The following is a 144,179-nucleotide window of genomic DNA, read 5'->3' as shown; positions in this document are numbered from 1 at the left end:
TAAATCGATGAAGTTTGGGAGTCATCAGTCTAACCCTTACCCAGGCACTGAGAGCTTGCCATAGGATATAGTTGGCAATAATGCTGAACTAGGATCGTATCCTAAGTCTCTTGATTGATTGATGATTGATGTTTTCAGTCCAGTACCCTGGTCATTTGACTCAAAGATGGACAAAAATTGATTTAAGCGTATGAAAATTAAAATTAAGCTTCTTTGTATTTCTTTCTAGAGAACAAAGACTAAAAAATAGGTTTTGAGTACAAAGACCTTAGTGAAAGGCTTGGAACTATCACAGATTTGCAGTGTGATTTTAAATAGAGAGATTTTCAGTTGCACTTGATCTGAAATAAATAAATACACAGAAGGAGATGTCTTGGTTACTTTTCTCTCATTGTGGAGACAGAATACCTGACACCCAAAATGACAGAAGGAAAGGGTATGTATCTTAAAGTTTTTGGAGGTTTCAGTCTGTAATCAGCTGGCTCCAAGGCAGTGTGGTGTGGCTGAGGGACAGTTGTTCATGGCAGCTGCAAGCAACTGAGGCAAAAAGGGCAAAACAGGAAAACATAGCTCTTTTCCTCCTGTATGGTATAGGCTGACCCCGCCCCTGGCTATACAGCACTCACACTGCCAATCCCAGCGCTAGACAGTGACCAATCATAAAGGCTAGATTGAACCACCTCCCTCACTGCCTGAGGCTTTTGGGGGACGTCTAAATAAACCACAACAGAAGGTGAGCTAACCCTGTAGTCAGCTGCCTATGTGGGTGGAGGTTGGGGAACTGTCATGGAGCTGCACTGGTATCGGTGGTCTTTCCTTTATTGTAATCTTCCTACGTGTTTGAACTTATGCCCTTTAGAAAATCTAATTCAGTAATTTTTAAGTTTGGAAAAGGGAGAACTCACGTGTGTATAGTGATATACTTTATCCATTCAAATTCTTGTTTAAATCTGTTCAGTGGTATTGAAAAACAGTCTAGCTTCTTTAAAACTTTAATTTCCAAGTGAATTGTTCCATGTTTTCTCTGGAATTTATTTCTAGTACTTTGGTCAAGGAATACCTATAATCTTAGATTTTTTACTGAGTTCAGTAGCCTGTCCTGGAACTCTGTGTTTGTATTTCTGAATGTTCATCCCCTGCATGATTCACCCCATGGAAACAAATGGTAAAGACTATGCATCTTGAAACTTGGAAGAGATGTGTCGAAAGCCTAGAAATTCTTTTGTACATTCAGTGCTGCCTGAGACAAGAAACACATTTGGAGTCACTACTTAACAATGTATTCTTGGCTAGCAATCTGTTTTTTAATATCTTATTAAAGATATCCATGGATTAAAGTCCCTAAACATGAGACAGAATGAATAAGTTTAATCAGCAAATATGGGTGTGCCAGGCCCTGTTCTAGATCCTAGGAGTTTACCAGGAACAAACACTAGGCTAAGTTCTTGCTCTGTTAGACACCTACCGTCCAGCTTGGAGATGCAGACACAAAATAAATGAATATTCGATATAATATCACTTAGTGGAAAGTGCTAAGCCACAAAATGAACAGGATAAGGAGACAAAGAATGGCAAGGAATTCTCTTATAAGGTGACACTTGAAAGAAGTGAGGAGGAAATAATAGTGAATGTTAGCATTATAAATTCTAGTCTCTAAATTGTGTGTGTTTGAAAATATTTCTTTAAATTTTTTTTTATTTTTATTTTTTGGTACCAGGGATCGAACTGAGGACGGTGCACTTTCAAGGCAGGTGCTTATGCTGCTGAGCTAAATCCCCGTCCCTGAGAATATTTTTAAATCTCGTAGGTATTAACAGTTGAAAGACAGCTAAGAAAAATGGAATGTTATCTATTTGGTTTTCTGTGAGAAAGACATAGGCCACACATTTGATTTTCCTGGTGACCCTCAAGGTTCGCACTCATCACCATCTGGCTTGTGTCCCTTGAGGCCAGTGGCTTTCCATCTGTCAAGTGGCCGGTTTGGTCTGAAGAACAGTCTCTGGCAGGACAACTCAGTGGAGGGAAATTGAAACCCTATCCTTGGCTCTGTAAGCTAACCAGCTAAGCTGATCAGTGCAGACGCCTGGTTTGAGCTCTAGAATTGTTTTTGTGTTTTAGATTTGAAGTATTTTTGGAATTGGACATATCTGTTCGAAACAGAAGAGAAATATTCTGATTGTCATTCTTTCAGCACAGGTCATATTAGTCTAATCTGCCATAAAGGGTAACTTTCAAGAATTCGATTTTTAATAATTTGAGTAATTTGGTTCTTTTCTTTTTATTTTATAGTACTACAGACTGAACCCAGGGCCTTCACGGTGAGCTACATGCTCAGTCCTTTTTTATTTTTTATTTTGGACAGGGTTTTGCTAAATTGCTAAGGAGTCCGGGTTGTGCTTGAACTTGCCGCCCTCCTTCCTCAGCCTCCCAGAGTGCTGGGATTATAGCTATGCACCAGTATGCTCAGCTTTTCTTTATTTTAGAATAAACTAATTTGTTTTTCCTCTCTCTTAAGAGCAATGATGCCAGTTCAGGATTCTTTAAACTGTCAAGCTTTCCTATATCTCCTATATTCTTCTCTGTGTGAGGTGAATGAAACTATTTTTAATTTTCAAGATACAACATACAGGGCTAGAGATTTAGCTCAGCGGCATAAGCACCTGCCTTGCAAGCAGGCAGTCATGAGTTCGATCCCCGGTACCGATAAAAAGGAAAAAGACAAAAAAAAAAAAAAATGATACAACATACATGACTCTTTGCCAGTAAAACACTATATAATCCATGAAGAACCAGTTGTTTTCCTAACAGTTCTTTCTAACGTTCTGAGTTTTCCTTCTTTGTTCTAATCTGTTTACCTTTTACTAGTTATTTAAGGTTTTATAGGTTCTTTGATTCTGCCCCTACTTGTCTTCTTGATATCATGTATAGAAGACTTGGACAAGACAGGTAGATGCACAATGTGGGTTTTATGGACTTATTGTCTTAACATTTGTATTTCTCTATTTTGGTTGTGAAGGAGAGAAGGTGTGTGTCTGTGTGTCTGTGTCTGTCTGTGGCTGTGTCTGTGGTTGTAGAGATTGAACCCAGGGCCTCATGCGTGCTTCCCAAGTGCTCTAACACAGCTACATCCCCAGCGCTTGTTTGGACTGTTAGCATAGTTCGAAGGAGGACATATTTGTTCCCCACTGGCAGTGTCATGTGATAAGGAATCTAAAGTGACTGGGATTAAGGTAACGGAAAAGCACTATAAAGTCCTGGAAAACTTTGGTCAATATTTACTGAAATACTGTGTTAGTATAGTTACTGTTTGGCTGAAACTTTTAGTGGCTGACTTTAAATTTGCCTTTTTGCTTAGACTATAGTTTTATTAGGGCAATTCTAACTTACTTATTCTTCAGAGGCAAAAGGCATGGCAAACCACTTAATATAAAAGTTTTCATGTGGCTGGGTGTGGTGGCGTACTCCTGTATATAATCCCAGCACTCAGGAGGCTGAGGAGGATTGTTGAAAGTTTGAGGCCAGCTGGGCTACAAAGTGAGTTCAAGGCCAACCTGAACTATATAGCAAGACCCTATCTCAAAAAAAAAAAAAAAAGGTTTTGGTGAAAACTTTGTATTTACTCATGAAGTAAGCCAGTAAGAATAGTAGAGTATTAAAAATGTTTATTTTGCCAATCACTCATCCCCACTTTTAATGATTATATACTCTTTGCATACATATACTTAAGTTGGCTCACAGTTTTGAAAGTAGACCCCCTGTTGAAATTAGATTTGGAAAATACAGAAAATGTAGCACAACATTCCTTTTGTTCTAAGGAGTTCTGCTGTTTAAGTCTCAATAATATTGTGTGAGATTAACAATATTAAAAGGATATTCCCAATGTTTTGATTAGTAATAAGTTCACCTGTAATAAATAAGCCAAAGTATTTTTAAATGCAGTGAACTAAATGTCTTTATGGCTATCTGGGGTCAAGAACACTAAGATACAGTTGTACTGTGAGGTACTATTTATACTAGTGTTATCCAGAGAATACTGTTGACGGCAGCTTGCTATGGAAGGGACTTTTGTTATAACAAAAGCAAAAAGGTGGAGTCTTTCGTTTATGGATTCTGTGAGATCAACAGCAACAAGAATGAACTACTAAATTGTAAAAAGCCAAACAGTTTAAATATTTATTCAGCACCCAGATGAATGAGGTACCACATTAGCTGCAAAGGGTACAACGCTGAGCCAGTTTGGGAATGCCAGTTAAAGAGGCAGATGCCCTGGAATGGGGATGGAAAGATTGCTTCATTCCTAGCCTGTTTTGCCAAGTCTCTTCCAGACCTGGAACTAGAGCTCCACTTTCGTCCAATTCTTTTCTAGTCTGAAACTCTTCCCCACAGAGACTACAGCCTCTTTCCCAAACCTCCAAGGAGGGTCTCTCTTTTTTTTGTCTTTTTCCTTTTTATCGGTACCAGGGATCGAACTCACGACTGCTTGCTTGCAAGGCAGGCGCTTATGCCACTGAGCTAAATCCCCAGCTCCTAGGACGGTCTCTCTTTAAGGAGACCAGTGAGGATGCCACTTGGAGTGGTGCATTCTTTTAAAATACAAGCTATAAATCCGGGACTCTCCTAGTATGATTCAGCCAGATGAATTATTTTGTGAAAATAGTGACTTTTTATAGTGGCCATTTAATTAAACCTCTACCAAAATTAATTTGTGCTAGACCTTCTCTAGTTGTGAAAATATAACTATAGAATCATATTAAATTCTTTTATGTAATGTCTAGATGATTTTCCACTTTTGTGCAGCTCTCAGTCAGGGATCCTTAAACTCTTCAAAAGCAGGAAGTAGGACAGGCTGCTGAGGAAGACAGACTTGGGATTGAACATTGTCACACACCTGCCCCAGCGACCTTCACAGCTCTCTTCACTCACTTCTGCTGTCTTTGCAAGGCCAGGATGGGCCTGGGAACAGCCTGCTCTCATTCATCCACCTTTTTGTAACATTAGCACTCTTTTAAGTCTAAAGTACACCTGTACGGTGAACAGGATCTTCCCCAAGACTTAGGGCCATGATTATACTGACAAAGACATCTCTCGGCTTCTCAAAGCAGTTGTCAGAAACACAGACCTGATATGTTTGGAGTATTTGCATCCTTGTTTCAATAATGGAAAAATGTCTGAGAAAAATTCTTAAAGGAGTAATACAAAGGACTGAGAGCAGGGAGGATGGTAATATGGTGGCCCCAACAATTCTTAATCTCTCAAGGACTCTGAAAGTACATTCAAGATTTCTTTGATAATATGACCAAAAGAAAAATTGACTCTTCTGTGATAGCGGGGAGGGGAAAGACAAGAAGCCTGCCCTGCGTGGTCTTCCTGATTCCCCAGGTAAAATTTATACTTTTGGACCAAGGAAAAGTACAAAAGCCAGAGTCTTAATTGGGTAGTGTAGCCTGTGTGGACCTCTTCGAAAGGAGCTTTCATCTAAGAGTTTTAGTCTCAAATATCCTCTTCCTGTATTACTCAGCTGTCGGAATACTTACATAAGAACTCATATCTCCCTCAATGAGACCACCTCTTTTCACTAAAAAGCACTGTAAGAACCATTTGCTCATATTCTAAATGCACATGTATTTATTATCACAGTTGTTATTTACATGCAAGCCACTGTAAGTATGAAAATCATATACTGGTAGCATGTAGCAAGGGTGACTAGAGACAGTGATCTGTGGACATGTAAAATGAACTTAGAGTCTCTTGGCCATGACCGTGTGCCCTCTGTGTTCCTCCCGCCTTAGACTTACCATCTGAGAGGGTGTAGCTGCACCCTCTCATCTCCAAGGAATTGATTGTTAGTGTTCATTCCTCAACCCACCTGGAACATTACTTCCTGAGGCTTTGTGAACATAAAAATAGTCCTTCCTGCCAGAAAGATTGGGGCCTCAGTACTGCATTGTGATTTTAAATTGAATAGTACCATATCAGGAATACAGCATTATGAAAATAAACTTGGCCTCTAAACCCTGAACTTAAAATATCACATAGTCTCATGATGACTTTAGACATTTTTGGCTTTCCTTGAAATTCTATTAGTTATTTTTATGTTTTTGTTTTTAGTATTTACTGTTTTTTTACTAAATTTTTGAAATTTTTCTTCCATTCAAATTGGAAAGATATTCTAAGTATCTACTTTAAAAGAGAATAATATGCAATGTATTATTTTCCTATCTTGCTATGAAATTTTGTTTTGCCTTTTTTTTCCATAAAATAAGATAAAAAACAGGAAGGTTAGGGGAAAAAAGGAGGAAAAGGTATTAACTATTAGATCAGATGACAATTATAATTGAAGTTGTTACATGTGTATTTTAAGATCAATTTTTTTTTTAGTCTAGGTTTATTGGTACATTTTAGGTGTCTATAACAATCATACTCATTATAGGAAGTTTGTACCTATACATGAATACTTGCTTCTTTTTATTCCTCCTTCCTCTACCCTCCCTCCTACCCTTCTTCCCCTCCTTATTTGCAAATGCTTTGTTTCCATTTTTTCTGAAGATCAATTTAGAATTTTTTTCTTATTTTTGAAGGTCTGTTCTCCCAGTCCTGTTTGAAAGCTATTTACAAATTTGAAGTAGAGGCTCAAGAACATAAAATTACTATTTTTCTTCTTTTTATTTGTTGGAATCTTTCATGACTGTAAAGGAAAAAGCCATAGTAGTAGTAGTATTGAATTAGTCAAAGCATAGTTTAATAGAAAACATTTGGTTGACCCTTGACTTCGTAATTGCGCTTTAAGAAAAGTGCAATTTGAACTTGTGATAATTCTTAAGGAGCTTTATTTGGATTACTGTTTAAGATTTTCTTTTCAGAGCAAAGAGAGGTGACTCTTAAGAATCATTTTCTTCCTGTGCAACTTAGTTCTAAAGAAAAGGCCACATGCTGGAGAACATGACTGGTTTTTTATTTTGATTCCCTTGTCTTTGTTACTGAGAATATGGGAATTTGTTATACTGTATTTGGTGTTTGAAGACTTCAGTTGGACAGTTGCCCTTTCTGTAATATTTTTTCCTTCTACAATATTGACATAAAATATTACCATATTAAGAACTGGGAACAATATCCTTTTTGAAAAAGTGAAATTATGCTATGAATATATGTGGTCAATAATTAAAGTTCCTTTTTTTATTTTCTTATTTTTGGGGGATAGGTCATAGCAAATGACAGAAGTCCTTTGGTGGGAAAAATTCACTGGGAGAAAATGGTAAAGAAAGTGTCAAGATTTGGGATACGCACAGGCACTTTTAACTGTTCCAGCGATCCCAGGTAAGTGGATTAGACAATTCTTAGTATTCAAGTCCTGGTCAGAATCTTCTTGTTGAATAAAGAATGTGATGTTAGAAGCTTGCTTAAACTAAAAGCAAATTACAATGTTTAGCACACTGTTACTTATGCGGGTGCTTGATTAGCAGTGTTTATTACACTGGCACTCATTGGCTTTCTGAGATTTCTTTCTCTCTGGCTCATCTCTGTTCTTTGTGGGATGTTTTCTAAGAGTATCCTCAGTCTGTCTTCTTTTCTGTCTTGGTACTTTTGAAACGGCTCTAGTCACTGCTGATGTAAATCTTGTTTTACTACTTTTTATTGTTTCAGGTTTTATTTTTTCCCCCGTTTTCTTAGACAAAATTTTTTGAGGCATTTTCATTTTTTTTTTTTGTACTTTGGTATACAGTCTGTCACATTATTTTTTGTTTTATTATTCCATTAATTCTTTTTTTTTTTTTTGTCTTTTTCCTGTTTTATCAGTACCGGGGACCGAACTCATGACTGCCTGCTTGCAAGGCAGGTGCTTATACCGCTGCGCTAAATCCCCAGCCCCCTCCATTAATTCTTTGAAATGCTTTTTTTAATTTCTATTTTAGTACCACCAGATTATATTACACTCTTTTGTTCAATGAGTTATCCATTTGGTGAATATTTAATAGAAGATGAGCACATTTGGCATGTTTTGTTTCATGCAAAGAAGACATACGACATATGTAAAAAAACATTTATCTCAGGTGGGCATGGTGGTACACGTCTCTAATCCCAGTACTAGGGAGGCTGAGGCAGAAGGACTGCTACACGTTCAAGACCAGCCTAGGGGACATAATAAGTTCAAGGCCAGCCCGCACTACTTAGCAAGGCCCTGTGTCTATATAGAGATCTACCTACCTACGTATCTCATACTTAGTTTTATCATCTCCCTCAAACTTCTGTTCTCATCATCACCACAGAATCTTGATCATATCCCATTGTTTTTTGTTGAAATAATCCAAGACAGCTTTTGCTTAATGTTCTCATGAAAAGTAAGTAACTTTGATTTCTGTCCTTCATTTCCCAAAGAACTTACCACTGAATCTGTTATCCTCAGATCGAGTCTTGATGAAAGATTTTTTATTTCCCACTGATGATATTACAATACAGAAACAAATAATAGTGCTGACACTTGGATATTTTTCAGGTTAAGCTAAAAGTCAGTATTAATGCTGTTTTACTGAAATATATTCAGGCTTCATTTTTTAAAAATCAGTAAAACTAATACATTTCAAACGCTAAAGTTTATAAATATATTAGAAAATGTCAAAAACAGGTTTTAAAAATATAAAAGTGAAACTTTGTATACTGTAATTGTTAGGTAACAACAAAGAATTAAATATAACATAAAATGAAGATAACCTAATGTGGAAAAAGGAAAGATGTAGTAGTTATTTTAGTGTAATCTTTTTGTTGTTGTTGTCTTTTTGAGACAAGGTCTTACTCTACAGTTCAGGCTGGCCTTGAGCTCACTTTGTAGCCCATGCTGGGCTAAAACTTGCAACAGTCATTCTGCCTCAGCCTCCCAAGTGCTGGGATTACAGGCATGCGCCACTGTGCCCAGTTTTAGTGTAATCTTATAAAACAGTATGTCATAGGCCAGAGATTTAGCTCAGTGGCATAAGTGCCTGCATGGCAAGTACAAGGTCATGAGTTTAATCCCTGGTACTGAAAAAAACAAAATTGTCACCATTAAGTAGATTTTAATGCAAATTTTCCTAGCTTTTATTTTGAAAAACTTGTACTAACTGAAGAATGGAAAAGAGGTACACACGTGCTACCTCCAAATATTTTTCTCAGCATTCTTCATCTTGAAGTAATTCCGCTTCTTAGTTATGGCTTAAGAAATCTTTTTTTGAAGCTGGATATGGTGACACATGCCTATAATCTCAGCATTCATGAGGCTGAGTCAGGAAAATCCCCATGAGTTTGAGACCAGCCTAAGCTACATAGTTCAAGACCAGCCTAAACTACATAGCAACATTCTTATCTTTTTTAAAAAAATCTTTTTGACTAATGTTCTGGGTTTTGTTGTTGTTAATTGTAGTTTTAATTCTTTGTTATTAAAAACCCTTGCACTGGGGGTGTCGTTCAGCAGCAGAGTGCTGGTCTATCATGTACAGGCCCCCCTGGGTTCCACCCACAGCACAGCAGGAAACAACAAAGCACTTCTCATTTCCTTCAGTTTCATCACCAAGAAGATTGTGATGTACAGTGATGTAGTGACTGAGTTAGTGTCAACATTGCTGTGTCCCTGTTTCTTCTTGGGGAAAGTCTTCCAACCAGAAGATGAACTGTTCTTGCCATAGAATCTGTGCTTAATCCAGGTTATTTTTGGTTTTTCTTCTTTAAATGACCAGATATAGAAGAGCAAAGTGCAAGGCATGGAGAAGAGCATTCAAAATTTCAGTGGAGGTCTAGCTGAGCAGAGAATAGTATTATTCAGGAAGTGTTTTTGTATATTGAATGATAGAATCATTTTTTTGTTTTTGTTTTTAGATTTTTAAAAAATGCCAAACTTGGTCATCCTTGGGCCATAACTGCTTTCTTTGACTGTAGTCTCTCTTTTTGGGTGCTTTCCTGCTTCCCTGACATGTTTCACTCCACTAAGAACATTTAGGATCACTATTTCTAAGCAGCTTCTGCCCCTGACAGTGGTAGCAGTTTAATTTCTTTCCTGTACATCCAACAGGGTGGTATTGCTTGGCTCTCTCTCTTATTCCTCAACCAAGAGATCTATTTCACAGGGCTTTTCTTGCCAGGTCGACATTCTGCTGTCTTTTTGGAGAAAGTAGGAGGTGTGGTGGTTTTTTATGTGTATGTGTGCAGACCAGTGTTGGCTTAAATGGTGTTAAGAGAAGACCGAGAGTGTAGCAGTTGCAAAAGCCGAGTGGTAGGTAGGAGGTTAGACTGACTTATGGTATGGATGACAGGTTACCAGGGGCCAGGAATAAGTAGGAAAAGCCACAGAGGCCAGTGAAATGGCACTACCAAAACAGACACTGAGATACCTTTTTAAATACCACTTGCCACTCGAGAAACTGGCATTCCAAAATGCACCTGCCATATTTCTCATGTTTTTAAGTTTTCTAAGATTACAGGAGGTCTCTTAGTAAGTTCTCCATAGGTTTACTCTTAAGAACTAAAGAATATTTTCATGATGTTCTCATTAATTTAGTCTGACCTTTTAAAAAGTTCTTTTTTGAATTGTCAGCAAAAGTTGTTATATTGATGTAAAATAATACGATATCCTTGGAAAATATTACATGTAGTCCTCATTTCTGTTTAGCAGTGGTATTAAATGTGGTAATCAGGTGTGGTGGCACATGCCTGTAATGCCAGCACTTAGGAGGCAGATTTGCCCCAAGTTTGAGACCCCATCCCTTTCCCCACCAAAAGATTAATATGTTATACTGTATTTGTGTTTTGGATTTCTTTGTTTAGATTTTCAGTATTTAGATAAATATTAGTAACTTGATGTTTATAAGTATGAAAGGTTTCTTTGCAGTATGAAAGGGAAATAGGATTTAACTTGAAAGATACATGATGTATGGAAACAGATAAAAGTAAGGTACTTATTTATATGCATTTGACCTACTGCTGTTTTCTGGTGAGGATAAAAATAGAATTCATACCGATGAGTTCTTTGTGTTGGACAAATACAGTGTAAAAGGATTTGAAGTTTCTGTATCTTTTAGGAATATATATTTTTCAGATTATTTGGTTGAAACAAGATTGATATTGATGGAATGTATCTTGCTAAGGGAGTGAATCTATTCAACAAAAAGCTAAGAGTCATGAATCTGTGATTCTGAGGCACTAGCTAGTTTCCCAGGTTATTACTAATTTTGTCTTTAAGATATAACATGTTCATTTACCCTAAATTACGCCACAAAATTTCTGAGGTAAAATTAGTAATATTCCATAAAACATTATGTACATATTCAAGACTTTCCTGTCTGATCATTTGAATGTATAAGGTGCTAATTTAATTTTATACAAGTGTAATCTATGCTTGTCAAGTAAAGCATAACATCTATGAATTTTAAGTCAGTATTCTGAATTAAGAAATCAGACATTACTATCCATTTACAATTTGTATACACATGGTTTTCTGTTTTATAACTTTATTGAGGTAATTTTATATATCATAAAATTTTCAGGTTTTAGAAAAGAACATTTATTTTAAAGGATAGAGAATGTTTTCATAACAAACCTCTTAAGGGTAGTACAAACAGTTGTTTTCATTTTTGGTATTTATTATCACCTGATTCTTTAGAGGGAGATGGATATTTCAAATCTCATAGCAAGAACCTATCCATTTCCAAAAGATGTAGTGTCTTGGCCCTACTGAATAAATCTAAACAAATGATTTAGTTAAATTAAATTTTAGTTAATTAACTTAGCTAAAACTTAACTTTCAGTTAGATTTTAATTAATTTAGTGAATTAAAGTTTAGTTAAATTCTTCTACATTTGCACTGCTTTAAAATGAGGATCACTTTGAACTGAATACTTTCTTTGTTTCCTCTTCATGGCCTCCATTGAAAAGAGAATATAAAATAATGGGGTTTGTAGTACCTCTTTTCTGGGTTAGTCTTCGTGCAGACTGGTTGAAACAGTACGTGATTGTCAGGCATTGTGGTAGGGCTTGAGTTATGAATTAGCTCAATTCATATCACTGGGACCAAATGCCTACATATGAGCTTAGAGGAAGAAAGGTTTGTTTTGGCTTGTGGTTTCAGAGGGTTCTGTATGTGGTTAGCTGGCTTCAAAACAGAAGTATGGCAGACAAACATGGTAGCCAAGGAGAAGAGTAGGAGGGAAAGAGCCAAAGGGGAGGAAGGAGCTAGAGACAAGGTAGACCCTTCAGAGGTATGTCCCTAGTAACCTAATTATTCAGGCTGGCACCAATTCCTAATAAACCTGTTTAGCTGTGAATTCATCATGGAATTAACCCACTGGTGTAGTTACCATTCTCATGATCCAGTCACCTCTGTGAGCCCCACCTCGGAACACTGCTGCATTGCCCAATATGTGGGTCTTTGGGAGACACTTTATGTAACAGTTGATAAATGGTACAGCATGTCATCTACCCTCAGGGACTTTGCACCAATTCATGGATTCGACATGTAGGATAATCAGTTTGTTTCTCTGTACTCTGCCCCTCTGAATTTCAACCATTCTTTAAAATGTAAACTTTTCATGAAGTTTTTACTTGCTCAAATTCCAAACATTCCCTTTGTCTAACTTCTTTTGCATTAGAAATAAAATATATAGTTTTATATTTTGGTTTTGTCTTTGTAATAGGATTTTAAGTTTCTTGTGAGCAGAACTTATCTTCCCTTTGTTTTTTGATCTTATAGCACATAGTGTTGTAATAGGTACATAAGAAACAATATACAGTATTAGCTGATTCCTTTGACTCAGATTTTTCAAGGTATACTTTCTTTACAGCAATTTTTAAAAGAAACATAAAAATAGGAAACTACAAAGAAGAGCTTGCTGCTCTTCTTGCACAGTTACCAAGCACTGGTCCTGCTTTTTGGTTATTTGGCATCATGTAGTTTGGGAGAGGTCCTTTTTAGGTGTTAAACTTACCAGGAGTGGTAAATTTCACAACAGCCTACCTGTTCACTGACAGTTTCCTTTCTTACAGATACTGCAGACGAAGAGGCTGGGTACGATCCACGCTCATTATGTCTGTCCCACAGACAAGTACTTCTAAAGGGAAGGTCATGTTGAAAGAGTATAGTGGACGTAAGGTGGAAGTAGAGCACATTTTTAAATGGATAACTGCTCATGCAGCTTCTCGGATCAAAACCATTTACAGTGCTGAACATTTGAAAGAAGAATGGAATAAAAGTGATCAGTACTGGGTAAAAATATATCTTTTTGCAAACCTTGACCAACCACCAGCTTTCTTCTCTGCACTAAGTATAAAATTTACTGGAAGAATTGAATTTATTTTTGTTAATGTGGAAAATTGGGACAACAAGAGTTATATGACAGATATTGGTGTATATAACATGCCATCATACATACTTAGAACTCCTGAAGGAATTTACAGATATGGAAATCACACAGGTGAATTTATATCCCTTCAGGCCATGGATTCTTTTTTGCGCTCATTACAACCTGAAGTGAATGACCTGTTTGTTTTGAGCTTGGTTCTAGTTAATCTTATGGCTTGGATGGACTTATTTATTACTCAAGGAGCTACCATCAAACGATTTGTGGTACTCATAAGCACTTTAGGGACATACAATTCCCTATTAATTATTTCCTGGCTGCCTGTATTGGGGTTTTTACAGCTCCCTTACTTAGATAGCTTTTATGAATACAGCTTAAAGTTGCTACGGTATTCCAATACAACCACACTGGCTTCATGGGTTAGGGCAGACTGGATGTTTTATTCATCACACCCAGCCCTGTTTCTCAGTACGTACCTTGGACATGGTTTACTAATTGACTACTTTGAGAAGAAGAGACGGCGCAGCAACCATGATGAAGTCAATGCCAATAACTTAGAATGGTTATCAAGTCTGTGGGACTGGTACACCAGCTACCTCTTCCACCCGATTGCTTCTTTTCAGAACTTTCCTGTAGAATCTGATTGGGACGAAGACCCTGACTTATTCTTGGAGCGATTAGCTTTCCCTGACCTTTGGCTTCACCCTCTGATACCAACTGATTATATAAAAAACTTACCAATGTGGCGATTTAAGTGTCTTGGAGTCCAGTCTGAAGAGGAAATGTCAGAGGGTTCTCAAGATACTGAAAATGACTCAGACAGTGAGAACACAGACACCTCTGGCAGCGAGAAGGAAGCATTTGAAGATAAACAAAGCATAGTTCACAATTCTTCAGGAAGAGCAAGTCACTGTGAGGCTGAGGCTTGTTCATGTGCCAATAAGTATTGTCAGACCAGCCCGTATGAAAGGAAGGGGCAGTCCTATGGATCCTACAGCACCAATGAGGATATGGAACCTGATTGGCTAACCTGGCCTGCTGATATGCTGCACTGTACTGAATGTGTTGTTTGCCTAGAGAATTTTGAAAATGGGTGTTTGCTGATGGGGTTGCCTTGTGGTCATGTGTTCCATCAGAATTGCATTGTGATGTGGTTGGCTGGGGGCCGACACTGTTGCCCTGTTTGTCGGTGGCCTTCTTACAAGAAAAAGCAGCCATATGCACACCAGCCTGTGTCAAATGATGTCCCATCTTAACCATGTGCAATTTGTCCTTTATAAGCTTTGGATACCTTACAGCTTGCCTTTTTAATGTTAGTCACATGTTTTTGTGGTTTGAAGTTTAGTTTAATGTTAGTGCAGTGACCAGAAATACACATTATGCTAATGTTGATGACTGAATTTATTTGGTTGCCTTGTGTGTCAATTGAATGCATACTTAATTGTAAAAATTTTATTTACAACATTGGAAATTCAGAAGTTAATGTTTTTTGTAAGCACAAAAGAAGTATGATAGAAATTTATCCTAGCAAAACTTTACAAAGTAGGATCAAATTCTTACAGAATTGAGCTGGTTTCTTATCTTCAATGTTTCCTCCCTTTTTACAATTTCTGTCCAGCACCTCTTGGTTAAATAATGTATGCTCTGAGACATGAAATTTAAACAGACCTATGAAATAAATTATTTTAAAACCAGAAGATTACAGGTTTCCAACATTAAATTGTTCTTGATAAGGTGAATGATTTCTATTTTCACAGGTAAGTCAAACATTGTTTTAGACTCAAGAAAATAAAAGTTAGAAATTATGTTGCTGACACTGTCCACAAATAATGTGAGTCTGCCTTTTCCTGTGGTTACTCTTCGTGGGGAAGAAGTTCCTGGAGAATTTTTAGTAAGTATTAAATAATTTATTAGTATTTAGCAATTTGCTTAAGTAAACTCTACTAACATCTTAGCCTTTTTATTTTTAAAATTTCAAAACTAGAGAAAAGTTGGAAATAGTACAGTAAATATCCATTTGTTTAATTCACTACATTGGTGGTTGCCTCTGCATATTTTAATCTCTTTCCTTTTTTTTTTTTTTTCGCTAAATCATTTTTCCAACACTTTTGAAAATAGGTTTGAGTCATCACGATGCTTCTCCATCACCATATTCTCTTAAGAACAAGGACATTTTCTTACATAACCACTGTACCATGTCACATCCAAGAAATTTGACAGTCAGTAATAGCTAATATACAACCCACACCCTCAGTTGCTCCCAAAATATTACTCTTTACATGGTTCTGTTTTGTTTTTATTGTGAACTCAGAAGGTTTGTGTATTAGGTTTAGTTTCACTTTCACAGAGTACTTGGCCATTTTCTGTTTGTAAATGTTGCTATTAACATTTCTGAGGCGTGAAAGCCAGTTGGCTTACAGAATGCTTCACATTCTGGATTTGTCTTATTTTTTCATGATTGATTGATTGATTGATTTGAGACAGGGTCTCACTATGCAGTTTAGGCTGGCCTTGAGCTCACTTTGTAGCCCAGGCTGGTCTCGAACTCGGGCAAGGATCATCCTGCCTCAGCCTCCTGAGTGCTGAGATTACAGGTGTGCAGCACCACACTTGGCTCATGATTGGATTTAAATTAAAAAGCATTGCACTTCCAATTCTGTGAGATCAGTTTGTTTCATTGTTAGTGATGATAAATTTGGTTAAAGTGAGTACCTGCCTTAATCTATTCATTGTAAGAAGCTTTCTCACTTTAATGATTAGGAGAAACTTGTGAGACCACGTGAGTATCCTGTTCCTCATCTCAGTGTTCTTATCATCCATTCTTGGTTCTTTGAATCACTTACTTGCAAGAATTATAATGGGATTTTGGTTCCATCATTCATTCACATACTGGCTGGCACTTTTTTACTTCCACACTTGGAATAGGGCTGTGGACTTTTTAAAAAATATTCTGTGTGTTAAAGCTTACTCTTTTAGATACTCAAATTGAGGGAGATAACTATAAAGCAGCTCTGAACAGGATTTAAAATTAACCAATTGGCTTTCTATGTGTACTTGTCTGTTCCAGGCCTAAGCTCCTTGTCTGGAGATGGGCATCGGATTCATAGTAAGTGAGCTGCTATGAATCACTGGTCCCAGTTGAGGTCTGTAGTGGCCTCTGATGCCAGTGACTCCTCAAAGGACAAGATAAGGCCACAACTGAGGATCCCTGGCTCCAACCTCAATTAAGTAGATAGAGACTACAGCTGCAGGCCTGTCACTCATGTGGTGAATGTCAACTTGGAGATAGGAGATAAGATGGTTCTCCTAAGTAGCATAATTCACTACGTGGAGATGTCTTTGAACCAACTCCCAAGGTGCTGCTCAGTTCCCACACTATCCACTTTAACCCCTTCCTTTGTTTGAAAACCAAATAAATATAGGCTGCCCAGAGAAGTTCTTTGTCTCAGCCCTTAGAGAGTCTCAGATTCTGCTAGAGGGTTTTTTGATCCTCCTGGAGCCCTAAAATCGCATCACTTGTCTCTTTTATTTAAGCCTTGCCCCATTCGCTCATTTGGGATGTTTCAGGCCTGGTCAGGCTGCAATATCAAATATTATCCAATTTGGCTAATGGGAGTGCCTCTTACTCTGCTCTTACATTGTCTTGGTAAATTCCTTTTCATCTTTATGCACTTCTTCCTCAGTTTTTGATGTAACTGTTTTTTGTTTTGCTTTGTATTTTCCTGTCTCAGCCCTTTATAATCAATTTTTTCTTCAAAGAATACAAGTTTAGTAGTAGACTTTAAAAATCATTATTTGACTGCCCTGCCATAAAAGTACATCTGTAATTGACCTTTCATGTAAGATAACAGAATTATTTCATTTTGAATTGCTCTTGGGGTACTGACAAACACTTTTATTTTTCTGAATGGCATCTTGTGCTGTATTTTGAAATACTAATGGAAAAACACATGCTCATCAACTTACAATGAGGTTGTGATCCATGTCTATTGAAAATCTTGTGAGAGAGTGTTCAATGTGCCCCATCTCATGTCCTAGAAACACAGTGCACTAGAATGTGTTTCCCTTTGCAATTGCATAGCTACAGAGTTGGAGCTCACTGATGCTACTCAGTATTGCCAGAGAACAACATGTTGCTATCCTGAAAAATCAGATTTAGAAGTACAATTGCTATTAAATGTGTGTCTCACGTCATTGTAAAGTCCGAAAAAGGAAATCAAATTGTAAGTTGGAAACTGCAGTAAGGACCAGAAATTACTGACTCTTACTACACTTCTAAAATAGGAATTGCAAGCCAGATATGGATGGCGGAGGCCTGTTACCACAGTGTTTGGGAGCCTAGAGCAGGAGGGTCCCTGTGAGTTCAAGTCCAGCTTGGGCTACATAGTTCAAAGCTAGCCTGAACTACATAGTGAGATCTTGTCCCCCTCCCCCCAAAAAAAGGAAAAAAAAAAACTGCAGGTAATACTCCTTGTATTCTGATTCTCCTTTTGAAAAAAAAAACCTTTTTTGATATCTTGAGATAGTCTTGGTATTTAGTCAGGCTAGTTTTGAACTCATTAGATAGCCTAGGCTGACCTCGAACTGGGTCCTCTTTCATGTTTTCAGCAGTGACTCCCCAATCCACATATCTAGGAAAGGCAGAACCGCTATGAATCTGGTCCTGACTGAGACCTCTAGTGGAGCTGTTTACAGCTCCTCCTGGTTGCTTTTTAAATATCAGTTTCGCATTCTGTCTCCCCACCCTTAGTCATCTTAAGGTCATAACTTCGGTGAACAAGGGGAAAACATAACCCATCATGAAATGTACACAAATTACAGAGGTACTAAATTAAACTGAAATATCCTAGGGCACACCACAATTGGAGACCACTTGCTAAGTAGGAGACAAACTTGTCATAACGCTGGCTTTCAAGGCCTTTCATGACCTGTTTACCTCTTAGACTCTTTCTGTCCTGTCTTTCTGTCATGCTTGTCACTCCAGGGCCATGCTCTGGTTTTTCTCCATTTGGTGCTTTGCTCTCCCCTTTACCTTGTGGTATTGCTGCTTCTGCTCTGCTTTGCCTGGCTACACAGAACTTTCTCTGGGAATTCTGCACCTTCCTACACACCCTGTCCTTCATCAGACTTACAAAGGGAGAAAAGTAAACATTCATGTGAGTGTCACCTCTCAAGTGGTCAAACAGCATCATCAACAATGAATCAAACACGTGTGCCCTTCTGAATCCCAAGGGTACCTTGTGCATACCTGTCATATGTAAAGCATCAAATCGAAACTTTGCGTGTGTTATTTTTATTTATTGTCTTTTTTGAGACAGGGTCTTGATATGCATTTCAGGCTGAACTTGAGCTCACTTTGTAGCCCAGGCTAGTTTCGAACTTGCAACAATCCTCCTGCCTCAGCCTCCCAAGTGCTGGGATTACAGGCGTGCGCCACCATGCCTGACTGCATGTGTCATTTTAAAACAATAAAAATTGTGTTTTGTTCATCTAGAGTGCATGGTATAAAACAGACTGGGGAAATTGGCAGACTCGGGTCTCTAGGTGAGCTAGCCTCATCCTTTAACTTTTAAGCGCAGCAAATGCTTTTGTCAGGAAGTGGAACTAAAGGAAATACTCAAGGTTGACAAGCTCCCACCTTTGTGCTTAAAAAGGAAGTTTAATTTCTTAGACTACCTTTTGGATTTAATGGATCACAGATCCCAAAAACGTGGTCTTTGTAGCTACAAAACTCCATGGTTAATTGGATTGACAAGGTATTCCTTTGTTCAGGAATTTTTCTTTTCTAACAATTTCTTGTATGAATCATTTCATTCTCTAATGATAATAAGCCCCCAGAGGTCAAGAATAACAATATAATCTATGCATATGTTTAACATAGATCCAGTATAGATGATCAGTAAATAATTGTTGACTTGATTGTTTTCTTTAATTTCTGGTGCTGGGGATCAAACAACCTCGTACTTGCCAGGCAGGTGTTTATGCTGCTGAGTTAAATCCCTGGCTCCTGAATTTTAGGAATATATTTTAATTTTGTCTCCAACATTTTATCCACCACTTTATTACTTACCTGATGTAGGTGGAACAGATAAAACAAGAGATTATATTTTTACTGCCATTTAGTACCATTAGTGACAAAGATATTAGTATTTTTGGTCAGCTCCAAGACATTAATTTATTTTCCCATGTGCATACTTTTTTCATTTATTATTTAGATTCTTTGGGACCCTCCAGATTATTCTTGTAATCTTTTTCTTTGCTGTCCTGTGTTTCCCCACTTGGACATTTTCTAGCTCCTTAAAAATACCAAAGAGCTATTACGTACACAAAGGTGAAACCTTGGGTTCTTTTTTGTAATGGATCTGATTAAAGGTTCAGATAGTACTGAAATTTAATTATTAAAATAATATTTTGAGCTATCCATTTTTTAATCATTCTGTTCTTGTTCTTTGACAGCCATATTTCTTACTAATTTTGTGATCAATTTAGGTAATTAACATTTTACTATCTTCTGATCAAAAATTTTTATTGTTTCAATTCAATAGACCATTTCACTTCATAACATCAGTTGGAATCCAAGGAATTTCAATTAGTAGATGATCAAGAACTCAGGACAACTGGGGTACTAAGATGTGACTAAGGCATAGCTTTCCAGTTTGCACGTCTTCAGGACCCAGGGGAAACATTCAATAGGAAGTAGTGGAGGCAGCAGTGTGTATGCTTCCCCATTAACTAAAGGATGTGTCCATCAATTCAGCTTGGCTAAGGCCTCTTTGTAGCCTCCAGATAGGATCCTGTCGGGGCTTTTACTATCATATTTCACTCTCAGAAAGAAATGTGTTTTGGAAAAGATAATGACAGGAACCTGCCTTTTATCAAACATCCTTTACACTGGTGCAAAAGTGCATACTTGATATTGTCAGGTTCTTTTAGATTATGTGCATGATGGGATAATAGGCTTTTTGATGTGTGATGTTAATAATGCTTGAATGCTTTCACTTTTTCACCCCAGTGGTGGGAACCGAACCCAGGGCCTTCCATAAACTAGACAACTGCTCTACCACTGAGCTACACTGCCAGCCCGTGGATACATTTATTTAGTCTACTTTAAAACACTCTTACTAAAGGCTACCTTTACTAAATTTATAGCATATTTATCTAATAAGGAAGAACAAAAGCAAGCTTAACAATAGAAACCCAAAGAGGTGTCAAAGTTGGGCACTCAGACGAGGATTTAACTGTCTCTTGCTTTACGTTTTCTTATTCAAGGAGCATTTTCTGGTAGATAAGACTCTCAGATGCTCTCTTGGATATTTATTTTTGCAATGCATAGAATCTGAATGAGCTGGGCTATTTAGCTTTCCAAGCTACAGTAGGAACTGATGTATGGAAGCCATGGTGTAGTGGAGAAGCCTGCTAGGCGTTCATTCTATCCTCAGAAGAAAAATAGAGACTTGCCCCCTTCGCCCTCATGGAGCCATGGATGCCTTGAGACTTCGTGCTAGCCTCGCTCGACAGGATGTCACTAATTTTAAGAAAAGGAAAAGTTTCTGCGTTCTGGAAAATGCATTTTGTGGGAATCATGTTAGAAGGACAGAAATCTTGCTCAGTGACTTTCTTATAAAAGGTTAATGCCCAACAGTCTCACTGGCATGGCCATAAACTATGAGATCAGTAAGATGATATAAAAATGACATATATAGCATATTTTTAGGGCACTGATGTTACAAAACTCTACAAACTTTTGTGTTTTAAGAATTTCCATTCTTTGTTGATGACAGAGGGCCTGGTGACATATTGCCACACAGATAAATTAGTTGGAGTTTTCTGAAGACTTTTTTACAAAGACAAAGTAGTATGGTTTCAGACAGCAAAAAAGAATTCTGGAATTTTCAAGGTAGCTGGTTTTTATCATGTAAGTACTCTGTCTTTATTTTTACTTCATTCTGAGCCAAGTAGCTGAACAGCAGGTTTCTGGAACAAACTGCATCAAGCTGATGCTCAGTTTTGTTGCCAGAGATTTTGTTTGTATGTTTTTGTTTTGAGACAGGGTCTCAGTGCAGTCCAGGCTGGGCTCAAAGTCACAGTGATCCTCCTGCCTCAGCCTCCCAAGTGCTGGGATTACAGGGGTACACACTTGGCATGCTGCCAGAGAGTTAAGCAGGAGATACATCTCCAAATTCTATACATAGCAGTATCAGGCACTGAAAACTGCATTGTGTAAATTATTTGTATCGGACGTGGAATACTGTGATCAATCTTGGTATAGTTTTGCTGTGAAAGCACCTAGCTTTATTTGCTGAGGAAGGGGGAAAAAGGAATATGGCTCTTCCAGTTTTCCTATTTAAAATAATAGAATCAGAACGTCAGAAGATTTAAAGGCCATTTAAGTCCAAGCTTCTGCCTTAAATTATTGATAGCCCTGTTATGAATTGGCACACTCCTCATCTAGCAAAAGGCATGGTACATTTGCAAAAATCCATAAACATTCCACCCGCCAGGATCCACCGAGAAGCGTGCAGCTAGCTGGCAGCGCAGCGGGAGCAAGTACTGAGAGCCTGAGTCTGGACAATCTGTTTGGACACACTTCATGGCGCCAGTGTCAGAAAGGAGCCGAGTCAGGCGTTCATCTCTTGAGAAAGCTAGTCCTCATACGACCTGCCTTCTCTGAAACATGATATATCCATTATTTATCAAAGTGGCATGCACTTCAGTACGGTTTTTATTTAGAGAGAACCCTGTAAATTGTACAGTATTAAAGACTTGTCCTCATGGAGTCAGCACCAAACTCGTTCCATGCCCTGAACATCTCCAAAAAAGGGAACAGGAGACAGGAGAGCAGCTTTGCTCCTTTTCAGCCAGGCAGACTTCCTGCTGATCCTGAGCAAGGGCAGGTTTACAGCCTCTGCCGAAATTTCATAGCTCAGGAAAGGATGGGAGGGCATACATCAAAGCAAACGGCAGTGCGCAGCATAACACACTCCAGATTTGCTCTAAGGAAGGAGAAAAAGGACGTTTTACAAATTGCTAAGGACTGGGAAAGCTTACAATAACCGCGTTAGTTGCATTCCTTGAACACCCAGCAAGGATGTATCTAACCCATTCTGGGGAAATACATTTTCAAAAATATGGAATCTGGTACTCAAAAACCCAGTTAGTTCAAACCTCTTAGAATTTTTTAGCCAAGGAGAATGTGGTATTAAGTATAAGCTGCATTGTTTATCTGAGAATTATTACACAGCCTGAGTGCAGGTCTGATGTTTTCTGAAATAATATTCCTATAGTGAGAACCATATGTGAGTGGTGGAAAGGGCTTTTGATGCTTCCTGTTATGTAGTAATTGGCTACAAAGCAGAGGACTGGAACCAAAACAGGATGAGTAAGTGGACAGTACCTTCATTATTCTATTGAAAAACACTTTCAGCCACCTAGAAAAAAATACATTCTTCTTTCCCCTTTAGCTAAAGCTTTTGCTGAAAGGCACTGTATCTTGATAAAAAGAGAAATATCAAATAGGCAGATTTTTCATTTATCACAAAGTCAACTCACTCATGTAATCCACCACTTAGAAACAGAACAATGTTCACATTGCAGCTTCCTTCCTGTCACCTCCCCGTCACCGCACTGCCCAAAGAAATTTCTGTGATAACCTGAAGTCATAGACTAGTTTTACTTCTTTTTAAGTGCTATATAAAGGGATTCATATTGAATGTAGTCTTTTGTGTTGTAGTTTCACTTAAAATTGTATTTTTAAGGTTCACCTCTTATATGCCAGTAGTTTGCTCAGGTTGATTGCGATACAGAATTAGTTATGTGTTGCTTAATGATGTACATTCTGAGAAATGTTACTGGCGATTTCATTGTTGTATGAACATCACACAGTATACTCTCACAAACTAAGATGACTATAACGTCACTAGGTAATATAATTTTAAGGGACCATATTGTCTATGTGGTCCATCATAGACTGAAATGTCATTGTGCAGTATGACTTTATCTTACATGAACTTACCACAATTTTGTATCCATTCTATTGAGATAGATACTTAGCTTATTTCTAGTGTTGGCAACTGCAAATAATATTACTATGTATATTCTTGTATCAAGTTCTGACCTAGATCCCTGATCTCCCAAACAAATGTATGGCGGAAGTTAAATAAAAAGAGACAAATTGTATGATTTTGGGAGCTCCAGGAGAGTCAAAATCCTTGACACTCCAAGGTTAGGACATAAGCTTCTCTGATCAGTCCACTTATATTAGGATCAAGGACAAAAGGCAGAGAAACTGAGGAAAGTGCAGGCAATGAGCAGGGCCTTGGGAATCACTTCAAGGATGTCTCCAAGTAATGAATCAAGTCAATTAGTAGCACTGACTTATCATGAAGACATGGTAGAAGTGAGACTGTAGGAGTAATTTCTGCAGCTGCAGTCTCTATCTTGTTAATTGGGGTTGGAGCCAAGTGTCCGCAGCTGTGGCCTTATGGTGCCCTTTAAGGGATCTCTGGCCTCACAGGCCACTACAGGCCTCAGCCGGGACCAGTGATTCATGGAGGTTCACTTACTATGAATCAGCTCCCATCGCCAGGCAAGGGGCCGAGGCCTAGAACAGACTCACAGATAAACATAGAAAGCCAATTAGTAAAATTTAAATCCTGCTCAGAGCCGCTTTGTAGTAGCCTCCAACATTCTTGTATGACTTTAGTTTACATATGTTCATATATCTGTCAAGGATGGAATTTCTGGATTTTTGAGAAATCTTGTGTCCAGGTTTAATAGACAGTTTTATAAAGTTTTAACAATGCACTATTTGAGAGTTCTAGTGTTCCACATTCTTCTTGATATTTGATATTATATAGAATATGTAAATATATGAAAATATGTGTAAGCATATATATTTCTGGTGAGTATATAGACATATCTCTTTGTGATTTCATTTACATTTCCTCAGTGATTAATGAGGCTAAGACCATAGTCATGTGGGGTTTTTTGTTTATTTTTCAGACAAGGTCTCACTCTGTAATTCAGGCTGGCTACAAACTCACAGTTATCAAATGGTGGGATTACAGGTGGGTGCCACCTGGTCCTGTCATGTGTTTATTGGCCATTTGATTAACTTCTTTTAGTTGTCTGAAGGTTGTGGGTTATTGATAAACTGATTAGCTTATTTTGTTAAGCGCTTGTTAAAAACCTTTGTTCATTGCTTAATTGAGTTGCATCTTTTTTTAAAAAAATGAATCATAGTAAGTCTTTACACATTCTGAATATAATTTTTTTGTCAACTATATTTATTGCAATGTTTTTTTATTAGTTTTTTTTTTAACTCACGACCTTGCGTTTGCCAGGGAGGTGCTTATTCTACTGAGCTGAACTCCCAGCACTTTATTGCAAATATTTTCTACCAGTCTGTGGAGTTATCTTTTAGGGGGAAGTTTTTCTTTAAATCTTCTTTCCTTAGAAAGTATCGATCACAAAAATGAAAAGAAGGAATCGCTCACATATAAAAACAAAGATTAACATAATTAATCTCCATCTGCCCAATTTAAACAATTATCAGGTCATAATCAATCTTGTTTCAGTTATATCCTCACTAAAAATCACATTCTTAAAACAAGAGACATTGGGGTTGGGGATTTAGCTCAGCGGCATAAGCACCTGCCTCGCAAGCAGGCGGTCATGAGTTTGATCCTCGATACCAATAAAAAGAAAAAAAAAACAAAAAAACAAGAGACATTATGGTAGCCACTGTTGATATCCTGTGGTCTTGCTGTGAAGTGCCATGTTGCATTGTTCTGTTCTGATTTGCTTTGTTCTGTTCTGTTTTGTCTTATCTTTAAAATACAAAAAATAAAAATCGCCTTCTTCCAGCATCCTAATGTACCCCTTTGTTTCATTATTTTTAAGCCTTTCTTATTTTATTCAAAAATCATTTATTTATTCTTCATATAGTGATTGGCTTGAATGCAGTTGCACTGATGCTTAAATCCAGTGAATGCATTTTCATACTTCTGTTACCTGAGTTCTCTGCATAGGGTGACTCCTTTGGTGAGTGTCTTAGCACTCCTCTCCCTCAAGCTTCTGTTCTACTATGCTACCTGGTTTCACCTACCTCTCTAACCCTTCCTTTGCGGTTTCCTTCCTGTAATTTTCTTCCTTCCTTGTTTCTTCATAGTTGTTGCTTGTTTGGAAGTCTTTTCAATCCTTTTAGGTAATTTCATCACTTCTTATGTCCTTGTCTCCCACTGACATGCTGATGGCTTCTGAATCCACATTTCCAGTTCTTTGCACTCCAAACATTGTTAATACTTCACAATGGGGATCAAATGCCAGCGTGAGTCTCAGGAAGCAAACCATATTCAAACCACAGGAAAGGGTCACTGTGAGGTTGGTGGAGCAGGTTAGAAATGGGCAGGAAATAACTCAGGGTCTGTCTTTGCTGTATCTCAAGATTATAACTTTAGAAGTTCCTTTGAACATGAAGGTTAGTCATAAATAAGGATAAATTCACTCCAAAATTATTATGTATTTGTCAAGGGGCTTCTTTTCCCAGAAGTTGGTTTATATCTAATTTTTTAAAGCAAAAGATGCCATTTGTTCTATAAAACAGCATGTTTTGGTTTTATCAGGGCAAAATTCCTGCCAGGAATTAGGGTGTAATTTTAACAATCTACCTGGCAAATGGGGAACAGTTGTGAGCCAGGAACCTCCTTAAGACTGGATATCTTAGCAAAGAAGGAAGGAAAAACTGTGAAGTGGAAGACAAAACAGGTTTTGTTTTGTTTTGTTTTTGAGGCAAGGTCTCATTATGTAGTCCAGGCTGGCCTTGAACTTAGTGTGTAGGCCAGGCTGACCTCAAACTCATGGTAATCCTCCTGTCTCAGCCTCCTGAGCACTGGGATTACAGATCTGCCCTACTATGCCTAGCTACATTTTTTCTTCTATTTTTCACTTATTTCTATTTTTCATTTAAAATTCAGAGAAGGATTTAAAGCAAAAGCATCGATGCACTTCCCAAGTCAAGGATATGCATCTACTTATATTTTTTCAGGGCTCAGGAGAATGTACATAAAACCTTTGAAAATGTGTGTGAATAAATGTCTATGTGAACATATGGCAGGGGAATGTGATCCTGTTAAACACTTGCTGTGCTTGGCAGGAGTGAAGAGCCAGAATGCCTGCTCACTTAGTTCTTCCCACCCCCTCAGATGTGTGAGTCTGAGCAGGGGGAGAATCTATGGTGTGCTTCCCGAGGTTCATGTCAGAAGGACAGACCACAGCGGGGGAGTGTTTTGTACAATGCCAAGGTAATATCAGGACATGAGTAGAGATTAAGTGTTGCTTTGAGAGTCGAATCTGAAAAGTACATGAAAGGGAGATGGACAGTCTCCTTCTAGTAGCTAAGAACAACTGCACTGATGTGTTCATTGGGTTCCATCGGTATCTACGGTATGTACCTTACTGACAGCCATGTGCCAAGTCTAGCCTTCCATATCCTCTGTCCATAATGGTCAACATTATTAGCAGCACAGATTTAGGATCCAAGATGACAGACACTGGGAGGACTCTTTGCACATCCTGTTTCATTTGCCAAGGTTACTCATCTCTGTGTGACCTGGGCTTTAGGCCTCAGCTCGTATGTTACATGCTTAGGGAAGTCACAGATTACCATGTTCTCCCCATGCCCTCACCAAAAAAACCCTTCATATTTAATAAAATGTTCTCTGTATCACCTACCATCCTGATCCACGACAGGTGGTTCTAAAAGTCTCAGTCATACCCTCTTAAGTGCTGCTAAAAACATGGTTCCACCAATGAGCAATGGTGCTCCAGGGAGCTGGTGGTCCACAGTGATGAAGGTGCTGGTGGACCTCTCTTTTGCTCTAGTAGCATCCACTCTATTTGGGCAATGTTGTGGGAAACATCGTAGATCATGTGCAGGTCTAGGTCATTGGGCGTTGTGTTGAAGATCTTGGCCAAAGCCTGGAAAATGAAGGAGGTCGCGGAAGCAGGATTGACCCAGGACAGCTGCAGTAACTGCCATCCCTTTGAGGTAGTCGTGGCCCTCCTGGGAGGCAATGCGAGCACAGACCATGGCCTTTTCCATAGCTACTGGGGCATCTGTGGCTATCTGGTAGACCAGGCCCCACCTGCTACCTCGCAGCATCATCCATTCCTTTCCCTTGTGGTTGATGCCCATTTTCTTCAGAGCATATTCACTGAATATCTTGTCAACCACCCGGATTTCTGCATAGCACTTGCCTACATCCAGAGGCCCCGGCTGAGGAAGGTTTCTCTTTTTGGCCCTCACTGATACCTTACTGGGCTCCGCTTGTAGCATCCTTCTGTACTCACACAGCACCTTGACCTCAGCCCAGGGTGGGACCAGTGTCCACACCCATCTCCAAGGCCCCTTCCAGGTCTTTGTCGCACATTGGGATGACCTCTTAGGAACCACCCTGACAGGAGTGCATTCAAATATTGCTTGGGCCAGATGTTCTTTCACAGCCTGGATGTGACTTCCATACAAATTGATTCTCAACAGTAGACACGCCACAGTTGATGTCAAATCTGATACCATCTGATAGCACTGCTTCCAGGTCATTCATACTGAAGGCTGTCATATACCCCACAGCAAATTCATAGACTGAATGGACATTAGAAAGCCAGCAGACTGCTGGACAATCCCGTGCAGGACTGCCACACTGCCAGTCTGCTTTGCGGCTGGCAGGAAGCCACCAACACCACTGTCTTGACAGGCATTTCTTAACTCCTAAAACATTAATTTCTCTAGAGTATCATTCCCATAGAAAATGTCTTCAACCTGAACACTGGACATGAAGACCTCTTTTTTTTTTTTTTTTGTACCAGGAATTGAACTCAGGACCTCACACTTGCCAGGCAGCGCCATACCACTGAGCTGTATCTCCTGCCCATGAAGTGCTTCTTGATCCTCCAGTAGTTCTTACTGGTCTTCTTCAGGAGCTGCAGCTCATTGCTGTAGTGTGTGGCTCATGGTGGTGAATACTGATGAACATTGCTATGGAGAAGAGCCATGCAGATTACCATGTTCTTAAGACAGACTTCCAGGCAAAAGAAAAAAAAAACAGATCTTAGCAAATTTTTAATAATTTATTCAATTTTATTTAACACTATTGTTGAATTCCTTTCCTCCCTGCCAGATTGTATGAGATCCTTTTTGTTTTTTTACTGCTATTTTCATAAATCCTACAGAAAGCCTGACATGTGGCATACATTTGATAAGTACTGCTGACTAATGGCAGTCCAGCATCCTCCTACTTGAAGTTTATTCTGAAAAAGGGAACATAGATGTCATGAAGAGAACCTTTAAAAATTTTTCCTCAGGTTTGTTTTAAAGATAGAGCCACACCGGGGAGGGGAGTGGTTAAAAATAGTGATATAAAGACCAGCTGCAAAACACAGCTCTCCAGGACTTGGAATCAAGACACCTGGAAAACAACAACTTGGCAAAGAGGAAAAAAGGAAGAGATGTCTGGGAATTTCCAGGAAAACTAGAATGACTAGAAGCTGGAGAAACAGAGCACAATGAAAATAAATAAAGCAAAACAAAGCAGACTGGAAAGCTTACCAGCTCCTATAGAGGAGGCCTGTCTGCACAGACACCAGGTAAGCACAAAGAGAGTCAGCACCTTCAGGGAGAAACAACTGGCCAGGCCCACAGGTATTATAAGCTACAAAAATGGCGTGAAGTTTTACTTAACAATGACTTCTTCTTCTTGAAGAAGAAATCCAGTGCAATCCTGAGAGGATTCCATCAGGAGCCATCTGGGGAAGGGGTTAGTTGTTTAAGATTGAACTGCAGCACAACTGCTACCATAACGTCACCTTACCATAACGATTAGGTGAGGACAGCCCGAAAAGAGAGCTTCAGAGAGGGCACAGGCGGGACACAGACCACCCTGGATAGTTCAAGCTTAGGCTGGGAAAGACACGAGGTGGGAAGAAGCCAGGTCACTTGTGTGTGGCTTTCAGAGGGGAGCGAGTCTGAAAGTGCTGGCCTTAGGTCCAGGGGTCTTGTTGAACACCGGGCCTGCTGCCTAGCACAAAACTCAATAGGCCGTTTGCTTTCTCCATCTACCAATTTGAGTAGGGATACACCTCAGCATGGACACTTGCCATACCCTGGGGTGTAAGGACAGAAGGGCCTCCTTAGCAAGGTGGTACCTCATAAGGCCACATGCCATGAAGCTAGGGGGAGAAAGCTGTGACTTGAACTGCACAGAGGGACACGGAATCTGGGAGTTCCCGGAATGACTGTAGCTTTAGGGTGGACAACAATGACCCCTCTCAGTGGGACAGGTGGGGCAGGTTTCAGAATTTACATGCAAAGACTAGTGGGTGACTCACTGTCCCTCCTCCATATCGGTGGCTTTCCCACACTGTTGTCCCTGAGAAGATACCATTCATTCAAAAACACAGAGGAGGGGGCTGGGGGTTTAGCTCAGCGGCATAAGCACCTGCCTTGCAAGTGTGTGGTGGTGAGTTTGATCCCTGGTACTGATAAAAAGGAAAAAGACAAAAACAAAAACATAGAGGAAAAAATTTTGGACTAATCTCTTTTCTTCTTTTTTTCATTGTTTTTTTCTTGGGGTGGGGTGGGCCCTTTTCATTCTTTTCATTTTCTTTATTTTACTGTTGATTTTTTCTTTTTATTCTTTGTTCTTTTCTATTACTTTTCTTTAATTCTATTAATTTTCTTTCACTCCAAACAGGATTCTTTATTTCACTTTTCTTTCCTCCTTTTCATCTTCCTTTTATTTTTCAAATCTTATTTCTTTTATTCTCCCATTCCCCAACCCCTTCATCTTTAATTTTATTAATCTTTAGATAGTATGCCTTATTGTTGAATTTTTTTCTATTGTTAATGGTGGTTATTATTGTTAATATTTCACTTAGTATATATTTACCATTTGTCAATACTGGTTCATTTTTCTGTCTATAATAATAGAACTCTTTTCTATGGTTAAAGTGGTGAGGTGGCTTTAATTGGTTCCTATGGCATGTCAATATGTAGCTTGTCTTTGACTCTATTATTGTTTCTAATTTTGTTGCTATCACCAGGGTGGTGTAGTTGTTGCTATCAATTGGTTTTTACTGTATGTGAATATCTGCTCTGATGTGGTGTAATCAGCAATACTGTGGTTCATTTCCAGAGAACTGCTGCTGGGCCAATTACACATCATCCTCTTCTCCCAAATTAATAGAGGCTGAATCTTCTTTTCTTTTCTTTTTTTTTTTTTGTGATGGAAATGGGGTATTGGGGATCAAACTTAGGACCTCGCACTTGCCAGGCAGGCACGTATGCCACTGAGCTATATCCCCAGTCCCAGAGTTTGGATCTTGGAATGGAGGCAAAAGCCTATCCATTAGTCATGCCAGGGATGCATCACTGAAAAGAAAACACTAACTAAACAGATCGCTATACTAGCAGAAAAGCCTTTGTACCATAATTTACCTCCAAACCTCAGCGCACACACACACACACACCCACACACACACACACACACACACTCAATAGAAACATGGGAAGACAAAGCAACAAATTGCCTCCAAAAGCCCCCAACTCCCCCAAGACTGGTCCATGGGGCATCAATAGGGAGGAAATAAAAAGATAAATAGCTGAATGATAATTAATAGACAAAAAAACCAAGAAAACAAACAAACAAAACTCAGACTAACAAGATACTCTCAGTAAGCCCAAGATACAATTAAACACATAACGGACTTAATAAACAAAACAACCGGTGACTTCTCATTGGTAATCTCTTCAAGAACTCTAATTTTTTTGTGTCATTCTGTTTAGCACAGCTAGCTTTTTATTAGTGTCAATCTGATGAAAGTCATCTATGACTACCAATGTCATATAAAATGAGGAAAAACTGAAAACTCTCTCTAAAATCAGGAACAAGACAAACATGTCCACTATTACTACTCCCATTTAATACAGTTCCTGAAACATTAGCCAGAGCAATCAAGTAAGATAAAAAAAGAGATCTGTAAAGAGAAAAAAGTCAAATTATCATCACCTGTAGATGACATGATCCTCTAAAAAGAAGACCCAAGAAATTTCACTACCAGATTTCTATATTAATAACTAACCTCAGTAGTGTAGCAGGATACAAAATCAATAGAATTCTTGTATACCAATAAGGAACTTGCCATGAAAGAAATTAGGAAAACAATACCATTAACAATAGCATCAAGAAAAATTAAATACTTAGGAATTAGCCTAACCAAGGAAAAGAAAGACCACCACCACCACAACAACAACAAAAAAACCCCTCGGGTATTCTGAAAAAGGAAATTGCACAGGACATCAGAAAAACTGAAAGATAGTCTCTGTTTCTCGATAAGTAGAAACATTTATTGTAAAATGGCTACATAATCAAAATTTATAGATTTAATGTAATATAAATCAAAATACCAACAGCATTTCCTTATGAAACTAGAAAAAACAACCCTAACATTCACAGAGAACAAGAAGAGACTCAGAATAGCAAAAGCCATCCCTGGGTGAGTTAATTACTTTTCTCTTGTTGCTGAGACAAAATATCTGACATCCAAAATTAAGGAAAGAAAGGTTATTTAGCTCACAGTTTGTGGAAGTTTCAATCCATACTTCACTGGCTCCAAGGCATTTTGGCACATGGCAAAGAGGCAATAGTTCATGGTGGCAGATGACAGCAAAACCAACAAGAGCAAACAGGGAGGAGCATGAAGAGAAGGCTCTTTCTGTCCCTCATATTGTATGTAGGCACTCACCCTAGGGAGGGTGTAGCACGTACACCCATAATCTCAGCATTGGACAATGAATCAATCACAAATTCTAGAAGCCTGCCCCCATGACTGTACAAGGCTTTGTGGAGAGGACATCCAGACACAAACTGTAATACTGGGTAACAAGAAAAAAGTATGAGGCATCATAATCCTGAATTTCAAATTATATTACAATGCTACAGTGATAAAGGTAGGATGGTACTGGTGCAAAAACAGCATGTGAATAGAGGATGCAGAAACAACCCTAAGCAGAGCCAGCCATCTAATCCCTGACAAAAGGGGCAAAACAGAGGCTGGAGTACAGAAAGCTCTTTGGCAAACTGTGTTGGAAAACTGGGTCCTCATACGCAGAAGACTGAATCCACACCCATATCATATTTTCACCATGCACTAAACTAGAATCAAAATGGATCCAAAGTCTAAATATCAAAACAGAAACAATATGCTGGAAAATAAAAGAGATAAAAGTTGTTAAGATATAGGAATATATAAGGCCATTTTGAACGGAACTCCAGTTGTATAAGAAATTGCATAAAAACCAACAAATAGTATATTAAATTAAAACACTTCTCCCCTCTTCTCCTCCTCCACCTCCTCCTTCTTTTTTGTCTTTTTTGAGACAGGGTCTTGCTGTGCAGTTCAGGCTTGCCTTGAGCTCACTTTGTAGCCCAGGCTGGTCTTGAATTTGCAATGATCCTCCAGCCTCAGCCTTTTGAGTGCTGGGATTATAGGTGTGCGCCATCATGCCCAGATTTTTTTGTTTTTGTTTTTTTGCCTTTTTAAAACACCTCTAAACAGCAAAGGAAACAACCAATAGAATGAAGAGACAACCTACACAATGGGAAAAGTATTTTTACCATCTATTCCTCAACCAGAAGACAAATATCCAGCACATACAAAGAACTCAAAAATTAGACCCCCTACTCAGAATAAAAGACCGAATCAAAAAATGGGCAGCTGAAATGAATAGCCATGTTTCTGAGGAAGAAGTACAAATGGCCAATAAGCACATGAAAAAAATGTTCAATACCTTTGGCCAATCAGAGGACAAAATAACACTGAGATTTTAGCTTACTCCAGAAAGAATGGCTATCATGACAAAAACCAAAAAATGTTTATAGTTTATAGGGGAAAAGTGACTCTATTACATTATTGGTGGGGATGTATACTAGTTAAACTGCTACAGACATCAGTATGGATATTCCTTTAAAGCTAAAAACATAAATTCCACTCAACTCAGCTATATCTCTACTAGGTTATCTTCTCTAGAGTTAAGAGCATCATATTCAGTGATATATGCATATCTACATAGCAGTTTGCTTCCAGTAGCTACTTCTCAGAAATGACTTCTATGTCCATCAACAGGTGAACTGTAAAGAAATTGTGGTATACACACACAGTGGAGTATTACTTAGCCATAGAGAAGTATAAATCTGACTCATTTGTGCAAAGATGAATGTCCCTAAGTCCAAATGAAATAAGATTCAATGACTTGATGAGGGACAGGAAAGAAACGGAAGGAAAAAGGGAATTTAAAAACAAGTAAGATGTGTTATGCACATGTACTGACTTTCCATGATGAATGTAACTATTATGTACTGCGAGCATGTACTAATGATCAAAGAAAAAAGAAATTTCTTCGGGCTGACTGTGGTGGTGCACATCTGTAATTCCACCACTCAGGAGACTAAATCAGAAAGATCAAATATTCAAAGCCAATCTAGGTAATTTAGCAAGACGCTATCTCAAGTAAACTGCAACCAAAAACCAAAATATACTGGCCTTTGCATTTTAGAATAATGCCTTAACATTAAAAAGATGGAAAAAGGAAGAAAATAGCCAAAGCATGTAGAGTGATTTATAAAAGAAAACCAAGTAATTGACAAGTGTACAAAAAATTTTCATTCAGACTAATAACTCAGGAGATTGGAAATTATAAATAATACATTATATGACAAATGTTTGAAGATTGATAATATTCTTTGTAAGCAAGGATTTGAGGAATAGGGTACTTTCAAGTACTATTTATATCAGTTCAAAATACAATAAATATAGATTATTTTGGTATTTAATATGTATGTAGTATGTTTTAAAATTTCAATTGTGTCTATATTTACATTATTCAATAGGGAGAAACAAAAAGATTAATATCATACAGCAGGGAAATGGTTATAATACAGAATTCTGTAGCTGTAATTATTGACCCTGGTGAAATTTTATGTAAAATTATTAAAGGAAATACAGATATATACCTATATGTAGCCTACATATAATATCATTATTTGATTAAAGAATAAAAAATAAAGCATATGTAAGTGTGACCTTTTTGGAGTGCTTTTTCCCTAAAAAGAGAGCATGAAAGTTTTACTTTTTACAATAATGTATACATTTTTGTTTGTTGTTTTTTAAGTACTGGGGATTGAACCAAACGCTTCAACACTGAGCTACATTCCTAACTCATTTTCATACTTTATTTTGAGACCAGGTCTTACCAAATTGCTAAGTTGCCAAGTTTGGACTGGAATTCAATGCTCCTTTGTCAGCCTCTTGAAATGCTGGGGTTACAGATGTGTTTCACCATGCCTGAGTAACTGTATGTTTAACAAGAACTTTACACTGAAGTATGATTGACATAAAACTTCACATATTTGAACTTTATAATCTGACATATGTGGCACTGCATATATAAGTGAAATAATTATAATTAAGGTAATATCCACCCCCCAAAAAACTTGTCTTTTTAACTCCTCTGTGACTCTAGCAACTAATCTGTCACTATATACATTATTTTCTAGACTGTTATAAAAATGAACCCACATCATATGTATTCTTTCTTTTGTGCCTTCTTTCACTTAGGATAATTATTTTGAGATCATACAAATCATTTTTATGTATCAATGGTTTGTTCTTTCTTATAGCTGAGTAGCATTCCACTGCATGCATCTACCACAATTGGTTTATCTTTTCAGCTTTGATGGTCTTGTGAACTAGTTCCAGTTTTTGGTTGTTACAAATAAAGCTGCAATGAATCTTTTTAAGGACACACACTTTTTCCTATTGAGTAAAGAGCGAGGTAAGGGATGTCTGGTAATAAGAAAGGTATATGCTTAGCATTTTAAGAAATTGTTAACAAGACTGGAGTATGAGGCTGAGGAAATAAAGGTACAGCCCTTTCACCATTATCCCATGAGCTAAAGATAGTGACTGTCAACTCAGTGTGCAGATTTGACCTGAGATCGCCCCTACTAAAAATGTGTCCGGTTCTCTGGAGATTCCTTTCAGAATCCGGTTAAAGTACTTTCGGTGTGGGGTGTAGAACAACATATGTGATCAAATGCCATACAGGAATTACATACTGAAAATGGAGATCGCCTGAACTGAAGCTGCCAGTCAACATGGAAGAGAGGGCTGAATTGAGACACAGTGAAAAGTTAGAATGGTTAGGACTTGGTAAAACAGAGAAGATGATTCCCAAGTTTTAGGGAGTAGGTGATGGTGGTGTCAGGGAAGGAATGGTTTTGGTGAATGAAGAGGTCATTTCCCCCTGCACGCCTGCATGACACATAGAAGCTACAGTCGGAAAGTGGTCGTAAATACACGGTCATAGTGGGAACACAGGTTCCCGGGGCAGCAATTTGCATTTATGCGGCCAGCAAATTTTTCTATTTGCCATACACGGTGCTCACATCCCTCACAGGGAATCTATACTACAATATATCTTAATTCTACTTTTTTACCCACTCCCTTCAACTCTTCTTACTCTATTTACAGAATTTTTTGTTTCCATTTTTTCCCTCCATCCTTTGTTGTTTAATCCATGCCTTTCCCCTACCCGCTCCCTTGTTCCCTTTCTCATTTGAACACGTTCTTCCCTGTGCTTCTTGCCAACTCTTAGCGCTTTTCCTACGAGACAAATACGATACTTAAACTTGCCTGATCACTCACTACTGAACCTCACGTCCCCGCCCACAATTTGTGCGATGACGTCACCCTTTCCGGCCAGGACCCCACCCAGCCACCACCCAATTATACGCATGCGCGTAGCGCGTGCGCACCACACATGCTGCCGCCGCGCCCTTCTCCGGGCGTCTAGATTCCCATCCTTTCCTCCGGCCCCGCCCAAGCGGCTGCCCGTGACCTGCCTGGCGCAGGGAACGGAAAGCCAGAAGGGGCAAGACGACTTCAGTTCGCCATGGGGCTGTTTGGAAAAACCCAGGAGAAGCCGCCCAAAGAGATGGTAAGAGTTACGACGGTGGCATATAAGTCGGTGGGTTTGCGTGGGTTGTAGTGGTGTTGACAAACGACGGGACACTTTCCTCTCAGGCCGGCCACCTACCACCTGGCCCCCATTTCCGGGGCTTCCCATTCGACCGAAGGCCTGGTGAAGGCTCTCCAAGAAGTTTGCTGTGGGTAGGAGGAGGTGTTGGTACTCCGCTATAGACCAGGGAACTGAGGGCTGTGTTAAGAGCTCTTCAAACTCCCCGTAGGGCGCCGAGGCAGCGACGCGGTGTTGGTTGCTGGAAACCCTTCCCCCTGCGCACGTTGGTACATCCCGCCCGGAACCTTTCTCCAGCGCAGGCTCCGCCCCTGGCGCCGGGCTACGGACCACCTGGCGGACCAACCCCTGTCTGAAGCTTTGCCTGGAGGACCTGGTCACGACCGCCAGAGGGTCCCTGCACCTGCCGCTGCTTCTTTACCCATGTTAATGTTGAGAGGAAGGCTTTTCACCCTTTTTCCCAGTCCTGCGAGCTCATACTGACTCCACAGGCGCAGTAATTATAGCAGGGATACGACCAAGAAGAGTATACCGAAAATAGCTCTGCACGGATTGTGAGCTCCAGATCTCCTTATAAAATGAATTAATGTGAAAGGCGAATGGCTAAAAACGCTCTATCGAGTCGTCCAAGTTTGAATTCTTGTTGCCCATATCCCTCTGTAATCACGAGAACATTAACTTCTCTGAGCCTTAGTCATTTCCGCTGTCAACAATATTAGAACAATTGACGATTAAAAGATGTAAAGTTTGAGCTGATAGTGGTCGTGAGGGTTCATTCTTTTTTATATTCTTACAGCCTTGCTACTAAGTTTAGACCAGTATCATTTGGGGGCTGATTAGACATCCCAGGGCCCACCTAAGACCTGAATCAGATTTTTAATTCTGTCAGGATCAACCCAGGATTATTAGTATGCACCTTACTATAGAAAGGCTCTCCAACGCTCAGACCATATTAAAAATAATCGCCTGTGTTATCTCTGCCATTCTCTGTTAATTGGCTTTCACTTGTACGTTACCCTGTTGGAATATAAATGGATATTTTATTTTTAGCAGTTATATTTATCATTTGAAGATGGCCAAAGTGTTACATAGGCAGTACATTAGAGACCATTTTCAACAGTAATGAGACTGTTTCTGCAGATTCGTTTATCAGCTTTGGAGTGGTCAAGCTAGGGCCACACACTAAAGGTAATAATCTCTCACTACTGTCAAAAATACTTGTATGATAACAAGCATCTTAGAATTGCACATAGCACAGAATTACATCTGCATAGTATTCTAAAGTTTGCAGAATGTTGTTACGCATTTTTATTTCATTTAAGCTCTACAAGTTTAAGCTATCAGGGAGAAAACTGAACAGGTAAGATCTTTACTCAACACAGGATGTTACGATAGGCTTGGTGGCACATGACTGTGATCCCAGCTACCTGGGAGTCTGAAGGGGGAGTTTGAGGCTAGCCTGGGCAATGTAGTGAGCTCCTATCTCAAAAAGTGCAAGTAAAGGATTTCAGATTTTTTCCATTGTGGAAATGTGAGTGTTGCAGAGAGGACCTTTTCAAACATTGTAGGTGCCTCTGCATTAACATGCATACTAATCACCAGAGATCTTGTCTGAATTCTTTTTGGAATTGAGTCTGTTTTGGGCCTCAGATGTCTGTTCAGCTAATGATGCTTTGGTGATGCTGATGTCTCCTGGTCTGCTCTTGAGTAGTAGTAGTATTCTGCAGAATACACAGAATGAGCCCTCACTTATACTACTAGCTATACTGCTTGGAATAAAGTGTGTTAATCCACTCTTGAGAACTGTCAACATCAGTAAGTAGGTACACTGCAGTTATTGTTGCCACTTACATATGTGGAATGAGGCATGACTTTTCTAGGGTCATACAGTTTGTAAATTATATCACCAGTAAATTCTACATCAGACCAAAAAGATCAAGCTGGGTTTGGTGCTTCCCACCTGTAATTGCAGCACTTGGGAGGCTGAGGCATGAAGATTGCCTGAGTTTGAGGCCAGCCTAGGCTACATAGTGAGTTCAAGGCCAGTCTGAACTACACAGTAAGGCTGTGTCTCAAAAAAAAAAAAAGTAATGTTTGGCATTGTTTTTAATAGATTGAAAGAGAAAATGTTCAACTTCATAAAAGAAGCTAAAGGAAAGTTTTAAAAATAATATTAGAGGGAAGAGGGGTTAAAGAGAAATAGAAATTGACCTAGTACTCTACTCCCAGCTGGACAGCTTTTGAGTTGGGATACATTTACACTGGGGGCTGGAGTATGTTGACCTGTGGTTCCTCATAGTATCCTTATACTATTGTGGCATAGTATAAGCAAAGGCCAGTTGCTGCTGTGTCATGCTGTGACAGTTGTTGAACTTGCCATCATCTGGACCATGGTGACAAGTCAGACCAAGCAAGTGAGATACATTATGGGTGATATTCCCATCATAGAATAGAAACTAAATAAATGTTGTAAGATCAATGTCAAAATAAGGTTAAATAAGCTTTTAAGGTCAAGTACTTGTAATGAGCAATGTTTCAAGAAATACTGGGAAACATTAGCTATATCAGAAGTCTTTACAGACTGAAGTCTTAGCTCCAGACATCTCAAGCACTTTGATGGGAACATCTTAGTAGTGTAACCTGTTCTGTCATAAAGGGTCCAACTTAAGACTAGGCCAGATCTGCTGAGGTTTAGAGTGCCTTATAGTACATTTAGAAAATTGTAATTATCTTGGAGTAGAAACCACAAAGATATAAAGTTCTACCCAACAGTCTTCTCTTGGATTTGAGGTTCTGCTCAATGATTTGTGCTGTATGAATCAGGTAAAATGGTGTTTTTTTGTTTGTTTTTTTTTTTTTTACTTAGTTCATGCAACAGACATTCACTGAAATACTTTCATGTTCATTGTGTTGGGACCAGGTTCACAAAAATAAGTCATTGGATGATAATTTTGAAGAATGCAAAGTTTACTAGAGGAGACCAACATGTGAACAAATACTTAGGAAGATAAGAAAAGTAATATGAACAAGGTCTGTGATGTCACAGTGGAGAGTGACTAATTTGGGAAGAAGGGCTGATCAAGCAGGGTGTTTCAATTTAGATCTAAAATGTCCACCAAAAGTCTTGTGGTCAGAGGTGGAGCTTTTGGAAGTGATTGGATTATGGGGGTGCTATACTTATTAGTGGATTAATTTATTGATTAGTTTTTAGTTGAATGTGCTGTTAGGAGTTGGGTCCCAGGTGGAAGAGTTAGGTCATAGGGGCTCCCCTTTAGTGGTCATCTTGCTTTCTCTGCTTCGTGGCTACTATGGGTTGAGCAAGTTTCCTCTGCCAGGCCCTTTAACCATGCCATTTCTGCTGATCATGCTCTGAACACTTGAGCCAAAACAAACCTTTTCTCCTTTAAATTGTGTAGGTCAGATATTTTGTCCCAGGGTGGAAAAACTAATGTAGCATACTTGGGCCCTGCCGTAAAGCACATTAACCAGGTGGGGGGATGGGTATAGGAGTAGGCAAAGGGAAATACTCTAAGGAGAGTGAACTTTATGTGCAAGGTATAGAACATAGATTAGAGGAACCAGGAAAAAAAGTTCAGAATGACTGGAAGATGAACTTCTGTTCTCACTGAGGGGGCAGGAGGAGTAATGATAGTTTTAAGATACAAAATTTGAGAGAAAGACAAAGGAGAGATTAGCAAAGACCTAAGGATGGGAAGCATTCAGAACAATGGTTTGGAGCATAAATTTGAGGGATGAAGCTTGGATAGGAAGGTCATTTAGTGGCACAGGTAAGAGATGGTATGGGTCTTAAGCTTATCAGAAGGAATGGAGTGGATGGGGTGAGTTTTAGGATCATTTCAGTATAGCCAGTTTGCTGACCTACTGTGTGCAAAAGTGCAGCGATGATTCTTGGGCTTTTTTGTAACTCCACCCCCAGTCAAATCTATTCATGTTTTTTTTTTTTTTTTTTTTTGTCTTTTTCCTTTTTATCGGTACCAGGGATCGAACTCAGGACTGCCTGCTTGCAAGGCAGGCGCTTATGCCGCTGAGCTAAACCCCCAGACCCATCTATTCATGTTTTGAATGGCCGTGCTATGAACTGAGATTGAAAGAATTAAGAACAGTACATTTGAGGGGGATGGTGATAGTGAAGGAAGATGAGCCAAAGAGCTCAATTTTGAATAGTTCAGGAGAAAGATCTGGGGAATATTTTTCAGAAATAGTTTTCTCTTTTACTTTGTGTCCTTAGCAAAAATATACACTATATTTTTCTTCTGTATTACCTACCTGGCCAGCATAATGTTGAAGCTTGCCAAGGTATGCTTATACACTGGCATGGGAGCCTATTTTATAAGGACACTAGTTCTGTTCCTTACACACCTGATCATCTCCCCAAAGACTCTACTGCCTCATTTCATCACTTGGGGATTTGTGATTTGAACACAGAATTTTGGAGGACACATATTCATACTATAGTAAATGATGAACACACACAGATAGATAGATAGAATCCATCAAAACCTGTGTGCATCATAAAAGGAAAAACTTGCATAAATATTTTAATACTAAATTTATTGAGACATTGAGATTAATATAAGTTACCTTCAGTCTCTACAGTTATAAAAGGTACTCAAAGTAATGGCCATTAGTTTCCAGACATTTATTTGTATGGCAAACTGCTGAAATGTGTATACATTTTTTCATGATGTATGTGTACTAAATATGTTTCCAAAATTCAAATATTGATAGCATTTTGTCATTATTTGATTAATGCTTTTAAGATGAGTCATTTGAAGCACATTGTAGATATTATGACACAACATTTCGCATTACATCTTTAGAAAATATGGAATTTCTCCTACATACCTAACAAAAATTTCTCCTACATACCTAACAAAAATTTCCTGATATTATTGACTCCCCAGTCCATATTTAAATTTCCCCAAGTATTCCCCATATGCCTTTTAAAATGTTTTTAGGTAAAGAGCCAGTGAAAGACCATGCTTTGTATTTGAAATTATTGACAGCTAGAGCTCTGTGTTGTTATACTTTCCTTGTATTGCTATTAAAAGCAATTTTGTATGAGGCCATGGATTTGGACTGCATGCTTACACTGGACCCAATGGACCAAACTAATTTTTTATTATTTTTGAGATAGGGTCTTGCTATGTAGTCCAGGCTGGCCTCAAACTCACAGCAACCCTCCTCCTACCTCAGCCTCCTGAGTGCTGGGGTTACAGGTGTACCACAATACACCCAGCCAAACCAATATAATTTAATCAAAGTACTGAGCTTTGGTTGGCTGCAAGAGGCCTGGTAGACAACTAGTTAAATTGAAACCAAAGTGGTTGACTAAGCTATATACAATTAAATTATTTTCTGTGTTCACCTCCATTTTTCTATAAATGCTGTCTGATCATACTGTTGGTTGGAGTTCTCACAGTTTGCTGTGGTTCTGGGAGCTACCTGATTCACAATTAGTTTTTGTTTTGCTTTGCTCAAACTTTACTAAATTTCATTTGTCTAAAGAATTTTTCTTTTAAAACACTTCTAGAAAGCAATCTGAAAGGTAGTAGCTTTGGTATCTTGTGAATGTGAAGTTCCTCATTAACCTTTCACAAAAATACTTTCTATTGGTTTCTCTTTTCTGAACCAACTTTATGTTGTTTCAGGGTTTTCTGAATTGGTACAGTAACTTTCTGTGAGGTGAAAGACTTTTTCTATCCACTTCTCATAAGCACCATTTCAGACTCACGGATTTTATGTATTTGGGGTCTTATAGTCACTTCTGTTACTCTCTTTGATGCTAGAATATTGTGCCTATAAATTTGATCATTGAATCTATTACAGGCCACATAATCTTACTGGTTTTTGAGTGTTTCCTTGCTTTCTATCATAATATATCTTACCATCATTTGTAAATATCCTCCAGCCTTGGACCTGAAATCAGCTATTTTTTCAAAGTGCATTGGTTTCTTACAATAGCAGTGCTATTTAGAAACCAAAATTAGGTGCTCATGTTTGTTGTTACTGGAGTGTCCCTGCATTTAGGCCTTTTAATGGAACAGAACTAGGAAGTACAAGGTCTGTTAAAAAAAATTGGTTAATATTTAAATTTAAAATGAATTACAGTAAAAGATACACTAGCATTAATCTACCTCAGAATGCTTGTCCCTCACTTTTTTTTAAAAAAATCTTTTTGAGACAGGGTCTTGCTATGCAGTTCAGGCTGGCCCTTGAGCTCACTTTGTAACGCAGGCTGATCTTGAACTTGCAGTGATCCTCCTGACTCCGCCTCTCCAGTGCTGGGATTACAGGAGTACGCCACCATGCCCGGCTGCTTGTCCCTCACTTTGAGCATACTTATCCTGACATTCTTTTCAGTTTCTGAAGCAGTTCCGGAGGTCTGCTTTCCGTAGTGTCTTTTAATGGTTGCCTCCATTTCCCAAATTGATTCAAAACACTGACAACAGTTCCTGTCAAATAAAATGGTGTGTCTTCTTCATCCACTATATTCACCAGATCTGGCACAATGTGATTTGTGACTCTTCTCCAAAGCCAAAGTGACGGTAAAAGGTAAACAATTTGAATCAATTCAGTGCATTAAGACAGCCACAACAGCACAACTAAAGATAATCAGGAAAGAGGGCTTCCAGAACTGCTTCAGAAAGTGGCAAGAATGATGGGATAAATACGCTCAAAACAGAAGGGGAGTACTTTGAGAGAAACTGGCTGGGGATTTAGCTCAGCGGCATGAACACCTGCCTTGCAAGCAGGTGGTCGTGAGTTCGATCCTTGGTACCGATAAAAATGAAAAAAAAAAAAAAAAGAAACTAATGGTAAGGTGTCTTTTACCATCATATTTTTTTAAAAAGTCATAAAAGTGATTGTAGACTATTACATCACACCAACCCTTCTGCCAAAAATAACTGGCAGAACTGTTTGAAATTGCTGCGAGCTACCAAGATAGATCCTAGAAAATCAAGATGCTAGAAAAGGAGGGAGCTTATTTATAGGAACTCAATCATTTGAGACCACTTTCCCCCTAAAGAGATATTCTGAATTTCTGGTGCAGTGACTGTGAGACTGAGAATTTAAGTAGAAATTTTGCTAGACCCTGTGATTGGGGAGTTAAAAAATCAGATTTCATGACACATAAGGATAAGAAACTCTAGTCAATATCAAGGGCTTTTGTTTGAGATGCTGAAGGGAGACACTCTAGCAGTAATGAAGAGCTGGAAATACACTGGCTTTCACAAATGCTGAGGCCCAGTTGCAGCCAATCTTTCTCTCTCTCTCTCTCTCTCTCTCTCTCTCTCTCTCTCTCTCTCTGTCTGTCTCTTTGGATTAAGGTCTGAAAGGTGAGCAGAAGGATCAAGAATTTGAGGCCAACATGTACTACATAGAGAGTTCAGAGCAGCCTGGATTACATAGAAATCCTGTCTCAAAAAAAAATGTTAATTGAGAACCAAATGCCAACCCACTTACACTAGATGTTTGGCAGGAGCAAATGTAAGTTATCTTTGGAAGAAAATGACATCATCCAGAAACTGAAATTGTCTTGGAAATTTTCATACCCGGTGCTCAGAATTCTTTTCTGTTTTGTCTTTTTTTAAAGATAAGATCTTGCTATATTGTTCAGTCTGGCCTTGAACTCACTATGCAGCCCATGCTGACTTTGAACTCCTGGCAGTCCTCCTGCCTCAGCCTTTTAGATGCTAGGATTAAAACCACGAGCCACCAAGCCTGGCCGGATTCATTTTAAAAAGACATTTGCTTTTATAAGAAGTTTTTATATATCTTGGACACAAAGTCTTTGTTAAAACCTTTTATTTATTACCATTTATGTGGTTACAAACATCTCTCAATTTGTGACTGTTTTTCTTTTGTGACAGGGTCTCCCTTTGTAATTCAAGCTGGCTTTGAATTTACTATGTGGCCCAGCCTGGTCTCAAACTGACACCAATCCTCTTACCTTAGCCTCCCAGAGATCTTAGGCATCTGGCTCTCTTTAGTCTTATGGAAAATAAAGATTCTTAATTTCAGTGTAAATAAAAATATCAAGCAGAGCGTGGTGGCACATGGATGTAGTCTGAGCACGTGGGCAGGCAGAGGCAGGAAGATCATAAATTCAAGTCCAGCCTGGGCAATTTAGCAACGTAGTTAGTGAAAAGGAGAGATTTAGCTCAGTGTGAAGGCCTTGGATTCATCACCTAGTGCTATAAAAATTAATTAATTTAAAAATCAGCCTTTTTCTTTATGGTTATTGCTTTTGTATCTTTAGAAATCTTCTTGTAACCTAAACTCATAAATAATGCATTCCCGCACTGTCCTCTTTTTAAGAAGACAGTTTTGCATCCTGTTTTTATTTCAGTCAGCCTGAAATTAAATTCAGTGAAAGATGGAACAGTAATTCAATCATTTTGTTTCCCATATGTTGTACCATTTGTCTCAGCTCTTCTTATTATTGGTTTTAGTTTCCTTTGCCTACTTTGCCTGGCATATAGCAGACTGTGAGTGAATTAGAATAAAGGATATGTTTTGATAGTGTGAAACTTTCTGTGGGTTTCTTATTATTTTCATAATGTGTTATCTGATTTACTAATATGCTGTTATTTATTCTGTATACATTATGTTCTCCTTATGGGGTAAATACCTTTCTTTTATTACTGAAATTCTGTTGACACTAGGTGAATATTTGTTGAATTTCCTTCCATCTGTTTTAAGGGAGATCCCGTGCCCCCCAGGCTTTTAACTGTAGTCATCTTTACACTTACAAGACTATTTGATACATTTTCTGTAGCTCTCTGTCTGGGACTGTATTTCTTAACTGTAACATTAGAATCAGCTCGAGAGATTGTCGGTCCCATTCCCAATCCAATAAATTGGTATTTTAAAAAATTTCTTGGGTAACGTTTATGTGTAGTTCAGGTTGAGAAGCACTGGTCTGGGGCGTGACTGCACACACTTGGTTTTTCTCATAGGTAAGTTTTTCTTTTGATTTCATAAGTTTAAAAAGAATTTTTCTTTTTGACAGATTTTATTAAACTTACTCTGACACTTAAGCATATACTTAGAAAGTTTATAGAGATTTTTATTACATAACAGTTACTTATGACTGAAATTGAGTGTCTTCTTTGGGCCAGGCATTGTGCAAGGACTTGGTGAATAAGAAAAGGTATCTGACCTGCTGGAGCTTATACTAATTATAGGTATGCTGAGTACTGTGAAAAAGAGAGATGGGATAGGTTCTGTGTAATTACACTATGGGGAGCTTATAAACTTATTCTAGCAGTCAGGGAAGACCTCTCCAAAGTAACATTTAAGTAATAATTAAGAACAAATTCAGGGGCTGGGGATTTAGCTCAGCGGCATAAGCGCCTGCCTTGCAAGCAGGCAGTCGTGAGTTCGATCCCTGGTACAGATAAAAAAGAAAAAGACAAAAAAAAAAAAAAAAAAGAACAAATTCAGAAAACAAGTTCTTTAGATAAATTGGACTTTTTTTTTTTTGTACCGGGGAGCAAACTCACGACCTCGCACTTGCCAGGAAGGCACTTACACCACTGAACTAAATCCTCAGCTATAAATTAGACTTTATAAAAATTAAAATCTTTTGTGCATAAAATCACATTATCAAGAAAGTGAAGACAGTTCATAGAATGAGAAGAAAATTTTGCATCACCATGTATCTGATAAAGGTCTACTATCAGAATATGTAAAGAATGTTCACAACTTAACTGCAAAAAAATCTAGTTTAAAAATGGACAGAAAGTAAATAAATAAAAATGAACAGGAGAGGGCCAGGGATGTAGCTCAGCGGCACAGTGCAAGACCCTGAGTTTGAATCCCAGTACCAAAAATAAACAAAAAACAAAAACAGAGGAGAAGCTGAGTGTGGTGGTATACTTTTGTAATCTCAGCACTTATGAGGCTGAGGCAGGAGGATCAGCGTGAGTTCAAGGCCAGTGTGGACTACATAGTTCAAGGTCAGCGTGAACTACTTAGTAAGACCCTGTGTCAAGGGGAACAGAAGATACAGGAAATATACAGATGTTTAAAAAGCACATGGAAATATGTTCATTATTTCTTTTGGAAAATGTAAATCAAGAAGGTGTGAAATACCTCACACCCTGCACATTGAATATAATAAAGAACTTTGGCAGGCGTGGTGGCGCATGTCTGTAATCCTGGCACTCAAGAGGCTGAAGCAGTAGGATTGCTGAGAGTTCAAGGTGGGCTTGGGCTACATAGTGAGTCAAGGACCAGCCTGAACTGCATAGCGAGGCTGTCTCAAAAACCTTTAAAAAAAAAGCTAATTGGAGGTTTTCAGGGAAGGGAGATAGGAAGAGATTATTTAAGAGGTGTAGTGTGCTCTGCGGTGTTGCGGAAGTTGTCTGTTTGAGTTGTGGGGATTGAATCCAGTGGCACCAAGCTGCTGAGCTGCATCCCATGCCCTTTTTATTTTTTGAGATAAGGTCTTGGCAAGCGGCCTCAGCTGGCCTCGAACCTGCAGTCCTGCTTTCCTCTCCAGAGTAGCTGGAGTGACAGTTGTGACCACATGACAGTTGTGAAAAGATTTGGAGTCCAGGGAGTTGGTGGTTGCAGGACATTGTAAATACACAAAATGCCATTGAACTGTGTACTTTAAAATGGTTGTGCATGATAATGGACTTTGCTTCAAAAAATGTACACAAACCTCACCTAATTAAAAACTTAAAAGATTGTATCACCATATAATTTTAACTTGAGAGTAGAGTTATTACAGTTATTATTGCATATAAATGTTTTATAAATTTTGTTAAGTAATTATCAAACAGTAAAGGTGAGGTTTATTTAAAGAAATCTAACCATACAAATTCTTCAAGGCCCATAGTTCATGTGTCCATGGATGACTACTCCGTGGGTAAATATAGGGCTCATATCAGTTATATCCCTGTTTTGTTTAGTACACTTAAGTGCTGAGAGACCGCTTTTATATAAATATGTAGATGCTAATGGAAGTTTTGTTATGGCTGTGTCACTCAGGTCTTTGAGTTATTTCTAAGTCATATGCCAGCAAGCTCACTGGTTCAGTATAAAATTTACTTTCAATGATAAACAGCTGACAACTCAGATTTTCCTGTAATATTTTGAAAAGTGAAAAATTAGAAAACTTCATAATAAATTGGTAATCACTGGCATTATTTACAATTTCCTCAACACACCGGTGTTTCCTATTTGCTCTTATGTTTAGTGTATCAGGGTTTTTATCTGACAGGCAAGTATAAGTGGGTAGGGGACACTAAGGGGAGAAGGACAAGAGGAATTTTCATGAAACAGCCAGAGTGATTTTTGATATTACATATAAAAAAAATGTAACTCTTCAAAACCCTTAAAACTATCTTTCTCATTGGCCTCTTGAAAAATCTTTGTGTACTTTCAGGATGGTCTGCTTCCTCTAAAGTCTTAGGTAAGGACTTTGTAGCCTGATTTCAGCTCTAAGTTTTAAATAGCTTGGAATTTCTGTGCAATGTAAATAGAGACAGGTGGGGGTCTAAAAGCTTTTTGTATTACCTAATTTTATTGAATGTAGATTTTTTTTTGCGGTACCAGGGATTGAACTCACGACCTCACACTTGCCAGGCAGTGCTTATGCCGCTGAGCTAAATCCGTGGCCCTTGAATGTAGAATTAATGCAAAGTTTTTTAAGGCTGATCAGTGACTTCTCTTAGATACTACTTTTCCTAAATTTTTTCCCAGGTCAATGAATGGTCATTGAAGATAAGAAAAGAAATGAGAGTCGTTGACAGACAAATAAGAGGTACATTATCATTCTATGCCTTCTATTCTACAACCTTTTGTTCATTAAAAGAAAACAGTCTATATTATACCTTATTCCCACATTAATTATAATTGTCCTAATTACTTTGCTTTCTAGTTCTATAATCAATATAACAAAGGTAATAAATTAAAAGAAACTTTTGTAAGAACCAAAGAAATTTCTTCCTTCTGAATAAAGAAGTGTCTTTTATGGAGTTTAATAAAGAAATATCTTTTGTGGAGTTCAGACTGAATAAATTGTGCATAAGGGATACAACTCTTTCATTACTCTGTTTGCATATTAGCTTGACTATAAATTGAGGAATATACATTCCTAAATAAAATAGATTTTTTTCTTCTTTTTTTCTTACTGGGGATTGAAGACAGGGCTTTATAGGATTGGGATTCTTGAGGGAAGCAAAACAGCCCTAAGATGATCTTGCTTTATACCTGGAGACACTTTCTGTCCTGTAGCACATAGAAAGTGGCTACAAGCAGAGTTTGGTTGGCTCACTGAATTGAAGATGAATGGTAGTGACGAGCGCACAGTGGTATGAGTGTGTTTACTGTCACCGAATTGTACGCTCACCAGTGAGGGAGAGATACATGGGGCTGCATGCCTGAATCCCAGCCAGGTGGGAGGCTGAGGCAGAAAGACCATGATTGTGAGGCCAGCTTGTACAACTTAGCTTGGTGAGGGAGCGATACATGGGGCTGCATGCCTGAATCCCAGCCAGGTGGGAGGCTGAGGCAGAAAGACCATGATTGTGAGGCCAGCTTGTACAACTTAGCAAGACCCCTTTTAGGGTCTGAGGTTGTAGCTCAGTGGTGGAGCCCATGTGGGGACCTAGATTCAATCTCCAGTACCATGAGAAAAAAAAGAAAAGAAAAGAAAAAAAGAATGATGGTAAATTTTGTTGTATGTATTTTATTACATTTTAAAATTTTTAAATTGAAAAAAAATCCTGTTGACCATACAGCATGTAGTACTGACATATTTTACTTGTAGTCAATGGTAATACAATACTTTTAATGTGTTTATGCTTTCCTTAAGTTGCTGTTCTTTATAAATTTATTGATTATGTTCATTTCATTGTGAGAATGCCACTTATTAGAATAAGCTGTGAAAGGGGCTGGGGATTTAGCTCAGTGGCATAAGCGCCTGCCTTGCAAGCAGGCGGTCGTGAGTCTGGTACCGATAAAAAGGAAAAAGACAAAAAAAAAAAAGAATAAGCTCTGAAATGCATTTTTTTGTTGTTGTTGTTGTTCTGTTTTATTTATTTATTTATTTATTTATTTTTATCAGTACCAGGGATTGAACTCACAACCGCCTGCTTGCAAGGCAGGTGCTTATGCCGCTGAGCTAAATCCCCAGCCCCTGGAATGCATTTTTAAAGCTCCTTAGTACCAGTAACAATAAAGCTTAGAATGGGCTCACAAAAATTGTTTTTGAAATTTTGTCAAATGTTTTGTGATTATGGCTTTCTTTTTCACTCTGAAACTACTTTGATATTTCTGGAAATAATGATTACTCCCCATGCTAAATATTTTTATTGTATTTATATCTTCTAATGTTTTCCTACTTAGTAGATATGTTTCACAGTAAAGAGACTGGGGTTCTGCGAAGTCTGATTTACTCTTGACTTTTGGTGTTCTAAATGTAGATATCCAGAGAGAAGAAGAGAAAGTGAAACGGTCTGTGAAAGATGCTGCCAAGAAGGGCCAGAAGGATGTCTGCGTGATTCTGGCCAAGGAGGTGGTCAGGTCGAGGAAGGCCGTGAGCAAGCTGTACGCATCCAAGGCACACATGAACTCCGTGCTCATGGGGATGAAGAACCAGCTTGGTAAAGTGGCATTTTCCTCGACTGTCACCCTCTATGCTGATGTCACTGTTGTGATCAGTATGGGCTTCCTTGAGTAGTGAGAGCAGATTCAGGTCTGTCCTGTATGTATATACATACAAAGAAATACAAATGGTGGGAATTGAACCATGGACCTTTACATTAAGCTACATCTGAGGCTGGTTTTTGTTTTGTTTTATTGAATTTTGAGAGGGTCTTGCTAAACCTATTGAGCAGGTTGCCCATGGTGGGCTCTAATTTGCAACCCTCCTGCCTCTGCCTCTCAGGGTACTGGAATGACAAGTGTGTCACGGGTTTTTTTTTTCCTTATGCTGTTTTAGTTGGGGTCTTGTGCATATGTAAAATATAGTTATTCTTGTGTTACTGTCAGTAAATTGTTGGTATCTGCACTCAGATGTCTTAAGGTAACATTCATCTGCAAAACTTGATTTTCATTCCTTTCATTTCATTCCAATCACTTGCTCCTCTTCCAGTCTTCCGCATATTTGTAAATAAAACCACCATTCTACCTGATTGCTTTAAGCCAAAAAACTAGTACTAATCTTTAATGTTTTTCCTTTTTTAGCTCTGTCATTCTTTCTCCATATTTTACTTATTGTGGAAGTTTTGGCAGTTTTGCAAATTGTGCCATCGTGGTTCAACGGTCTCCTGCCTGGACTATGGTAGTCTCTTGTTTTCTTGTTTTCTGGCTTTGTGGACTCCTTCAGCTGCAGTGCACCTCACACAGCATCAGATGATCTTCCTTACATGAATACATATGAAGTTACAGTGTTCTATTTAAACACTGTGCCCTTCTCCTTGTGTTTAGATGTGAAGTCAAATTCTTGCTCTGATCTCTTAAGACAGTTGCTCTGACCTCATCTTAAACTATGCTAGCCTTTGTATTCCCAGGGCTGGCAGAGCTTGCTCCTGTGATAGAATCTTTGCCCCTCACCTCTCTGAGTGGGTCGTTTGTCCTTGTCATTCAAGTCTCAGATCAGATGTCAGGCATTCAGTGAGACCCTCTAAGTGCCCCCGTCCCATTTTTATCCTGCCATTCCCTTTAATTTCCTCATACCTCTTATCAGCATCTGAAATTAACTTGTTCAATTATTTTTAACTTGCATGTTGTCTCTTCTCATTAGAACCAGAAACCTTGTATGTGCAGTGCATGACACTGCTCTGTCTCCAAAAACACTGGCTTAGTTAATATTTGCAAAGAAATAAACATGCTAACATGTTCAAGTGATGGTAATTGTTCTCCTCTACGGTACACCTTAATAGAGTAAGTGTAAGCAGAATCCTTTAGCAATTTGAAAAGGTCTATTAGTTTATATGACACATATGGATGATTATACAGACTTCCTAGCGGTAGTGTCACTCGTTCCTGTGGTTACTGTGGGAGTGCAGTCTTTGCGCTGTCTGTATAATTTTGATCTCTTCTTACTTGTAGTGTCAACACTCATTAGACTTACATTGGGATGCAGCGGTTTTGCACGTGTTCTACCTAGAACAGTAAACATACAGCCATGTATGTTTACCCCATGGGGTATCTAAGAGTGCCGAATTCCTTTCAAGGGAATCTATAAGGTCAAACTATTTTCCTAATAATACTAAGATACTTTTTGCCCTTGTCATTATATCAACATTTGTGCTCGATGTGTAAAAAGCATGTGGGAAAACTGCTGGAACTGGACACCAGGCAAGATAGCAGCCCCGAATGTCCTTAGAGTCCCTGTGCCCTTCACTGCCATGTACTCACCACTAAGGGGGAAGGCAGTTGCTTATAAGAACACTTGATGAAGCAGTGAAACTTATTTTATTAAATGTGAGCACATCTTTTTAATATTCTGAGAAATATAATGAAAATTGTGTAATTTTTAAAAAATTTTATTTAAAGAAAGGCTAAACAAAACAAAATAGGTAGAAATAATACATACGTTCAGAGAAAAAAATGCACAGAAATCACTAGTTGATGTTTACATATTGTTGTTTTACAAATAGTTGTTCAAGATACAAAAATGGAACATGTAAAGTGGGAATTCATACAGCGAGACTGCAAACAGTTCTGTTCAACTATCCAACAAAAACGTAGTAACATGGTTGTCCATCCTATACACTTAAACATACATGCAGTTATCCATGTCTTCATTTATGTTTAGATTAAACAAACTAAAGCAAGTTAAAATCATTCTGAATAAAGAATAATAGTATTGCTGGATTTCACGTCATGACACTCCATGATCAGGAAAATTGTGTAATTTTTAAACTAATTTTTCCTTGTCTGACAATGTCAGCTTTCAGAGAGCTGCCTGTTTGAACATTAAATTACTAACACTGTATTTTATTTTTGCAGCAGTAGTTAATAATTCTTTTCTGTATCCTTGCCTTCACTACTCTATGACATACCAAGTTGTATGTATCTGTACATAGGTACATGTCAGTGCATGATAATATGAAGGGAAGATAATGTTATGTCACAGATACAGTTATATTCTTAGATTTTTATGGTTTTTATTTAAAAACAGAGAACAAACATTTTGCTTAGAGGGCAAAGGATAGGTGTTTCCAGCACTTGTTAACTTCTTTATCAGCTAGAATGGAAGAAGAGCCTGTGTTAAGTCATTGACTCTTACGTAGGATTGTAGCCTATTTTGTCATGTTGCTTATTTAGAGGCTCGTGATCCTTCAAGGAGTACATTGGCTTCGAGGAGTCCAATTTGTGACCAAAAACCTGCGTATGATCTTTCAGGCTCAACCATATGCAATTTGAAAAGCCCTACTGGCTGGCCTGCCCCCCGTTCCTGTGCGTCCCCCTGGGAATTCAACCTGCGTTTCCACCTGGATTTCCCCAGGAGAAGAGTTCTGTCCTCTCCCTTGGTGGACCTTTTCATTTCCGGTACTTGTCTCCTTTCCCTTCTTGGATGTTACCTGTGATTTCCTTTCCACTGTTCTCTGTTTCTTTTGAAAGCAGATGGTCTCAGTGAGTTGTTGAATTTCCCAGACTGACCCTTTAATTTTCTTATCTATTCTATTTTCCATTTTGAGGATAATATTAGTTCCTTCCTTGTAGGGTCGTTTTAACCCTTAATTTATTGCCTGGCATATGGTAACTCTCTATGTAGGTATTAAATACTTAACCATCATTATCGTCATCAGTTTTGCCTGTGTTCTACTTTGTGAGACATTTCTTCAATTTGATTTTCTATTTCTTCTCTTGAATTATTTATTTTGGCTACCTTAATTTTTATTTCTAAGAAAATGTTTTGATCTGTTTTTTAAAACAATGTTCATCCTGCTTCTGCTTCATTGATGCAGCAGTGATAGTTTTCTGTGTTTTTCTGTCATTTCACAGAGCGCCTTCTCCCAGTCGGTCCCCTCTTCCCTATCCCTCTCCTCATTTTCTAAGAAAGGGGTAGAGGAAGCTGGTGGCATATGCTCCTAATCCCTAGAGGCTGAGGCAGGAGGATCACTCCAAGTTTGAGGCCAGCCTGGGCTACATAGTGAGTTCAAGGCCAGTCTTAACTATGTAGTGAGACCCTGTCTCAAAAACAAACAAACAAAACAAAACACGGTAAAGAGAGGAAGAAAAGACAGGGAAGAAGCGAGGGAAGAGGCCAAAGAGGCTCAATTAAGTGTAGGCTTTGGTGATGGACTTTTCAGGTGATGGACTGAGCTACAAAGAACAACCCGTGAATTTACCAACTAGTAAAATAACTAAATCTTTTAGTCCTTGTTACGTGCTAGACATATTTGGGTACTGGAACTGAAATTGTGAAGGTTACAGGCTGAGTCACTGCCCTCTGGGTGAGGGGTGGAAAGCAAATAATGGAATAAACTTAATAAGAATCAAAATAACAAATTTACCAATCCAGGAAATACAGATATTATGGTTGCAAACAGATCCACACACCGGGAGATGGTAAAAGGGAAGTGCAGAATCAAGGAGGCTCCTCCGAGGCCGAGGAAAGCGTGAGGAGCTTGAGCTGTCGAGTCCCCGTGTGGGGTTCTAGCCTGAGCGCCCGGCGTGGGCACAGGTGTGGGGTCACAGCTAGCGCAGTGCTTCACAGCACCATGAGGCTGGGCCACTAAGGAAAGGGGCTGGGGGGACCAGGTGACTTTTTAAAGCTGTTAGGAGACACGGGTTGTCAAGCCAAGGTCAGAGAGCCACGCTGCAGCGACGATGGAGATGCAGGGTGTTCCGAGCTCACCACCAGGACAGGGGAAAGAGGGGGGCATCTGAGCAGAGGGATTAAGAGCACAGAGGCGGTGACATGTTTCAGGCTGAGTCAGGAGGCATGTGACAGGCACATTAAGAGGAGTGGTGGGAGGGAGGGCTGGAAAGGTAAGTTGGAGCGAAGTTCTGAGAGTTCTGCTGAGGTATTTAATTCCTGCCGTAGGCTGTGGCGAGCCCTGGCACCTGGTGGGTGCAGACTGCCGGTGCGGGGAGACTGCTGTTGCACGATGTGAGGGGGGCTCGAGGGGTCACCGTGTGGGTCCTGATGGGGTGGCCTCCTTAGGAGGAAGTGGGAGCAGGGACACTGACAGTGCCTGCAAGGGGGGCTTGAGATGCTCTGTGCTGTTAATAAAAGGCGCTGAAACCCCCTGCGGGAAACAGACCTAAGGCGGGAAGGAGGCTGCTGGGCTGACCACACTGGCTCTGTGAGACCCCTGGCTATTTAGCTCACCCTGTTCCCCAGCACCTACACACAGTGCTGGCAGGGAGGACCCAGAGGGTGCTCAGAAGATTTATAGTGGAGTGGGAGATTAAATACAGCAGGAAGGATAACAGGACAGGGCCTGGGGAGACGGCAGAAGGGAGGAGAGGGTGTGTATTCTGGGGAGTGGAGAGAGAGAAAACCAGGACTAGTGTAATCAGAGTTCCTGAGAAGTCTTTGTTCCGCGTGGCCCTCAGTGTCCCCTACCCATGTCCCAACCCTAGCCTGTGGCTGCCTTCTGGATGTCCTTTCCCTTAAGGTATTCTATTAAAATGCATATGCTCTGAGGAGGGGAAATTTGGTAGGCCTTGTTGGCTATTAATATGCTGTCATGATTACATGCTTTGCAGGTGACAGCTCACTGACAGCAGCTCCTTGCAAGAAAAGACAGATGATGAGCGTGTTTTGACTGAGGGACAGAATTAGAGGAGAGGCTCAAAGGTAGGGCAGGAATAGAATTACCCTGTGATCCAGCAACTGCACTTCGTACCCACAGGAACTGAAAGCAGAGACTCGAACATCCAGTTTGTACAACCATGATCCTAGCACTATTGTCAGGAGCCAAAGGGTACAGGCAGCTCAAGGGTCTTGACTGTAGCCAAGTAGTGACTGCGGTCACCTTGCTGCAGTAGATCTCAAAAACAGCTCTTCCTCCTTGTGGAAGTTGGTACCCATTGATCAAAAACTCTCCATTTCTTCCTTCCCCATACTTTTGGAAATTGTCAGACCCCTCGTTTTCGGTTTCCATGCTCCTGAATTCATTAGATTTTACATACCAAGTTAGAGCCTACAGCATCTGCCTTCTGTGTCTGCCTTATTTTACCTAGCACGGTGTCCTGTAGATTCATTCATGTTACAAATGACAGGGTTTCCCTTTTCTTTGTGTATATCACATTTTTTTTATCCATTCATCTGTTGGTAGACACTTAAATTGTTTCCATTGTCTTTTTAAATTTTTGTACTGGGGATCAAACTCAGGACCTGGAGCTTGCCAGTCAGGTGCTTATGCTGCTGAGCTAAATCCTCTGCCCTGTTTCCATTGTCTTTACTTTCTTGTTGTTGGGACAAGATACCTGATATACGTAAGTTAGAGAAGGAAAGGTTTATGTTAGCTCACAGTTTGTAGAGGTTTCAATCCTTAGTTGACTTCAAGACAGAGTGGTATGGTAGAAGGACATCACAGAAACAGTTCATGGCGTGGCAGGCAGGAAGTGGTGAGCCTTCCTTCTTCTTTCCCTTTTTATTCCATCCAGGCTGCAAGCCTATTGGCTGGTGCCATACACTCCCAGGGTGGATCTTCCCTTTTCACTAAATTCATCAGAACTGTGCTAAACCAGTCAGTGGAAGGACTGGGCTAAACCTGTCAGCAAGATAATGCAGGATTGTGCCCACAATCCAGTAACTCCCCAAAGTCCCACCTACAAGCACATGGATGAGGGGGCTGTAGATACAAGCCACAACACCAACCATCTTTTGGTTATATGAACAGTGCTGCAGTGAACAGGGAGTTAAGCTCTCCTTCTTGATAGAATGGTTTCAGTTCCTTTGTATACATAACCTAGAAGTAGGATTACTAGGTTGATGCTAGTTTCTCGTTCCTTGAAGACCTCCATAGAGTTTCCCATAATGGCTGTACTAATTCACACTGCCTTAATAAATATACCTCCTTAGTTTTGGTTTTGTTGGTTATTGTAGAGGAGATTGTATCTTTTATTTCCTTTCTGAGTAGTCCATTATTAGTGGATAGAAACTACTGATTTTTATGTTGATTTTATATTCTGCAACTTCACCATATACATTAATTAATTCTAATAGTTTTTCATGGAGTCATTAGTGGTTTTAATTTTTTTCCTGCCTAGTGTACTGGTCAGTTCTTCCAAAACTGTGTTGGAAAGAAAGTGTCCATCTTTGTTTTGTCCTTGACCTTAAAGCAAAGCTTTTAGCTCTTCACCATTGAGGGTGGTGTTAGCTACAGGTTTATTATATATGACCTTTGTTTGTTTTGAGGTACATTGTTTAGAGTTTTTATCATGAGAGGGATGCTTTTCCTTTATCTATTGAGATGGTCATATGATTTCTATTGTTCATTTTTTAAGTAGTATATCATAGTTATTGTATACACTGAACTATCCTTGTATCCAAGGGATAAATCCTAATTGATTATAATGAATGATTCTATTAATGCATTCTTTTTTTAATGTATTCTTGACTTTACTAATACTTTGTTGAGACTTTCTGCATCTGTGTTCATTGGGGATATTAGTTTATACTTTTCTTGTAATATAAAACTAAGTTGTTGGATAGCAACTACAAATTGCCTTTAACTACATATAAAAACTCTATACCTTTATTTTTTATTGCTAACAGTTATGATTTTAATGTCAAAATTTACAGTCATTTTTGTATTTTGTATCTCTTAACAGTTTATTGTAGCCAGAGTTACAAGTTGTGTGTTTAAACATTGCTGGTAGGACAAAATCGCTTTACATACCACTTAACAAAGTTAGAGAATTTTGAGTATGCGTGTTATGTTTACCATTAAGGTTTTTTAATTTTCATGTGTTTTGTTATTAATTAGCCTTCTATTTAAGCTTAATGAATTTCCTTTAGCAGTTCTGTAAAGCAAGGCTTTACCTTCCTTAGCTTTTGTTTAAGAGTTTTACCTCATTTCTGAAGGACGTTTTTGCCAGGTAAAGTATTCTTGCTGGGCAAGGTTTTTTCCCCCACTTTGGTCCTTTGAATACCTCCTCTTTTCTCTTGCCTGGAAAATGTCCGCTGAGAAAGCCTTTGAGGGCCGTATTGAGGCTCCCTTGAATGTGATGTTTCTTACTCCTCCTTTCTGTGTCTTCATGAACTACGCTTTGGGGTGAATTTGATTAGTGACTTCTGAGCTTTCTGTATTTAAATGTTGTCATGTTTTCCCAGACTTGGGGAAATTTAAGCCATTTTTTTTCCCTAAAATACGCGATAGACCTTTTTTTTCCCTGTCCTTTGAAATTCCTATTGTGCAAAGGTTTATTCACTTGATGTTCCCAAAAGACTTCTGCATTCTTTTTTATTCTTTTTCTCTTCTGAGTGAATAATTTCAGATGTCCTGTCTTTGGGCTTGCTGATTTCTTTTTTATGCTTGATCAAATCTGTTCTTGAAGCTTTTTGATGAATTTGTCATGTTTTTATTGTATTCTTTCCCTTTAGGATTTCTTTTTACTGTTTCTGTGTCAAACTTATTTGTTCATTAATTATTGTCTAAATTTCATTTAATTTTTCTATCCACATTTTCTTCGAGTTCTCTGAATTCTGTGAGGATGTGTCTGAATTGGTTGTCAGTCACTTTCAGATCTTCATTTCTTCTGGTTCTGTTCCTGGGGCTTAGTTTCTTGCTTTTGGCAGTGGTATGTTTCCTTCATTTCTCACGTTTCTTTTGTCCTTGTGTTGATGCCTGCACGTTTTAGAAGATGGCCACGTCTTGCCAGTCTTTGGTAGTGAGAGGCCTGTGCAGTTTAGCTGGAGCTCCTGGGTGACTGGCTGGTAGCACAGCACCGGCAGTCGTTGGGTTCTTTAGTTGGAGCGGGTCACTCTGCTCTGAGGTTGTGTGTACCGTGTGGTTCCCTGAGAGACGGGCAGGACCCTGCTGTTGAGGCATCTGGCTGGACTCTGCACTGTAGGCTTTTTCCTGGCTCTGTGCTGTTGTTGCTTGGAAGCTGTAGTTGGGCCAGGACATATGACGGGCTCTGTCATAGTCACTTGATCATCGCTGAGACACAGTACCTGATACCTGGAACTTAAAGAGGAGAGACTTACTTTGTCTCACAGTTCCAGTCCTTGGTCAGCTGAGTCCAAGGCAGAAATGGCCCAGTGGGAAGAGTAGCAAAGGAAAGCTGTTCAACCCTATGGCAGCCAGGAAACAGGAATGTCTCCAGGGATCAGAACACGCCCTTTCAGGTTACACCCCGTGACCACCTGCAGCTGGCTCCACTTCTGAGATCGGGTCAGCTCTAATGGCCCCATCACCCAGTCACATTGTGGAAGCCTTGCCTCTGAACATATGAGGTTTGGGGGAAACATTTTAGATCTGAACCATACCAGGCTCCAAGGCTGGGTGCGGTCTCTGGAATTGCTACTCAGCTGCACGGAGGGCAGGGCCAGAGACGATGCTTCACCGATATATGATGACCTGGACTTGCCTCTCAGCCAGGGTCGGCTAAAGCAGGGCTCCCGCTGGGGTAGGGCAGCAGCCAGTGCTCCCACTGTGAACCTGCAGTGTTACCTGGGCAGAAGACTTCAGGTGAGCAGAACTTAGCTGGACCACCTTTCCGCAGCTTGTTGAGCAGACACAGGTACTGTGTCTGCAGTTGTTGGCTGGAAGGCTTACTGAGCTCTGCTTGGGTAGCCAAAGTGTGGCCCTTACAAGGGTGAGAGCCATGCTCCCATTCATGACTTCTTGTCCCTGGATGTCAGTTACTGAGTGGTCAGCCACAGACCCAGGCCACAATCCAGATGGGTCATTGTTGTGGATGCTCGAGAATTCATCCAGAGGTAGCCTAAGTGGCACACAACTTAGAAAAATCAGTCTCTTTTCTGTCTAGCACAAAGACATATTCTGTATGTTAGGACATGCCGCTCCCATTCTCTTGTGTTGAAGTGGCTCACAGCTGGGGTCTCTCCTTATTGCGGCCCACTGAACAATCCTTCCCTTTCAGCGGTCCTGCGAGTGGCCGGGTCCCTGCAGAAGAGCACTGAAGTAATGAAGGCCATGCAGAGTCTCGTGAAGATCCCAGAAATCCAGGCCACTATGCGGGAGCTGTCCAAGGAGATGATGAAGGTGACCTGGGCTAGCCCTGTTCCTCCCAAACACTGAGCATCCCTCTCAGCAAGTGGTGGGCGCTGGGGTGGGGTGAGTGGGCGTAGCTCACACTGCGGCTGCTGTGTGAGATGGTTTTGAAGATGGGGAGCAGCTGTTAGCTCTGGCTGAAATCATTTTCAACTAGAGCGTGGCAGAGGCTTGGAGGGACCGTGACATATTCCTACATGTATACCCAGAGCTGGGGAGAGGGTCGGGAACCCAGGGAGTGATCACTGAGGGCTCAAGGAGATGGGATTTGCAGGTGCTCATCTCATACAAGCAAGGAGACAAAAGAAACCTTGGTTCCATGCTGTTTCCCAGGGGAATGTTTGTGAAACTGGCAAGAAAGGTCAGGCTAGGCCAGGCGTTGGCAAACATGTTCTGTAAAATGCTAGAGAGTAGGTACTTTTTATGCTCTGTGGCCTGCATGTCTGTCATGATCACACAATTCTGCTCAATAGTGTAAAATCAGCATAGGTAATACTTAAACAAGCGAGCATGACCCACAGTACTTTACAGAAACAGGCAGCAGGTCACACTTGGCCCTGTAGGCCGAGTTTGCTGGCCCATTGTAAATTAAAAAAAAAAACAGCTAAAAAAAGGGAGAGTGAAACCAGGTGTGGTAGCACACACCTATATAGTTCAGGTTCATGGGTGATTCAAACAGGATGGTCACCAGTACAAAGCCAGCCTGGGCTATGTAGTGAGATCCTGCCCCCAACCACCACCAAAAAAAGGGGAGCAACTGAGAATCAAGTAAAAAGCGCACAAACACTGCCAACCTCAGGATGAGGGTCTGGCAGGGATACTAATGGCATTCGGCCAGGGACAGGGATACAGAGGCACTGTTACCGAGCCCTGCGGCTGATGGCACAGTGCTCGGTCGGTCCTGTCCAGTTCCCTCAGCCACCCCTTTCCACACAGAAGGAAACTTAAGTCTCCGAGCTGACAGGCAGCTTACCGAGCTCACCTGGGTTGATGGGGACGAGCTGGAGCGCAGGTGTGTCTGACCGTAAATTGAGCGGCCACAGAGGAAGTGGGAAGGGCTTCTTTGCACAGGTGTTGGTTCATGTTTCGACCCTAGGGCCTGACAACCAGAAGTGTGTACCTCACTTTCTAGTGTGCAGAAGTCCTCTCCCCTGGAGGGAATTTCATCTGTAAATTTGAATTATTATAGCGGATATGGGGCATGGGAGAGAGGGGCTTCAAAAGAAAATCAGTAGAAGAGAAAAACACCATAAAAAGCCCAGGGCCCAGATCTCTGGAATGAGAACTTCTTAGGCAGCAGCCGTTGGATGGGAGCAGGGTCAGGAAATGGCAGCAAATGCCTGTAATTCCAGCAGTTGGGAGGCTAAAGCAAGAGAATCACAGTTTCAGAGGCAGCCTGAGCTACACAGAGAGATCCTGTCTGAAAGAGAGACAGGGGCGGGGGAGGAAGGGAGAGAGATGGAGAACCACACAGAGAGCGCATGAATGCCTGCCAGCCTCAGGGCCGGGGCCTGGCCTTTAAAGTATGTTCTTTAAAGTAGTGTGTATCCAGGTTGGCGATGATGACGCATCTAGAACTGGATTCTCGGGGAGGACTTCCGCCTGCTCGTTGTAACTCGTGTAGGGAAAGCTGTTTTTAGAACAGGGATGGCCATACTGCAGAGCAGTTTGTGAAGACTGACAGAAAGCCAGTAGAGACCTAGTGGGTGCATCTGTGATACGTCCCTGGGCACGCACAAAGCCTCCGAGGGGCCCAGCTCCTCGCGAGCAGGCACTTGATCTTGGTGATTCCATTTGGCCCCATTGCCTGCCCTATGGGGCAGAGAGAAGGAATTTGATGAATGCTTGCTGACTGAATGAATAAACAAGTGAATGCCGACTTCTACCTCTAGAATGTGAAAGGTTATTACAGTTGGGCTCTGTTAATAAATATGTATTAACCCTTTTACCTATGTTCAGCTAGGCCTTAGGGGTCCACCGGGGTGACCGTGAATGTGACTTTATGTGTGCATTTTGATTAGCAGGAAATGTCTGGCAGTGAGAGGAATACGGTGCTGTGCTAGATTCCTGTTTCCCCAACCTTGGTGCTGAATTCGGAGGGCCATTTCTCGTGGCCTGGTCTTTCTGAAGAGAGGGCAGTACCCAGTGTTCCCTTTGGCTGCCTGTCTTGGCTGCCATCCTGAAAAGGGTGGGCTGGACGTGGAGAGACTGGCGCTCCTTCTAGCTGGTGTGCAGGAATGTCTGAAGTAAACATAGTCAGTGGAAGTGATGTTTATTCTATGTTTAGGCTGGGATCATAGAAGAGATGCTGGAGGACACTTTTGAAAGCATGGACGATCAAGAAGAAATGGAAGAAGAGGCTGAGATGGAAATTGACAAAATCCTCTTTGAAATTACAGCGGGTATGACCCTTAGATTCCTCCGGCTTCTTCCTTTTGTGGGCCCTTATTTGTGCATTTACTGAAATACCCATTTGCTTTATGTTTTAGGCTGTAACTCTCCTCCATTTTCAGATTTTAGAGTATGTGAGTTATTTCTTAAAAAATAAGCACAATGTAGCTGTCTTCTAAAGTTTCCATGATGATGATGAGGGGGAGTGTTATTTTCATGCCCTGCCATTGGGACTTTCTTGAAAGCAGTCTGGGAGAAGCTATCAAAAGCCCTGGTGCTAGCAGATTGACTTCTGCCCGTCATTTGCTCTAATAAATTAAGGTGTGCTGAAAGACAGATGGACAAGGGTGGCTACAGTAGCATTATTTCTAATACTGAACTTTTGAAACAAAGAAAATGCCGAATACTGGAATATTGATTGAATTAGTTGTGCTATGTCTATTTTAGTAGTATACTTTGTAACCTATACAAAATTACACTCATTGACATGGAGAGATGTCAAAAATATATCATGTGAAAAAAGTCTTATACACACTTTTGTGTAAAAGTAATAATAAAAAGCGGCCCAGAGGGACTGCTTTTGTACACCAGTGGTTCAAGCTGCCCAGCATGAGAATATGAATTATGGCCCCATCATGAACGTGTTAATAAAAATGATAGAATTTGGGGCTGGGGTTTAGCTCAGTGGCAAAGCGCCTGCCTTGCAAGTGTGTGGTCGTGAGTTCGATCCCTGGTACCGATAAAAAGGAAAAAGACCAAAAAAAAAAAAAAATGATAGAATTTAATTTTTGTTTGTTAAAGGTATTCCAAAAGTATTTTTTGTAAAGGTTGAGAAACAATGTTTTACTCATAGGGTAAAATTAAATTATCAGCAGTATTTAGGAATTTGGGAGCGTCTTCTGTTTCAGAGATGGGGTCTTCCTATGTTGTCTAGACTGGTCCTGACCTCCTGGGCTCGAACTTCCTCAGTTTCCCAGGTAGCTGGGACTGTAGGCTTGTGCCACCATAGCCAGCAGAATCAAGGCCCACGATCCTTAAAGTCCTTACCATTACGTGCTATCACCTAGAGCCTACTGTGATAGCACAAGCCTACAGTCCAGCTACTCAGAAGGCTGAGGCAGAAGGATTCCTTTAGCCCAGGAGTTCAGGACCAGCCTGGGTAACAGGGTGAGAACCCTGCTTCAACAATACTTACTATAACTTGGATATTGTGACAAGTTGCTATGAGCCTTTATCCTTGTGAGCAAAATGCCACCAAAACAGTTTGTTCCCTACCTGGCTTTGTGTCTTGTTGGGTTCTCCCAGGAATGAGAGGCAGGGAGGCCCGAGGGAGCTCTCCCTTCACCACTGCGTTGTTAACCTGTTCCTTCTCGTTCCGTTCAGGAGCCTTGGGCAAAGCACCCAGTAAAGTGACCGATGCCCTTCCAGAGCCTGAACCTTCAGGAGCAATGGCTGCCTCTGAGGATGAAGAGGAAGAGGAGGCCCTGGAGGCCATGCAGTCCCGGCTGGCCACACTCCGCAGCTAGGGCCCCGCTCTCTGCCGGCATTCGAGCACTCGGAAGAGGGCCACGTCCTGTGTCTCTTGCACTACACCTGTCATGAGGCGTTGCATTTGGGAGAAGGTTCTCTGCTTATCTCTCTTCACTCTCTGCAAGGTTTTGAGATCTTAAAGGGATTGTTCTTAGGAAGGTGGTGTGATTAAATGCATCATTTTCAGGAATATAAACAGAAATATTGGGGAAAGCAGAGAAATGGAAGCAATTCTAAGAACAGAGTTGCCTGAATGTTGAGGACTCTGCATTTGGGGGGTGGGTGTAAAACACTGTATAAATGGATTTTAATAAATTTCTGCTTTACCATTTAGTGCCATTGTAGACTGTCATGTGCAGTGGACTCTCGCGATATTGCTGTCCTAGACTCCTGTGTTGGCCTTGGGAAAAGAGGAGGGGCTGTAGCCAGGCATGTGGGCCTTGGAAACTCACAGAAGAGGCTTCTGTGCTGGATGGCTGCTCTCCAGCCTGCGCAGACGGGAGCTGCTTCTCTGCATTTCATCATCCTGGAGCCAGAGGACACTGGGAAGTGTGCCCTTTGTCCTGATGGCTGGGTGACCAGTTATAGATGGATGTCTTTGCAGCTCTGATCCCTCCCATCTCATTGCAAGTTGCATGCAGAACAGACAGCTTTGGGGTGAGGCTCTCTCACCTCTGATAGTCTGCCCGCTTTAGCACGCTCATCTTGTGTGTAAGCCATGGGCTGACCCATCAGCACCTCCTTAAAGTCAGAGCTGACCTGTGAGAGGTAAGGTGTGCTTATGCATCCTAACCAGCACTCACACCTGAGATCCTCCTAAATACATTTTTAAATAATCCCACAATAGCACTTTATTTTTGTATGTGTTCGATGGTTTACAGAACTCTGACACAGGTGGTCTCATATCACAAGTGAAGAAAACCACTCAGCTTACTGAGATGACGTATCTTCAGTCATGCTCAGGAAGCGCCAGATGTGGGGTTTGGCCCTGGATCCCCGACCCAACTCCTGCATGCACTAAGCCAACCAGGCAGGAAAAAAGACCAGGCCCCAACAGGAGGGCTGGTGCAACATTGTACAAAACAGGTCCTAAATACAGAGTACCTGCCCTTTACCATTGATCCCAGGAGCAGGGCATCACTGTTTATGTTTTAAGTACATTTTTAGGTTCACAGCAAAATGAAGCAGAAAGATTTCCCAGACACTCCTTCTCCCAACACATGCACAGCATTGCCACTGTCAGCATCCCCATCAGAGTGGGACATTTGCCACATTTGCTACCTCCACATGGATGTGGCGTCATCGCCCAGAGTCCATAGTTTATGGCCAGAGCCACTGTGCTCGTGCACTCACGGACAGTGGCTGTAACCACCAGTACGGTAACATGCCCTTAAAATCCTCTGCACTCTGCTTGTTCAGCCTTCCTGTCCCCTAATTCTCTGGTGGCCTTTTTACTGTCTGCATAGTTCGATCTTCTCTAGAATGTTGTATCACTAGAATCAGTGCACAGTCTTTTCTGACTGGCTTGACTCAGTGATACATATTTAAGGTTCCTCCTTGTATCTGTTCATGACTTAGTAGTGGGTTCTTTGTAGATGCCGAATTAGTATTCCATTGTCTGGGCGTACGGTAGTTTATCACCTGGATAAATACCAAGGAACTCAGCTGCTTTTCTGTGTGATGAGCATATGTCTAGTTTTACAAGGCTGCCAAACTGTCTTCCAAGTAGCTGGACCTTTATGTTCCCTGCAGCAGTGAGTGAAGTCCCCTGTGCTCTACACCTTTGCCAGTGTAGTGTTCCAGTATTCCAGACTGTGTTGCCATTCTAATAGTATATATTAGTATCTCATTCTCTAATGACATATAATGCTGAACATCTCCTCATACACTTGTCATCTGTGTGTCTTCACTGGTTCTGGTATTCGGTTTATTTTCTTTTAAACTTATTTTTTATGATTATTGAATTTTAAATTTTGAATAGCAATCACTTGTCAGATCTTTTACAAATATGTTATACCAATCTCTGGTTTGTCTTCTTACTCTCCTCATAGTATCTCAGAGTAGTTTTATCTTTATTGAAACCCGGCTTATCAGCTATTTCTTTCATGCATTCTGGTGTTACATTCAGAGACACTACCAAACCCAAGGTCATCTAGCTTTTCTCCTGTATTATTTTCTAGGAGTTAATGTTTTACGTTTAGATCTGTGTTGCAGTTTTAACCTAAAATGTCCCCCACAAGTCTCATGTATTTAGAGGTGGGACTTCTGTAAAGTGATTGGACCATGGGGGAGCTGTACTTACGGTAGATCAGAGCCCAGCCTTGCATTCGAGTGTCCTGGTAGGCGGTGGAGGCTGATTGGAGGTCAGTCACTGGCTGTGACCTAGAGGGGTGTACACTTCTCTCTGGTTCCCCCAGTCTCTCTCCGCCTTGCCCGTCTTGCCTTGGAGTCAGCAGCCATGGACCAAATGCTCTAAAAACTGTGAGCCAAAATAAACCTTCCTTCTTTTAAGTTGTGGGTGTTGTGTATTTTGTTGCAGTGACAGAAAACTAATAACAGTTGTAATCCATTTTAATTTTCATGAAAGACGTTAAAATTGTATAAATTTGTATTTTTGCATGTGGATGTCTGGTTCAGCATTTGTTGAAAAGGCTGTATTTTTTCTACTGTATTGAATTTATTCGTTTGTCAAAGCTCAGTTGTGACTGCATTTGTGTGGGCCCATTTCTGGGCTTACCTGTTCTACTGGATTGATCTGTCTGTTCTTTTCAGCAATTCCAGTGTCGTTTTTTTGGTTGTTCTTTTTGAGACAAGGTTTAACTACACAGTTCAGGCTGGACTTGCACTAGCAGCAGTGCCCCTGCCTCAGCCTCCCAAGTGCTGCAACACCAGTGTCTTTAATGGCTGTATTTTTGTAGTTCTTGAAGCTAGACAGTGTCAGCCCTTTGACTTTGTTCTCTTTCAGTATTATTCTGGCTATTCTGGGCTTTTACCTCTTACAAACTTTAGAATCAATTTGTTAAGATACATAAAGTAACTTTCTGGGGTTTTTATTGAATTTGCCCTGAATATAGAGATCTAGTGGAAAAACTGACTTATTGACAATGACGTAATAGCTTTATGATATTAATATAGCCAGCTTCTTCCCAGGATGATGTTGGGATACACAAAGCCGATAAGCCTTGCACATGTTGTATTTGGATATCAAACTTTATCCACATGGATGGTTGGCCAACCAGATAAATAATGACCCTGTCTAATCATGCAAGTAAAATGATCTAAACTAAGAGTTCATTTTAGTTTTTGAACAGGTCATTTTTCCTCTATTCCTTCTTTCAGACTAAAGAGAGTAAAACTTGCTCATTATTTGTGTGGTGTATTCTTTTATCCCCTCATGTGCTTTGTTGGTTATTTGGAGACAAAGTGCGTCAGATTCTATTTTAGCCCTACATGGAAGAGTCTATAGTGTGGAAGGCAAACAGACTGTGCAGACCTGCAATAGAAATTTTCCTCTGTTCTTAGGTGATCAAACTGTGTAGGGCAGCAGCAGCACCAGCTTCCACCAACCTCTCCTCTTCCTGTTCCCCCAGGATCTGCCTGCTCCCCCATAAAACCACGCACTAAGCACCTGTACCATTCATTTTGTTTTCCCAAACCTGCTTACTGTTTTAGAAACCGCTTGCCTGCCTGCAGACATCACCCAGGACCTGCCTCCTCCTCTGTTCCCAGGTCTTCCAGGAAAGATGCCTTCCTGAGCGCTTACCACTAGCCCTGCAGCTCACCTGGCCTTTGCACTCTTGTGTATTTCCAGATGTTTACCTTGGAATTTCTGAAGCAAAGGGGACTAGTATTCATTCTCGAATAGCACTGATCACACCTGCCCTGTGCCTCCTAACTAGAGTCATGACAGCTATGAAAGAGCACAGTTTTGAAGCTTTGAAGAACTGAGACCGTTTTTCCTTATTTTAACCTAACCTTGTGACAAGTGGTCTTTAAATGCCAATCTATATTGCCAGTTAGAAAGGATCTAACGTAAGATATGCTTGGAAAATGCTGGATTAAAATAACATAAAACAGGCGTCTTTACAGCTTTCCAGTCTCTTCATACACTCTTTTCAAATTATTTGATCAAGATAATCTTTTGAAATAGCAGAATTAATACCCTTCAGTCACTAACCCAGGTTTAGAAATGCCACTGTCGGGAAATAACTTTTTTTAGGGTAAGAAAGTTCTCTTCACATAATTATAATTCAGAAATGTATTGACAGAATGATTTCAGTATGATGGTGAAGCACAGTCCACACACCCATCCCTCCAGAGAAACCTGGAAAAGACAACCGGAAACCATTAGAATCCAGTTTTTAGAACTCGGGAAAACAGAAGATTGTAGCAACCAAGCAAATGTTGAATTAAGAAGGAAGAAACTTTAAAATGATTGGAAAAGTTGGTGGCACTTTCACATGCCCTGCCCACCTCCTGCCCAGCCTGGGAGCTGGCCGGTAGCAGCCCACATTCTCAGGACCACGTCTCCGACTCCCAGAAAACAAAGTAGACCTCACTCCCAAATCACTGGGCTTGTCTGCCTTGGCCTGTTTGAAGAACTAACACAGGAGCAACCGAAACCTCTTTGTGTGCCTAACTCACAACCCACTGGGCAGAAAAGCAGCAGGCACTGCTTGAAAACACTGGAGACCCATTAAAAATAATAAAAATGTGAGCCTACCTGAGGGGATAGCGTACAGTTAAATAACTGCTTTAAACATGGGAAGATAAAAGAAAACCATGGAAAATGAACTAAAAGAAACCAGGGAAACACAATGAATGAAATGAGAAAATAAAGAGGCAAATTATAACATGGTGCCACATGGAGATCTGACAGTGGAAATGTACAGCAGAGTCCTAGTGAACCACAGAGGCGTTCAGCAGGAGATGGGAAGAGGCAGCAGCAAACTCAGAGAACTTGAAAATAGAATAAGTGGAAAACAATCTGAAATATAAAGACAGATGAAGAAAAGCAAACACAACTTAAGGAATTTGGGAAAATCATGAAGCTCACTGGTATATGCATCATGGCAGTGCTAGAAGACAAAAAAGACATTTGAAAAATGACTAGATAGCTCCCAAATCTGAGAAAGTTCACTGAACAAGCTCAAATCCCTAACAGAACTGAAATGAACTGAAGTGGATCCACATTAAGACTCTTGATAGCAAATCACGGGAAGTAGAAGACAAAGAATCTTTAGAGGAGCAAAGAGAAATGACTCACCATCCACAAGGGCCCCTCAGTAAGATTCACACACACTGTCTGATCACAAACCAAGGCAGTGGCACAACATTCCACATGCTGAAAGGAAAAAAAGTGTTGAGTTCCACAGCCCGCAAAGTTGTCCTTCAAGAATGGGAAAGTAAGACTTCCTGAAAATAGCTAAGGAATTCAGTACTACGGTAAACGTTAACATGAGCCTTGAAGGCTGAAATGACACAACACAATGCCATATTTAAAAAGAAAAAGGAAGGAAAGATTAGAGGCAACCAGGGGCTGAATAGAGGCCGAAAGGGACTGACACCTAGTGGGAACGGATTTTCTGTTTGGGGTGATGAAAATTTTAGAAACAGATACTGGTGATGGTTACACAACATTGTTGACTATACTGGCACACTTAATTTTATACTTGTAATATTTAAAACAACACATTTTGTCACTTTAAAATAGTAAAAATGTTAGATTTTACTAAAGGTTATTTTACTTTTAATAATCTATCCTTGCACTTCTAACATTTTTTGTTGTAACATTTTAATACATTGTTGCATTTGAATCTGCTAGTATTTCATACTGGATTTTTGCAAGTGTAAGTAATATTTGCCCACAGGTTTTTTTTTTTGGTACTGTCCTCAGATTTTGTTATCAAGTAAACATTATTAAAAGCGTATTTCCTGTTTTCTATCCTTGTGACTATTTTCATAAAGGATTATTTGCTAAATGTGGTGCAGAATCACTTGTAAAACTGTCTGTGCATGGTACCTTTTGGGGATTATAGATAGTGCCAAGATTTTGACTAACAACTTAATTCCTTTAGTAGTATTTGTGCCACACTGTCAGTTCTGATATTTTTCTACAGTTGTCCAAGATTCCCTTAGGATACTAAAGATCTGTATTTATACTTGTATTTTATTCTTAGTATTTTTGTCTTTTTTCTTTATAGGTCTTGACACAAGTTTCCCTGTTTTAATTTTTATCAAAGTCAATGTAATGGTTTGGATAGTTCGTCTCTCAGAGGTTTATGTGATAGAAAATGGTACTGGAAGGCAACAGAATGCTAAGAGGCAGGGCCTGGTGCAATGTTATTAGATCGAGGGCCACTGGTCTCGGGAGGGTCTAATGCTGGGCTTGCAGTGAGTTTTCTTGAGAGCCAGTTACCACAAAAGACTGCCTGACTCCTGAGTCTTTCTGACTTCCCGTGATTTTTCCCTCTTTCATGTGCTACTACCTTTATGACACCATCTACCAGGAAGCCCTCACCAAGCCAAGCCCGTAGGGCTGCCGCATTTGGACTGATCGCCTCCAAACTCAGTCAAACCTATTTTCTTTACGAAGTACCCACGTTAAATGTTTATTGTAATAATAGAAAATGGACTCGTACAGTCAGCCTTTGATTTGCTAATCATGCCTATTAAATTCTGCTATTATTATAGTAACTGCTATACCTTGATTTAAAATTTAGGCCCCTCCCCAGTCTTGTTTTTTTACTAAGTGTTGTAAAGCTAAGGAACATAGTTCCTCTAAGCATTTCTGCATGTGCATTCCACAAGCATCTTATCCTACAAGGGGACAAGGTAGCCTGCCACATTTTAAAGGATTCTGGTAGTTTTTGCAACTCTTGGGACAGATACAAAGAGAGTTTATTACTCACTGCAATAAGTATCTGCACTTTTGTACCAAGAGACAGCTCTTGAATTTAGGGAATCCAGGGCTTTCTAAATGGTCAGTCTTGGTCTGAAAGGAGGCACTGTCAACTCATTAAGATAATCTAAAAGTCAGTGTCCCAATCACAACATGCACAAGAGCTGGTTTCTACTTGTAGACCCAATCCAGGGAGAATCGACATCCAAATGAGTGTTTCAACAGGAGGTTACTGCTCCAGTCTTTCATTTTTTTCAGCCTTATCCTATAGTTTTCAATGTTGAAGAAGTTGTGATTATTTTTCACTGTGTTCCTAAGAACATGACAGTTTTTAGTATTTTAAGCGGTTTTATTGCTAGCATTTGGAAGTTGTTTTTATATGCTGTTTAAAGTAGTGTTTCATAAATGCACTATCATATCTAGTTTATTGAGATGAGGTTTTAACTCTGAACAATTATTTCAAAGGTTTCTATTCAATATATCAAATCTTCTCCTTGCTTCTGTTGAGTGAAATGCCTGGATTTGGTTTTCATGTGAGGCTGGTCTTTTGTTCCTGGTATAGCGCCCCCATGGTTAGACATCCTTTCACTGTGTGTACAATCCTTAAAATTCTCTGGGTTTTATTTAATGAGAGCTATTAGTTTGTAAATCCTCTGAAACGCCCTACTAGCTTTGGGTTACAGTGTTAAGGTTAATTTCCGCAAGTGTTTGGCAATGTTTCCTCTTCATGTCTGAGAAGAATACGTAATAGTGGTACTATTTATTGCTTTTCGTTTGATAGAAACACTTCATCAGTGAAAAGGTGGCTCTGGCAGATTCTTAATTATGAATTCCATTTCTTCAACAGACCTAGAACTATGTGATTTTCTTATGCTATTTCCATTATTGTTTTTCAAAGAATTTCTCCACAAATCAGCTGTACTAGCAGGACTTCACAGTATTTCCTTATTTGAATGTCTCTAACCATTTTAACAGAGACTAACCATTTGAACTTTTTTTCAAGGAATTTTTAGCTGTCTTTTATTTTATATTGGGTTTGGAGGTGCAAATTTAATCCTTTTCTTGCATAATTTAAAGCTGTTAAGCTCCCAAGTACCTGTTATAAGCTGAATCCCACCATTTTGATGTTTTATTCTCTTCCAAATACCTATTTTCCATTCTCTTTTGATAGATGTAATTGTTGTGTTATTGCAACATTTGAAGATTTTTTTAGTTCTTGTTATCCTCAAAATGTAATACACATTTATATAGTCTTTGTAAATTCACTACTAAATTTTGGGCCACTATATGATCTTCCTGGGTGAATGATCCATGTGTGAGAATGTAGATTCTGGTTATTAGTTTAGTGTTATGTCTATTTGAAATTGACGCTTTTCTCATTCAACTTCAAAAGCTTTCCCTACATAATTATTTTTTATACTGAGAAAATGTACTCAAAACTTACCATTCCTATCACTGTATGTGAACAATTCAGTACCTTCACGATGTTTCACGTCCATCTTGATTACCCACTTCATCCTTTTCATCATTAAAAATATACCCAAGATGCTAGCTCCCATTCCTCCTTCCTCCCAGCCCTGCTGTCACTCCACTTCTTGTCTTCATGCATCTAGGTACCTCATTACAAGAAATTATGCGCTATTTGTCCTTTTATATCTGGTTTACTGTATCACCCATGTTGAATGTTAAAACTTATTGCCTTTTTAAGGCTGAATACTATGCCATTATATGTACCTGTGTGCCACGCATATTGTTTACCCACTATCTGCCGGTGGACACTGGGTTGCTTCCACAGTTCAGCCACTGTGAATAGCGCTGCTGGAAACACTGGGTGCAAGTCCTTGAACCTGCTTTCAGTTCTTTTGGACATGCACATAGAACTGCTGGGTTCTGTGATAGCCTGGTTTCTCTCTGAGAGAAAGCTAATCTAAAATACCTACTTTTACACTATTTTGTTTACATTTATGTAAGAGTTTAGAACTTTTCTTTTACACCATTTTTTCCTGCATGTTGTGGAATCCTTTCCTTTCCTACAGTTACTCGGATGTTGCTTCGGCTGAGCTCTGCACATACAGAGAACAGGGAAACTAACTCGGCCAGCTGCAGGCTTTTGCTTTCCCCACCACACTTGGAATGGCATCTGCTTCCACGCTTCACTTCTGTTGACAGACTGTCAACTCCATCACTTCTTCGAAGGTCATGTGAGCCACCCCGGCCCTGCTGTGGGCCGTCAAGCTTACCATGGTAGCTTTTAAGAACCTACAGATGCTTTTCAACTTAGGAAGGGGCTGCGTTCTGGGAAACTCATCTGAAATTGAAAATATTCAAAGTCCCTAACCTAACTAGGGATCCTGGCTCAGCAACACGGCACACTGCAGAGGGCAGGTGTTCCCCTCCCAGCGACGCCGGACAGTATCTGCCATGTACTGCCTGCCCCCGAACAGATCTAAATTCCACATCTAAAGCAGTGTTCCCTGAATGGCTGTCATTCACACCATCAGCAAGGGGACAAGTCAGTAAGCTGCACCACTTAACGTTAGGAACTGTTTGGCATAAGCACTACACAAACCCTACAGCTGTGGATTCTTAAATTTATCACTCTTTAGTTGGGCTTCCTCCATCTGATGACATGGCATCGGTACTGAAGAATCTTCCCACCCGTTCTTTCAGCTGCTGTATTTTCTGTATCCTCCTTGTACATTAGCATCTTTGTTTCCCATTCTTCATGCCATTTCATCCACTTCTTCCAATCATTCAGTTCATGGAATGTTTTTCTGCTGTTTATCTTGTGTGCTTGAATTTCTAATGTTAACTATCGTACTTCATTTCCAAAGTTCTATTTTGTTTTTTTCAAGCCTGGTCATTTCTGACACTGCCTTAGACATAATCCCTGTACTCATTTAAACATTTCACAGTAAATAATGGGTCTTTCCAGAATCTGAAAACTTTGCACATGTGTCAGATTGAAGGTCTGGGCTGATTCTCATTTATGGGGGCTCTTTAGTCTGTTGTTTCCCGAGACAAGATTTCACTGCAATCTAGGCTGACCTCGAACTCATCCTGAATGCTGGGATTCAGGATTGAACCATCACACCTGGCTGGTGACTTGTCGTCTTCTTTGTTACATTTGGTTTTGACTAACAGTCCTATTATCTAATTATCTGTGGGGTGGGTTCCTCTCAAGCCTGGCTTGAATGTGGCCACCTCTTAGGAGGATCCCAGTTTTCTTACTTTCTTTTTTTTTTAATCAGTACTGGGGTTCAAACTCACGACCATGCACTTGCAAGGCAGGCGCTTATGCCATTGAGCTAAGTCTCCAGCCTGAAGATCTCAGTTTTCTTATTCTGGATTCTAGATCCAAATCTGAATAAAGGAACTTCTAAAGACATTTCAGGGACTGCTTTTCCCCATTTCAAAAACTCATCCCCTGAAGGTTTAGCGGGTGGTAGACGGGGATCCTGACCTCATACTCGGCCCACAGGTCAGGACCATGCACGGGGTCTGTCTCCCACTTGATTTCAAAATGCCTCTTACCACAGCTGTGGTTGTACTATGAATTTTACTTTTCCAGAGGTGATTTTAGGTACCACTGTTCTTAAACTATGTTTCTCCTTTGTAAACTCTTATATTATAAAGGACCAGAAGATGAAGTATTTTAATCTCTTATCTTTTTAGGACTATTTAGCCAGACACGATTTGGTTTTGGTTAATTCTAATTTCTGAATTTAAATAATTGGTGATGTTTCTTTGAAAAAGTGTGACAGAATTTCTGCCTGTCTGGGGAAAAATTTTCCATGTTAGCATTGCAAGAATCACTAAGAAATCACTACAGCACTTAATCTCTTTGCTTTTGAAAAGAGCTCCCACAGCAGTCTCTTAAACCTGCATTTGCTAGAATGTGTTGAATTCATAGCCACAGGATGTCAATAAACTACATGAAATATTATATGAATATTTTAATGCAAAATGCTTACACTTAAAATTAGCAAAGCTTCTTTTAAATTAAAATTCCATTTAACTAAAGATGGTTAACCCCAAGAATGTACAGTAGCTGATTTCCGCTATAGAATGCCAGTTCTATGCAGTACACGAGAACTGCACCTTTAGCTGTCACTTCCTCCACTGCTCTTCGGGCCCAAGTGGGTGTGGGGAGGGCACAGAGACAGACAGAACAAAACCCAAATCAACTGCGCAGTGATTCCTAACAGCTAGAAACTCATCTGACTAAACTGTACAAACAAACAGCTGGGGAATAACTGCAGTACTGTTCCAGAGCTGATATGAGGTTTTGTTTTTACAGCTTGGTAAAAGATCTGCACTGGGTGAGAAGTCACAGTTTAAGGATGCGTTTCGGTAAATAGTTACTACATATACACATTTAGTGTCTGTAAACACTAGAAATATACATTAGACAGAGTACCCTCACAGGTCGGGTATATTTTAAAAAAGAAGATGAGGTAACATGAAATCTCAAAGTCCACAGGAATCCTGCCTGAAGAGTTTGAACAGCTGCCGACAATTCACTTCCAATGTGCGGGGATTAAGGTCTGCTGAAACTCGATTCACTGGCTTTCAGCATAGCAACTGCATCTTTTACTGCATGGTAGATAACATTCTTCACCTAATAGGAAGGAAGGAGAGATGATGATTTTACCATTAAATCTAAACATATCACAAAGAATACACACCTCACTGTCCCTAATTATATTGCTTTCTCTCAGAATATAAAAAAATAATCTGTATGGAATACCAGTATTAAAAAGGGCCTTGGGCTCTTTTAGACCACTATTTTACACACTTAAAACCCATGCCCCCTTCAGAGAACTTAAAAGCTCATTCTGTCCCTTCTATGGGTTCTGATGCCACATGACCCTGGTGAAAACAGGGTGAGGTTGGGTCCCAAGGTACCCCAGCCCCCTGCAGTTTCTACATTTTTCCGATTTTCCAACCGTGAAATGATACTCCAGAGTTTATTATTTGCAGTCTTTCACAATGCTACCCGTTTCTGATTGCAAAGACTCAATTCTGCTCTACCCAAGCTCCATGAGAACAGTGCAGCAAAAGGTCAAGCATTGTCGCAGAGCACTGGTTGTGGCAGCCCCGACGGGACCGGAAGTTCCACTGTTTTTATACTAAAGCTGTTCTCTTGGGACCCAGGCCCACACAGCACTTAATAGAGTTGAACCAAGGTGAGGTTCCTTCTAAGTCTGTTCCTTCTTCACTTAAGTAGGTGGTGGAACTAGACATAAAGCCATTCACTAACTCACTGCACTGAGTGTGACAGGGCCGATCTCACTCTGCAGCCATGCAGCAAGGAAGCCAAAGCCAAGACTCGGTGCCATTTTTACCTGCAATTTATCCTCATGATTGGTATGAGTCTGTGACAGATAACGGAATTCCTGAGTAAGCCAGAAGCAGTGTTTTACATGCTCCGGAGACACAAAGTCTTCAGCCACTTTGATACAGCTGTATAAATTATGAACCTGAAAAACAGCAAGCCACATCAGCAACACACTTGAAAGTTCACACCAGAAGGAGAACGAACACAAAGAGATGGTTCTTGCCTGGTGTGGAGCTCCTGCCGGGATAAACACCACATCCCCAAGAAACTGTACAATAGCCCAGCCTTGAACTCCGTACTCCTGATGCAGACGCTTCCTCAGTGCTCGGTCTAAATACCAGCTCTGATCGTGAATAGGGTCATGGTCTGCTGGGTTTTCCTGACCTTGCTCTTCTGATACCTGGAACACGTTCAGAATATCATGCAACTGAGCAACATGCTGAGGCCTCATGAGGGGCCCCCACCCCAAACAGTTCTCCTGTGTCTGGCTGACTTCAATTTAAGTACCCCTGTGGTTCTCTGTTGGCAGAGAACCAAAAAGGGTCTCACACACATCAAGTGAGTGAACCAAGAGAAGAATGACAAAAATCACAGATTCCTGCTGTCATTTCTTATAAACCATCACCAGCAGTGTGCATATTTTTGGAACCAATGCGCTTGGACATAAAATGTTGGTCTACCGCTTTACATCTATGTGGGTTCAAGCTCCTCAGAAATAAAATTGTTTTGCTAAAGACCTGTTTTTGCTTAACAATCTGAGTTATAAAACAACACCAAAGATTACTGCAGATTAAACTTGTTCATTCTCAACTCGCTCTCTGGTGAAGCACCTCAGAGTGACACTCCTGAGGGAACAATATGGTGACCAGCAAGTGTTCCAGAATAGTCAAATGATCCCTAGCCAGAAAGACAGACAACTGCATGTTAAAGAACCACCTGGTGCCTGACATTGGGCAAGAAGTATTCGCATCCATCCCTGCCACATGACTGAAGAATATCTGGGGTGCAATGAGCGACCGCAGCCCTGAACAAGCGGAAAATGACGTTCCCCACAGTACCTTGCTGAGCAAACTGCCATCTACAGGGGAAACCTGGAATCTGCCCTAGGCCTGTGATCCCTTGCTAAGGACACAAACAGGCCCTCTCACCAAAGAGAGGAAACAACAAGGACTGCAGGTGAACTTCTGAAGCCCTCAGATTTTCAAGGCAATAAAACAAATATATGGTAGGAGATGACCTAACTTGAAGGGAGAGAATGCAGATCTCCAAATAGACTGTAATACAAAACAGACACAAAAGACAAGTCCCCTTTTCAGAAGTGCAATCCCAATCTTTTAGAATCTTTGTTCCTTAGCAACCATTGTGGCCTAGCCCCCGTAACACGCCAGTCGGCTCCCAAGGCAGTCATTTATAATAACTGCTATTCTTACACTCTCCGCGCACACCGTGGGGGAGCAGCACACCTTTTTAAGGAATTCTCTTATCTTCTCTGTGTCTTTAGCCGCGTATATGTGCCAAAGGGCTCCTGGCTTCTCTTTTCCTTCAATAAATCGCTTTATTGTGAGTTCATCAGAATCGCCATCTTGGATGGTTCTAAGGACTTCTGCAGCAAGACAGCAGGGGTCAGACCACAAGCTCCAGCGCAGACCACAAGCCCCACCGGCACCCTCAGCTCCGTACCTTCCTCTTGCTCACACTGTCCTTTGGGAATTCCCACATACACCATGACGTTAGCTGCGTCAGACACATCTAAATGAAGATTTGTGGTCCCATACTTCCGATCTTCTGGAGTAATTAATCCTGCAAAAAGGAAATCCCTGAGGTCTACTGAAGACAACAAAGGCTGTCAAGGCCTTATACTTGACCATGAAATTTCTCTTTAATCATCAGAAATAAGAGAACCAAACTTTTTATACTTTCCACTTTGAAAGAAAATCTCTTTTCAAATACAGAATTACAAAAATAAAATATATCCTCAAGGCTGCAACTACTGTTGATAAGCAAAGCAGGGCCCTTCATGAATCCTTCTGCTGAGAACATGCGAAACAGTGAGGGTAAAATAACTGAAAGTAACAATAAAAGGCCAATGCCCTGGCACCGCCGCTCAGAACCGAACAGTAGAAAGCAACAAAGGGAGTGTGAAGCAGACTCCCGAAGCTGGGATTTGCTGGAAGACCATTTCTTTAACCAGGTGAGCTCAACTTTCAGTTGGGACAGCCTAGGAGGGATTCGGGGCACCTAAGGTCCACTCTGCTTGGAGTGCCCTGCTCACACACACTACCTGGGGCTGCAGTGTGAGGAGGAACCCTGCCCAGTGTGCTGGCCCCAGGTGAGGTCCCCTCCTGTGTGCTGTGTGTTCTGAACTCCTTCCCCACGGCCAGGAGCCTCACCTTGCTCAGCAGTCACTCTGAAGTCTGCCGGCTCCTGCTGTCACCCTGGACGGCCTGACACCAGGATTCTGCTTTTCAAACTGGCTTAAGAGGGCAGCGGAGGCGGGTCCCAGCCTGCAGCCTCTGAAAAGGCCCTCCTGATCCCTCTGACTTGCGTGGGGCTGCAGTTTTAAGAGGCCATCCTTAGGAGGCCACGCCACATCAAGCCAGCCCAGGACCGGAGTCCCAGAGCACAGAGATTTTGCTTCCTTTCCCACCAGCTGAAACATTCATTCTCTCTAGGAGTAGGTAAAGCACTGGGTATTAGGGTGGAACCATGAGATATATGGGATATGCTTTGAAGTATCTGAGGGAAAAATATCAAGGAAAGAGATAACGAAGCAATAAATGGCAAAAGCCACTTCCCTAGGTGATGAGCGTATGGTGAGTTGCTGCACTGGGAGACTCAAATTTTCACTGTGCTTGGAAAATGTTCCCACATGTAAAGTTAGCAAGAAAGTAAGTCATTAATGTTCCAGAAGTCAAATGGATGAAACACTTATTTATGACAGTATGAATGAATACAAAAAAGGTTAATTCTACTTACAGAAACTGTAAAAGCAAATTAAAAACAAAGCTATGCAGGGAAGCATCTTTATGTGATAATCCCTGCAAGGGAGGGATGGGCGCCGCAGGCAGGAGCACAGTTGAGGCCAGGACGGCACAGCCACGAAGAGCGGGGGGAGGAGGAAGGCTCTCAGAGCCGCCATACGTGCTGCTGCCGGGCTTGGGCCAGCAGCTCACTGAGCTGCGTCGAATGAGGAAGACAGTGACCCCTGCTCAGCACTGGCCTCTGTCCAGCTTGGGTTACTGCACATTAATTAAATAGGACTCTAAACTGAGGAGCTGAACTCAAACGGAACCAAGACTTTAAGAGCATAAAGGTCGCAGGGTAAGGAGTCTCAAAACAACACCCAGAGACAAAATACCACGGACCTCCATGTTTAGGATAAGGAATCTGAAGAACAACATCTCTGCATTCTTTTCTAGCCTCGAACTGCTTGCTTCTGGATGGGCACAATTCTGTCAGAGGAAAAGCTTTCACAGAGTAACACTGCCACCTACCTATTACTGTCTAGGAGGGTGCCAAGCCATTTAAACCAAGCAGGACATAAATATCTCAGATACCCTACAGAACTTCATGATTTCTATAACGCTCAGATAATCACTAGGTGACATCTTTGGAAATACACTTTCACATACCAAAAACTGTGCCCAAGAGGCTCCCCACCTGAGGCTTTGATTGAGCTTGGAAAGGGAACTTGGATGGGAAATGCGTGGCAGATCGTGTCACATACAGGGCTCACTGAGACCCAAGAAGGAGGTAACGGGCAAGACGAGTTCTACCTGCCATGTCTTCTCTCCCGCACTGTTTCCCATCCTACCCTGGCAGAACTATCAGGGCACTTACATTGCCAGCAGCTTCTAAGCACAGACACCCACTTCTTAGAATGTTCCCCAACTATGCTGCGAGTGGGGTTCCCTAGACTAACTCAGCCAAGACAAAAATGGGGGACTGAGCCTGGCGGGGCCAGCAAAGGACTGACCTTTTCCAAGGAGAGCTGCCGCTGTCTATGATGATATAGAGATAATTATGAGAGGAATAAAAAAAAAAAATCAAGGAGTAATTTTTTTTTTTGTCTTTTCTTTTTCTTTTTTATCGGTACCAGGGATCGAACTCACGACTGTCTGCTTGCAAGGCAGGTGCTTATGCCGCTGAGCTAAATCCCCAAGGACTAATTTCTAAGAGGTCTGAAAAATAATATTTTTAAAGAAGTAAATGAAGTTCACTGCAAGATTCAAACAAGTGGCATTTCATTCAACAATAATCTGGCAAATAATTCCCTCAAAATGGCCAACTTTACTCTTACCCTAATAGACTCTATGCTGAAACTGCCTGAGATTAAAGTAATGACAAAAAGATAAATGGTAAATACAGAAATCAATCTTTATCCCAAGAAACCTTCCTGTTGGACGGATTTCATGTCCAACAATAAAAATCCAATTCAAAGGGTGCTTTCAGTACTAACTTCTACCCAACAGAAAATACTGCATTTGAGTGTATCAGATGTTAAAACAGCTTGAAAGAATGCTAGCAGACCCACCTAAATACACATGAAACTTCTGCAATATAAAATAGTGTAGAGAAGAGTTCTGAAACACAATACAGTATTTCACATGCCCCACACCTACGGCTATGAAAAGGAAATAAACATCTGACCAAGAAATGAAGGCAACTGCTGTGTTAAATGGTAGCTATTTTCCATTTTTCCTTTCCCTAAATTTTCTCAAGATTTTGACTTGTTAATATTGAGTATAATTTTTACAAGTTAGGCACTTCCTCCTTACCGTAAGCATTATACATCTTAGGACCGAGATCTGGCCGAACAAAGTAGCTTGGCAGTTTAGAGGCCAAGTTCAGTTTGCCATCTCGCCTCGTGTACTCAGGCAGCGGGATGTTAGCCATCAGGTCATCAAATCTAGAACGAGAGCCAGAATTTACAAAATAAGCTTCTTTTCTAATTTTTATTGTGTGATTTTTTTCCTTATAGCCAAGAAACAAGTATATCTGTGATCACAAAGACAGAGAGAGCCATCACTGATGTGTAGTTATGAACACAGACCCTTCTCTCCTCTGCCATGCAAATGTATCTAAGTGATCTGGGGTATTTTAGGAAAAAGATTTGAGTATGAACTTCGTGATAAAAGAACTAACACTCAAGAATAATGTATCAATTGTCAGACTCCTTTTCAAGGTTTCAAGAATATCTCAGGAAAATCGACCTACCACTTTAAAGCTACTTCTGAGCCCTGGCCTGTCTGGTCTAACAATGTCTGTAGACCTGCCTGGCCACCTACACCAAGCCTTCATGTGGCCAGCATGTCCACGCCAAGTGTGGTACTTTCAGCCAGCTCTAAAGTTCACTAATTTCTTTACTTCATTTAAACTACACCATTCTGACGATTACAGACTACAAAGGAAAAAAATCAGTACCAACAAAACCATGGACCTTTCATATTTCCCTAAAAACTATTTTTTCAGTATCTCAGAAAATTTATCTTCACAATTCAAGGACAGAACCACTTTCCCCTCTTGAGGGTACCTGGAAGGCATCATATCTCTAAAATCTTCTCCTGGTGGCCAGTCCTTAAGTTTTAACACCATTGGTTCTTTGTCATTTTTTAGACGATCTGAAAGGTAACCAGGATTAATGAACTTATTATTTGTAACAGATCAAAGTAAATGATAAATTAGCATTCTATTCCTCAACAATGTAAGATTTACAATCTGACCCACTCAGTATACAAATATTGTTTTTCTTCAATATCCCTCTCCTGCTAGCCACCAGCTACTTTATTTCTACAATGCCAAGAAATTCAGTTGTACCCCGGAGACAGAAAATTAAAGATCATGAATCCACATGAGGGTCCTGTCTTTTCAGATGCTGTCAGTTCTCTGAAATTCAGCCCTCTCCTATGCCCGATATACAGAGGCAGAGTTTGGCTGCTGAGCAGCTCAAAGCCAGTCTGCTTCTCCCACAGTGTCCTAAAAGCACTAAGGGGCTCCACAAGTAACCAACGCAATGCATGTTCACGATCAAAGACCACAGCATATAGCAAACCCAGTCTTCTGTGGTCAGCATGAAATGGAAATGTTTTACACAGTACAAGACTGAGCCCACCCCATGTTCTGCCCAGGAACAAGGACCAATGGGGGTCATTCTTCCCTTCTCCCCCAGCTTTTGGGTTGATACACACAAGGTTTAGTCAGAACTATCTGTCAGAGAACCAGTACCAGTTTCGGGGATGACTCAGTTCAAAAGCATAAACCTTGTAAGAAAAGGCAAAGGAAACAGACACCAACTGGAACTCCAAATTATCTCTGACTCTTGCTAGTCCCGTGTCCCCTGCTTTAACACGTCAGACCCCAGGAAGATCTTTAGTACATACTGGGCACATCTTCAAATCCATCCCAGAAGTCCCCAACAGTGGCTCCTGTGATGATTTCATTGGTCCGACAATTAACCAGGTCAACTTCCTGTTCACCAAACTCTTTCCGGAAGGACTCGGGTTTCCAAAGTTCAGTGTTCAATTTATGGTGCACTCCTGACACCATCACTGGCTAAAAGCAAAGAAAGGAGGCTTCAGTGTGAACTCCCATAGTTGTGTCCCAAAGCCCACAGGTTGTCCCTCTCCAGCAAGTGCTGGTCATGGCTGAAGAAGTGACAGCTTAGTCTCTGAGCTTCTAACAGTAGCTTTCATTCTCTGCACTCACATGCTATGCATGCAGCTCTCCAGGTAGATCAAAGTTCCTGGGAGCAAGGCTCACCCTTCCTGCTTGGATCCCAGTACTCAGGATGCCACCCACCAAAGGCCTAGCAGGGACTCGAGGCAAACAAGGGCCATGGCGTTTACTATGCAAAGCGGGCACTGCCACAGCCTCTGCTTGCCACTGCCAGGCAGAAAACAGACCTGTGGCTGTGCCAGTTCTTCTGGCTCCTTTAAACAAGCCAAGAATGCTGAGATCTGTGTTAAATAGCCTGACTTTAAAACACTGGCAACAAGTTTAATACTTTTTAAGTAAAAAACAAAAAACAAAAACTACCCATTACAATAATTAATCCTACAAAACCTGCTGGTGACTGTGTATCAGCCTGTCATCTGCAGCCTCTGCACTGGCCTGACTAACATGCTTTTGAAATTGTGCTGTTGTTCTTAAAACTCACATTTTCCTCTTTGGCAGTTCTCCCGAATTCTTGTCCAAGAGCAAAGTGTTCCTTTAGTGAGGACCCCATTTGGCCAGAAAAAACCAAAAATCCAGAAAGCAGAACCAAGCGAACAGGGGAGGGGAAAAGGGAGGGCTGGGGAGGAGAAGGAACACAGAAGCGGCCACCCTTCTGTGTGGGTTTCCCACACCCATCACCAGCACTTAAGGCCGCAGAACGCTGCCCTCCCAAAGTGGAAGGCAGGCACTTTGGGGAACGACACACAGATTCCAAGATGACACCAGGTGGCTCTGGGCCATCGAGAACCGCCTCCAGCACAAGGACTCGCGGGAGAGGGACCTAGGAATTTTACTTTTGTCTAATGTTCCAATCCGAAGCAGCCACTTCGCCACACTCCCACTTCAGTACCCAAGATCACAAAGCCTGGACACTCTCATCAAAGGGCTGCTGGAAGCGCTTGGCCCCCGACTGGGGAGGACAGCACGGGAAAGTCAGCTGCACTAAGCAAGCCCGGTCCTGATTCTGTTTACACCAAACAACCAAGTATAAAACCAGGAGGGAAAAGGAATCGGCCCTGGCGAGGAAGGAGCCGAAGTGGGCTCTCAAAGGTCTGCCAAGACGACTGCAAAGAGATCCGCACTGGATCGGTGAGCAGTGGCCCACATTACCTGCCCTTGTTTCCAGCATTCCCTGAACACGTTCCAGTTGCTCTTGTTGTTGGGATCTTGCAAACACAACAAGCGGTTATCACACAGCCAGTAGTGAGGAGTGTCAAAGCCCAGAATGCTGGGCTTGATGGTCAGTCCTTGAGGCCTCTTAGATAAATCAGAGGATGTCTTGTTTTGCACCAAAGAGGCAAAGATGTCATCAAGGATTTTTGGTGTATTCTTGAGTCCATTTTCTGTCTGAATTTAAGAAACAGTAGTCTTAAATACGCCCTTCTCTACCATCAAAAAACCCATTCCTATACTGGCAGGATTGGTCCACATTACATAACCAGTAGCATCCAGGCCAGGACCCCCAATGCACACAGGCAAGAGGAGGTGTGGTGGAATAAAGTGGACTGCCCAGTACCACAGCCCTGGGAAGCCTTTGTGCCAATGAGCTGGCACAGCATTCTGTCCCCACACAATGCAGCATGGGACTTTTGTTCCCTCTACTCTATCTCAGTGTCTCCAGTCTCCTCCTGTCCTGTTCCTATTCATCTAGATAAGGTGGAATGCAAATAACAGGACAAGTGCATACCTTTCCCGCAGAAGAATTCAAGAGGTTTCGGAGGAAACCAGAATTGTTGTTGCTCACAGGTGTCAAAATTGTGCTGTTGAAGGTGTGGAGCACTGTGCTGGGTTTGCTCAGAGGGGGAAGAGGAGGAAGGCATCTGACTTCGTTCTTTAAAGTTGGCATCACTGGCTGTTTTTCTAAAACCAAACCACAACACCTAGATCTAAAACTGTTCTGAAAGGCAGGTCCTACATAGGCTTTTATGAATCAGAACCAAACAACTTAATAGCAATACTAGTTACATTTAGACAAGGGTTCAAGAGACATACTGAAACAATCCAGTAGCCAGATAAACTGCATGTTTAAACTCTCACTTTCTACATTTCTTATGCAAAAACACAAACAATTTTTGGAATCTGACCTTGTCTCTAGTAACCTAACTCATCATTACACGTTCTTTTGGATTTTTTACTTGTACTCTCTAAAATAGTGAAAAACAGGTATCTTTATCTCATTCTTAAATGTAGAGAAAAACAGTTAAATTCTAAGTATACACTGAATTTCATAGAATGTTTTTTGGTAACTTGGTATATGATTTCCCTCTCAAAACTTCAGATGCCTTTCTGGAAAAGCCCCATTTAGTTAGGCTATATAATTCCTGTATTTATAGTATCAAACTTGATCACTGAAATTTCATTCAATGTGCCTGCAGGAGAAATTGACGTGTGATTTTTCTCTCATAACATGAGAGAAGGCAAAAATCACAATTCTACTCTAACTCCGATACCAAAGTGCGTTCTTTACATACCCTGTCATCAGTCATCCTAAGACTGCAGCACAGATGACGAGAGTAAGACCAGAGGTAGCATATTTAGACATAGACCAAACAGGATGAGGACAGACAGGTGAAAAGTCACTTATCCTAAGTCTCGGTCTGGTCCACTCTCGCCAAACATGACCTAAGCCTGGCCTACAGATCCGAGCTCTATCAGCACCAACAGCTCTCGTCTTCGGTGCTGCACTGCACGTACGCTTTCACTGGCACGGGCCCCGGGATGAGGGCCCCGGGATGAAGGCCCGGACACTTGTCACATGACTTCTCACCACTGATCTCGCAGCGGAGGCTGTCAAGCCCCTCCACGAGGACAGGGCTACTCAGAAGCAACAGGAAGGCGGCGCCTCTCACCCTTGTTCTCCTTGTTGACGGTCCCACTGGTCAGGTCAGCCAGCCAGTTCAAAGGCGCCGAGCTGGCGGGACAGGCAGGTTTTGTGTTGGCGGCTGCTTTAGAGGCTGCTTCCTCACCCACAGCTGCTGGCTCCAACGCAGGGGGACTTTGCTGGAGTCCGGCACTGAAGGTTGGTTTTTCTCCTGCTGAGGAGGTCTGTGTAAAGTACCAAAGGAGAATTTTTCATAAGCTAAAGAATGGCATTTCTTTTTTCTTATCCTCTCTGCTAAGATCCCTCTAATAAGAGCTGGATCTCCAAAATGAAGCTGTATCACCAGAGCTGCAGAAATGCTGCAGTAACAGCAGGTTCTTATTTTTAGATTCTAAGTATTATCAGCAAAAACACAGGTAACAGTTTAAATACCCAGGTATTTCCCTCCCACCCTCTTAGTCCATGTGTATATTATGTACACCTGTGTACACAGCATTCTCCCCCAGGTACTATGTGGCTTTAAAGTGGCCAGTTTATGTGTTGGCCTTCCTTGGAAAATTAGAATCCAGAGCAAGCCCTCAAAACATGGTTGTTGAATGAATAAGGCAGGCAGGAAAGGAAGCTAGAATTTCAGAAGGAAACAGGACATAAAAAAGGGAAAATGCTTTTCTAAGTAAGCTTTAAAATGTGACAAGGAGCTCTTAAGAGGTCATCAGACATAAACCGAGAAGGACAAACTAGAAAGAGCACGTCACTTGTTCCATTACTCAGCTGGGCAGGTTGTGCAAACGTGAGAAAGAAAAAAGGACCCTGATGGCTCAGCCCTGCTGTACTCGTGAGGTACCAACGAGCAAGCCGAAGCAAGTGCACCTAAATTCCCTTGTGTGAGCCCAAGGAACACACCCAGGAAGCAGCCGGAAAACATGCAAGTTCCTGCCATGCTGTCTTCGACATCACAGTTCTATAAAAATGTGAGAGAATCTCTGATTCTCAAACACAATGTAAGATCAGGATTATTGTGTGCGGGAAAGGGACCGCTGAAGGCTGTGACGCAGAGGGAGGGCTGCCACCGCGGACACGCCTGTGAGGGGCAAGGGACAGCAGAGGAGACTCACTTCATCCTTCCCATCAACGCTTCACACAGCTGATGGAGAAAACCAACTCGGTAGTTAACATTTTTAATGCATATCTGAATAATTTTACTTGTGCAAAACATGAGATTTTAAAGACTCATACAAACCTGACAGCAATCTATTAGACTATAGCAAAGGATTTTTGCTTTTCCAAGAAACAAAAAGTATGAAGCCTACTAATAAAAATCCATAAACGAGGCAAGAGTAAACATGGGAGAGAGAGCAGGCCTCTGAATTGTTAAAGGAATGAATTCTTTCCCTGTTGACAGCTACTGCCGCTTTCCTTTAAAATACACTGAGAAAAGCAGAAACGATGAGAAAAGGAAAAAAAAAGAGGGAGAAAGAAAAAAAAAAATAAAGGGAACAATGGAAACAAAGATTTTGTAAATAAGGAGAAAAGAGGGGTTGAAGCACATACAGGTACAAATTCCCTGTGACGAATGTGATCATTATATATACCTAAAATGTACCACTAAACTTCACTAAAAAAAGAAAAAAAACACTGATAGAAACCTTGAGTTATCTGAAAAGTAGCATTACCTGTTTCAAGTCTTCCTTTGAGGGTGGCTTTGAAAAGAGTTTGAACTGTCTGTTTGAACAAGGACAATTTGCCTTTATTCCCCACTTCACTCTTACTGAATGAACAATGTCTCCAACATCATAGAGGGCTGGAAAAAGAGCAGAGGCAAACATCTGAACAAGGATGTCAGGACTTTCAACCTCGCCATTACGGAGTGGAGTGGGCCTTCCTCTCAGGGAACCTTTCTCACTAGCATGGCCCGCCATCCCTCCCTTTTATCCCACCTTCCCCAAAGGCGCCATTTCCTGTCCACAAACTACCTGCAAGCCCTTAATTAAAAAGTGTGGGGACGCTTCCAGGCAATTTACAGGACACAGTATAACGTAAGGTTATCGAGTCACAACAATGCACACTCTGAAACTAAACTACCAGCCTTGACTGAGCTGAGGCATGAGGAAAGAAAATCCCAGCACCACGCGCAGTACCTTTGCCAGGAATGATCTGTGTAGGCATGAGGTTCTCCGGCTCGTGTATCTGACTCTTCACACATCTTAGCCAAGAGAAGGTCTTGTAGGCGGCACCTGAAAATGGCGGGCTTGTGGTAACCATTCTTGGTGCACCCTGGCCCCTGCACTCTACAAGCCCACCCGCCACAAATGAACCAAGGGCTTAATTGCAGGGTAACGGGGCTGGAGGGGGATCGGGTCAGTTCTCACCCTGCTGGCAGTTCTTCCTCTTCATGCGGTAGCAATCCACACACACCCCAAACCCACACCGCGGGCACACCCAGTGCAGGTTGAAGATGGTGGTGTCACACACGTCACACATTTCTCGAACACCTTTGACAGCCCGCTTCCAAGCAACCTGTCCTGCAAGAATCAATAAATCAATAAATTTAGCTGTGGGTAGAGACCTGGTGCTGACCATGAGGTGCGGTCATTGTTCCTCCCTGTAACGGGGTCCCCATGAACTCTGTTCAGCTCCATCACACAAACTGCCTCCAGGAAGCTCTGCTGGACTCCCGTCACCTGTGCGTCTCTCAGTCGCCATCCTGCATGCCGTGTCCACAGTCACAGTCCCACCTCCCAAGGCGGCTCCCTACACAGATAGAGTCCAGTTTAGGCTGCACACCACTGATCACACAGCAGGTGCACAGAAGCAGGGGTTCCAGGGGGGTGAGCCTAACCTGCTCATGAAGCCCACTGATGGTCTGAGGGCAGCAAGGGCCAGCTTCCTCCAAGGGAAAAACCCTTTCTTCAGACACACAAGCCCACTGAGTGGCATGGGGCACCAGTGTGGTCAAGATAATACCCAGGCAGACAAAAACCTCACTGTGCTGAGGGGACCTGGAGCAAGCCACACATGAACTCAGGGTCCACAGCAGTCCAGTGGACACTAGTGGGGCCGCCTCACACTAACCAGACACACACAAGTCTGAGGCACGATCCGGGGACCTATGAGCAGCCTCCTGCAGCAGCAGCCAGAGAGGGGTCCTTTCATAACAGGGCAGGCTATGGGACACCTCTCCCAACAAGGGGGAGACTCAATAGGGTGACCAAATGGGGCACAAAGGGCTTCAAGAAGTAGAAGCAAAAGGGAACACTTTAGGTCTGGGCAAATCCAGTGACACTGATGGAAGACTCCCTTCAGTCACCAGTCTCTCTTTCCTGAATAACCCCGGATCAACACCGCTGCATTTTTGTCCCATGGGATGGCTTTGTCCCAATTCTGTCTCTGGTGAGTTCGTTCTTTCTGAATGGCTGAACACAACCCAAATGGCCAGACTTCAGTACACACCGGATTAGTCTAAGTGCTAAGCGAACTTCTGACCCTCCACTGTAAGGTAACAGCTCAGCCACAATACACAGGAGCTTTAGGCAGCCTACAAATGAGGTTTTTTTTTTTTTGTCTTTTTTGTTTTTATCGGTACCAGGGATTGAACTCACAACTGCTTGCTTGCAAGGCAGGCGCTTATGCCACTGAGCTAAATCCCTAGCCCCATACAATGAGATTTTGGGAACCTCACTGTGGCCACCTGGGTGACTGTTTTATTAGAATACAGTCTTAGATCCCTCAGTTATCCACATACTGAGAAAACAGAATAAAAGTCCAATAGTAGAGACCTGCTTCCTAACAGCAGGATCAGAGGGAAAGCCTCTGGGTGAGTCCTGGGGCGTGTCCCAAGTAATTCAGTGTTGACCACACTCTCTAGTCTGACCACACTGTCACAAATGAAAGAGGAACAGGATAGTCTCAAACAGCAAGGAAAGATTAGTAACATTTAAACCTCCAAGGAGGGGAGTGCTCCTTAATTGTGGTCTTTTTTTTATTTTTTTTGTCTTTTTCATTTTTATCGGTACCAAGGATCGAACTCACGACTGTCTGCTTGCAAGGCAGGCGCTTATGCCACTGAGCTAAATCCCCAGCCCCCTTAACTGTGGTCTTAAAATACAACCTCTAAGGAGGGGAGTGCTCCTTCTGTGGTTTTAAAATACAACAAAAAGAATAACCAGACAGACAGAAAGCAAGCAAGCAAGACAACATGCACACACACAGACAGGGTATGGGGTAGGGGTGGGGATATGGCGATTCCTTACTTAAATCAACCTTGCTGACTCACAAGGGAAGCAACTGATACGTTCCAAGGAAGTGTTTCCACAGTGCAGTCATGAGTACATGTTCATACTACCACGGAGCATTAATCTCAGAAATGTCTTTATATCTGCTTTTATCCAAATGTATTTAATAAACTTTGTATCTCTACTGAAAACGGAAACTTTGCATCACTTGTTCTACATGGATAGGGGAGAGGTTATGAAGATCCTTGACTTGTGTTTTTTTCTTTGGATTCAGGGTCTCACTATGCAGTTCAGGCTGGCCTTGAGCTCACTTGGTAGCCCAGGCTGGTCTCGAACTCGAAAGGATCCTCCCACCTCAGCCTCCTGAGTGCTGGGATTACAGGAGTGAGCCACCACGCCCGGCTCCCTGCGGTACCAGGCAGGTGCTTATGCCACTGAGCTAAATCCCAGGCCCAGACCCTTAAACTTGTGAGACTCTGCTCTTCAGATGAAATCATGACTCAGTTTGCGCCAAGAGTCACAATCTCATGCCCTCCCCACCTCTGGATTCCTGCTGCTGGTTCCTGTTCCTTGTTCTTGAGAAGCACCAGAATCCACATCTCTCTAGTAACACCTTTGTACTTAAGCTGCTGTCCAATAGGCTTTTGTAGCTATAGCCAGAATCATTAAGACTGGTGAGGATGCTTGTATTCAAACGTACTTGGTTATGCAAAGTAACTAGGGCTATGCAAAAGGCCTCCCTGTTATTTAATTTAGAACCACTTGGGGAAGATACAGTGATGGATACTTCTGGCTGGGTATCTCTCTCTACAGACACTGGGAGAGGCGTGGTGTCCTCCCAGACTTGAAATGTCACACGGGAGGCTTGTTTCTGTTAGCCATACTATCGCCTGTGGATTCTAGACTGTCAGAGCAGTGAGAGTATGCTCCAAAGAGTGGAGGACACAGGCACACACACAGCGGAACCTCCAACCCTCAAATGCTGATCTAACAGAATTGGCTTCAGCTCAGTGTTTGCCATTCTCATGCCCAGACCCAGTCCTCCAGACTCACCCTGGGTGGGCTATGGTGCAGCCTGTCTCTTGTTTTCTTCAACACATCCTCACTGGGAAACCTTTCTCTTACAGGAACCAGTCTGAAGCCTTACCATGCTTTGGCAAGGCTGCAAAGCTGGAGAGGCCAATATTTCACCTTGACCTTTTTTAACAAAAACAAGAGCCACTCCCTTGATAACTGTCCCAAAATAAACCCTAAAGATAGGTGGCTAGCTCAGATGAAACCCGTCGCAAAAGGAAAAATGCAACCTCATTATATCAAAGTAATCTGAACTTGTGGATGAAAATGAAACCCATGCAAATAGGGACTTAGGTGTCACTCAGAAACAAAAACCAAGTTGGACTCAAACATCCTGCCCACTAAGAGATGCTCTTACTGTGTGGCTCAATAGTTGACATAGCTTCCTTTTCAGAAATCACCATTTGACAGAAGTGGTCTCCAATGTTGGCCAAGATATACTTCGCTGTGTCCAAATCAGTGCCCACAACATTTTTAGTCAAAGGCAGCCACAAGCCAATTGCTTCACTGTCATATTTGTTTGGTGTTAAGAAGCCTTCTACCCGCAACACACCATGTTTATTGAACTGTAACCTAGAAGTGGAAAAACATACAAAATTAACTTACATCTTATAATTATTATTTAAATACAATTAAATCAACAAACATCTTTCACAGTTTTCTATACTCTCCATAGCCAATTACAGCAATTCTCTCACTTAAGAACATTCAGACGTGAATGACCACGCATTTTACAAACATTTGTAGATGTGAGCTGCATGTGTGTCTATCAGACATTATCACAGTGCTGCTGCGTGTTTACTGCACAAGAGTACAGTGCTCACTCAGGGCCCAGGATGTCTGGAAGCAAGAGGAAAAGCAGTGGTGATGTGGAGGGGATAAAATAACTCAGGTTTTCTCCAAAAGACAAGTTACAAGAGGAAGGGAAGAGGAGAGAATGTATTTTTCACTCCGCCAAAATATAATCATACTGTCTCCAGAGATAAGTGTCCAATCCATTGGATTTCTTACTTAATAGCAAGAACAAGCACAAGTTAGCACAGACGAAAGCTGCCAACCAACAGAGGTGATGCACATCTGGTCAGGTATGAACACAATCACAACTTTCAAGAATAATGTTCAGCAAGAGAAGAGAACCCTAGGCAGCCACTGAGCCACGGCCATGTGGGTCTGGGATTTCTCAGCACCCTTCTGAAATCTTAAGCTTCAATTACATTTCAGGTTTCCAGACCAAGAGGAAGAACTAAGGTGGGCCTCAGACTAGAAGTGAGACAAAAACCAAAACATGGTTCTCAGTATTCATGTTCAATACTCCATGAACACCTGGGTCTTATTTCTTTAAAACAAACTATGTATTAGGTTAAATTTTCTGAAACACATCTAAGTATTTCTGTAATTGGGAGACTTAAGAAACTGATATAAAACAGTGAAGAAGATGTGACAGATATGACAGTCATTACGTCTTATAGGAACAGAGAAGGAAATGTTGGCTAATATGAAGATGACTTCATGGTAGAGACAGTAATTGAGCTAGACATGTAAGAAAAGGTGACATTAAGTAAGAGAAGCTATGTTTGGGAGATAGCATTTCATAGAAACACAAGAAAAAGCTAAACTGGGTGACAAAGCCTAATCAAACTAATGGGTTTATTCACGCAGCGAAGAATCAGGAAGTTGGAGAGTTAAGTTAGGACAACATGCTGTTAGTGCACTGATTTCACTGGGCACTGGCGGCTATCCAAGCCTTTAGGACACAAAATATGTTTCAAAAAAACTATTTGTCCAGAAGGGTGTAAGATAAATTGCCAGGGGGAGACACAGAGTTCCATAACAGATGCACGTGTACTTCTTACAGTTCAAAGGACAGGTGCAAGTCTGTAACTGATAGCTCAGGGCAGGGGCTCATAAAACAAAAATAAGCGTGAAAGCCTTTTCAGAGGGAGAAGCAACTCACTGAACCTGGCAACCACACGCTACTGTGCAAGCCCTCCCTTACTCCTCTTTATCTGCAGGAATTTGGTGGGAGACCAAGCTCGTGATAGCCTAACTCCTCACTCGAAACATCACAGAAGTTAAATTAGGGTATTCTTTCACCAAGAAGTGAGTCTGCACTAGTTTCTATTAGATTGGCTTCCATTATGCAACACTAAACAAAAGTACTTTTCCTTTCAATAAGTCAAAAAATGGAAAAGCATCTAAGTCATAAAATCAGTGATTTTTACATGGTTACAAAAGAGTATTTTTGAAGAGCTCTAGTAAAATTACAAAGAATAAAAGAAAAAAATTTACCAATTCCCTAAAATGGCTTTGTAACCGATCCCATCTCATTAAACTACACCTTCCCAGCAGAGCCCCAGTGACAGGAAATCAGGCCTACACGGGAATGCAGAGACCTGCAGAATGCGTAACCACCGTGTCACTTCTCCAAAATATCTGTAATTGTAAATATATATGAATCTCACCATATGCACGTAAGAAAAATACCTCCTGAGAGAAAACAGAACAGAGCTAACATTTACTGACAATTACTGGGCCAGATGTTTATGTAGGATACATATTAACATGTGTCTACGTGAACATATGTTAACTATCACAGCTCTAAATGCTAGCCACACACTCTATCATGTGCTTCTCCAATTTGCTCAGGAATGAATAGGGCAGAGTGTCTAAAAAAGGATATACTTCACTATGTAAGCCTAAGTCTGAAAGTTACCAGCCCAGATGTAATTAATGATCTAAAACACTTGTGCATTCAATTCAGCTCATCAATCTTTTAACTGACACTTTGAATACAAGAGCAGGAAGAAATTAAAGTCAACAGTTCTGCTCATAAGAACTAGTTGAACCTGAAAATATCCAGAATCCTGAAAAAGAGGACTGTATCTAAAGTTCACCTATATCCAGAAAAACACTGGTCATCTATGTTTCAAAAACAAGGCTGCCCTTTCCTTCACTCAGGTTAGAAAAGTTTAAACAAAATCAATGTGACTTCAAAAAAACAAAAACATGACAATATATTCATAAAGTTCCAGGAAAAAAAAATTTTTTTAAGTCTTTTTGAGAAAGGATTTCACTATGCATTTCAGACTGGCCTTGGACTCACTTTCTAGCCCAGGCTGGCCTCAAACTCACTGATCCTCCTGCTTTAGCCTCCTGAGTACTGGGATTACAGGCGTGTGCCACAGCATGTAGTCTCAAAAAAATATATTTTTTTTTAAATGATACACTTTTCCCTGCTAGCAAAGGAACAGAGGCAAGGATGCTTGAACCCAGATAGTGGGGCATGGACAAAGGTGCAACCTTCCGGAAAGGTAACTTGGCAGAACATGTCTATCAAAGTGCGTGCGTGCACACACTCTCACACATTCTAACCTAGTAATCCTTCCAAAGCCATCAAACATGTAAACTAGGAGATGATTAATTCTGCATTATTTGTAGTGGCCAAAATATAAAATGATCTTGATACCAGCAAGGGAGTAGAACACCTTTAGGTAAACAGACTGATCAAGCACTGGCTTGATGATGCAGCTCCGGGCAGGCTGCAGCTGCGTGCACACCCAAGGCCTTGGATTTGACCCCCAGCACCCCAAACAAAACAGAAGATTGCTGAAATGAGTTCTTCTAGAAAGGCTACTACTACACATGGGGAAGATACCACTCACAACAGTATATGCAGGACAGCACCAGGGCATACATCTTATGACCACACAAACACTGCAAACACACTGAAAAGTTAACAGCAGTTGATTATGCTGGTTTTTCAGAACAGTCAGCATTTTTCTCTGATGTTACTTTTGGAAATATAAGTTCATGTTTTGAAGTGTCTTTGCTTAATAAAAGAATTTTTGTTTTGAAAAGACAATGAAAAAGAAATAGGCAGTTAAGATCTAGTTCCCCCAATCCAGATTAAAAATACAATCTCTACCTTTTTAGATTTATTGTGACAGAAAAGAAGTATGCAACAGATTATCCTCTCTCCCCACTTCCTCACCTCCGGAAGTGAAAGAAGCGACAGAACACTGGTGAGTCCTTCTGCTGCTCCTTGTCCTTGCGCAGACTGTCCAAGCGACATTCCCGGCACTTGGGCAGCTGTGCTATGATGTTCACACAGGAATCGTCCTGTACAAAGGCCTCGCCACTCTGCTGCAGCTTCCTGAGTTTCGCAGGGTCTGTTAAAACCGACTTCCGGGCTGGGGCTGGGAAAACAAAAGATGAAGGAAACAGAAGCTCAAGTTTCTGAACATCTCATCAACTTCTGAATGAAGTTTAAATTAAAAAGTCAGTGCTCCCAAAGACAGAAACCCCTCCTCCACTCTTGGTTTAAGTCATAATGTTTAAAACACAGCTCAACAGAACATAATTATCAGAACAATTGGAAATGTTTTGTTTTCTCTACATTTCTCATTTAGTAAATCCATTTGGCAACTAGATTTTCCAAATTCAACAGCCAGGCTCACAGTTCCAGGTGAGCAAACCCTTCCGTTCACAGCCCTGGCAGAGAGAAAAACCCGAGGAGACTTTTCCAAACCGAGACACTTATTGAAACTCACTGCAGATGGACAACGCAGACACAGACACACATCTGCAGAGGCCTTCCATTTGTGGTGATTAATTCTGCCACTTTCCATATGTAGAAGAAAATGGCCTGAGATGCAGTTTCTGGTTTTTTGAGACAAGGTCTCACCAGTCTGCCCACAGGCTGCCCACAAACTAGTAGCAATCCTCTTGCCTCAGCCTCTAAGTGCTGGAATTGTAGGCCATGTACCACTACAGCTGGCTAGGCATATTATTTAAAGAACTCTAAACAAAAACTAACCATTCTTAATATTATAAAAATCAACTAGTCTTCCTGCTGAGTCATGTGGTCTAAGAAGCAAAAGCTATCTTCCAAATGTCTCCAAAAATGCCTCACTTCAATGTGTCTTCAATTTTCTGAGTATTTATGGTCCACACAGTCTTAAGGACACCAGCTAAAGACCAGATTCCAAATAAATTCAGGTTTAAAGTTTTAACTCACAATGAAAGCAGAACTGGAAAGAAATGCTAACATGGTTGAAAAAAGAGAAGTTGTGACACGGAAGACCAATTATGGTGTCCACTCAACCCAGAAGGGACTCTATTCTTAAGTCAAGAGGCTGACGGAGTATTTCACAGAAAAGACCTTTCCTCAGGGTCCAAGGGAACTGAGTAGAGGGAAGCAGGGTATTAGGCAGACAGATGAAATAATGAACCAAACAGAAAACAACTTCTGGGGAATCCGTTCAGAGGTAAGAAAGCCTAGTTTTGTACAAAACCAGAAGAAAGATTTCAAACCTAAGAAGGTTTTAAATAAATATCCTCAATAATTATGTTAGAAGGGGCTGGTGATTTAGCTCAGCAGCACAAGCACCTGCCTGGCAAGCATAAGGTCATGAGTTCAATTCCCAGTACCCATCCCCCAAAATTACATCAGAGGTGATCTTGTCTTACCCCTGATTTTTATTAGCACATGTTTGCAGTATATAATGACTACATTTATCATGGCTATTGGGAGCATGCATGGAACACATCTTAATTCTTTTTACATCCCCTTCCCCTCCCTAGTCTACCCTCTTAACGTAGAGTAAAATATATGGTACAATGCTAGCTAAGGCTGCCAGTCTTTGATCCCTTAAACATTCTTACTCAGTTAAGACAAAGGAGAGAAAATAAGCAGATCAGTAGTTCAAAGATGGAACCTAACTTGGATATAGAAGACATCATCCTTTGAGTTGGACCATGTTCCCACCAACCACAGGCAAAGTGCAAAGGTCATCTTATCTGCTGTGTCCTGTCTTAAAAGTACCTAGAGACAAGCAAGCTAAATTGTCTAAATCCAGCTTTCCAGTGAGGAGAGTGGGAATGGGTCCCATCACAGACCCTCATTCACAGCGCAGCAGAGCCAGGGAAGAAAGGAGAGCCCACCTCTCAGGAGCCACACCTCTTATCTGGGTGACAGACCTATGGCATGTGTGTTACTGTGTTTTTAAGATAAAAAATGTTAATAAATGAGTTTTTCTAAACTAAAACCTTAGTATTCAGTTTAATTGCAGTGATAAATAATAAAGGGGGAAATTTATCAGTTGGTGATACGTAAGTGGGTTTTGGGCTGCAGTCTGGGCACCAGGCCTTTACAAGATTTGCCACCACTGCTTTATCTATCTAATCAGAAAAGGGGGCCGTGCCACCCAGCTCTGTTTTGTTCTTAGCCACTAAACGCAGCCAGGGAGCAGGGTCCCTTTCCATGGAGGCTGTCTGTACCCACAAGGAGCATGAATGGGTGCAGCTCAGAGATCCTGTGCTGTGGTCCCCTCCCTTCTCAGCCAGCCACTGCAGACAGCGGGCGTGCAAGCAGGGTTTCCCTCTCTCTCGAAGTCATGCTGGATGGGGAACAGCCACACGTCAGATTAAGTGAGACAAAGCTGGACTTGTGCATCTGTCATGTGCTTGCCCAGCTAGGATTCTCACTCTCTTCATATAAATTAAAATGATTTGCTTCAAAGCTAGCTGAATGTGATGGCTGATGGCTCAAAAATAAAGAAATAAAACAGATTTATCATTATGAATATTCACTTCCTTTGGGGAGTTACATAACTCCTGAGGAACACTCTAATCTTATGTAATTAATTTTATGAAAATTAATAGCTATTTAACTGATGCCTCAAAAATTAAGAAGCTGGATTCAAAGAGTCCCTAGACAGAAAAATATGCATTCTATTTCTCCAACTCTAAATAGGTCCGCAAGTCAAATCCAACCACCCCACCTCTGGTTTCAGAGGCCTGTGATAAAAAGCTGGTGTGGTTATGTTCGCTGTTTTAGTGATCCAAGTGAACAAGGCTTTAAGTTTAGCCCTGACCCTTGTGATGTGTTAAAGCCATCTCATTCTCTGAATTCTAGTAACTATCATCCCTGGGTAAACCCTTAAACCTAACATACCAGTGTGTACAACTCGAGTATCCCTTATCCAAAGTGCTTAGGGCCAGAAGTACTTGTGGCCATTTGTGAACCATTCTTTGCATCTGCAGTATTTTCATATACACCTCCTGGGGATGAGTCCAAAATCTACACAGAAAATTCAGTAACATTTCATATATACTTCACTGGCAGAGGTTGCAAGCAATCAGATTCAACATTTTTAGTGCATCTGCATTTTGACTGCAATCCATCACATGAGATCAGATACAAAATTTTCCACTTGGCCTGTCATGCTGGCACGGAGTTTCACATTTGGAAACACTTTCCCATACTGGATTTTTGAATTAGGGATGTTCTAACGCTGTATGAAACACAGTATCACTTTCCCTACAAGAAGGGAAAGTGCTGAGGACCACTGCCTTAAGACAACAGAGCCTCTGCCTGGGTTTCAAGCCCTGTTCACCCAGAAGTCCCTTTTCCAGAGTGATGATGCGATTCTGCATTTGCATTTTAAAATTTCACATTCAAGCTACTTGGTGAGTATAATGTGTGCCTCTCCTCCAACCTAGATGTTACAGAAAGATCAGCAATAGCCTAGAGGTGATCACCAAATCACTAATCTAATATAGTATCATTATAATATCACAAAAATTATTTTCTTTCCATCAAAACCTGGAAGCCATCCAATTACCCACCTAATAGAAATCAGTTAAGTCATATGGTAAATGCATAAAGCAGAATCCTTACAGCTTTAACATGTTAACAGACAGGGCTGAGGATTTTGCTCAGCGGCATAAGCGCCTGCCTGGCAAGCTCAAGGTTGTGAGCTTGATCCTTGGTACAAAAAAGAAGGAAAAAAAAATGTTAACAGACACATACTCCTATTCATAGGGTAAAACTATTGGCAGGGATCCACTTGACTAATACTGCTTAAGTAAACTTTCTACAAAGTCATATTAGGACAAGAAACATCTACCACTTCTTACCTTCTACCAAAACAGATACTTAAAAACACTTACCATTCTGGATTTTATTGTTGCTTCTTGTACTACAGCTTTCATTGTCTAGTTTCACTGAAGTTTCCTTTAAATTCTGTGGCTGGCAACCTAAAGTTGAAGACTCCACCTTGTTTCCTGAACAAGTGCTAGCACTATTAACACCTGCTTTCACTTCTGGCTTATTGGAAAGAACGTCAGATGTGGAAGGTGCATGTTCTAGGTGCTTTTGCAGTTCAGGAGTACTGGCAATTTCCAGCTGCGCCTTAGAAGTCTTCATAGGTAAGCTCTCCTTAGCAAGGCCAGTCAATGGTTGTGGAATAGATTCCAATCTTTTTTCCTGATCACTGTTTGTCTTAGGCTGGGTACAACCACTTTTGGGTTCACTCAGAATTTTTAAGTCTCCAGTTCCAACCTGAGAAGACTTTGAAGACAGCAACCCCGCTTTGCAGACATCTGGTTTTATTCTCAGTATTTCAGGCTTTGTGTTTAGACAGGATGCAAGTTCTTCTGGTAAACTCTGCTTATGGCAGCTGAAAAACATAATATGGAAAAAGTAGCATTCAGGCCTCCTCTATCTCTTTGCATCCAAAACCAATTGTTTGGTTCCCTACAGCGACCAGCATGAAAGGGAAAAGAAACTGCTTATTGCAGAGAATTTAGGATAGGTTTCTGTGAGTTCTGTTCAAAGTTAGTAGTCAATTCTATACAAATGTATCTTAAACACTCAGAAAGATACAACTCTCAACTCTATCTGCATGTTCTCCTAAAGCTTTAACTACCTCAGGTTGTTCTACTTCTTACAGCATAATGAACCTTAGCTTTCCCTTAAAATAAACAGCATCACATGAAACCAAGAAACTTAATCAGTAATTAAAAAGCTCAGTGGGAGGGGCTGGAGATTTAGCTCAGCGGCATAAGTGCCTGCCTTGCAAGCAGGCAGTCGTGAGTTCGATCCCCGGTACCAATAAAAAGGAAAAAGACAAAAAAAAAAAAAAAAAAAAAAAAAAAAAAAAAAAAAAAGCTCAGTGGGTTTTCAAAGTGTCAAAATTAAAAGCCTGGGTAGGGCTAAATACGATAGTTTCTTTCCTTCTTTTTAATTTCAGAAAACCTTTACTGAATTCTCTTTCCTATGTAAGGAAAATCAAATTCAAATTTCAAAAATGAAACCAATATTCTTGATCTCTGCCAAGTTTAAGAAGTTCGGTCTCATGATAGGCAAATGTGTCAAGATAAATTTTTAAATGTTCTGTATATTAGAAGTACTAGTGGATTGATCCCTTCAAAGGCAGTCACACAAAATGTAAATTAAAAATTAATTATAAACCACCAGCAGTGTAAAACCCTATGCTGCTCAGGGAGAACCAGCAAGAAGCCGCCTCTGCCTCTCCCACCTTTCCCTAAGCAACCAGACAACACACAGGCTCAGATGATACTAACTGAAGTAGGGAAGCAACTTGACATTTATGTTATCTGATTGATTTTGTGGGCCTGGGACTGGTAGTCTGGGCAACTACTTAAAGGATAACAATATACAATATGGTACAATTGTGCATTTCCTACTGTCCTATCACTGTTTTGTTTGGTTTCATTTTACTGTTGTTTTACTCTCTTATTAAAAAAAAAAAAAAAAAAAGCACCAATGCTACTATGAACATCATACAACCAGGGGTGGTCAGGACCAAAGCCAACAGAATACCCACCTGACTCCACGCCCGTTTATAGAGAATTACTTGGCCGTACAACACCCTTCCTTTCCCACATCTTTCAAGATATCCCTGAGGAGCTTGTTTCTCCCAAATTCATCTTAGGGTTCTTCCCCACCAAAACATAATGCTTCTGTTTCTATTTCTTTTTCCCAGCCTCTGACACAGAGTTTCACAGGAAGAATTTCTCAGGTACACATTCAGGTTAGAAATTGTGGCTAGGATGCCACTGCAGTGTCTGCTGTCTCATCATCCGCCGAGACCCACTTTTCCTCTAGTGCAGCTCCCTGCTCACCTACCCTGCCACCCTTGGCCATCTTCCGAACCTTCTTTCCTCTAAGTCTCTCTGACCCATTTCTTAAGCCCTCATCAACTGCCTGTGCTGGCCCTGCCCCTTCGTGAAGACAGCCTTTCTTCTCTCTCCAAACCCCTTTAAACCTCCAGTTAAACCTGACACTTCTTAAATTAGCAACAGTGTCGCCATCCCCTCCATCTATTACTCCTGTTCCTAGTCTGAGAATGCCCTCTTCTGCAGCATTTCTTACCTGTACATGAGGTCCCCTCATACCGAGGTTAACCCTCACTGAGGCCACGTCTCCCCTTCACACGCCCACTGACCTCAGCCTGCCATACACAACCAATCTGTGCCCTCTTCCTTAAAAGCGGACACCTGTTCTCCAAAGGAGGGTGCTATTTCAACTGAGCCTCCACGCTGTCGTCAGAAGGCACGCTTTCCCTTCTCCACTATCTTCCATGTTGTTCATGTGCTTTCTACATTTTCTCCTCTGAAGGGAACTGATGCATCTCTCCTCTTGGAAAAACCGTACAAAAAACTTCCCTTGGCAACCAGAGATAGGAATAATGAACCATAACGACAACGCTTCATTGCTATGATCACACATTATTAATGAAGTGCTACTCACCCTTGAGGAATTTTTGCTCCGAGGTTAGGTGGAGAATTGGCAGCCTGGGGAGTGCTCTGCTGCCTCGGGTCCTTACTTGGTGGCGTTGCTGCAGTACAGCCAAGCAGGATCTCCTTAAACACTGCTGTGGGAACAGACTGCACAGGACACACACTGGGGGAAGCCTACAAAATATCAAACCAACAGATATTAAAAGGGAAAGTCTAAGAAATTACAAAGTGCTAGCACAATTTAAGATGATCTGCTTAACTACTGAATAAGCACTATTCTATCACCAAATAAAAAAGAGCAGCACAGTAAATACATGATAATCACACAATTAAATATTCATATCTGAAGGCTGTGAACTGCTTCAGCTTTTCAGGCAACTTAAGTACTCCTGTAAAAGATCACAAGCTGATCTTTTTCAGATGTGTCATTGTGCTGGGAAAAGACATGTAGCCATTACTTTAATGGTGCAAGGAACCAAAGTGAACTTTTAAGTGACAGCCTTAAAGGAGGCAGCTTCACATGCATTCATTTCGACATGACTTGAATGCCCATCACGCACTTACTGCGCAGACTGGCAGCAGACCAGACCACATACGATTCCTGAAGGCAGTGGTGCCTATGCCTACTGGGTACCAAGACAAGCCTTTGCAATGCAAAAGGTTGAGGACACGGTTCTTGGTCTTATGTGGCTCATCAAGTCACAAAGGTCATCCCCAAGCTGCAAAAAATATTCAGTCATGGACAGGCCCATGGAACACAGGGGGACAGCCTTTCTCCTTCCCTCTTCATGTGGTTTCACCACCACAAAAATACAAATACACTTCTTACCACTCTGTGTACTAGCCACAAAAATAAACTTCCCCGCATGTAAACAGGAAGAGAAAACAGAGACAACCACATGTCCCATGGCTGAACACATGTCACCGTTCAGCCATCTTCACCTGGCTCCGCACCTGTGCACAAGTCACTCCTTCCTCTAGCACCACTTTCACACTGCCATGACCTTTACCTTGTCAACAAATCTAAACTTAAGTCTTCAAAGTGTCTTCATCTTGCAGTAATTAACTTCTAAAATTTAATGCAGAATCTCCTTTAGTAGGTACTTAAAACCTGAAATTCTAAAAATACTTATATGTTGCTTAAGATTTTTTTCACCCTAGACATTTACTCTGGCAGACTTGAAAAGATTATTATAAGCTAACAGAAATAAGTGGAAAACCAACCCAGTACAATGACATACACTTGTAATCTCAGGGGGCTGAGAGGCAGGAGAATTACTTGATCTTAGTTCTTGGCCAGCCTGGACAACAAAGCAAGATTCTGTCTCAAGAAACAAAACAGAATCCCATAGAACTATCGAAAAAAAAGGAGTTAATCACTATCAACTTTTTGGCATAGCTTCAAACTTTTTAAATACGAAATCATCTGATCATTATTTTTGTCAACTGAATTTCTGTAAAATATTAGTTTAGTGTTTACCAAATGATGTAGGTCTGCTGTTTGATTTGGTTTTGGCTTTTTGGGAAACAGAGTTGACTCTATGCTTGGGATCTTTTTCCAACCCCTTTAAATGAAGAAATTAGATTATTTCTAAAAGGTCCCTTTAGGCTATACTCATTACAATTCTCCAGAAATCACCTATTAAAGGTTAGCCTCCCAAAGTTTAATTGCAAAATCATCACAACACGCTTATTCAAGGTTTGCTTTCCCCACACATTACCTATCTACCCACTTGCTTGCTCTGGATATGTGTAAAGTTGATGCACTAATACTTTCCCTTAAATTACCCCTAAGAGTAATGCATTTGTGAGATTTAGAACAATAAGTCATGCATAAATATTTATCTATACCATGTCCATCAAGCTGTGCAAGTAAAAAATAAAGCTCTCCCTCTTCCTCATTTCCTACATCCAGTCAATGAATCAGTTAACTCCTGCCTCCACTTTAAAAGAACTTATTTCATCTCTTCATTGTTCTGTGGACCAACACCACCACCAACTCTCTCCTGTTCTCCACTGTCTCCTAGCAAGCCTGCCTTTCTCTATTCCTGCTCATCCTCCATCTCTTACTGAATGTATTCTACCACAGAGCCATCTTTACAAAACCTGGTGCTCCATCACCTTACAGAGCCCCATGTGGCCCAGGTCCTGCCAACTGCCCTGCCCCCATCTCACTTCACTCTTTCTTGTAGACAGCACCCCAGCTACACTGGCTTCCTCTGGGCTTCAAGCAGCTGAAGCTCTGTCCAGCCTAGTCTTGGTACTTGCTAGTCCCCCTGCCTGCAGTCTGCAGAGGCTGGCTGGTCCCTCCCATTCACCTGCACATTTGCTCAAATGTCAGCTCCTCAGAATCCTAGACTATTCATTCCAAAGTAGTGCCCCCAACTACTCTTTGTCATATTCCTCTGGTTATATCACAGCACGGGTCACACTGTGAAAGGACCTCCTACTTAATTACTATCAAGTCTCCTCACAGTGAACTGGGTATCAGGCCACATCAAGCCAGACATACACCAGACGCTCAATAAGTAAGACTGGTGGAATGAAAGTACTGCATAAATGAATGAACATGGTTAGCACTTTGTAGATTTAAATAGCTATAAATAATTCTTATGAGTTACCTGAAGAGACAGGCAGCAGTAATGCTCACCACTGAAGATCAGTGTCTCCCACGTATTAAAGATTCATAAACATTTGTTGGAAGGAGGGAGGGAGGGACAGAGGGAATGAAAGAAGGAATTTGCTGTTTCACTGATGGAGATTCACCATACCATGGAAAGGGTTGGGGAGGAATGGAAACAGCACAGTGGTTAAGAACATTTGATTTTAGGGACAAATCTTAATTTGAATTCAGTCTCTGACACTTCCAACACATTAATCTCATTTATAAAATGAGAATAATAAAGTATGCTTTAGAGGGCTTTTACCACATACATGCCTTGGCCCAAAATAACATCAATTTTAGAGATAAGCTCTCTTAAAAATACTGTCAAAAGTTTCAGTCAGGTCCCAAGGGGTATAATCAAAAATACTTAGGGATTTTAAAAGATGAAGTCTCTCCCTTTACGACTCTCCTAAGGTTTAGCTCCAAAGGGACAGGACTTCTGATCCCCAAGCCCATCTCCACGTGCACACCTCTGCACCAGCCTCTGACTCAACAAAGGGTCAAAGTTTCTTCTTACCTGAAGGGTTTTCCCTGAAGGTCTTCTATACCAGTCATGGCAATAGTTCCTCCCTGCCAGCAGACGGAGATAATATAATTGAGTGTATGATAGTATTCTAAAAAGGACACTGCTGGCTCACGCCCCTCAGCAGACTCTCCCCATTAACCGACAACGTCCATTGTAACTCTGAGGAAGAGTCTGCTAGGCAGAGAAGACCTTCAAGGAGCCAGATGCCACTGGCAAACAGGTTTGTCTTAACCAGAAGTACTCATTGAAGCACACTAGAGTCTTGCTGACCTAATCCCAAAATCCTGTCTTCCAAACACCACCAGGAAAGAAATCCTGTGCAGTCCAACCCATCGGAGGAGGGCAGTTAGACTCATGCCAAGGGCACTACTATACTCACCTGTCACTCACACATTTGCATTTAGCTCACATTCTTAGCCCCTGCTTCCTTTAGCTCTTCAGCCCTCTTGTAATCTAGGGGCCACGCACAAAACTTGCCTAATTACAATAATCTCCCAGGATGAAAAAGAATACTGATTGGGTAAACGCTCACAAAGGAATCAAGGAGACTCCAAAAGAGTAAAACCTTTACTTTAAAAAACAAACAAACAAACAAAAAACAGAGAAAGGAGGGAAGTATTCCAAAGTGTGAATAAAGTCTCTGAGAAATGCATCACAAGTGAAGTTTCTTTGCTTTACACTACTTCCCTGAGAAAGTTTCTTTTAAAATATTCCCTGCCCTACAAGTTGCAGTCAGGCAGAGGACAATATTATATATGTATGCATTACCACTTTTTACGAGCGTTCCCTTGAAGGTTATAAAGGTACTTGTTCACTCACCTTTCCTGTTGCTAATAAACTCAATACTCTGAAGGATCATTCTTCCTTCCAGACTCCTGTTCCACATACCATCTTGCAACTCTCCTTTCGTCATCCTTCTGGCCACTGACACTGACACCTTCTGCATCAACAGGCAAACCCAACCAAAATGGCCTTTTACCCTATTGGCTAACAATTTCTCCATATCAAAAGCCAACAGGTGGTAATTTTACCGTCCCTCTCTCAGCTGCTAACACTGTGCATTACTTGGCAACATCCTGAGTTTAACTCTAAAATGCAACAATCACTTGTGACACCTGTACAGTCTTTAGCTACATTACTTACCCAGAGCCCTACCAAAGCCATTTTTTTCTAGAAGAACCTCTACCTCCACTAGCTCAGTTCCCCCCAGACTGGGCGACTACACCATACCATACGTGATCACCTGACCATGTCACGTGAGCTTTGGAAGGAAACTATACTGCTGTATGAAGCAGACATTCCATTTGTTCCACCAAGGTTGAAGCGCCCCCCTTCCTCGGTCCTAGACTCTCACCAAGTTAGGCCAATGCTGCCTCTTACTGAACAGCAATCCGTCCCAAGATCATTACCTCACTTCCAGCCCCTTAATGGTAGACACTGCTGCTGACCTTTTGCTTGTTTCCGAGGACCTTCCCTCATTCATCATCTACACAGCTCAGCCAACCTCCTGAACTCAAAACTCCTAAATACCCTCAATCACTCTCCACACCCAAGTAAGAGAAAACCCAAACTTCCTTTCTACCTCTGGCTGAGCGTTTCTTTCTTCTCATACCTGCTATGCTCCAGCTAGGGCAAAAGTTCTCTGCAAGCTTCAGCACAGTCTGCTTCCTGCTCAGGGCACTCCCTCAGAGCTTGTGAAGCCCCCAGGAGAGACCATGATCCTCTGGAAAATGTGTACCTTAAGATGCAAACCTAATACCTCTAGATCTCCAGGAGCGAGCACCTAAGCACACTGTGCTCAGTATTTCCACATTCAGTACTTAGTTTTAGGCAGAAATGAAAGACAATCCACAATAACCTCTTTACACTTTCTTGAACAACCTGGGCCTCCAACTCTGCTTGCAGAACAGGTTTTAGACAGGAGGATTTACAAAGCTTTGGTAAAGTGTCAAGGCTCCTGTTGCCTGTCCACAGGCCAAAGGCTCAGGAAAGCCCATCAGCCTATCTAGTTACGCAGTGGCATAGCATTGTATAGTACACTGACTGCTTTGGCTGCAGTCCAAGCTGTGGTCAGTGCACCCTTTATCCAGAACCTAGGGTTCTGGCCCATTCCAAGCTGTTCCTCCTTGCCTCATTCCCCTAGATCTCGAGGTCCCTTCTCAAGTGTTGTTGACAGTCTTGAACAGTAGCATCACAGTCGATTTCAAAAGTATAAGTTGTAGCCTAAAGCATGGGATTGAAAAGCTGGGGAGTTTTGTTTGGTGGTACTGGGTGCTGGGGCCTGATGCACATGCTGGCCAAGCACTCTACCATTGTGCTGCATCCCCAGCCAATAAAGGCGTTTTTGATTTTATTATAATGCAGGAAACTGTCCATGTAACACAAGTACATTTATCTACTGAAACTGTGAAAGTTATTTGCATTCAAATAGATATAGTGACTGAACTCACCTAAAGAAGAAATAGTCTTAGCTTCCTTGGTTCAAAAAAGAACTATTTCACAAGAGAATTAAATCTGGCACCCAAACCCACATGGCAGTCACAGAAGTCTATAGTTTTCTGGGCAAAAATTAATAACGGCAAATCATCTCTTCTGAAAAAGTGGTCTTATCTTCAACACTCAATCAACTCAGAATTCTAAGGCTCTTTCCTCTTCTCACACTGTTCTTTCAATTTAACACGCACCTCTCAATTTACTTTCAAAAACACACCCACAGGGTGAAAGGGTCACATCTAGTGAGAATTCCCAGCATATACCAAAAAGGAAAACTATTCTTTTCCACAAAAAGTAGTGAACCAGAAGTTTATATTATCTCCATCTGCTTGAGTGTAGAAATTATGGCCAAGATCTGGAACCACAAAGAGCAGACAAGACAGCACAGGACAGAAAGGACAGCTGTATGACCAATAACAGAGACTGGCCATGCAGTACCAAAGACAGCTTTACATGGTGACGAGAACAAATCAAGGTTACCTCAGAGGAAGACTTGGACTGTTTGGAAACCAAGCTTCCATTGTTCTCAGAAGACTTCCGTTTTACACCTCCCATTCTTGTAGGATTACCTACAATATATAAAAATAGTAAAGTTGGCTTCCCTACTGCTCTTAATGTAAGAGGAAAAAGAAAGAAGAGGTTTTCTTCAAGGTATCTTACCACATGTCACAAAGTTTTCATGTACAACTTCAACATGAATCAGTGATGGATCAACAATTTTCAGTGCTGGGATCTTAAAAATGAAACAAAAATACTGGAAAATTAAAACAAGCTTGGGAAGTGAAAATTAGTTTTGTTAACATAACAATAGGGCACAACAGTAATAACAGTTTCTTATTGTTTTCAGTATTGGAGACTGAAACGGAGGGCCTTCACCCTGAGCTACATTCTCAGCTCTCCCCACCTCCTCACTTAGAATTTTGATTCAGGGTCTCTAAATCACTGTGTTGCCCAGTTTGGGCTTGAACTTGCAGTACTCCTGCCTCAGCTTCCCAGTGCTACAAACATGCACCACCACACCCAGCTACAGTTTTCAAAACAATTATCATTTCTATTTCCGCTCTAACATTTTATAAAGGGTTTACGCTTCTGAAAGATAAATATTTTGTAGTTATCTCACCCACAAAGTTATCTTACATGCAACTGTTACTGTTTTTACCTCCTCACAGTTGACTTGAAGGGTTTTTGATGTTGGGTTTCCATTTACAACCGTTGCTGAAAACCACTGAGTAGATGGGTCCAAGCTATAAATTTTTACTTCTGAACCAACTAAGTTTTTGTCACCTTAAAAAGAGAAAAAGTTGCAGAGCAGTTTGCATCATCTCCTTTAGCACTGTTACCTGAGACAATCTTTTCCTGCACCTGTTTTTTTTTTTTTTTTTTTTAACTAGAAAGTGAACTCATGACCTTGTGCTTACAAGGTAGGCACTCTATATCTCCAGTTTTTCCTGCATCTTTTTAAAAATATGCGATAGACAAAAGTAAACACTGAAAGAACTGCTATTAACATGACAGACATTTCAGCAAAGCTAGGAACAAAATGTACATCTTTTATCGTAAGTTCCACTTTCTTCTACATTAAGACTGGCAATATATTTATTCTAGAATATTATAACAGACCAAGAATTATCGATAATTCATTAAGAACCAACTCATTTTCCTGTGCAGTTTGAAGAAACCAAAAGAAATGCTGTATTTTTAAAATTTAAAAAACATTTTTAAAAAATTTTATGACTGTGAAAATAAGAACCTCAATAGCAGTAAACAAAAAGGTAAAGATTTTAAATAAAAGCCCTATCAATTTTATAGTCTGACATACCAAACATCAAATTCCACATTAAAATGAGTTTTTAAAGTATTTGTTTTGCTTCTATTAGTTTCGCATCATCTTCTTTCCAAATTTAAAAGACTTAGAATGTGTTAAGTCCTTTAAATCATCTAGCTGCACTCTAAGAATGAAGGAAAAGTTTTTCAGAGTTTTGAATTTTAAAATTATTTTCACATTTTTAAAATAATAAATTTCAATGACAGAATAAGAAAAGTTGAATCCTAACTTCTTACAAGCTAACATCAATCAACTCATTAACCATCATCATCAGGTCACCCACATACCTTGTAACAGATGGCTTTCATCTAAATGCTTCACAATCAGGGCTTGAAATTCCTTACTGACTTTCTGATTATCGGTAAGGGAAAGCCGAAGATTGTTTATATCCTGTAAAATCAACCATCATTACATTTTAAGGAAATAAACATTTAAAAATTACACTGGATAAATTAGTTTAATAAGTTAAAGTGCCTTAACTTGTCACTGTTGGCCCCAGACCATTTCAACTCCAAGGAACTATCATATAATCACAGGTACAGAGGAACTGAAGTGAAGTTCCCAAATCAGGAGCATAAGAAATACCAACAGTGGCTCAAGGCATAGGATGACACATGACATAACCCTGGATATAGGAAAATCATAAGCAAACAAATTAAGCTGGCCTATCCAAGTAAAAACACTCTATATCCCCAACACTAGGAATGGAGACACCACAGATCCAAATCAAAGGGCCAAAAGACAGAGATTAAGATACACATCGCTTGCTATTGTTAACAACTCATATGACACAGATTCATTTTACCTAACTAGAATTCCAAATGCCTTCTTTCACAAAAGGTAAAGAAGAGGAGGAGACAAACAGAAAATCTGAATGACTAGCCTAAGGTTTCCTAGTAAACGTTTTGAAATACTCAGATCCTTGGCAGCAGCTCCATTCTTGGCACTGTTCTGTAGTCTTCAGGTTTTGCATACACACCCAGTCATGATGAACACATACAGAAACTGTCTGTAGGAATAACCTGCCAAACCCAAATTCCAGCAGGGCAAAGCACAAACAGGGCTTAACACAGAAGCCCTTGCATTAAGACCTTCATACCTTTCCACCACTGTAAGATAGATACACAGGGCCAAGAATGACTCCCCTCCCAGAGAACAAATGAAAAATTTACTCATCCAGATTTTTCTTTTTCATCTCAAGAAACAAAACTAAGAGCTCTGACCTTAACTGAACAGCTTGCATACACAATAGAAGAAAATTCAGAAAACAATGCTAAGAGGTAAAAAATACACTACTCAATAAAGCAAAATATCCAAAACACCCCTGTATAATTCTTGGTCCTTAGAAGCAAGTCATTCTTCTAACATACATAGGTAACTTGTACCTGAAACTAAAGCAAAATCATCACCCTCTGTTTCATTTACTTCAAACAGAAAATACAGTCCACATTATACACAGTATTTTCCCTGACTTCCAGGATGCCCAAATAAAAATGCAAACAGACATTGCTTTGAACTTTTCAACATGGGTGCAGCAAGCCAATGACCATTGACCCCAAGTGTCTTTTAGCAAATAGACAGGTTTAATAGTGCTACACCCCACGAAGAGTGAGATGTGAAGTCACACACAACTGAGTAAAAGTTTTAAGTTTCATAAATGGTATCTAAAAGATGAACATGAATACAAAAGCAACATTATTCTGAAGGCATTCAACATGTGTGCAATAAATAATCAAATACCAGCAATACTCAGGAGTCTACAGGTTGTTGGAAAGAATGTGTATGTGCATTGCCAATTCTCATTATTTACAGGTTGCCACAAACAGTGAATACAGAATGATGAACCATTATTATTATTATATCTGGAGAGAAACAGGAGTCCTAGGAGATTCTGGTCACTTTTTCATCGATGGATCAATATATAACCTTCAGGGAGCCAGGGATTTAGCTCAGTGGCATAAGTGCCTGCCTGGCAAGCATGAGGTCATGAGTTCAATCCCTGAAATAATTTAAAAAAAAAAAAACCCCACAACAAAAATATATAACCTTGTCTTATGTGTGTTTCTGCTAAGAGATGCCTTATTTAATATTTCTTGCTGATTCACTAACCTTGAACTCATGGCCAAAAGCACTAGAACTCGATAGCTGAATAATGTTTGTCTTATGCATGTATTTCTTAAGACCCATCACAGCCTTCCTGCACTCATGAAGTCCAGACAGCACTTTAGCAATAGGCTTGAGGCATTTAAAACAGTGAAGTCACTAGACACACATGTGTAACACTAGATAAGGGCCAAAAGGGATACCTGTTTATAGCCTGAGAACTTAAACAAGAAAGTAGAAGAATGTCACCTTATTTGACCTCGAATGGGAGGATGTGTGGTACAAATTATTACTATTCTGTAACTGTAAGACCATAAACCATCAAGAGTACTGATTTGAGGGTTATAAACATAAATGTTAGCAGGCAAAAAAATTCATAGACTCCATGAATAACAAGGACAAATGCATGTATGTATGTACACACACCTCTGAATGATAGTCAATTTTGAAAAAACTATGTTTATATCACCTAGTTGTTTCCACACACAATCAACTGCAGGATCTTTGTCCTTTCAGCTCTGAATATCCTTAACCCCAAGGCTAACACTGAAAGATGCTACTCAACAGCTCTTTATGGGGTGGGCTCTTTTCTGCCACACATTTGAATGAGGACAATTAACATCAGTACTTTGCTTCTCATGTGAAAAAACATGTGCATCTATTCTTATGGCTTAATACCATTCCGATGTCTTACCTGTATAGGCTTCAAAAGGTCTTTGGAAAGAAATACGCTTTGTTGATCTCCTAGGAAGCGAACAGAAGTTATAGATCCCAAACCAGCTTTGTCCAATAGAGATTTATACATCTAAAACAAAAGAAAAAGAAAATATTTTTGGCATCATAACTGTTACCAGCATTATTCTGAAAACAGGAACTGGCAATTTTCCACACAAAGTGACAAAGCCATTACATATTTTATTTACTGTTAAGGATCTCATAACTATGCAGCCCCAAGATCATGGAGTTTTTATTCAAACTCAATACACATTTGGGAGTCATTAATGTATGAGTTTACAGATTCATGGTTTCCCAAAAAAACATGTGTAGGTATGTATGTTCTTCTGGGAGTCAAGGCTGCATTTTTAGAAATTTCTCAATAGCTGGGAAAGAAAATACAAAAAGTAAACTAAAATTTTAATCACAATCTTGTACCATTCAGATACCTCTAGCAGTTCTCACTGTGGGCAAAATCTTAGCTTTGCTAGCTTCACGAGGCCCTTCACAATGCAGTCAGCTTTCTCAGAGCCCCCCAGCCTTTCCCACTATCTGTACACACACAACTCTTCCCCTCCACAAGCCCCAATTCACAGCCCACACGCCTTGTACTATCCTCTCCAGCTGCAGGCATCACTCATTTCCTCCGATGCACCAGACTACTGTGCATTTCGCACAACTCCAATTTTCTTAAACACTAACTCTGGGCCAAGCCAGAGATTGCTATGTTTGCATGACTGCTCATTTCTGACCCCGAACCCAGGTATTCCCAATGCCACCTCTAATCCTGTTTTCAAGTGAAGACGATGAGGCCCGTAAGAGCCAAGGGCCCAGCCCAGAACTTAGGAGCTGATAGTGGGGCTGGCAGAGATGCTGCATGCGCTTTGCTTTTTTGGTTCAGTATTGGGGACTGAACCCCACCCCTCATGCCAAGTTAGGCAACCGGGTGTCCTGACTCTTCCATCCTATCTCATATATGGACCCAAAACAGATGGAATGCTCTCTTTCTCATCGGTAAAGTCACTTTTACTCACTATTGCGGGCCACTGAACAATTCGTTCAGAAATTTCAGGCAACTTTCGTTCAGCCAAAACCAAATGATGCTCTACTAAGAATGCTCTCCTTTGTAGGCTGTAGACTTCCAGCCATCTTCTCTTCCTCCAAGATTCCCCATCAAATTCCACACATACCTAGGCAAAATTGGGGGGAAAAATTAACAAAAGTAAACACTACAAATGCTGTTGTAAAAGTTATATTATCCTACCAAAATCTTTATCTAGATTTGCTGTCTCCTAATTCCCTTCATAGCTCACAAAAAAATAACTACATACAGACCAAGCTTTGGCTCTGAAACTACTCTAGGATGCAGAAGTTCAGGGTTTTTGAGGCCAGTGCCCTGAAAGTAACCTCTGGAAAGCCCAGAAACCAAAGAATTCCTTCTCTGAAGGGTTTTTTACATATGCTAATTTGACAAGTGAGCTTGGGAAGTGGAAGACACAAATTTGAAACCCAAAAGTAGTACTTACCCCACTGCATTGTATTGTAATTCTGTTGACCTTGCAAGTGGGCTTAAGATGTCTCCCCTATCACCACAATCCACCACCTGCTTTTGAATTCCTCTGGATTTCCCAAGGACTCAGCCCAGCCTAGTAAATGACACACCTTCAACATGCCTTTCAATTGAAGGGGGAAACTTTCCTAGGAGTTGGGAATTCAAAACTACTTTTGTCTCTATTAAATATAGAAATAAATAATTAAGAAATGACCCCAGACTATTTATGATGCTAGGCAGTCTCTACCACTGAACTTCACTCCAACCCATCTAAGTTAAACCACCTTTAAAATATTGGTTTCCAAGTAACTGTGATGTTTCCTGCTTCTAACATGCAGATACACTTGTGATTACAAGACAACCCACTTTTTGCGGGGTGGGGATCTCGGTCTTGCTATGCAGTACTGGCTGGGATTGAACTCACTATGTAGCCCAGGCCAGCCTCTTCCCTCAGCCTTCTGAGTGCTGGGATTTCAGGTGTGAACCACCACGAGTGGTTCTGCAGAATACCTTTTAACTCTCAGGCTACTACCCTTACAATTTATATGAATACAGTAAAATGTAAATGAAAATCAGCACATAAGTAGATCTCTAGCAGTGACCCAAAGATGGGAACTGTTTACAAAACCTTATAGGTCGGATACATGTACCCAAAACACCCTTACTTCCTTAACCAATGGTTGAACTGGGGGGGGGGTGTGTCAGTTAATTTAAGATCCACTCTACCTTTCTACCACAAAAAATGTGCATCCCCAGCTTCCCATGTAACTTCTTTTAACTTCATAGTTCTCACTAAATGCCAACAAATGGAACCAAGTAAAGACCTGTAACCCCTGCCCATGTATCCTCTATCTATCACTGTAACCAGCCAAACGATCCCTCACAAGGTGTACAAGGACTGTCCATCCTCTTGGTAACAGAACTCAGGTTTTACCACATCTCACTTAGACTGACTTGTCTTTCTGCCCTGTATTCACACCAACCTAAAATCCAACTTAGCCTGATACCAGTTTTTGTATCTATTAGTGTCAGCAAGAGCTAGCTTGACTCCCAACTATGTTGATGCTTCTATGACTTTATATGCATAAAACACAATTAAAAGAATATCAGGGATGGTGGCACATGCCTGTAATCCCAGCACTCAGGAGGCTGAGGCAAGAAGATCACCATGAATTCAAGGACAGTCTGGGTAACATGGTGAGACCTTGTCTTACAAGATAAAAAATTTAATTAAATAAAAAAGAGAGAAGACCAATGAATTGGCAGTCTAAGTCCTCTGAGTCTCATTTTACTAGCTTCAAAATGAAAGTACTAGTGTCTACCTCCACAACTGTTAGGCAGAATTTTAAAACATAATGCATGCAAAGTATCTGGCAAGACAATTCGTTTCAAGATCTCTAAAATAATTTAAAGTCTTACTAGCATATCATTTAATCAGTTAGGAGTGACTAAAAGAAGGTCTTCCACATTATTATATAATATTTATTCAGCATGTGAGAAAAAAAAGTGAAGGATTAAGATTTTAAGCGGTTTGTCAAAGTTCAAGCAGCATCACAAGTGTTAGCAGAGGTTGGGAGGCTGGGCATGGTGCCACACACCTGTAATCCCAGCCCAGGAGACTGACCCATGAGTTCAAGGCCAGCCTAACTTACACAGCAAGTCCCTCTCTCAATAAATAAATAAATAAATTAGCAGAGCACTATCTAAAGCTCAATGTAACTCAAACCAAAGTTTGGATTCATAACTCAATTTGTCAGTGCTTTGAAAAAAAGTTTGGCTCCTAGAAAGGCGGTAATGATCAAAATTCCTCAGCGATTTTTGGTGTGAAATGATAATTCTCTAAAGATGTACATACTATAACCTAAAAGTTGTTGGTTTCTGCCAACACTCTTTCAAAGGTTCCCTATCAAGACCATGTATGTCTATGGTGGGGACTGTAACTCAGGGGTGCAGTGCCTGCCTATCAGATGCCAGGCCCTGGGTTATACCCAGCACTGGACACACCCTCACACCCAGGTGTCTTGAGGTCTGAGATTCTATATTTAAGAGCAATTTGCCCAACAGCCTACACACACTGGTATGAAAAGGTTTTTTTTTAAGTCAAGTACCTTGACCATATGCTTATGCAAGTTGATACATTATATCAACTAGTTTCATTGTATCCTTTCTGCCATGCTTCCTGGGCCTACAAAGAGATGTTATTTTTTGCTGTCTGACCACACTAAGATTAAGAAGAGGCCAACTGATCATGATTTCTTGCTTTACATTTGGAGTTTGCTATTCTTTTAAAAGAGCATTTTGTAAATGTGTACTTTATTAATCTATCAACTATGTGGATCAGAGATGTTCGGTATTTCAAATTAACTACTTCAAACTAATTTTCCCCCAACAGAAAATCTCTTCTGGATACCTGATTTAATGTTGTAATTGATCAAGCTGAGCTCAAACTTTGCATCCTAGCACAATCCTAGCACCATCCTAGCACTCATCTCATCTCAGTATGATCACAAAAACAATCAAAATGCCAAAGAAAACATTTTGAAGTTCAAAAGATTGAAAACATAGAATAGCATGGTTTTTAGTTAAGAAATTTTAAACTACCTATCAACTCTGTACCCTAGCTCTACAATGCAGAACATAGTACCCCTAATTTCACTACTCTCCAAGACTAGAATTGGTCTAGACTAGTAAATAACACACACAGACGGCAAAGCCTACTTACTTGCTACATACACTCAAATGGACTATAGAGAGGCAGAAGACTCAAGGGAAAGGTAAGGTCAAAAGAAGATAAAGACCTACTTAGGCAAACTAGGAAAGGAGGGCATCCCCAGCATCCTTAATTAGGTGAATGAAGCCATATGGGAAGCAACTTGCTTCACCCTCTAGGAAAGACTAGGAATAAAAGAAGATTGAAGAGATTCTTATAACGATATTTAATTAAGGTCTGTTGATATTCTAGACATAGAAAATGCCTCTGCTCCACAGGTACATTGTTTTTAAAATGATTCTGTGAATCATTCATTCATTCACTCATATATAATTGCACATTACATGCCAAGAAATGCTCTCAACACTAGGGATACCAAATCTGCCAAAATGAAATACACTGATCTCCTTCTCCCTAAACATTAAAGCCCAGTATTTAAGGTCTGGACATAAACTTAGACAATTTAATGTAACTTATTTAAACCTCAGTTTCCCATCCTAAGAAACAAGTCTAACAGGATACTTATGAGGATAAGGCAGTTGCCACATAAGAGCCATTTGATCACTTAGCTACAGTTACAATGTCTTCAACTTAACTCCACTGCAATCACCTAGATATACTTTTTATTCTCTCAGAGTGACTTTGTTACAAAGTCTAAGACTTTTCCTAGGTGAAACAAAGTTAACAAACCTTGACTTCCTTAATATTATTCTGAACTAAGCAATCCGATCTAGAGACATATATTTGTAATACTAGCAGAATAGTTACATATCACCTGAATTTTATTATTCATACTCGGCCTCCAATCCTAGCCCCCCTAAAAACCTCAATGACTATAAGTAAGCCCAGATGTACATGGTCTTTTAAGTTTTTCTGCCTGCATCTCACTTATTGAAACTGGTTTATTTCTGTTGAATACAACATGTACCCCAAACTGAAATCAATTAGTTTATCTACCACTCAACTAAGAAATGTAGTGGTAAGTCCTGATTAGGAAAAGGATGTGTTCCTTACATAAAAGATGGACTGTAAAGTCTGCAGGCAAGGTAAAAAACTCAACACAACGAACATTGTTCTTGAAGTTCCAGTTGTCTCCAAGTTAGGCATTTACTGCAGTGGTGAAAACATATGGCAAAACATGGGTTCATATTCTCTCTCCACAGTAGCTAGCCAGGAAAGTCCTCCTAAAACTACTTGCATATTCTGAAAAATGAGGGTATCACTTCCTTCTCAGGCTTGGGGAGGCGAGGACATGGATAGAAAAGAATACATGTTTTAGACCTCCTAAATAGCTACCTAACCAACAAGTATTCCATCATGGAAAAGGAAGGAAACAGCCTCTGCTCACAAACTAAAGTTTACAAAGCCTGTATCATTTCCTTTCAAATATGATTACACAAATGTACTACAGAAAATTTTACTTGACATATGAAATAAACTATAACTATGATCTGATACACAAAGCTCACCTTATATAGAACAGTTATTAGCAGGAAGCAAAGAAGTTGGCCATCCCTGCACAACTCACTGTCTAGACACATGGAAACCTGATTTGGTACAAGAACGAATGGATTGGAAGAGATAAACCAAACCTCTCAATGTACTGTAGCTATGCTAATTTCCGGATATGTGGCCTCAGGCAAGAGTAACTAATCTGTAGTTATTTGTTTTCACAAACCAAGAAAGAAAAAGAGAAAAAAAGGATAGACAACCAATATTAGTAGCTATCCCAAAACACTGGATTAGTTAAGAGCATGGCTGTTAAGCAGCTGGCATGAAGTTGGAAGATGGTTGCTCATGCCTCCTCAGCATGAAGACAAAAGCACAAGGTGGAAACTTTAAAGCTGCTCAGCGGACCCTTTCCCCAATGTCACCCTGCAAGTGTTTGAACAGTGTTTCCAACAGCAACATACCTTACACTGCCAACACTAAAACTTGCAGCCTTTATGTGAGCATAGTTTAAGAAAAAGCAAAGATGGTGTCCTAGTAAGATCCTGAACACAAGCATTACTCAGGGGGGAAACAGCTTCTGTCCTGACAAGCTTCCTTCAAGTTATCACCACTTTGGAGTCTTTGTTAGGGATCTTTTTTCAGTTATTTTTGCACAAAGGAGTCTTTGTTGGTACAATGGCTTCCTCACTGGTTGTTCCCAGACAATCTTTCACACCCGTGTTTCTATTAGAGACAATAACTGGAATTCATCCCTTTGTCAAAAGGTCTAACTGGAAAGGGTTCCGAGTGTCATTCTGATTTTGAAAATCACTGGCTGCACTTGTTCCCATTTCTCTCCCTCCCCCAAACACCCAAGTGCAACATTTCCAAGCCAGTCCCCCGCCACGCCATATATGGCGCGGCTCCACCCCATCCCTCCTTATATGGTCACATTCCACACCCACCTACACTCCTCGTAGACAACTAGGAACCCACGCCTGCCTACCCTGACCCACGGTAGACCCAAACAGAGCTAAGCTCCTCCCTCTGCGCTCATTCATTTTTAACAATTCTAAAGTTTTTTTCTTAAAAAGTTGGGTGAAGAAATGAGGAACAAGCCTCCAAAACCATCTGAACACATTTCGAAGCCCCAACCCTCCAATTCCTAACGACTCCAAACGTCACCCACTTGCCCATGCCAGTACCGACAACAATGCTCCTCCTCCCTTCGGGGAAATAAACAAGACAGTCCTGCGGGGCACAGCGCCGGCATTAATGAAGCGTGTCTCAACAACCCGGAGCCCATTATTCAACACGGGCAGCCAAGAACTCCAGGCCAAACCCACCTCGGCTCTGCACGACCATTCCAAAGACTTTCAAGGTCTAGTTTTCGGCACCTTCAGATCAGATGCCAACTTTGGGATCGCCCTTTTTCAAAAAAGGGAGGGAAGGGGGCCGACGGTCGCGGTTACCAAGGTAACTGCGCACCGTCCCGGCCCCGCCGCGGCTCGGAGCCGGTGGTTACCTTCAGATCCTTCTTCGTCACGTCGGTGTGCGAGACGGCGCGGATGGTCCCGGACACCCAGGGCCACTCGGCGACGCGCTCCACGTCCCAGCTGTCGTCGCCGCCGCCGTCGGCCGCGGACAGACTAAGGAATCGCTTCCCCACCAGAACCGGCCAACTTTCCCCGAGCGTGAGCACCATGGTTTCCACGCCGGCAGGAAGGGCTCCTCCCTGCAAGGAGCACAAAAACAAGACGCGCTGGGGGCGGCTGGTGGGAGCCGGCGGCAGCGGCGGCGGCGCCCCAAGCCCGCACCCAGGACGCGAGCCCCGCGGACGCCGCACCCCGAGCCCGAGCCCGCGCCGCCCAGCCTCCGGCTCCCCCCAGCACGGCCGGGCGCCGCGTGACCCTCACTCCACCAAGTTTCGCTTTCCCCGGACCTCACAGCCTAACGCACAGGAGTGGACGGTTCAAGTGGATTTTCAACTGCTCGCCCCTCGCTCCGGAAAAGAATGGGCGTCCCGACGCCGAGGCCCGGTCCCAGGCGGCCGGGTCCCGCCCCAGGCAGCCCGCGGGGTGGGTGAGGCTGAGGCAGAGCTGAGGTGGGCGAGCCCTCGATTCTGCACTTGCCCCGCCCCGAACTGAAACGAACCCCGCTCCCCGGGGGGCCTCACCCCCGCCTACGCCAAGGCGCGGGGGCGGCGGGACCCGCGCCTTCACCTTTCTTCCTCTTCTCCCCGCAGCCGAGGCCGCGGCGCTCTTACCCCGCCTCCCGCCTCCCTGAGTCACCGGCGACAGCCGCCGTTCCCAGCCGCCCAGCCGACTCTAGCTCTGACTTGGTTCAAGAGCTCTCACAAGACACGCACTGCCTCCCGGGCCCGCCCCCTCGGAGCCGCTTCCGCTGCTTATTGGCTGACTCGCAGAAGTTGGGCGAGGCTCTTAGAGAAATGCCTCATCACTATTGGCCGGGATGGCAAGGGCGGGGCGAGAGAAAAAACAATTCCTTGGCTACCTCCTCCCTTTCCCCCTCCCCCTTCCGACTCCCGGGCGACCCCTATTAGGTTAAAGTACACAGAGCGTAAGCGAGAAATCCTTCCGCCACCGTCCCATTCTTTCCGTTTGTTGTTATATGCAAAAAAAGTCCCACAAAATCGGGTATCAACTTTGGAGCCCGGAGGGAAATTGCCCTGGCGCATAGCTAATACTGAATGGGGAGACCCAGGGCCTTAAGTGCCTATTGGATTACTCCTCAAGCGCGTAGGCTGTCGACCAAAGATGAGCCTTCCACTTGGCGGAAGAATCTCACAGGAAAGGGGTGAGGGCGGTGCGGAGTCAGCGGGGGAGGGAAGGAAAGAGGACGTGCGGTTTCAGGCGTACTCAACTAGAGGGAGGAGCAATTGTGCTCTGGAGGCTCATGCGCAGGCGCTTCGCTGAGCAAACGCAGGAGCTTGGGCTGCTGGGTGAAATGGCCGCGGGAGGCGCAGGCGCACGTGGTGTTAATCGTGAAGCCTGAAGTCCGCCATTTTGAAGGATAAATGAAGAAAGGCATGGAGTTACAGTAAAGTGGTGTTCATCAAATCTGGAGCAAAAAAGGCCATTCAGAACAAGGTGGAATGTAATTTTTTTTAATGTAAAGAAGGGAAATGAAAAGATAACCAGAAAGTTACAAAGAAATTGAAAGAACAGATGAAGGCCATGATGATGTAAAAGATATGAAAGAGGTGACTTTGAAGGACAAAGAAGATAAAAGCTGATTGGGTGCACTGGACCAAAAATTTCTTGGTTGAATGAAGAAGAAATGAAATGAAGGGATTGAAGTTATTTATTTAAATAAAAGCTGATGTTGACATAAAATTATTTAATCCTTAAGATGAATGTGGAATTCATACTCCCAATTTTACAAGAATGAAAATGGGAAAAGTCGGAAGTAGTTCAGAAATGTGTTGATTGTACAATACAAATAAATTATGAGTTTTCATGTTAATATGCGTTCCAAATACTGCAATGTTAAGTTTTTAACGGTAATGGTAACACTGAAGAATCAAATTTGGTTTCTAATTTACAAATCACTAAAAGGGGGAGAGGAAAAAAAGAGAATCTACCCAATGGGACAACTGCCAGAAGGAATAAGAAAAGCAAAAGAAACTACAAGTATGATACAATAAAATGAGAGAAGTCCAAATATCACTATTTACAATAAATATAAATGGATTAATTTTACTAATAAATTTTAAGACAGTTTGCTTTAAAAACAAAATCCAATTGGAAATTTACCACAAGCAGACTCAAACGATGTAGAAAGCTTGTACTAAAAATCTTGATTGTAGGTAATCAAAGAAAAGCAACATGGCAGTGTTGATATATAGTTATGTGTTGCTTAACAATCGGGCTATCTTCTGAGAAATACATTGTTAGGTTATTGTTTGATTATTAAAATTTTAGAGTGTATTTACACAATGATACAATCTTATGGGACCAGTGTCATATACATGGCCTACCACTGAGCAAAATACCATTATTTGATTTGTGACTATAATTAAAGATGAAAGCATTAAAAGAGAAATTATATTAATGTTTGAGTCTACAAATGTAATATATACTGAATTGTTAAGGGCTTGAAAAATATAGCCTAACCTACTATCAAAAGAATTATAGGAGAAAATTTTAACCACTTGTAGTTAGAGTAGATGTATACATTGCAGATACAGGCACCTCAGGTAGATTTTTTTTTTTTAAAAAGGATGTGGAGGACTTAAATTACACAAAAACAATTGCTAAGGGACAAGTAACACCAAACTTCAAAGAGCATATCCTGTTTTATAGTCATTATTCCAGTACTTAGAAAACATAGAAAGATATCTGATATGTTTGGTAAAACTTATAAAGCTCTATTATTATAATCTGAGCTAGGAGATTACAAAAAAGGAAAACTACCACTCAATTACATTTATGAACCTAGATAAAAAATTTTTTTACCTAACTTGTTGGCAAAATTGAATTCAGTGTTATTGATATGATTAATTAGGGTTGTCAGATTAGTACAAAGTTACTTCAATATCAGAAAACTAGCTAGGCATGATGGTACATGCCTGTAATACCAGTATTTGGAAGGCTAAGGCAGGATGATTGCCCTGAGTTTAAGGCCAGCCTGGCCTACATAGTGAATTCAAGCCTAGCCTTGACTACAGAGCAGATCCCTGTGGAGAGAGAGACAGAGAGAGAGAGAGAGAGAGAGAGAGAGAGAGAGAGAGAGAGACTAGGAAACAATTATAATTTACCACTAAAAGAAATACTAAAAAAATGCTAAAAGAAAAGTTATGTTCATGTGCTCAAACTGAACACTTATTTGTGACTTGAAAAATATTTCTAAACTATCTAGAAAACCAGAAATATTAAACAATACACATTCAATACCCATTTATGATCTTCAGAAAAACTTAAAACTTCTTAGAGTCTTAAGAATACAAGATGTCATCCTAAAGTACAGTAACACTTGTAGAAGAGATCTATGGGGTAACTCATCTCAGTGTTGTTTGAGAATGTGAAAAATAGAAATAATCTAAATGTACTTCTATTGGGAAATGAATAAATGAAATATGATAGCTATATAGGAGCATTTGAAAAGGAATGAAAGACATCTTGATGTACTCATAAAGATAGATTACCAGAGCCAGGGATATAGCTCAGTGGCACAGTGCCTGCCTTGCAAGTGTGAGGTCATTAGTTTGAGTCCCAGTACAAAAAAGAAAAAAAGATTACAAATACATTTTGAACAAAAAAGTTACATTCGATATTATTTAATAACATGCACATATACATACTATATATAGTCGTTTAAATAGATACACTAAAATATAATAATCATGACGCACTATGGGTTGAATACTAGAAGTAGAGGTAGTTGTTAAAAATAGTTAATGTGCTTTGAAAATCTCTGGGTTTTGTATTTAAAATTTTGACATTTATGGTGTGCAACATGTTTTGATGTGTATAGATTTTTAACATAACTGGTTTGCAACAAGTTTTTCTTTCACATTTTCAGTATGCAACATGTTTGGTTTATGTTTTGGTATATGAATAAATAAATAAAAGTCTAACATATACATTACTTCATATTTTTTGTGATTGAACTACTTAAAATATACTTAGTTTTCAAATATACAATATTTTGTTATCTTTAGTCATGACGATAGTCATAGATATTTAAACTTTCTTCCTAATTGAATTTTTGTATCCTTTGAGCTCTCCAATCTCCCCATCTCTCTAATTCTTTCATTTTTATAAGATGACTGTGTTCATATGCTACTTTTGTAACTTAAAATTAATATTGATTCTATTAATGGAATCTACTACATTAAGGAGAAAATACATATATTTATCTCAATAGATGTACAAAGTTTTTTTTGCTAAAACTTTAATTCCAGTCATAAAAATTCTTCACAAACTATAAATACCCAGAACTTTCTTAACTTGATAGAGAGTATCTACCAGAACCAGACATGATGGACACACCTGCTATTCATGCACCTGGGAGGCTGAGGCAAGAGGATTGCTGTGAGTCCAAAGCCAACTGGAACTGCATAGCAAAACCCTGTCTCAAGAAAATGAAAGGAAGGAAGGAAGGAAGGAAGGAAGGAAGAAAGGAAGGAAGGAAGGAAGAAAGGAAGGAGGGAGGAAAGGAGGAAAGGAGGAAGGAAGAAAAGGAAGAATATCTACTTAAATCTACTGAAATACACTTGAACAGCATACTTAATTATAAAGTTTTAGAAGAATTCACACTAATAAAGTCAAAAGATAAAGATGAAGAATGATACTACTAGTATTAGCATTCAGTCTATACAGGTTTAATGGCTAATGTAGTAAGAGAAACAAATAATACAGTATAAACATTGGAATGGAAAAAACCTACACAATTTATACATAACTCAAGTGTATTAATGACAGATTATTGGAATTAATACAAGGTTCAGAAGATAGTACACTGAAATATCAACAAAAATATCAAAAGAATTTTTATTTCTTAAGCATCATTTGAAACATGGTAGAAAAAAGAAATCATTAGTAATAAGAAAAACTGTAAAATATCTGAAAAAACAATAAGTAATGAACAAAGCCTATGTGAAGGATACTATAAGACCTTACCAATAGGTATCAAAGGTTTGAAAATTTTCATCTTATAAACTTGACTAAGATGTCATTTATCCCCATTAAATGAAAAAGCTCAATACTGAAATATATAGTTAAGAGACTGCAAAAGCAAACATACATAGTACAAGTTAGTTTATGACTAGCATAATATTTTTATCGAACATACATAAATTATTCAATGCATGCTTTGGGGCTTGTTGGTTATCCATTAAAAATAAAGTCAGGTTCCTATATCATTATTTACAAAACAGTGTAAATTATTTCATGTGACTCAAGAACTAATATTGTAAAAATATAGTGCAACACTTATATACTTCTCTTTCCCTTCCTCTTCCTGAAGGTTTGAGTCCAAAGCTATTTAGGGGACAGAACGTGGTAAGTTTTCATAAGGAGAGGCTGTTGGCATGGAATGTTGGAACTCAGAAGGGTAAGGAATAAGCCTGGCACCCAAATGGGAGGAGAAGGGTGGATGCGCGGGTGGTGAACCCGGCATGGGAGATCCAGAGCTCCAGTGAGATGAGAGTGGCATCCATGAATGAGGTCAGCATAGTGTAGTCCGTGAGGGCCTAATTAGGACCAGAGACTTGACTTTGGGGAAAAGTGTGCCATGAAAAGAAGGAGAAAACCATGTGGTCTGGGGTGGAATGTCAGAACCTAAAGAAAGTGAGGAGGGCATTCATGCAGGGACCAGCACTGGGCAATGAAAAGATCAATATCTTAAAAGCAGGAGGAGAGGCATGGGCCGCTGGAGGGAGAGCCAGACACCAGTTGTGGACTGTGGGGAAGAGAACAAGAAGTCACCAAGAAGCAAGCCCTCCCTGCAAATCAGCACCATGCAGAGGCCCTGAAGGGAGAGCCAGATGCCAGCCTCTTCTGGCACACTAGCTGGGAAACAAGAAGAGCCAGCCACTCCCCCCACCCTGTAAGCAAACTGCTGATCCAGAGAAACACAGGCTGTGATGATAGCTATTGAGGTAAGATACAAATTAAAGCTTATTGTGTTTAATGTTTCACTGACTTTGCAGGTTGAAAGCTGGCAGTTTGATCATCTATTCAGAGGATAACCATTCGCAATGTAGCATCTATTGAGGATCTCCTTCTAAAGGTGGTAGCCATTGTTATTTCCCTATCATCTTGTTTTGAAGTCCCAGATCATTATCATTTTCATTGTTTTGTTGGGTTGGGTTTTATTCTGTCTTGTTTTTTTTTTTGATAGATAGATAGATAGATAGATAGATAGATAGATAGATAGATATGGTACCAGGAATCATATTCATGATCTCGCACTTACCAGGCAAGCACTTGAGCCACTGAGCTAATCCCCAGTCCTGATGTTATTATATCTGATGGCATGGGCAGCTATTTCAAAGATAACAAGATATATTATGGAGGCTATTTTGGATTTACTATTATCTTATTTTGAAGTCCTTTATTGCATTCATTGTTTTGTACTTACTGGTTCTATCCTGTTCTGTTTTGTTGGATTTTTACTATGTCTGAAGGTATGGGCAGCTATTTTAAAGACAACAAGAGATATTATTGGTACCCACTGTTGAAGTCCTATTGTTTTGAAGTCTGTATTACTTACACTGGTTTGTTTTGATTGGCTTTACTCTGTTTTGTTTTGTTTGGTTTTATTTTATTTAAATTTTTTTAAAAAGCAGGAAGAGAACTAGGAGAGAGACATTCTGGAAATAAAGCCAGAAAAAATTTTAACATGGAACACCCCTGAGTGACATTACCAGCAAATATACTTTGACCTCTAGTTTGATTCAATTACAAAATAATAAGAGTACAATTTTTTTGGCCTGAATATGCCTCCCTTGAATAGTGCAAGAATAAATGATGCTTTGTGTGGGCATGTGAATGTGTTTTGCTATTTTTGTTAATGTGCTGCACCTGTGTACATGAAGCCAGCACAGAGACTAAGCTCCTTACCTCTGTTTAGATTTTTTTTGTCTTTTTTTTGAGACAAGGTCTCAGTGTAGTTCAGGCTGGCCTTGAGCTCACTTTGTATCCCACGCTGCTCTTGAACTCACAATGATCCTCCTGCCTCAGTCTCCCAAATTCTAGGATTATAGGCATGCACCACCACGCCCTATGCCAGAAGCCTATTTTTTTTCTGTTGAGAAATAATTTATATCCAGAGATATGCACAGATTTTAAGTGACTAGTTTTATTAGTTTTACAAAAGCATAAGTCAAATAACTTCCACACTTATCAAAATATAGAACAGGGATCAGCAAACTAAAGCCAAAGTCAAATTTGGCCCACTGTTTAAATTGCTACAACCCGTGAACAATAGTTTTACATTTCTAAATGTTTTTTAAAGCCAGAGGCCAATTTTTTGGTAACCCGTGAAGATTAATTAAATTCAAACTTCAGTGTCTGTAAATAAAATTTTATTAGAATACAAACATTCATTTATGTTTCACCTGTGGTTGATTTCACACTACCATGGCAAAGACGCATGGGTGCAACAGGGAGTGTATGGCCCTCAAAGCCTAAACTATTTACTCTTTGGTTCCTTAAGGAAATGATTTGCCAACCCCCCCCCCCCGCAACATCACCACTGAGTGTGCTTTGGTGCTTTTTCTAGCCAAGACCCCTCCCCAGTATAACCTTCATTTCCAGTTCTACCATCATAAACTAGCTTTGTTTGTTCTTGAATTAATTTGTTTGATTATTTATTTGCTTATTTGTTCGTTTTTGCAGTTCCAGGGATGGAACCGAGGGCCTCACACACACACTAGGCACATGCTCTACCACAAAGCTACCTCTCCAGCCCTGAATTTATTTAAATGAAGTAATACAGTATGCATTGCTTCGTGTCTAGCTTTCTTTCCCCGGATGTGTTTGAAGTTCAGCCATGCTGTTCCATCCATAGGATTCAGTTGTCTGACTGTGTCACAGTTCGGATGTTTATGCTCTGTTTCTTTGTATCGAGTCTGTTTTTGGCTATAACAAATGTCTTAAGTCCACTATTTCATAGTACTTAATTTGTTTGTCTAATATACCCCATCTTTATATTTTATAAGACTTTTACTCTTTCTGCCTGAAAAGCCAGCTTTCTGTCACTTCAGTCTAATAAACTTTTAAAATAAATTAACAACTTGTTCAGTCATTTGATAGAAAGAGGCCTGATAAAAGTAATAATATGCCAGACACAGCTGTTCACACCTGTAATCCCAGCTACCCTGGGAGGCTAAGACAGGATGATCACACATTCAGGTTCTGCTTGGATAATTCAGCAAGATGCTATCATGAAATTTAAAAATAGAAAGGGCTAAGGATATAGTTCAGCACTCCTTGGGTTCAATCCGTGATCCATAAAAGAAAGAAATATTATGATACTTGTTAATTGTGCATTTCTGCCTATTGATGATATTAAATAAAAAATGTAATGTAAGTTCCACTGAGTTATAGTGCATATTGCTGTGTGATTTGATTAACAACAAAAATGTACAGAATGGCAGGATATTATTTTTTTTCTTTTTAATAAGAGCAGCTCAACAATATCAAGGCTTGGTTAGTATCTAATATAGAGAGCATTAGGGGGAAAGTACAAAATGCCACTTCCTGGCAATGACAGTGCTTATCTCAATATGGTCATAACTGAAGATGTTATTAGTTTTTGTCTCTCTTGCTTTTCTTTAGAAAATTCTTCAGTCTCTAAATTGACTTTGAGAAATGCCTGCCTGGTGAACACAAGGTCCTGAGTTCAGTTCCCAGAAACAAAAAATAATTTTAAAAATCGACTTCGAGGAGCATAGACAATTCATGCACAATTATATGAAAAAAGTACCTTTTTTTTCCAGTGCTGGGATCAAATTTGGGGTCTCACATGTGCTAGGCAAGTGTTTTACCTCTAAACTGCCTTCCCAGTTCTGAAAAATACTTTTCATAAGCAATACTGCATCATTAAATACTAAAAATTAAATACCAATGCTGATTTGTATTTAACTTAATGGAACAAGAGAGGCCAGCACTCAACTAGGAAGGGTTATACTGATAGCAAAGCTCTTAAATATAGAATCCCCTGAAACATGAACACATCTCAGCAGTTCGTCATACTAATAAATGTCTGGAGGTTAATGACCACCGCTTTGAGCACCTCCTATAATTGTAGAGGCCAAAGGTAACTGGTATAATCTTGATTTCTCAATAAATTTAATACTAAGATATTCATACAAGTTTTTCTTTTCCTTGTATATACTTTTCTTGGTAGATGTGGTCTGTGTTCCTCTGCTGTTCTCACAGTGTTGTGAAAGGATACAGTAGGAAGAAAATGTTAGTCACTGATTTAAGACTTTAGTTTGGAAAGAACAAATGAACAGGCTAATTGGAACATTAGGGCCATCTTTCAAATCTGGGGCCTTAATTTTTTTCTTTTTACAGAGACAATTTAATAAGTTTACTATAAAATGTCTAAACCAGTCATTTTTTGCGATTTTCAAATAAAGTTTAGTACTTCTTTTGTAAAATGAGCTTCTTTTAGTAGATCCTGTAGTGGAGATCTGCTGGAGGTAAAATTTGTTTTTTTTTTTGTCTTTTTCCTTTTTATTGGTACCAGGGATCGAACTCACAACTGCCTGCTTGCAAGGCAGGCGCTTATGCCGCTGAGCTAAATCCCCAGCCCCTGGGAGGTAAATTCTTGAAATCTTTGTCTAAAAAGTCCTATTTTCATTTTCAGTTTTGAAGGACATTTTGCTAGACATAAAATTTTAGACATAAAATTTTGACAAAGGGTTTTTTTCCTTTCAGCTATGAAAGATGCCAATGCCTTGCTCCTGATAAGTCAGACATTACTCTATCACATCGGTCTCTTAAATATGTCTTTTTAAAAGCACAAATCAGCTTTTAAGATTTTTGAAATCTTTCCCTTTAGCACCTTGATTCTGATGTGCCTACAGGTGATTTTCTTTGTATTTAACCTACTGTAGGTTTTCTGTGCTTCTTAGGTCTGTGGGCTAGTGACTTTACTAATTTTAGAAAATACTTCAGCTAGTATTTCCTCAAATGTTTTCTGTCCCACAATATTTCTCTTCATTGTGAGCCTGCATTCGTGCATAGATTCTCTTCTCCTGTCAAACATCTAATATTATTCTACATGCCTGAAGTTCTCCTCTCCTCCCCACTTCCTGCCTTTGTGTATTATGTTAGGTAATTTTTAAGACTTGTATTTAAGCTCACTGATTTCCAATTAACCTGGCTTTAAAATAATTCTTCATCTCTTGTATCATATCTTTCATTTCTAGCATTCTGCATGTCTATATGACAAAGCTTTCACATCTCCAGGTAAATTCTCAGAAAGGGGTTTTTCAATGCTGTCAAGGAATTTAGACTTCATGTTGAAGGGAACAGCCCCTGAAAGAACATAAGCAACTTGAAGAGAATCTACATATATATATATATATATATATATATATATATATATTTTTTTTTTTTTTTTTTTTTTTTGGTCTTTTTCCTTTTTATTGGTACCGGGGATCGAACTCACAACTGTCTGCTTGCAAGGCAGGCGCTTATGCCACTGAGCTAAATCTCCAGCCCCGAGAATCTGCATTTTGAAAAGTCCCTGTGATAAACCATACCTGCATCATGACTTGGAGGAGGTTAGAGCAGCAGCGGGGAGATGTTCTGTTAGTTGAAGAGGAGATGATGGTCACTTAATCCAGCTAAGTGGCAGTGCTGGTAAAGAGAAATCAGAGAGTTTGGAAAGTGATGAATGGTCAACAGGACTAGGTGGTCCCAAACATATAAGTGGGCTCCATGATGCTTTGCAATTTTCTGGCTTGAGCTACTTGTTGGACAGTGACATCATCACAAGGTAAGAGAAGGGTAGAAAATGCAGGTGTGAGTCGGCCTGAGGGTCCCTGCAGTGTAATGCTAAATTTCTGAGCAACAGAGAGGAGTCATTTAACATTGAACAGATTTCCTGAACATTTGCTATGTGCCGGACCTACTATTAGGTACAGAGCATATCTCGTACATAAAATGGGAAAAATTCTTGCCCTCCTGAAGTTTACATTCTAGTAGGGAGATGGGGAAAATAAATTAGTATATTATAGAAAATTATGAAAACAATAAGTGCTATGAAGAAGAATTAAGCTAGGAACAGAGAAGGGGACACTTTGCAAGGACCCAAGGATGTGAGAGATTAAGACACTATGGCTTGGATATAGTTGAGTTTGTCCCCTGGAAGTTGTATGTGGTTCCTAATGCAGTAGTATGGAGAGGTGGGAAATATTTAAGCAAGAAGGCTTCACAGGAGGCTGTGCAGCGTCACCCCAGACAGGTTTAAGGCAGTTCTGCAGAACCAGGTTGGCTTTTACAAGAGCGGGTTGTTACACAATGAGGCCACCCCATACCTTGGCTCCTTGTGCCGGCACGTTGGTCCCAGTCCACTTCTCAGCCATGTTGTAACATAGCCCGGGGCCCTCACCAGGACACTTATGCATGCTGTTTGATTCCTCTGGCTAACAGACTTGTGAACTAGAGGAATAAACGTTTTTACTTTAGAACTTCCAAGCCTTATACAGTATTATTTTTTATTAGTACATATTTGTGGTACATAATGATCACACTGTGGGGACTTGGTAGGAAATTCCTGAAAGGTTTTCAGACAAAGAAAGGCATGTCCTGATGTAAGATTTCATATCCCTTGTGTTTGACCGGAATCCTCCTTGGGCAAGAGCAGAAATTGGGAGATCCTTTGGAGGCAACTGGTCTGGGTGAGAGATGGTGGGAACAATGGAGCTGGTGAGGCACACTCAGGTGACAGATGTTTCAGGGTGGTTGTGTGTTGAGATGGGGGTCTCACTCTGTGGCCGAGGCTGGTCTTAAATACCTAGGCTCAAGCAATCATACTGCCTCAGCCTCCCAAGTAGCTGGGTCTGCAGTTCCATGCCACCATGCCCAGATTTGTCTTTTGGATGAAGGGCTGGATACGAGGTGTGAGACATAATGAGTTCTACAAACCCAGGCCAATACACCACCCCTTTTCACACAGGGGCCTTATTCATAGATGCCCTTTGAGTGGCTTTCTGTAAGTGGTTACGCTCACCTCTGTGGCTCACCACAGCTCAATGGTGTTCATTATGGTATTTGTAACAAGACCACAAGATTCTTTATTCAAGTTCCTTGTCTTCTTAGCATGACCTTTATGGAATTAGGAGTTTCCTCTTTTGTTCTTGTGCTCAGGATAATATTTTTGTTGTAGTTTGAGTTTTAGTGTGTTTTGTTCCTTGATTTTTTTCCCTACACTATGTAGTTTCCTGTATTTGCTTTTAAAGTCTTTTCAGTATTGCTCTTGTTAAATGAATGTTAGCCTACAATGACCTGTGGTTTCTTTTCTTTTCTGAGATAGCATCTTGCTATATTGCCCAGACTGGCCCCGCACTCCTGCGTTCAAGCCACCTCCTACCTCAGCCTTCCAGGTAGCTGGGATTTCAGGTGCATGCCATGTAGGATCTTGAAATACTAATTTAATAGTTATATTCTTCCCGAAATTTCTTTTTTTTTCTCTATTAAAGCACCCACCCACCTGCCACCCACCCAACATGCAATCATACACACACATACACGCACCTCACAGGAACTCTCTTTGTGGGAGGATTTTACATTTGTGTGCTTTTGAACTCAGAAATACTAAGATATGGGGGCTGGGGATTTAGCTCAGTGGCATAAGCACCTGCCTTGCAAGCAGGCAGTCGTGAGTTCGATCCCTGGTACCGATAAAAACGAAAAAGACCGATAAAAACGAAAAAGACCAAAAAAAAGAAATACTAAGATATGTTAGTCATTGCATTGCCATAGAAGCTTTAAGAACTAGCCCATGATTCTCTACATTTCCTTTTCTTCTGCCACAATGACTGACAATATTCTAAAAAATAACAAAGGACAAAGACACTGTCTAGTCCTCAATAAATATAAAACATCTAGAGAAATCATCGCTGCAATTGTAAGCAGCTGTGGCTTGGGGGTCATTTATTGCCCCAGCACAATCTAGCCCAGGTGACTGACTTCACCTAAGGACCCAACACTAACAGCCCTGGGGCTCAGACCTGGGCAGTTTGGCTGCAGTGATGGCACTCAGTCCTCCCTCTGCACATAATCAAGTTGCGAGTGAGATGTGCACAATAACCTTTTCAATCATTCAACCTCATTTCTGCTACAAACCTTGCTCCATGAGTCTGCCATAAAATTCATCACCAAGATTTGACACTGACAGTGTCCCTTGGTAACTGTTTGGGATCAGTTCCAGGATCCCTGTGGATAGGAACAGCTACCTGTGCTCGAGCCCTTTATAGGACATGTCACTGGATTTGCATATGTAGTATATACATCATCCAGTATACTTGGATCATCTCTAGATTACTTGCAGTAGCTGGTATTATGTAAATGCTATGTAAATCATAGCTGTTATAATGATGAAAAAGTCTGTATATGTTCAATATGGGCATAATTTTAAAAATATTTTCAAAACACAGTTCAATGAATTTATGGATACAAAACCTATGGATATGGAGTGCTGGCTCCAGTTATAAGTTAGTGGATATAAATTTGTGGAATGCTCTTTCTGACACATCTTATTTTCTTGTTTAGATGCCTCCAGTGACTTTCCATTGTGTGTAGAATAAAACCCAAAACCTCCCCACAGTGTGTGTGACCTTTCGTACTGATTCTGCTGCTACTCTTGTCTCTTCTCCTATCCTGTCACTCCATCTATGCAGGCCGTCAGCCACTGCCTGGACTCATCAGGCTGCTCCCACCTGGCACCGTAGCACTTGCCGTCCAGCCTGAAACTCGTTTCTCCAAGATATTCCCAAGACTGGCTTCCCTTCTTCCTGTGGGTCTCCACTCAGAGATCACTTCTTAGAGCTGCAGACAAAGCTCAGTGGTAGAATGCCTGCCTGTGCATGAGTTAACGTCTAGCAAAGAGAGAGATGGGGGGAGGGAATTCATTTACCTCTTTATTCCTCAAAAAGCCAATCTAAAGCAGCTCTCTCAGCGTGAACCCACAACACACTATTTTATTTCCAAAATTTATCACTATGTGAAACTATTTTGTTGATTTGTTAGTTTTTTTTTTTTTTTCTTAAATCCAGCTCCAACCCCACCAGAGAGGGAGAGGAAACACACATGACTTAACTGCAGAAAACCTGGCTGAAAACCTTGGAGAAGAGCGTAGCACGTGGTAAAAGCCCCACTGTGGAAATGCAGTTAACATTTAGAAGAGTCTTGATACATACTGCCAAAATAGTTTTCCCAAATTGGAAACCTCATATTGTCTCACTTGCACTCTTGTGAGTACTGCTAAGATATACGGGATCTGTTTTGTTTATCTGCTTACGTTTGTCAGAGAAAAAGCAAAACAGAACTTGTAGATCATATCCATTGTCCATTGGTCGTTTAGGAGGTTAGTGCTTGTGTTACTGATTTATAAATGTTATTTACAATGATGGGTAGAATTTTAAAGATCAATAGCCTACTGGGAGTTTGAGATCTATTTAACAATATCTCACTGGATGTCCTGGATATATGCATGCTCAGAAAGATGGGTTTGTTTTTTGTCTGTTTTTACTGGAAGGAAAAGTCAATTATTAGATATTCATTTTTATTTAATAAACCACATCAAAGCCATAATTGCAGGGGTGAGTAAATGAAAAACTTTTCAAATATGGTAAAATACTCTGCTAAGAACACAGACAGAAATCTACCACATGAGTCTGGTGGGTAACAGATTAGGCTTCAAAAGGACATTCACAGTAAGTTCCAACTAAAATTGCAAATCCATATGAGGCCAAGATCCAGTAAAATTACAATTAATAACTGTAAGGCTAATTTAAAAGGTATGAGGGCCCGGGGATATAGCTTAGTGGTACAGCATCTGCCTGGCAAGAATGAGGTTCTGAGTTCAATTCCTGGTATCTACAAAATAAATTAAATAAATAAATAGTAGGGTACCTACAGTATTTGTACTTAATGTTTACTAATTATTGCTTAGTAACCGTACAGCTGAGCTGTTTTCATGCAAGGTTTGTTTGTCTTTTAATCCTTATCCTTAATACTTCCAATTAATGAATCATAAATTTCTGTCTGCCCTTGCAGATTTGTCCCTTTCTGGCTCTGTGCCCGTAGAGGCTGGGCCCCATGCTGGGGAGGAGATTGGAGGAGTGGAGGGAAAGGAGGCTGGGGAGTCTGTTGTCCATGCTTGCTGTTTTCTGGCGGGGCCTTGGGTCACTGTGGTCCTCCCTTGGAGGTCACATTTCCTCCTGGGGAGTCATAGCTGCTCCTGAGGCACCGTAAGCCCTCCTTCTTCAGGCTCCTTCGGGCAGGTGTGGCAGTGTCTCCACCTCGCTCCTAGAGGGGGATACTGCACCGGGCTGTGGCTCCCCTTGTCCTGCCTTTGCTTCATAAATGGTCACTCCATTCCCACTCCTCCATGAACTCACAGAATGAGAGCTGTTATCACCAGAATCCTAACGGATGAAGTGATGTCTTACTAAAAGAAAGGAAAGAAGGAAGGCAGTATTGTAAGGAAGAGATCTCCAGTCACAATTAGAAAAGAAAAGAGAAAAAAAAAACAAAGAAAGAAGAAAAAAGCATTTGCTGGGATCCAGACTATGTTGCTATAAAAGAAAACAAGTAAGAGGTTATTTTGAACAAAATAAGAATTTATTTTTCAATTATTTAAGAAACATGTTAGGAAGGCCAACCTCTTCTCTTCAACATGTAGCTTCTAAAATGATACCTTTATTCCCTACCCTCAGTACTGCCAATTGGTGGATCATAAAGCATCACAAGAGGAACTGGGCATGGGGGTACATGTCCAGCCTGTAACCCGAGCAATCTGGAGGCTGAGGCATGTTTGAGGCCAGCATGATCTACATAGTGAGACCTTGTTCCAAAAAAAACACAAAGTATCTGTTGTAGTGAGGGGTTGTGCAGAGAACAACTAGAATCAGGACATGGAGTTTGTAATATTGTTTTATGATGGTCACCCAGAGTTAACACAAGAAACTGCAGGAAATCTTATCCATAACACTAAAGACACAGAATGCTTAGCCAAGGGCCTGAATCCCACAGCAATGTCCCACATGAGTCCAGATGAAAACCCAGAGCTCATGACAATGCCTTCCACGAGTCCAACTGGAGGTCCAGAGACCACAAGAAGGCCTCACACCAGTCTCTTTTACAGATCTGGGCCAGGAAAGCTCAAAGACCAGCAGTGGAAGCCAGAAAGTCCATGCCAGCAGGGTGAAGGAGCTGTGCTGGTGGGATGAGGGTTCTACACTGGTGCTGCGAAGTCACACTCACAGCAAAGACCAGGGATATCCTGAAAGGCACCACAGCCATCCTCAGTGACATGGAGACCCCAAGCTCCTCCGACAGCAAGCACGAGAGTACATGCCAGGAAGCCAGCATGACAAGTTCATCCTGGAGACCAAGCGGCACATGTCTTCCCCTCCGGAGCCAGGAAGCAATGCTTGATGTGAGGACCAGAGCTTCTCCAAGAGAACCAACGGCTCAAACAGCAGCTCATAGGATAACCACAATGCCTCAACATCTCAACGCAATAACACATTAATGCCTTCCGTCTCCTTCTCCATATATCTATTTATGCTGGCAACTTTCCTCAGGTGGAGCATCTATGCTCAGTGCCATGCTGATGTAATCCAGCTGGCGTTAAGTTGACCACTAGTTCTTACCCCATAACAGTATCCAAAGAGGAAACAACCTCTTAACAATCAAACTCACAAACCAAGTAATGACAAACCCTATGATGCATTGCCCTTCTCTCCTTGCTAGGCTCCCTCCTGCATTGTGCTGTCCTGTGTAACTGTTCTCCTCTCCTTTCAGTAGTAAACACTCAAGGTTTTGCAGGGCCCGTGGCCTCCAGTCTGCCTTGGAGTCGGCTGGGCACATGATTCAGCATTGGCTAAGGGGATATGAGCAGAACCGGCAGTGCATCTCCAGGACCTTCTTAGAAGGGAAGACATGACTTCATTCCTTCTTCTCCTGCACCTGGAGTGTTAGAGAGCAATCCAGTGCCCCAGCTGTGCTGTCCTCACAGGACCTGCTAGACGAAAGCTGGGGAATCCTTAGGAAAGCGGATGATGAGCTGGTCACCATAAGTAAGGGTGTGAAGGTAGGGACTATAGGTACAATTTTGGAAATTGCATGGTGAAGGGAAGAGGTGCACCTTCCTAATATGATTCTTAAATAATTGAAATTTATACTTTTATTTGTTCAAAATAAACACTTACTTCATTTTCTTTTATAGCAACAGACTCTATCCCAGTACATGCATCTTCTCTTTCTCTCTCTTCTTTCTTTCTTTCTTTCTTTCTTTCTTTCTTTCTTTCTTTCTTATCTCTTTCCTTTTCTGATTGTGGCTACACTATTCTTACAATATTAGAGTATGATAACAATTTCTTTTGAATTAACTCACTTGTGTAGTATTTTTAGCACATGGCCCATACCATATGTTCTAGCCAAGCCATATCTAATTATATACTCAAAAGAAGTGAAAACCAGTACTCAAGAACTTACATGCAAATATTCATGGCAGAATTATTTACAATAATGAAAGATAAAAACAATTCAAATGTCCACAGACTAATAAACTGATAAACAAAAATACCCGTATATCCATATAATGGAGTACAAGCATAAGAAGTAATGAAATACTGACAAATTCCACAACACAGTTGGACCTTGTCAAAGAAACCAGACACAAAAAGTTGCATATTATATGATTCTATTTATAGGAAATATCCTAAATACGATACTCTGCAGAAACAGAGAACAAATTAATAGTTGCTAGGCTGGCAGTAGAAAAAGGGGAGTAGCTGCTTAATGGGTTTAGAATTTCCTTTGGGGTGATGAAAACATTCTGATCTAGATAGGGTGATGGTTGCATAGCATTATCAATGTACTAGTAACATTAAATCATATGCTTCAACGTGATTGAGATGGTGAATGTTGTGTTGGTTTCAGTGTACACACATACACACACTGTCTCTTTAAGTGGAACTGAGAAAGTGTAGGAGGCCATGGGTTCTCTTCCTCCTTCCAAAGGGTTCTCCTTCCTGTCATACTTTCTTATGACTTCTGGAGGAGCTGGGGCAAGACACACACAGCACACATTGTCCCACTGGCTTTCCCATAAATCACTGGGTGGCCACTCCTCCACATCCTGGGCTTGGGGAGAAAGTTCTGTTCACCACTGCACTGAGAGCTGGGCCCCTTTTGTACAGGCCAAAGATCCGGAGCAGCACAAGTCTGATACTCTGTGGTGTCCTGAGGCAGAGCTGAATGATTTGCCCTCAGTTAGAGTTAGATCTTAAACCTAAACACATCAGGATGGGTACCAGGCTAATCCTTCCAAAGGATCTGGTAGATAGAATAATGACCCCCAAATGATGTCTGTGTCTTCATCCTCAAACATTTGAATATATTATCTTACATGCAAAAGGAACTCTGCATATGAAATTAAATTAAGAATTTTGAGAAAGGGAGATTATTCTGAATTATCTACATGGGTCTGATAGAATTACAAGGGTCCTTATTGAGATTCAAATAGACAAATGCAGAAAGTGATGAGACAGAGAGGGGTTGGGGATTGAAGATGCTGTGTCGCTGGCTTTGGAGCTGGCAGAGTGGAGAAGGAAGGGGCCATGGACCAAGGAATGCATGAAGCTAGTGTCTGCAAAAGGACCACAGCTCTGCTGCCACTGTAACTTGAGTCATTTGTAGGAAAACAAACACCCCTCAAGACCATCACATGAAGTGAAGTATGTCAGGCATCAAGGTTAGCTATCACATGGTTTCTCTCATATGAGAAACCCAAAATATAGATAACTCAAAGAGCAAAATAAAAGATAGATAAAAGGGAGCAAGGAGACATATTTCGTAAAGGGGATGGGGACCAAGAGATGGAGGGAGGGAGAACTAGAAAATGAAGGGGACATAAAAAGAATTAAGATGTATTAAGTACTGTTCCTAGACAAACTCCCCATGATGAATGTAATTAGTATGTACTGCAAACGTGTACCAATAATAATTTACAACGTTTAAGCCCCTAAACAAACATTTCAAAACTCTAAGCTCCAGAACTACAAGTAGTAAATATGTGTTGTTTTAACCAAGAAGGGAAGAAAAAGTAAAGCCCAGGTGAACCTTTCCGATCTCACCTTCAAGAAAATCCCTCAAATAGTTTAAATTGTTATAATGAGAGTGATTTTCCTCCCCATGTGTTAATAGTAGACGTTATCATTTGTTGATTGCTTGAAACCTAATATGTAATCTTTATCTTATGGAATCCTCAAAATAGTCTTAACAGGTAAGTATAATTATTCTTGCTTTTCTGAAACACGATGCTTAGAAAGCCTCTGAAACGTGCGAAAGAGCCCGGCTAGGCAGGGTGATCCTCTGTCCTGCAGCCCTGTGCTCTTGGTCTCCCGTGGTGTGAAAGTGCTTGTCTAAAGCGCCTGTCTCTTCCACGGATGATTACTGACAGCTGCAGCTGCCACTGGGCACAAGCAAGGGGGTGCAAGGGGCCTCCTGGAAGGCCCAGTTGGCTTGACGGATTTGGGCTGCCAGCTGCTGATAACTGCAGTGTGGCTGCTCCCCGGGGTGCCGACCCAGCCGTCCAGGGGCTCCCGCTGGGGGCTGGGGTCCTGCTGCCTTTCTTTCCTCTTCTGCCTCCATCAGGGTCCTCCTGTCACACCTCTGCGGGGCTGCTTCAGGCCTAGAGCCCTTTTGACATGTTCACCTTGGCTATTCTTACTAAGGATTTTATCTGAAATATTTATTCTTTCTATTTTTGAGGTGTCTTTGTCTGATTTTAAGACTTCTGAGCTCCAGAACTATTCTATGTGCTTTGAATTATTTTAAACTGTATTCTCTTCTTTGTTCATTTTCCAAGTCTTTCTGTTTTCTCAGTTTATCTTTTCAACCTTTTCTGTTCCTTTTGCTTGCTTCTTTAGAGTATTATTTTGGATGTAAGGTGAAAGATATTTTATTTTTCTAACATTTTGTTAGATTTTAAAAATTGTTTTGCTGAGTTTTTTTTCCCTTAATATTGCTTTTTTCACTCTGTTTAGCAGGTACTATTTTATCTTCAACATTTTTGATCCTGTGGTCTTACTTGTTTCAATTTTTTTTAAGTTTTTACATCTGTAGATTTTAAATTATTAAGCTTATGCATATTATCTTTATAATTTCTACTCTTTGCCTTTTATCCTCTTTTATTCTCTGAACATGTTATATTGTCGTTGGAATCTATTCATTCCTTAAGGGTCATTTAGGTATTTTTGTTGGTATTAATTTTCACATTTTAGATGATTTTATGTTCTTTTAAGATAATTTTATATTTCAACTGTGTTGCTCATTACTGTGAATCACTAAACTTCTCGGTTTTATTTTGAATTCCTTTTGTGTGTTTGAACCATAACTTCGCTTTCCCTTTTCATCTTATTCTTTTTTCCCCTTTAGAAAAGTAACTTTTTCTAAAACTTGGACTCTTTCCTGTTTGTCTTCATCATGGTTGTCAGAAAATTGGTGGGAGACTGAAAGCTTCGACACAAACTCTTAGCACAAACTGAGGAGATTTCTTTTCAACCATGGCTACAGCTGTCACTCTGGTTTCTCTTAATAGATTTCACATGCTCTTGGGCACTCCTCGAAAAGCTTAAAAAAGAACAATAAGGTAAATAAATCATGCTTCCTGGAATGAGAGCCTTTCTGCTCATGGAGAGCTTCCCTGTCATTTGCCACCTGTCTTTCCTCCCTCTTCACCTGATCCCACCCCCTATCGCTCCCAAAAGGTCAGACCTGGCCCTCAAAACCCCTTGGGGCCCTTGAGTCACGTTCCCTGGAACTGCCATTCTCCGCTAGGCCAGAATCACTCTTTCATCCTTGGTTGTGACTGTGACTGTCACCTGCTGCAGCCCTTTCCTTCATCCTCATCCTCCACGCACCCCACACCCACTGGGAGGATCTCTGCTCTCACCCAAATTCTTCACCTTCGGGTGGAGGCGCTTTCTGCTCTGAGGCTGGATCCACCAGCGGGTATCACCTTCTCCCTTCTCACTATCACTGATGCACAGTCCATGAAGAATTTAGTTCCTGCTTGGCAATTTTTCTGCTACTTCCCAAATGATTTTGGTGTTCATGTTGGGGTCCCATGGTCAGTCAACACCAAGCTTCCCAGTTCTCATAGTAAACTCCCAGACCACTCATGTAGCCTGGGGTTTTCCTATAACCATTAGTTCTTCTAAAAGCTATGTGGTCCCTTCTTAGCATCTTCATATGTGGCCTCTTCTTGCCTTATATTACATTGTTGAGATGAATCCTTGCAAAATCCCTTTGAAGGGAGAATTTTATAAAACCTACTTTGCAATAAATAAATAAACAAAACCACACCTACTTTGCAAATGAGAAAACCAAGACCCAGAACTTAAGACCAGCAGTTTGGTAATATCTATTAAAATTTAGTGAGTATTCACCCTTACTGTGCAGATCCTTTTATTTATCTTTTTGAGGCAAGGTCTCACTATGCAGATCAGGCTAACCTTGAACTCACTTTGTAGCCCAGGCTGGCCTCAAACTCACAGCAATCCTTCTCCTTCAACCTCCTGAGTGCTGGGATTACAGACAGGCACCAGACCTGGCCACAGATCCATTTCTAAGGTTTTATTCTGCTAATCTACTTAGGCTCATGTGTAACTGCTTACTGACTTATGGAGACATTTTTCACTATAAGACAAGTGATTGGTGAAATAAAAACAGCTTTATTGGGGTACTATGCATTCAGGAGGAAGAAAAAAGGTAACCAAGAGTGATGATCAGGACATATTATAAAATAAAAATCCAGTGTAAAACAATGTGTATCATTCATTTACTTGCATTTGTATTGTATACAAATAATATTCATACATAAACTTATCTTTGTCCTACATGAATCATTTCCATACAAAAGTTCAATATACTGATTAGCTCAGAGAAGAATACTGAAGATTCAGAGAAGAGAAGTGGAATTATTTTTTCTTATACCTTTGAGCTGTTCATTATTTTTGTAAAGAAATCTATGTGCATGTATAATGCGCATGTTTTACTCGTTCCATTTAAAAATAACTAAAATGTTCTTCAAATGTTATGAGCCTAGCAATAAACATTGGTTAATAGAACTTAATAATTTTCATATATTCGTTTGCTGTGATGCATCTCTAGGGACAGAAAATATTCATAGCAAACCCCTAACTTGTCCTAGCCATGCCAATTTCAGGGTACACGATTTCAGGGACACTGTCACTGAGCTTGGGGGCAGCATGCAAATGCGAAGCTGAGGGGGCAGTACCAGAACTGTACAGGCTACTGGTGGGAGTGCAGCTGGGATTATTTTTGTGCTGGTGTTCATGTTCTTTTCCTTCTTGCTCCTGAATAAAACAGCATTTTCAGCAAGTGAATGGTGTGAATCTCAGGCTGTGAATACAGGCATGTAAGAAATGTAAGCTTGTTTACTTTCTATAACTCACCTTAAATTTACTTTCTGACCGAGCAGAAGACTCTAACTTGAATCTTGGCCAGGGTTCCCATCCTTACAGTTGTATTTGGTTTAGGGATCTTGCACTGGAGTTAGGTGTATCTGGTGCCCATCTGAACCTTGGTCACCAGAGTGAGGGCTCTGTTGTTCCCTTCTCCAGGCCTGCAAAAGACTCTAGTGTCTTTTTTTTTTTTAATTTAAAGAGAAAGAGAAAAAAAGGGCAGAAACAATACAAAATTTCAGAAAAATAAACCATAGGAAATCACCAGTCGATAAGCTACATACCATCATCTTAGAAATAGTTGCTCGAGTTACAAAATTAAAGCATACAAAGTGATATTCATATGATGACACTGCAAACAGTTCTGCTCAAAGATCCAAGAACTTAGTAATATGGTTATCAGTCCTACACACTTGTTTTTTATCTTAAAGAGAGTAGGATTAAACAGAACAAAACAGTTTATCAGGAAACAAAGAAACACAGATTTCAAAGCAAGTCCCCTGGAGAGCTTCACTGTCTATCTTATTTTCTCTAGTTTTCTTCCAAATAGTTGTTCCCATCTTCACACACATTGAATATATACTGAGCATTATAGAACTAATAAAATCTTTACAGGAGGATGAAGGCTTTTTAGGTCTTCAAGACCTGATTTTGGGGAAGTCAATAATGACTACCATAATGTTTCTCAGTCTCTTCGTAGCAGCTGTCTTTATCTTTACGTATGCTGAAATTAAACATAAGAGACTAGACTAATACCATTCTGAACAGTGAATGATAGTATTGCTAGATTTTATATCATAATGCTACAGAATTAGCATTGGGTTTCTTAGTGTCTCTTCTTCTTCAGAGTATCTGTTCATTACATTGTGTATTATATAATCTGTTCTCGTAAATAGTTTAGAAATTCTTCCCATGTGTGAATCTCTACATGTATATCTATCCTTTCTGTATTATAGGGAAAAACAGATCAAAACAAGACAACAAAATAAATTCCTAGAAAAACATGAAATGAAAAAGACATATAGGACCACAATATTAGGTGATCTACAGTAATTACTATGCTTTCTCTTGTTATTTTCAATAGAATTGTCCACATCATCAGGCATAATATAATTGAACATAACATTACCTAGCTATTTTAATAAAAACACAACTTTGAAGATGTTGTAGGACTTGAAAGCAGTTAATAATCAAAACCAGAATGGATATCTTTTACATCTTGTCATCTTCAGAGTAGTTGCCTCTACTCTTAGATTTGATACTATCAAGCATACCAAATTCGAATAAAATCAGTCGAGGGTAAACAGCGGTCTAACAAATCAGCTTCAAATAAGATCAGTCATAGTAAGACAATGTAAGTAATACAGGGTTTCAGTGTAAGTTAGTAGGAAATTAAGGATAGTTACCATGGTGTAACCTGCTATTTTTGGGTTAGCTGTCTGTGCCTCAAATCTAATATGAGTAGACAGACCAGAACAAAATATAATCAAATGAAACAAAGTGATAAGACTACTGTGACTTTTAAATCCTGATACACTATTAACAATGTCCTCTGCCTTCCTTTTTTAGACAATTCCTCCCCTTTCCCTTTCTCAGGGTGCTTTGTATATTTTGGGTCCCACTAGCTCTTTTAGTTTTTAGATTAGGGGGCCAACCTGTTATCTATCTGAGTGTTGCTAACCCTTTTTACCCCTGAGCTTGATCTTGAGCTGTATTCCTTTACTTACTAAAGTCACAAGGTTTTCCTTCCTTCCTTTCTACACTGCCCGAAAGTGTCATAGCTTTCCAATCTATCTGCGGCTGCTGGATGAGTTGTCCCTATTTCTCTCCCACATATAGCATTGTTTTCTCATCTTTGACTCTCAGTTTATTAACCCTCTTTCAGGTTGAGTGTATTTTCGATTCAGAGCATCTCAATGGATCCTGCCTCCTAATCTACTCTGTCTGTGTTTCTTTTTTATTAGTATATCAGGGCTATCTATATTAAAGATTATAGCTTACCATCTCTGCCTCATTTCTGCTATTTATTCTTCTGCTATTATTTATCCACTTTACTCCTTCATTCCACTGTCTGCCCCGTTCATTGAGGCCTCTCTCTCACTGTTGCTGGAATCCTGGTATTTTTTCCTTTCTCTCTCTGGAATGTCCTTCAGTATTTTTTGTAGGGTTGGCTTGGTGGCCATGAACTTCCACAGTTCCTCCTTGTCTTAGAAATATCTTGTTTCTCCATTAATTGTGAGAGAGAGTTTTTCTGGGTACATCAGTCTTGGTTGGAGGTTATTTTCTTTCAGGGCTTGGACTATTTCCCCCCATTTCTGTCTCGATTTGAGAGTTTGTGTTGATAAGTCTGATGTTATTTTGATAATTTTTCCATTGTAGGTTATCTTCTTCTTTTCTCTGGATGCTTTTAATATTCTGTTTTGTGGTGTATTTCTGGAATCTTTATTATATGTCTGAGTGTGGATCTGTTTTGGTTGTAGGTGGCTGGAGTTCTGTATGCCTCATTTATCTGGATATCATTTCTTTTTCCTATGCTTGGGAAGTTTTCCTTAATTATATCTGTGAATAGTCTTTGTAGTTCATTTGTGGTTACTCCTGCTTCTTTGCTCACATTTTTTATTCTAAAGTTATAAATCCTTTTGTTGTCTTCTAGCCTTTGAATTGTTTCTTCCTGGTTCCTTTTTATTTTTAAGAGATCTTTTCTTTCACAGTCATACACCATAAATCTCTCTTCAAGCTTCAAAAGGCTAACTTTAGTTTCTGTCAAGGCATTTTGACAGCTTTCAATGGAGTTTTTAGTTTCCTGTTA

At 40.6% G+C, this 144,179-nt stretch overlaps 3 protein-coding genes and 1 pseudogene across 6 annotated transcripts in view; 2 read left to right on the top strand and 2 right to left on the bottom strand.

Annotated features, from left to right (window-relative positions):
• Window positions 1-15,013, top strand: part of Rnf103 (ring finger protein 103) — a 19,372-nt gene extending 4,359 nt beyond the window's left edge. The window contains exons 3-4 of the mRNA XM_063229693.1: window positions 7,199-7,314; window positions 13,003-15,013. Coding sequence (XP_063085763.1) covers window positions 7,199-7,314; window positions 13,003-14,572 — 1,686 coding nt within the window. The 3' untranslated portion in view covers window positions 14,573-15,013. The remainder of the gene's footprint in view (window positions 1-7,198; window positions 7,315-13,002) is intronic.
• Window positions 15,014-27,104: 12,091 nt separating this feature from the next.
• LOC106027498 (RNA-splicing ligase RtcB homolog) lies at window positions 27,105-28,149 on the bottom strand (annotated as a pseudogene).
• Window positions 28,150-36,165: 8,016 nt separating this feature from the next.
• On the top strand, window positions 36,166-63,848 carry Chmp3 (charged multivesicular body protein 3). The gene is made up of 6 exons (XM_005003307.4): window positions 36,166-36,366; window positions 48,145-48,205; window positions 49,869-50,048; window positions 59,464-59,585; window positions 61,882-61,996; window positions 63,369-63,848. The coding sequence occupies exons 1-6, from the start codon at window positions 36,322-36,324 to the stop codon at window positions 63,509-63,511; spliced, it is 666 nt and encodes a 221-aa protein (XP_005003364.1). The 5' UTR covers window positions 36,166-36,321; the 3' UTR covers window positions 63,512-63,848.
• Window positions 63,849-74,357: 10,509 nt separating this feature from the next.
• Window positions 74,358-119,556, bottom strand: Kdm3a (lysine demethylase 3A). Of its 4 annotated transcripts, none has more exons than XM_063229688.1 (26): window positions 119,432-119,556; window positions 118,691-118,900; window positions 112,507-112,662; window positions 111,453-111,563; window positions 108,943-109,045; window positions 107,990-108,114; window positions 107,491-107,563; window positions 107,311-107,399; window positions 101,157-101,320; window positions 98,552-99,060; window positions 94,590-94,794; window positions 90,957-91,171; window positions 87,662-87,814; window positions 87,431-87,526; window positions 86,966-87,093; window positions 85,321-85,516; window positions 84,159-84,331; window positions 83,582-83,818; window positions 82,138-82,309; window positions 81,291-81,378; window positions 80,536-80,666; window positions 77,438-77,557; window positions 77,221-77,360; window positions 75,981-76,157; window positions 75,765-75,899; window positions 74,358-75,037 (listed from the first exon to the last, which is right to left on the bottom strand). In XM_063229688.1, the coding sequence occupies exons 2-26, from the start codon at window positions 118,868-118,870 to the stop codon at window positions 74,957-74,959; spliced, it is 3,957 nt and encodes a 1,318-aa protein (XP_063085758.1). In that variant the 5' UTR covers window positions 118,871-118,900; window positions 119,432-119,556; the 3' UTR covers window positions 74,358-74,956. The 4 variants fall into 4 exon arrangements, with proteins under 4 accessions (XP_063085758.1, XP_063085761.1, XP_063085760.1 ...); XM_063229691.1 differs by lacking the exon at window positions 119,432-119,556 and adding an exon at window positions 119,108-119,404; XM_063229690.1 differs by lacking the exon at window positions 119,432-119,556 and adding an exon at window positions 119,125-119,404.
• Between the last annotated feature and the right edge of the window lie 24,623 nt (window positions 119,557-144,179).

This window comes from Cavia porcellus, unplaced genomic scaffold (genome assembly GCF_034190915.1).
Source record: "Cavia porcellus strain 051 isolate PalLab524CR breed Dunkin Hartley unplaced genomic scaffold, mCavPor4.1 scaffold_18, whole genome shotgun sequence".
NCBI classification, from domain to species: Eukaryota; Metazoa; Chordata; class Mammalia; order Rodentia; family Caviidae; genus Cavia; species Cavia porcellus.
Note: the sequence above shows the minus strand (reverse complement) of the source record. Positions and strands in the feature narration are given on the sequence as shown.

What these genes read in the sequence shown, in the direction of transcription:
- Chmp3 (XM_005003307.4), top strand. Translation starts at nt 36,322, where the DNA reads ATGGGGCTGTTTGGAAAAACCCAGGAGAAGCCGCCCAAAGAGATG. An exon ending in CGTTGACAGACAAATAAGAG is followed by an intron (nt 48,206 to 49,868) that starts GTACATTATCAT and finishes TTCTAAATGTAG; the next exon opens with ATATCCAGAGAGAAGAAGAG. An exon ending in CCTCTTTGAAATTACAGCGG is followed by an intron (nt 61,997 to 63,368) that starts GTATGACCCTTA and finishes CGTTCCGTTCAG; the next exon opens with GAGCCTTGGGCAAAGCACCC.
- Kdm3a (XM_063229688.1), bottom strand. Translation starts at nt 118,870, where the DNA reads ATGGTGCTCACGCTCGGGGAAAGTTGGCCGGTTCTGGTGGGGAAGCGA. An exon ending in TTCAAGTCAACTGTGAGGAG is followed by an intron (nt 107,564 to 107,989) that starts GTAAAAACAGTA and finishes TTCATTTTTAAG; the next exon opens with ATCCCAGCACTGAAAATTGT. An exon ending in AATGCTGGAAACAAGGGCAG is followed by an intron (nt 82,310 to 83,581) that starts GTAATGTGGGCC and finishes CTTTGCTTTTAG; the next exon opens with CCAGTGATGGTGTCAGGAGT.